The sequence below is a fragment of the Tachypleus tridentatus genome, chromosome 12 (assembly GCF_004210375.1).
Source record: "Tachypleus tridentatus isolate NWPU-2018 chromosome 12, ASM421037v1, whole genome shotgun sequence".
Taxonomy (NCBI): domain Eukaryota; kingdom Metazoa; phylum Arthropoda; class Merostomata; order Xiphosura; family Limulidae; genus Tachypleus; species Tachypleus tridentatus.
In genome coordinates, this window is record NC_134836.1 from 109,400,819 (window position 1) to 109,532,863 (window position 132,045).

The 132,045-nt window shown below is 33.8% G+C and overlaps 3 protein-coding genes and 3 long non-coding RNA genes across 8 annotated transcripts; 5 read left to right on the forward strand and 1 right to left on the reverse strand.

Annotated features, from left to right (window-relative positions):
* The first annotated feature begins 4,102 nt into the window (after positions 1-4,102).
* On the forward strand, positions 4,103-6,838 carry LOC143235277 (cytochrome c). Of its 2 annotated transcripts, none has more exons than XM_076473250.1 (3): positions 4,103-4,259; positions 5,533-5,731; positions 6,394-6,838. In XM_076473250.1, exons 2-3 carry the CDS (start codon positions 5,542-5,544, stop codon positions 6,537-6,539), a joined length of 336 nt encoding a protein of 111 aa, XP_076329365.1. In that variant the 5' UTR covers positions 4,103-4,259; positions 5,533-5,541; the 3' UTR covers positions 6,540-6,838. The 2 variants fall into 2 exon arrangements, with proteins under 2 accessions (XP_076329365.1, XP_076329367.1); XM_076473252.1 differs by having other exon boundaries at positions 4,115-4,264.
* Positions 6,839-17,214: 10,376 nt separating this feature from the next.
* Rpn6 (regulatory particle non-ATPase 6) lies at positions 17,215-53,212 on the forward strand. The gene is made up of 12 exons (XM_076473244.1): positions 17,215-17,347; positions 28,493-28,594; positions 29,677-29,801; positions 31,995-32,066; positions 34,116-34,173; positions 38,971-39,082; positions 43,011-43,238; positions 43,491-43,614; positions 46,811-46,936; positions 49,238-49,273; positions 49,686-49,737; positions 52,442-53,212. Exons 1-12 carry the CDS (start codon positions 17,260-17,262, stop codon positions 52,582-52,584), a joined length of 1,266 nt encoding a protein of 421 aa, XP_076329359.1. The 5' UTR covers positions 17,215-17,259; the 3' UTR covers positions 52,585-53,212.
* On the reverse strand, positions 37,389-63,082 carry LOC143235280 (uncharacterized). Its single transcript, XR_013018999.1, has 3 exons — positions 63,026-63,082; positions 50,047-50,137; positions 37,389-38,044 (listed from the first exon to the last, which is right to left on the reverse strand). It is a non-coding gene; the product is annotated as an uncharacterized LOC143235280 (long non-coding RNA).
* Positions 63,083-68,458: 5,376 nt separating this feature from the next.
* On the forward strand, positions 68,459-77,779 carry LOC143235279 (uncharacterized). Its single transcript, XR_013018998.1, has 3 exons — positions 68,459-68,526; positions 69,541-69,600; positions 76,797-77,779. It is a non-coding gene; the product is annotated as an uncharacterized LOC143235279 (long non-coding RNA).
* Positions 77,780-88,750: 10,971 nt separating this feature from the next.
* Positions 88,751-90,288, forward strand: LOC143235281 (uncharacterized). Its single transcript, XR_013019000.1, has 2 exons — positions 88,751-88,892; positions 90,109-90,288. It is a non-coding gene; the product is annotated as an uncharacterized LOC143235281 (long non-coding RNA).
* Positions 90,289-108,852: 18,564 nt separating this feature from the next.
* On the forward strand, positions 108,853-120,485 carry LOC143235273 (uncharacterized). 2 transcript variants are annotated; one of them, XM_076473245.1, is made up of 2 exons: positions 108,853-118,658; positions 119,409-120,485. In XM_076473245.1, exon 1 carries the CDS (start codon positions 108,853-108,855, stop codon positions 109,966-109,968), a length of 1,116 nt encoding a protein of 371 aa, XP_076329360.1. In that variant the 3' UTR covers positions 109,969-118,658; positions 119,409-120,485. The 2 variants fall into 2 exon arrangements, with proteins under 2 accessions (XP_076329360.1, XP_076329361.1); XM_076473246.1 differs by having other exon boundaries at positions 108,853-118,743; positions 119,409-119,583.
* The last annotated feature ends 11,560 nt before the right edge of the window (positions 120,486-132,045 follow it).

Here is a 132,045-nt window from a genome sequence, read left to right on the forward strand (position 1 = left end):
TTTCACTTCGACCTACGGCCTTTACTGGTACTTGTACTAATATTATTTATACAAACGTATGTTGACAGTTAGTTATTCGTTTATTCGCATTTCGAAAACCCCAAATAAAATTGGCGCTCCCAACCGCCCTCTGCTTTTCTATTTTCAGATATGATACATTTGCAAAAGGTGAAAACTAAAATTAAGTTCGAGTTATTAAAAAACGCCTTAAAAGCACTATATGGATAACCTTTTAGCTCAATTGGTATATCGTTCGTTTGGCGTGTAAGAGGTCTTAGCTAAAATCAGCAACTTAAGTATTAAAAAGTAACACACACTCAAAACACAAACTTACATGATTTCGTATTAGTCATAAACTAAGACTTGTTTGTTTTATATATTTTTGCGTAAAGCTACTCAAGCGCTATCATAGCATATCCTTCTATGGTGTCAAAGTGTTAGGCTAAAGGAAAGGTAAATATAAGATTGGTCTGTGTTGAATTTTTTACAAAGCAACATTAGGACTATCCGCGCTAACCGTCCCTAATTTACCAATGATAGGCTAGACGAAAGGCAACTAGTTATCACCGCTCACAACCAACTTTGGGGTTATTTTTTTAACAATAAATAGTGGTATTGGCTCACATTACAACACCCCCATGGCTAAAAGGGAGAGCAGGTTTAGTGGAACAGGGGTTGGAACCCGTGATCTTCAGATTGCAAATCAAGCATTCATGTCGGGCCTCTTTTTCTGCCCCAAAACAGGTATCGAAACACAATTTTAGCGTTGTAAGGTGCAAGACACACCACTGTGCCACCGAAGGATGGTAGGTATAGAAAACAGCATTCACCATTATTTTTTGGTTACTCTTGTTTGATCAATTAATGAGATTTGACCATTAGTATTCCAATTCATCCAATTCACCCACAGTTTCCAAATCTAGAGTAGATTTTCACGACAAGTAGAAAGGAAATAAAGAACTCTCGAATTCACAGCCAAGCACACTAACCAACAGGCCATGTTCATTTCATCAACTATAAAGGCGTATACATTTCCATGTCTAACCATGTAGAATAAATCTTGCGTTCAAATGAAAAGTAGGTCAGAAAGCTCATTGCTCTTGTTGTTGGTTCTTTAAAGCAAAGCTACAAAGTGGAATTTTGTACTCTTCATCAAGCTCCAAATTTTTGCGTTAAACTTTCCACTGATCCACTGGGTTAACAGACAATTTATATTCGACTGGACATGGTGTGGTCTGTTGATAAACGATCTACAAAAATGGAGGTTCATGGTTCACGTCCTGTTGTCATGAAAAGGCTCTTCACACTTTGAAATCGTGTGTATTTAACAAGAGTGATTTTCAAATCCCGTTTTTCAATCAGAAAAGTGTAGCTAGAATGTTCTTGGGTGTTTTAGCTAGCTTTCTTCCTTTTCGTGAATGAATTCAGAAATAGGGCAACTATAGTAATCAATCTTTACGTTGCTTTTAACAAATATCCAAAAACAAACAAATGTATCTTGAACATAAGTTGGACAATTAAAAATAATGTCTTCCTTCCTCCATTTTATATAGATTCAGGAATGTTATGTAATACTAATATTGTGTGAGATAAACTAGAAACATTTGTTATCCTGGTTTCTATATTTCACTAAACAAATGTTTGCACTTTTATAGCTTACTCTTTTATTTTTATTTCTCCTCCAGTATTAAATTTTATTATTTTACTTGTCACTAGGTTTATAACTCTAGACATTTGGATTCTTTAGTCGCGGTTTGAAGTGCACAGACAGCTCTTTGTTTAGAATTGTGTTTTACGACAGGCAAGTAAACGTTTTACTTACCTAAAATACCCTTTGAATACGTAATTTGTGTCCCAAGTTTGCTTTCATGTAGCACCATCTAATGCCAAAATAACTCGCCTTTTAACTTTTTTGGGTTAAAGGTTATCTCAGTATATCTTGTTTTGTTTTCCATACTGTCGTAACGTTTTTCTTTTGTTGGCGGGCTCTTTTCAGTTATCTAGTAAAAAACAGTTCAAAGACTAATCTGTGTAGCAATCACAAAATTGTTTATTTCTTCCCTTTAACTTTTATGTGAGCTTAAAGACTTATAATTGTGATAAATTGTTGTAGACCTACGTGTCTGTGTCAACTAGGTGATTCTTACAGGTATCCTAATTATGTAATTGCACCTTTGAAGTAATACTAGAATAATGCCTAATACTGCTTACTAATAAGTAAATAACATCTCCAATAATAAAAATCGTCCACATCTATGATGTGGTATGCAACTAATTTCAAACTGTAAATATAGCTTCAGCTTAGTAAATACCATAGAATACAAAAAACATTGCCAAGTAAGAACACTTAAAATACTAAAACCTGGAGCTGGATTTCTCAAGGTAGGTGTAACACAGGTAGAGGGTAGCGGTGCACACACACTCAAAAGTGATCATTGGGTAAGTGTTTAAATAAAAGAAGTTCTTACACTATTTTTCTCCCAGTGACAAGCAGTATTTTTGCGGACTTATACCACTAGAAATCGGGTTTCGATACTTGTGGTGGGCAAAATACGGATAACCCTATGTGTACGTTAGTATTTAAAAACAGACAAAAGCAAGAATTTTACTCGAGAATATTTTAATTTGTCTCCACATGTCCATCTCCTACAACATTCTAAAAACTCTCCTCTAAACTCTTTCCATTATTGTCTATACACATTCTTTCGCAGAGACCAACATTGTACACAACATTTTAAGTGAGATCTAACTCGTGATTTTTTATTTGTAATCATGACATACTAAAAAGGTTGTTAGTTTTACTCGTTACAACAGAGTACTTCCTGAATAACGTGAATGACTAACCACTGAGCAGCGCTCGACTATTTGGCAAGTAATATTCATTTATCATTTGTGTAAATTATCATAATTTGAATCTCACGTGTAACTCTTTAAATCCATGGTTTGCTCCCTGTAACTGCCAAAAACAAAGATCATTATGTGCATTTTGGAGTCGTGTATATGTTATAAGAGTGATGATAAAATCTCACTTATTCGATTAAAGTAGACAATGAATTAGTAGTGAATGATGTTGACTATCTGCTTCCTCATTAGTTTATCATTTCAAAATTAGGGATGGCTAGCACAGTTAGCTCTGATAAAGCTTTGTGTGAAATTAAGAAGCAACAACATGAACATGCCAGATATGTTCACAAGTTACCAGTAATCCAAGTCATTCAGTTGAACTTAACATTTTCAGAAGGTATAGAAACATCCAAAAGTGTGATGAAAATTATATCACAATTTTAGGGATTTTTTTCTTCTGGAGCTTTTGTTCAGAAATACTTTTATTTCATTTTATTATAAAAATTATTACATATCATATTTCAACTGATAAGTTGGTTCTTTGGTTTTATTCATAATTAAATCGATGTTTCTTCTCCTTTATTATTAGTTTATGTAAAAACTTTTACCAGCACAACTGTTAAATTCCACAATAATAACTGATGACAACGAAATGCCTCTGTTCTGCCTTCCACGAGTATCAAAATATGGTTTTAAGTCTTCAGACTTAGTGCAGAATCCCTGGGAGGCAAATAAACAGTGAAATGCAAATTTTTAAAGCTTTTGTTATTGGTCTACCACTAGTCATCACTTGAATATCCATGCTGCCAGTTCGGCTATAAAAAGTTACAAGATATCACTTTGTATGATTAGTTAAACAAAGGTTGTTGCAATAAGATATCTCATATTTTAATCTGAAGCTTCTACTACTGTTAATTAAGTCCCAGGTAGTAGTGTACTTTATCACTTCTTTTATCATAGAACATTATATTATAAATTATATTCTTACTTCCATATTTTTCGATAGATGGTAGCACAATATGCTTCTTCTGTTGTTTTTTTTTTAATTATTAGGGTCATTATTATATTTTTATTTTAAAAGCATAAGCTTTACACTTTCAAATATCATTTAAATAAAATATTGGCTATTTTTATTACACTTGCGATACATTATTGATCTTAAACCTTGTTTTATCATTTCATAAAATTTCGTCTTTTTGCTTATCATCCGTGCCCTTTTACAATAGTTTTAATGAAATATCTAAATAAAGCTGTTGCGTTAGTTATTTTGAAATTGAGCATGCGTTGTGCAAAAAGAGGTCGTCGTCTCTTTATTTCACTGGAGTTACGAAACCGGCTCTTGCGGAAACCACGAGTAAATTTTAAAGGAATAATCCTAAAGTATTGAAGGGAACTTACACTGTTTCTAATTTAAGGTAAGGTATGTTTAACTTTTTAAATTTATAATTCAAAAGCACTATTTAATTATAGATGATAAATGTGAATTACCTATTACTAACGCATAATAATTCTAGATACAGTACTAATTCCTGTTTATGAAGCTAAGCCTAACTTTAAAAAAGGAATTAAGTTACGTAAAGCTGAAGTTCTTACCTTTATACGTGTTTATTTAAATAATGATTTGACGGAAGGTACAAATATTATGACCTATACTACATAGAAACTAAAAATATACACTTACATATCAACAATTAGAGGATACAGTCTTGTGAAAGAAAAATCTGAATTTATTTAAAGGTTGAAGTACTCGAGTAGACAAACTAGCACTAACAGTGGCAGCAGTAACACCGAAAATATCGTTAACATAGTAATAGTACTGCTTCATTAATTAAAAGTTCGAGCTTATTTATTATATTATAGTACCATAGTATTATTTATGAATTAATATGTAAATACTTTTTGTTACTAGTTGGTCAATATTTTACTTTGTTACTCTTCTCTATGTTACTGCTACTAATATTAGTAGTATTACTATTGGAAGTCCTGTTTTCAGCTTTTGAACAAAATTTGTTTTTAAATATTCAATGTGAAAGAAAGATTTTCAGCCTAAATAAGTGGGTAAATATATCTCAAGGTGATTGGTATGGGTATTAAAATAGAGAACAGTTTTGACCTCAAGATGACCCAAGAAGGTTGAAACATTGTAACTGTAAGTGGTTTCGTCATCACAAAGTTGGTAAATGTTATGGTTCTACCAATATTCTGCTATCCACATAATTACTAATTTAATTAATTGTCATATAACACTATGACAGTAGAGGAAAGTAAAAAAATTGTTAAACATTTTGTATGTGATTCTATTTTAGCTTTAATTTTAATTTTGAAATGTTCTGAAACCTATCTTTTTGTTTTGAAGAACATATTAAAAGAATAAAAAGATGGGACTGCATTCATTCACATTTAATCTTAAAATAATTTAACATGAGTTTTTTTTTTTTTCTTGTGAGTTGTAGAACTTCAATTTCTTAACTAAAAGTTTAAAACATACTCTATGAACAGCAAGATAAATGTGTTATTTCATATAAGTATTTTAATAATGAACAAGATGTAGTGATAGCATGTTTTGGCTTAAATAATTTTGCTGTGTATTAACACTAATATACTGTGGAATTTTTTTGCTTGTTGTTTATGTTCAATTGTGTTTGAATTTTTCAAGTTCTCTGATGTGCAGTTATTTTAACTTTTCAGACTTACAAGATGGTAAGTGAAGAAATCCCATCTGGTGATGCTGAAAAGGGAAAGAAAGTATTTATACAAAAATGTGCCCAGTGTCATACAGTTGAAAGTGGGGGTAAGCACAAAACTGGGCCCAATCTTCATGGATTAATAGGCCGAAAAACAGGACAGGCTTCAGGCTTTTCATATACAGATTCTAACAAAAACAAAGGTAATTATAACAGAAGTGTTACATTATTAACATCTGATAATTTTATATGCAAAAACAGCTCGTTTGGGTTGAGAAAATATTTTACATAGAAGAGCGAACAATGTTTCGACCTTCCATGTAAAATATTTTCTCAACCTAAACGAGCCGTTTTTGCATATATATTTCTCTACAAGTGGGTTTTCTCGACATCACTGATCTGATAATTTTATTCTATCCTTAAAGGAGAAACAAATTCATTAAATATAACGGATGAACACAGGCACTTGAAATAAACATTAAGAAAATCTGATATAACTGGTCAGTGTTTTTCAAACATAACCAGTTACTGATTAAAGTTAGAACATTTTTAGTGCCTCCCTGCAATGATGTAGGTGTTTTAGTAACTGTTGAGTATACTTATATGAGGAAATTGTCATTTTACAGTGACTAATTAAATGAGGTTGCAGATTTCGTTTTTGTTATTTTGTTTGCATGCAAGCAGAATAAAATACTGTCAAAAACCTTTTTCATCCATTTTTATGATTACCTACATATGTTTCACAACAATCAGTTGCAATAGCCATAGATACTGTAAAATTTACAAGTTGTGAAGTTTTAAAACTATAGTAACCTCAATGTTTAGTGAAGATTTTATTTTACATGATTTTCTATTACTGCTACAGGGATAACTTGGAGTAAAGACACATTATGGGTTTACTTGGAAAACCCCAAGAAGTACATTCCTGGAACAAAGATGATATTTGCTGGTCTTAAGAAAAAGCAGGAAAGAGCTGATCTTATAGCCTACTTGGAACAAGCTACTAAATAATAATCACTTAATTTAGTTCAAAATTAGTGTCTTAAGACACGAATTTTATAGTTTATTTGCTGAGAATGTTTTATTCATGAATAAGAACTGTTGTATTTGTTTTCAGAGTCAAAGGAGTAAGTTTTAGAATAACAAGTAGCTCATTTCATCTTTTAATATAGTCATTCTTACCAGAACAGTTCATCTAATAATGATGGTTGTAATTGGATTATTGTTTGTCTGAATCTGTATTGAAACTTATTTAGAAAGTGGTATCACAAAGGTGCAAATAAATTATGTAATCGAGTTATACAACAAAATATTTGGGTTCGTGATTCCTTAGTTTGCACATAAAATGTATTTGTGTTATGGTGAAAGTTCCTACCAGTTGCCACATGAAATTCATCTGTATTGTGTAGTTGTATGTTAAGGAACCAGAAAAACGTATGCATAGTACTAAACTATTATTTACTATAAATCTTAGAACACCTTAAGCCTTGTTACATTTTCTTTATCTAATTACATGTAGTATGTTCTGTAATGTTAATTTGATATTTTCACTTTCTAGCCTTTAATATTATAGGTGAAATAACATTTCGATTGTTTTTGTAATATTCTTTCTAACCTCGTATCTGGCAAAAGTCGAATATCAGCATAATTCAGTAAGCTTCTTGAAATCAATGTTTTATTTAAGATGAACTAAGCATAAGAACTGTTACCATGATCTTAAATGAAGACATTTGTCTCCTGTTTATAAAGTAACCGTTAACATTTCATTGGATAGCAAGATAACATCAACCATTATACTTACAACAAAACTAGGTAGTGATGAAATTTCTTACAATTAACTGTGAGAAGCTATATAAATTACGTTTTAGTAAAGATAAATTCCTGTAATGTTGTATTACACACGAAGACCCAATAGAAGAACATAAATTTATGGTGTCTGCTGTTTCTTCTTTACACTGATTTCTTTTTTTATCAAAATCTTCCTGTGGAATGTTTTAAGTTATACTCTGCCATTAGCAATCTTAGGATTTTGCTAACCAATGTCTACACCTAAAGTGTTTCATGTACACTAATTCCTACGTAGAATATTCCCTTATGGAGTGTCACAATAAAATCTACACCGTCGTAGGTATTGCTGATTTGGCCACAGTTACTTTGCAATGAGTTAAATGCTAACACAACCGCCTCCCAATGGCAGGAACAACGTTTTGTGTGCAGAATTACAACGCTAGAAATGGATACTTTTGTGCTTAACTTGAAACAAACAGTACAATAAAATCATTTAAACTTGACTTATCTATACGTATAGTATTTTTATTTTGTCTTTTTACAAATTAAGTTTATGAAAAAGTAATACCAGCAAAAAGCCCAGTTTAACAACTAAAGCTAAATCTAGTTAGTTCTTCTATTGTTAGAACACATCGACGTTTAGAGCGGTTTGGCAAAATGCCAGTAGCTTTCGCTGTGCGTGATCTATAGTTAAAAACGACTGAAATAGAATTTGACCTTTGGAGAGCATAAAGGTGTCTTCGCTTATTGTATTGAATCTAGTATCGTGAACGGGTCAGTGTGATTAGCAAAGTAAATACAAATGTCCAAACGTATTCCCTAATGATCACAACGCTTGAAAAAATTAATTAATTTTCCTCAATAATCAGATAAAATAGTATCTGTTATAGAAGGAATGAAAAAATCGTTTTCATTAATGCTAGAAAAAATCACCAAGATATCTGGAACAGAAAAGTAAAAGTAATGACATTGAATAAAAATGTATAGAAAAATATAAACTTTAGCTACGCTTAAATACTTCATATTGTGAATTCGGAGCTTTTCATAACATTTTAACGAATTACGTCAATAATATGATCGGCATAGTTGTATTTACATAACGAATGATGTTTTGAAATGTAATAAACATAATACGACCTGTTTTAATATAAGTTTAGATGTAGATTTTTTTTAATATTCTCAAAATTTGTAAACCTTGAGCCCTATCTTTATACTAAAGCCAGAATTCTGTAGGTTTCCAACTTGTTAAAACTATGGAGATGCTTCTGTGAGGGTTTGATCACCCTTCTTTCTGCAGAGGATACTAGCAGTTTTAGTGATAGGTTTACTAGAAGCATCCTTAGCTCTAGTAACTTGAACAATCAATTCTTCATTGTACTATGACGAGATTTCTGAATCGTTAAGTAAATTACTATTTACATCTATATAACGTATGACCACTTTAACCGTAAGACCTTCCTAAGAATGATTTAATACTGCAATGACTTCTATATATATATTATTCTCTTTGTAGCAATAGATAACAATAATAACATGCACTGAACATTTCTTTGAAGTTTTTAGTATAATGTCTGGTGTTTCTACACTTCACAATAATATCAGCTTGGTAACTTTCATTGGGGCAATACTCACTGCCCTTGTTGAGAATATCTTTCAAACTATTTAATTCTTCTGAAGCAAAATCCGAGAAATTCCGCGTCACTTCATAATTCATCTTGTCGATACTTTCGTTATAAAGCAGACTTAACTAATATTCTTTGCTCAAATCAATTTAATCTAAGAATACCACACAGTGGGAAGGAAGGAAGCTTTTGATTTCATGACCACGGGAGTTTTTGTTTTTACTAATATATGTATTATTCTTACTTAAATCTTGATTTAGCGAATTTAAAGGAATATTTTTAATTGACCGAAGGGAATGTTTTATAGGGGGAAGTATTCGCAAATGAGAGGGGGGTTGTTGCTGGAGGATTGTGATTGGATGAGAGAGGTGTTTAATCCAGGAAAAACCTTTTCCTAGATCCGTAAACTTTGCCAATTCTGCAAGTATCCCACATGTTCATTTCCCTGAAACTGTGTGATCAGAAAGATCAGTTACCATCTGGTGTATCCAAAATGCTAGATTTGGTATTGCTCATGAAAACTGATCTTAGCACAAGTGAAGCATAGACAAATGTGGGTTTCTGTGGTGCAATGGCACTTGGTGAGACTAATATCATATGGGGTGTTTCTTCAGGACTTCCAGGCCATAGTCGGCTAAAGTAACACAATCAATCTCTAAGCAAGATGGACTGGATGTGACAGTGGTAGACAAAATCAGACCTGTTTCCTGGTAGGTGATATCAGTGGGAAAAGACCGTGGATCATGTGTCAGTAACGATCCTCTCCAAGATGAGAGGTACCTAAGCTCATAAAGATCTTCAGGATGAGTGACTGGGAGCAACTCATTACTATGCTTCGTGAAACGTAAACTGACTACTCATCTGAAGTACATTTTATATCCTGTACCAATAACATTAGTGGTATCTCAGCCAAGAACCTACAAGGAAGAGAATTTTGTTTCTATTGCAAGTCCTTGGGACTAAGGACAGTTATCCCATGTTCAAAGAACAACATAAACTATTTTACGAAACATGAAAGTTATTCAGTGTTGAACCAACTTGAGCTCCAAACAGTGGACTGCACAAGTGCATGTAGAAGATGGAGTAACAGTACCATTAGATACATAAGTGGTGTTCAGTGATTCACTACAGACGGTCTTGTGTGTGTGTGTCAGTATTGTGTAACAAGTCTATAGATGTCAAGCATGAAATTAACTGTTCCTTGTCTAGAAAGCAAGCGACATTATAGTAAGTAAAGTTGACATAAATTAAGCTAGAGGTAATGAGAGTGTTGCATCAGTCACATTGCAGCTGATCGCAAGTACGTAGTTTCCAACAAGTCTGAGAATGTTCATTGAGGATTGTGTGAATATTCTAAACCCAATATGGTTTAATTATCTCAGTGACTTGTTGGTTGAATGTTGTGGTGTGAAGTGATGGATTGGTCAAACAACAGTGGCTCACCACAATACGGATACAGATGGCATTATGTTTGATAAAGTGACAATCGTTCTAGTTTCTCTGGAGCAAGATGAATGTAACCAGCTCTGAAAGACAACGTTTTGAAGAATGGAGAGTAATTATTTCTCCAGTAATAATTGTAAGGAGAAGGTAGTTACACTAATATTCTATGTTGATTTTAAGTTTATGAACAAGGTAACCTGTTGTGATATATTTCATTTGATGGTGGAAAGTCAGGCTGAATGATAAGAGAAGACTTAGAATTGTTGGCCAGTTGGACTTAGGAGAGCTTCCAATTATTATTATTGGGCTGACCTTTAGGAATCCAGGGAACAAGCAGCTATCACTGGCAATGGCGAATCCCATGTAAATCAAACTTTAACAAGAAACAATCTCGTCAACTTTGCAGGAACTGAACCTTTAAGTGTACTAGCAGGTTCTCATTATCTCTATTTATCCCTCCTAAGGAGGTGCTAGTATTAGCCAAAAAAAGTTGGATCCTCTGGCGAAACATTCCATTGGAGGGTGCAGTGTTATCACCAGATGTATTTACACATTTCATTGGTACATTACATCCTGAAATTACAGACAACCCTTCCAGAGATTTGATCCTTAAAAGGGCTACATATCAAGGAAAGAGGATTTCAAGACAATGACAGCCACTATTGAGGCTTCAACTACCAAAGCTGATTCCACCACGACATCACTGCAAATAAGATACCCAGGTAATTTCTTCTGCCAGTATCACCATAATTGAGGGCATCCACGTCAGTACGAGGATACATTACCATCCAAACAAGGAAGTAGTAGCTGCTGATTTGCCAGTGGTTAACTGGCCCCAGATACAAGTTCAGAGAGAACCAAATTAGAGTTCTCAACTAAACCATCTATAGCAATTAATAACTTGCATCTTGTTAAGCCGACCCTTAACTACAAGTGAAACTACCAGGTTAATTGTTTCTGGGTGGACTGAAGCTTGGGACATGTATAATCGAAAGCGGGACCAACTACACTCCTTGTCAATGTTGCCTTTCTAGTAAAGAATAAGTTTAATAGTTACAGGCAAAGCTAGTGGATACAAAAGGGTCCCCATTAAAAGCTTAGGAGATAGCGTAAGCTACCAAGGTGACTAATTGCAAAATTACAACCACTCCTTAAGAATCTGTTTATTGTTAAGCACAAAGCTACATAATAGGATATCTGTACTATGCCCTTCACGGGTATTTAAACCCCGTTTCTAGTGTAATGAATCTACAAACTTACCACTGTGGGCTAGCAGAATGTAGGTGAGAGGATTGTTTGTTTGTTTTTTGTATTTCGTGCAAAGCTACACGAGGGCTATCTGCGCTAGCCGTCCCTAATTTAACAGTGTAAGACTAGAGGGAAGGCAACTAGTCATCACCACCCATTGCCAACTCTTGGACTGCTCTTTTACCAGCGAATAGTGGAATTCACTGTAACGTTATAACGCTTTTTCAGCCGTGTTGGTGAGAGAAATCAGAGCCATGTGTTGATGCTGAGCGAACTGAACATTTTATACATTTATCATTTTAATATTATGTCAATGTGTATCTGCATTATATGCATATTTTGTCTTTTCACTTTTCATTTATTTTTTAAAACTGCCTTATTAATATTAATGTGTGTATCCCAATCTGATGTGTTTCTAACTTAATGATGGTTAGTTATCTTGATGCTTTAATTTTATTATTGTACTTTATTTTGTATTCAAAGGGTTTATTGCTCAATGATATGTGTTTGTATTATAACCAAAAGATTATTTCACGTTGTGGATTAATAAAAAGAATAGTAAATTTTGTGTGCTTTAATTCGTTAAAATGTTATAACTACTTAAAAATTACTAATATTAAAAGGGTTTATCTTGCTATTGTATTGAATAGTTATTTTAAAAATTCGTCTTTGTTATATAGTATTTAGTACTCTATTTTTTTCACCTTTATTATCAGTATTTCTATATGTAAAAGGATTTTCTATTATATAACTCATCATGGTAAAAGAACACCCCAAGATGTGGCGGTGAGTAATGTTGTACGACTAATTGCCTTCATTCGAGCCAATCACTGCCAGTCGTTATTATTATGTGTTATTAAATTACGGAGTACTTTTCTCTTTATTCGTTGATTATTTCATTATCTATGTATTGTGTTATCATTGCAAAAGGGTTTAAGTTGTGAGTTGTATCTCATTTCTTAAGGGTTGTTTTATCTACGTTGTTCCTTATAAACAAAAGAAAGTTGATGTATTTCTTGACTACGTTTGAAGGGTGAAGTTAATTGGTTTCAAAGGTAAATTTAGTTGTTGGTCTGAAGACAAACTTGAAATAGAGAAGGGTGGAAAAGTAAAGTTTGGTATATCTAACATTTTATATCATGTTATTTTAATGTAGAATTTTTAAGTTCATTTACTTGCATAACAGATGACCAAAAACCGTCCTGCTAATTTTATTCTAGCTGCCTTAGTTCTTTCACTGTTCTCTAGAGATAATACTTACTCAATCCATAGTTGGTATTACTCCACAAGGCTGTAGATGATTGCAGTGTTCTACATTGGTAGAACAGGTGATATCTATGTTCAATGAAATGACCAATCATGTGGGTGGTGTTATGTACTAAAGATCAATCAAAACCTTCCCATTAAGTAAAACATTGTTTGTTATTTTGCACAAAAAGCTATCTGTGCTCTCTCTGCTCACCACGAATATGGAAATCCGGTTTCTAACGGTATAAGTCCACAGACGTGTCGTTGTGCCAACTGGAAGTTTCATTAGTTAAAAAAAAGATTTAATATAGACAATATAATGTGGGATCTCAAGTGAGTTGGTAAACAGGAAAACGTATTGAATAATGAAAATCTGTTAAACAGTCTACAACTACAACAAAAGGTGACTGTCTAGTGTTCAAACAAAAGTACACTAACCATATTTTGTGTCATTGATTCAATAAAGATTGTTTTGTGTTGTATCACACATTATGCCCAGTATCTTTATTGTTTAGCTTATAATTCAGTTAGTTTAGAAACTCAGCATTACTTCAATATTTGTCCTTACAATTATTAAATAGACCCATCTAATACTGTTTGAGTAAATCATTTTAGTCTGAGAACATCACAACATATGGTCTCATTTATTTAAAAAAAACGACTGCCAACTTCTAGGAATCTGTTGAGACTTTAGAAAAAATAAGTGCTGCAAACAACTGGTTTAGAGAGAAGTGGGGCTATTGATCCCCATAATTTTGTTATTCAATAAACAGAACTGTGCAATCTGGTACATTTCCTGGATCCAACAGACCAAACAGCCACAATATATTATAGAAAGTTACCAATCCGACCAAAACGTTAGACTTTCTTTTATTAATACGTGTGAGTAAGAGAGTAGGCCTACGTGAGGCTCACGTTGTATGGGAGAGTGTTGGTACTTCTATGGAGAATTAGAATTGAAGTAATAGAATAACTACTTCAGGTAAAATCGTATTATAGACTAAAACATAACACGCTATTTACATAACTCTTTAACATCAAACTTATTCATAGTGACTATTGCTGCCCGTGTGATGGTCATTCTCAATGAAACATAAAGTAGGTCATAACCTCAACATATCATTTGACTACGAGTGACAATTTTCTTGGTGTTTTTATCACAAGAAAATAAAAGGCAGTAGTGTAAATAAAGACACAAAACAACAGATAGCTAAAGGAAAAATTAATCCAGCGACTTCCTTGACCAATGTGTTATGTGTAAACTACACACGTCGTGCAAATAACTTTGTGTTTACACAATGGTGAAGACAAACACGCAAAGCACCCATAACGAAAGAATTAAGGAGGTGAAACAATTTATTTTTTTTAACAGTGACAAATCACCTTTGTTTGTTAACTTTCTGTAGTGACACTAATAGTTGATAAAATATACGAGAAGTTATATCAGAGTATCATCCCAAAAATATGAAAAAAACAGTATAGGCAAGTCATATTCAGCGATGTTGTACCATTAGTCTACGGGTGAACACAATCCACGCCTAAATGCCTTCCAGATACTATTTCAGTAATCCAAAATTTATATACAAACATTTGATTACCCGTGTTAAAATAATTAGTCTCTATTGAAAACCAGTAGGTTAATTAAATTATAAGCTGAAAATTACTAGTATGAAAAGTAAAAGACACCCACCCCACTTATTATTATTAACCAGCCATTAATAACAAAAATACTTTTTTCCAACTTTGCCTGGGCTCGTAATTTGAGGGTCACGGGTTCGAATCCCCGTCACACCAAGCATGCTCACACTTTCAGCCGTGGGGGCGTTATAATGTACGGTCAACCCTACTATTCGTTGGTAAAAGAGTAGCCCAAGAGTTGGCACTGGAGGGTTATGAATAGCTGCCTTCCCTCTAGTCTTACACTGCTAAATTAGGGACGGCTTGCACAGATAACCCTCGAGTAGCTTTGCGCGAAATTAAAAAAACAAACCAACTTTGCCCCTACCCCCAAAAATCAAACAAATCACATCATAATAAATAATATACTAAAGTAATGAAGCAAAGACAAGTTCTGCTATTTGCGTATCTAGGCTGTAATAATTGATATATAAAATAAAGTTTACATTTACTGTTGTCGGATCAAAAGTTTATACAGAAACAAATTTCGACACTTTCGCGTGAGAGAATCAATTAATATCTTGGAAATCGTTTTAATTAAGTCGAGGCCTGAAAGATAATCGTGGGTGCCCCGAAGTGCTTTTCTTACACATTTGCAGAATTATTCACACAGAAAGCGAATTTGTCGATAACACAGTGTGAAAACTAGATTATTGTCCTAATGTATTTTACGTTTTGCGAGTTTTATTGTTATTATTATTTGGTAATAGTAACACCAGGTCTAGTTCATTTAACGATAACAAACTGTTGTGTTTCTTAATGTTTGCAACAGGTCATTTTAATTTTTCCACAACTGTTTAAGTTTACCAATAACGTTTCCCACTTTCAACAGAATTTCTATGCTGACTGATTAAATCCATAGACAACAAACACTGAGTCTGCACGAGTACTCATTAATGTGTCTATATTATTATTCACCACTCAACTGACATATTTTACTATACGTAATTACTGGTTATTTATATTTGTACTGATGAATCCTGTTTTAGATTATGCTTGGCAAAGTACTGCAGTAGGTTTCAATTTCATGCTGCATGTTGCATTGTACAAATGACTTGAGCATTTTTCTATATCTATACCAAGCATCCATCAGAGGAAATAATCCACCGTACTACGCCCCACATGGCTTAAACTTGTAACCCTGGTAATGGAGCAAATGGTATGTCACGCCTTGTCCAAAAGCGACCCAAAGGCACAGCAGCTATAGCGTACTTGTCTTATTGTTACCATGACAGATGTCTGTCATACTGATGGATACAGTTCAACATCATAGCCAAAATCAATGTATCGACAATGGAAATTATTTGTTCCTCAACGAAAAGAGATCTGTCGAAGATCATGGTCACCAGCGTCTTGTTTCGATATGGTGCATAGAGAGCGATCCTTTTTGATGTTAGTCTAGCTAACTGGGTGCTTACGTCATAAGCTCTTTAAGTAACATGCAAATTTGTTTTTTTGGAATTTCGCACAAAGCTACTCGAGGGCTATCTGTGCTAGCCGTCCCTAATTTAGCAGTGTAAGACTAGAGGGAAGGCAGCTAGTCATCACCACCCACCGCCAACTCTTGGGCTACTCTTGTACCAACGAATAGTGGTATTGATCGTCACATTATACGCCCCCACGGCTGGGAGGGCGAGCATGTTTAGCGCGACGCGGGCGCGAACCCGCGACCCTCGGATTACGAGTCGCACGCCTTACGCGCTTGGCCATGCCAGGCCAGTAACATGTAAACGTTCACCGCTGGAACATCGGTAAGTCTACGGGTTTATAACGCTAAAATAAGAGGCTCGATTCCTCTCGGTGGACACAGATGATAGCCCGATGTGATTTTGCTTTAAGAAAAACACAAACAAATAAACATATAAGTTCAAACATTTGAAATATAGCTTGCACTTTAGTAGCTAAGTTAAAGAGTCTAACCAGAGTTTAGTCCTCCAAACAACATTTATACTTTTAAAGAATAACAGCATTGTTTTAATATTCACATTTATTTCACAAAATATAAATGTTTATATTATGTTACTTGATTTCAGTATGGCTATGTCTTACTTGATCTAATTTATTTGTAATTTCAAACGTTTGACATATTTCCGAAATAAATGGGCCTGGCATGGCCAAGCGCGTAAGGCGTGCGACTCGTAATCCGAGGGTCGCGGGTTCGCGCCCGCGTCGCGTTAAACATGCTCGCCCTCCCAGCCGTGGGGGTTTATAATGTTACGGTCAATCTTACTATTCGTTGGTAAAAGAGTAGCCCAAGAGTTGGCGGTGGGTGGTGATGACTAGCTGCCTTCCCTCTAGTCTTACACTGCTAAATTAGGGACGGCTAGCACAGATAGCCCTTGAGTAGCTTTGTGCGAAATACCAAAAAAAAACAAACAAAAAAAAACAACAACCGAAATAAATGACTTGGTTGTTGTTGTCATGGCTACTGTTCTGTTTTTTTATTATTTCTTTGAACATTTTTGAAAGGAAATAACTAACGTCGATGAATATAGTTGGCTTTCATTATCTGTCAATTTTTAGTTCTTATATTTAGCCATTACTATTTCAAAAATATCGATAATTAATACTTTAACTCAATCTGTTATTTTATATCTTCAAAGTGTCGTAATTTGTACACCAGTGATTTTGGAGTTAGAATAAGTTCTTTATTAATTAAGGCGATCTGGTTGGAGAGTTTTGCAGATGGTGACGTTCAGTAAAAGATGGCGGGTGCTATAGAAGTTCTTGAAAGAGCACAAGATGTTTCTCGAACAGATAAACAAGCTGGCATTGATATGTATAATAAGATAGGTGAGTATTAAACTGACGAAATAGATATTTGTAGATATTGTATATGTTGATGTCATCTTTAAACTTGTGATTTACTGTTGTTATCGGTTAAATCCAAACCACTTATTACGCTGAGTCACTGACTCAAACAGAACTCACTGCTCATTGTCAAACGAGTCGCGGTTCATTTGTAAGTTAACATAATTTTAAATACTAATCACACTACTAATGCTAGTATTAGCTCAAGTAAGTTATTATTACATTACTGATCCTTAGAATAATTGTGGTCTTAATTAACTTTAAGAAAAAGAGGGCTCACTCACTTTGTATTAAGTTTCAAATACAGTAAACTAAAAATGTAACATTTAGAAGTTGTGGGGGGTTTGATGGTAATAACTTATTCAGAAGTAAGAATATATGTAAGTGGTTTACATTTTGAGCATTCATTTGCATTGCTGTGAAAAGCGTTTTTTAATGCAACTGAAGAATAGACTTTGATGAAAGATGGTCACAATATTGAAACCTGTGTTTAATTACCAAGAGGATTTGAATACTGAGAATAGACAGAAAAATTCTTGCATTACACATACAGAAAAGGATAGAATATGTGTGTGTATTTATATATATATGATTGATAATGATTCATATATAGCATTAGGATTGGTGTGTGTGTGGGGCCTTCCAATTGGGGGAGATTCACAAATTATAGGAGCCATAGGATGTTGCAAAGTAACTCCCACCCCCACACACAAAAAGATACATCCCAGGAAATCTAACAGAAAGTTTATTACAAAAATGTGTTTAATAATACACCTGTATATCTCTCAAATTAATTGCAACTGACAATTATTATAATTAAATTTCAAGACGTATCCAGTCTTGTTTTTCTTTCTGAACCTGTAGCAAATTAGTCTTTATTTCTCTTATATTTTGCAACCAAATGACAACTGATCAACTTATTTTCATAGAATGATATGCTAATGTATTATAGCTGTTACGGCAAAAACCTTGGCTTCAGCTGGAATTTAACATTTCAGTTCTGTGAAAATAGTGTTAACACTATTGTTTATTATTATGCATGAGAAAACTCAAGAAAAAATTAAACAATAAGAGAAATTGTACATAAATATGAACATAATAATCATCAAGAATTGAGATAACACCATTAATGTAGAGAAAACTCACTTGTAGAGAAATATATATGTAAAAGCAGCTCGTTTGGGTTGAGAAAAATTTTTAGGTAGAGGAGTGAACAATGTTTCGACCTTCTTCGGTCATCATCAGGTTCACAAAGAAAGAAAGAGGTAACTGACCACATGTTTGAAAGGGTTGTGTAACTAAGTGTCGGAATGTAGAGGGCGGGATTAGATGTTTGAATATATAATTTTATATTTATTATTATTTATTATATTATTTTTTAATATAGGTATAAAGGTGTTCCTTTGTATTGGTTTATTTTGGGCTTAAGTTGTTGTACAAGTAAGGCTTCTTTAATTTTGCATTTGTTTATGTTTGTTTCTTTATTTAGTATTTGAGTGTTTTCTATGATTATGTTGTGTTTATTTGACTTGCAGTGTTTGAAAACATGTGAAGGTGACTTTTTATGTTTTTTAAATCTGGTTTCCATTTTACACCTCGTTTCTCCAATATAGAAGTTGTGGCAGTTATCACATTGTATTTAATAAATAATGTTGGTGTGATGTTTGTCAGTGTAGTTTTTACATAGTACAGACCTCAGTTTTGTGCCTGGTGTTTGAATAAATTTGGTATTAACTGGTATGTCATATTTTGTTACCAGTTTTTAATTACAATCTTGGTAAATACATAGCATGGGCATTCTCCAAATATGTAACATCAGCCAGCTTATTCATCAAAGACTTTTAATTTCAAGTCTAATCTTAATCAACTTAATCGTAAAGCCTTAATGGCCAGTTTCGATGTTATATCTCTCTTTACAGAAGTTTCAACCGCTGAAGCCTGCAAGATAGCCTTAGAACTCTATATCCGAGACCCTAACCCGTCTATAGACATTCCTTGTAACCAATTAGCAACCCTCATAGAATTCACCACGATGAAGACAAACTTCATGTTCAACAACCACAACTATATACAAACAAATGGCCAAAGCATGGGCAATCCAGTATCACCAGTTCTAGCCAATATTTTTATGACACAAGTTGAAAAACAAGCAATTAACACAGCATTACATCCACCACTATACTGGTACAGATATGTAGACGACCTGATTGCGGGATTCACATCTATCGAACACACACTTAATTTTTTCAATCACATTAATGCTATACATCCCAATATCAACTTCACATGTGAACAAGAAGGAAGCAATCAAATACCATTTCTTAACCTCAAAATTACAAGAACCGAAACACAATTTAAAACAGAAATCCACCGAAAAATCACCCATACTGTACTGTACGTTTCTTGGGACTCAACACATGAAACAAAACAAAAACTCAACATACTAAGAAACTAAATAAACACAGCCATAAAACTATGCTCACCTGATAAAATTAACAATGGATTAAACAAAATAAAACAATACTTCATCAACATCAATAAGTTTCCTCCACAAACCGTAGAAAACATTATATGCACATACCTAGACAAAAAGCAAAATCAACTAACAAAAGTAAATATACCCCACGATTTAAAAACTCACGAAACCATATACTGCTGCATACCATATATTCCCGACATCAGCAGAAAAATAACCAACATTTGGCAAAAACTAGTAACAAAATATGACATTCCAGTTAATACCAAATTTATTCAAAACCCAGGCACAAAACTGAGGTCTGTACTATGTAAAAACTACACTGACAAACATCACACCAACATTACTTATAAAATACAATGTGATAACTGCCACAACTTTTATATTGGAGAAACAAGTTGTAAAATGGAAACCAGATTTAAAGAACATAAGTCACCTTCACATGTTTTCGAACACTGCAAGTCAAATGAACACAACATAACCATAGAAAACACTCAAATACTAAATAAAGAAACAAACATAAACAAACACAAAATTAAAGAAGCCTTACATGTACAAAAACTTAAGCCCAAAATAAACCAATACAAAGGAACACCTTTATACCTATATCAAAAAATATAATAAATAATAAAAATAAATAATATAAAATTATATATTCAAACATCTAAGCCTGCCCTCTACATTCCGACACTCAGTTACACAACCCCTTTCAAACATGTGGTCAGCTTCTGGTCAGTTACCTCTTTCTTTCTTTGTGAACCTGACGATGACCGAAGAAGGTTGAAACGTTGTTCACTCCTCTACAAAGAAAAGTTTTTCAACCCAAATGAGCCGTTTTTACATATATATTTGAGGTAACACCATCTCTAATGTTAACCACTAATAAGCATATATTTGTAAGACTTTAAGTGTGAAAACATTTAGGGGAAAGAGTGATAATGATGTAACAAGGTTTCACATTTTGTTGCATGCTTAGATTCAAAGAAATGACTTTTTCTTTCTAAAAAGCTATATTTGAGGTCATAAGAAAATATGTATCACTAGTAACTTTGGATGACAATTAAAAAGTGTTGCAAGACAGACTTAGAAAAGTTTGTATAATATCTTTGATTCACATTAGATACATTCTAGAAGAAAAGAAAAGGATAACAAGGAAGAATGACTAAGAACACAAAGAAGATTGAGGATAAATGGCACTATTTAAGAAGTTTAAATTGACTATCCATTAGTATCTCAATGATAAGTCTTTCAACTTGTAAGACAAAAAATCAGGGTTTGGTTGCAGCACAGCAAGCCTAATATGTAGCTGTGTGTTTAACTACAAATAATAAATTGATGGATATGTTGGAAGATTTATAAAAATATAACTAGAAATGTAGTTAATAAAAGAAAAAAATACAAAAAACCAAAAGACCTTGTTTTGAAACAGATGATAATGTTAAACTAGTAACAAGAATTGTTTTAATAATATTAACTACAAGCAAAATATTAAAATAGCTATTAAGCTGGTAAGGAATACTAATAGCAAGGTTTACATTGAACATGTTTGGCTGAGCTTTTAAATTTTCTCTTTTGTTTTTACAAGAGAAGATAAAAGCAGTGTTCTATAGGAAATGTTGGAGTTGGTCTTAATCTTGTAGATGTTAACAGAAAGATACAAGGTTAAAAAATAAAACACTAGTGACATACATGGTGTTTTCCATGGTTTTAGGTTTTGTTAGTTTTAACAGTGGACAATTGCCCGAGGATTAGAGGGTTCTTGATGTCACTCATGTTTATAAAGGAATAATTTAATTTTTACTGCTTTTTTAACAGTGTTTAAATACTAAGTTAGAGTAATGAAGCAATAAATTACCGAGTGAATGCATAATGTTAATGATTGAAATCGCACAAGGCAAACTTGCATGCATTTCTTGCAGAGAAAATTATTTTTGCTTACATTTTCTAATATAACCTAATAAGTTTTGAATTTTTATTTATAGTTATTTTTATAAATATACAGAGGGTTCTTGATGTCACTCATGTTTAGAAAGGAATAATTTAATTTTTTACTGCTTTTTTAAATTACCTTGTTTTTATGTGGGCTTTTTCACTCAGCCCAAGTTATTATGGTGAACAAACAAAAAAGTATTGAATTAAATCGTGCAAGACTAGCTCTCATGCATTACTTGCAGAGGAAATTTGTATTTATCTTTTTTACTTACAATTTCTAATGTAACCTAATAAGTTTTGAATTTTTATATTTTGGTTACTTTTACAAACATAAGTAAAAAATATATGGAAAAACAAGGTAATTTTGTACTTTTGTGTGGGCTTTTTCCTTTTTGACATTAATAAATTAAACTTAATATTAAAATTTGAATTATAAACCACATTTTTATACAATTTATTGATATATATTTATAATAACTTTGTTTAATTAAATTTTGAATGTAATTGCAAAAGGTTATGACATGCTTACTTTGACCTCTGCCTATGCACATGGGTTAATTGGATAGTACTTGTAGGTTGGTTGAATGTTAGAAAGTAACAGGTTATTAATAATAGTATAGTCAAACTAAACCCTGCTTAATATTGGAGGTAGGTCTCTGGTCATCACTTGGGTCTTTGTTGTTTTTTGTTATTAATGATATTCATAGAGGAATAATTAGTGAATAATCGTTATTTAATGAAAACGTTAAACTCTTGTGTATTTTTAGCTGTATTGACAATGACTTGGATCAGTTGGACAAAATGTTTGGCAAATGACCTTTAATTATAGTGAGTGAAAGGTCATACACTTGAATTGTAAATTAGTTAGGATAAACATTTACTATAGATTTTATGTGACTGAAAAGGAATTTGGTTTAATGATGGATAAGCTGCTTAAACTATTGAAACAATGTTTAATATTTAGCAGTAAAGCTATTACAATTTTGAGGTATCCTTGAACATCCATTCTTGAGAAAAGTAAAAATCCAAAACAATCCTTTATCCTCCAGATAATTATCAATGCCACCTATTGAATTTCTACAAAGTGCTGGTCTGGTCTACTGCCATTGCCATTCCTTCAATGAGTCAGTCACTATATTAGAAGAATAAAACTGTTCTAACTTGACTTTTGTTTTTGTATTCCAAATCTCTTATTTCTAAAGGTTTTTGATATTTTTTAATAACTATATCCAGATTTTTAACAAAACATATAGACAAAGTTTTACTCGGTCTTTTAGACTCATTGCAAATTCCTGAAAATAAAGTAAATATTAATCTCACAGTATTTTCAAGGTGATCATTTCCACTGTTGTTTATATTAACTATTCCATACACTAATAACACAAAAATAAAATTGTATTTTCCAGATTTTATACTTATGTAATTTCATTCTGTTATCTTCAGAGCATGGCATAAAGAAATCAGAGGCCTTCATCTTATCAGTGTCCATCAAAAGTTTGTAAACTTCAGTGAAATTAGTTTTTACTTTTTATTCATAAAAAATATTAACCTCTTTGTGAGATGACCTTTCCATTCCTGGAATTATTCTGGTTGCTTTCCACTGAATTCATTCCAATTTTTCTTAGAAAATGGAGACCAGATGTGAAGATATAAATGTCTCTTACTTGTAATCAGTATGTTTATAAATGTATGTTGAAATTTTGTTAGCTTTTCTCCTTATAACAAAATTCTTTGTTAGTGGATTGAGTACTTTATTCACCAATCATATTGAAATTTTGTTTTCTGTCACACTGTTGATTGCAATCATATTTATATTGTTTTTTCTAACCCAAAATGCGTTACCTTTCATTTACTATAATTAAAGGCCATTTGCCAACTATTTGTTAGACTTATGAAATAATTCAGCCTTTATTTTGTGCTTCAACATTCTCAGTGCAGCTAGAAATATCTAGTACTTTAATGTAATCAGCAAACTTCCCATAATCTAGGTAAAAAGTTAAATGTTCAAATATATAGAACAGAGAGACCATGCTGGAACCAAAACCTCATGGAGAAATGGGAGTAATAATATACAAACAGTACAACAAAAAGCAATTATTTATGATTCTCTTTAAATGATTATTGAAGTAAATTAAAAATAAGTTTTGTTTCCCATTTGCTCTCAGAATATTTAGTTCAAATGGAGAAGATTGTGTATCCTTCAGTATTTAATCTTGATTTATGATCATCAGTGTTGGGATTGAAAGTCAAAGCTCAAAATTTAGTGTTTGAACAAAATAGCATATTTGACTAGAGAACAAAGAGCTTTACAGCAATAGTTATTGTAGCATGAGAATAAAACAAAAACGTTATTGATACTTTGTCATTGTTCTCATCTAGGTGCCATATTTGAGCAGATGTTTGGTTACATTTTAAATAAAAAGTTTGACCGAGATAGATGAGACTTGGTAAAATCATTGTTAGTATGGCGTTAACATTCCTACCAAACATCAAAATCAGTGGATATTAGTATGGCGTTAACATTCCTACCAAACATCAAAATCAGTGGATATTAGTATGGTGTTAACATTCCTACCAAACATCAAAATCAGTGGATATTAGTATGGTGTTAACATTCCTACCAAACATCAAAATCAGTGGATATTAGTATGGTGTTAACATTCCTACCAAACATCAAAATCAGTGGATATTAGTATGGTGTTAACATTCCTACCAAACATCAAAATCAGTGGATATTAGTATGGTGTTAACATTCCTACCAAACATCAAAATCAGTGGATATTAGTATGGTGTTAACATTCCTACCAAACATCAAAATCAGTGGATATTAGTATGGTGTTAACATTCCTACCAAACATCAAAATCAGTGGATATTAGTATGGCGTTAACATTCCTACCAAACATCAAAATCAGTGGATCTTCAGATTGAAGATGGTGTGGATGATCCAGATTTCCTGTAATTTGTAAAAATTTCAATATGTGTCAATTTAAATTATTAATCTTATGACATTTATCTGTGATTTTTTTTTCCATTCCTTGCTATATTTTTCCACTTTTTTGGAATATATGTATCTTTAACTAAATTTTTTTATTTTCTAAATCTGTTTCACTCCTAACTCAGTATCCACATTCACTAATGATGAATCTTTTGTGGCCTAAAAACTGGCTTTATAAAAACAAAAACTAAAATTTCATTTGTTGTTGCCTTAATATGTAACATAATATAAAATAATTATTTGATAATCATTCCCCAAAATGTTGGCCTACTTCAACTCTTGCAACCATATCCTAACCAGTGGTTAATAATACATCTAAAATGTTATTTCTTCTCAGTGTTGCTCTTTGATCACTTCTGTTCAGAACCAACCTAGATCACTTCTGTAAATCTGACTGTACAATCCCAGTTTGTTTGAAATTAATTCCCTTATTTGTTGCTTAACAATGCTGATTTCATTACATAGTTTCTCAGTGACCTTGCACCTGTCTCATCAGGTGACCTTTAACAGTTATCAATTTAGAACTTTTTTTACCTTTGAAACCTTTGAACTCTTCACCCTTTTTATGTTAACAGTACTGTCAGGATTAGTTTGTCCCTTGTATTAAAAAAACTTCCCCTCTTCTTAAATGTCTTCATTATTAAGTAATTTATAGCCTGAAATCTTTTGATAATTCTCTAAATTTATCCATATTTCAGTAATTCTCATAATATAATATTTCATTTGAGCTAGAGCTCTGAATTTAATCACTTCTGTCTTGTTGTATCTAACATGTTTAGATCTCACTCATTTTTTAACTTATGCTCATAAACTGCTATTTCCAGATTTTAGCTTCTCTAGTTATTGTATCAGTTTCCTTATTTCATGTTTCCCACACTTCTATGTTGAAGTTTTACTTGTGTTTGGAAGTGCATTATGCTAATATGATAGTAAATTGACCAACAAATTTATAAGCATGATGATGTGACAACACTCTTTAAGCCTTTGCATCTTTTGTCTTTGTATTGTACAATTTAGTTTATAAACCCTGTGTACTTAACTGTAGATCATACCTGAAGAAGATAGACCAAATGTCCTATTGAAATATGTACTATGTTACCCAAAATAAAAGCCACTTCATTATGCTTATAAGACATTGTCTGTCAGTTTACTATTACATTGAAATTTACTGTTTTTTAACTTTATTTCCTGTGTACCTACCATATAATTATATTTTAACTAAAATTAATCATTTTCACAGTTTATGTATTAATCTAACTTTAAAATCACCTATTAACAAATATTTATTATTAGTTACCGATATCATAATATGACATCCATTGCTGTATATCTTCAGTTACATGTAATTAACTGCTAACTTTGGTTATGTGTATAGAATTTTCATCAACTACCAAACAGCAGAAAAAAGAATCATAAGATAAATTATTCTTTGTACTTAACTAACATGTGGTAATTCTTTATTTTAGAACAATATTTAATATTTATAGTCATAACCTAGTATTACTTCTTCAAACCAACAATAAATTACAATGTCATAACTTTGAGCTTAGCTATACCCACAGCTATAATACTGTTATACTGACTGTTATTAGCTAATCTGACTGTATAATATACTAAAGTAACTAATATAAACTTTAATGACAATAGTTATTTTTCTAGAAAATTTTGTAATTTTAAAAACTAAAAGTATCTTTAATTGCTTTGTATCAGAGCTTAGAAATATATTCGTTACTCTGTTGTGACTGAATATTTAAATTCTTTATACTTGCTTTTCATAGATCATGGTTGCCAGAAATGTGTACTAATATAAATTTTCCAATAATAAGCACAGTTAAATGTGTGCAACCTTGAAGCTTATGTGTTATGTTGTATCTCATAATTGACCCTTGTTGCAGTAATGTAGTAATATAATTTGTTTTGTAATTTTACTTATCCATTTAATACAGTAAATTATGTGTGTGTACATTAGGTTAGAGAAAATTCCAGTTGACACTATTTCCTTATAACTTAAAAACATGACAGTGAAATGTTATAACTGTTAGAATGAGAGGATATTTCAAGGGTCATTTTTTATGTCTGGATTAATATTAAGGTGATCCCAATTGTATGAAAGAAATAGTTTAGGGAAGATAGAAAAATGATGGTTTGGTTTCTTTTATTTTGTGGAAAAGTGTAAAATATGTTGTGAACATTTTTTATAAAAACAAAACATTATTCTTAACAATATTTTATATTGTTTTTGTTACATTGTTAACTTACCAGATGCTCCCCACTAATACAGTGGTAAGTCTATGGATTTACAGCGTTAAAAATCAGGGGTTTGATTCCCCTCAGTGGGCTCAGCAGATAGCTCAATGTGGCTTTGGTGTAAGAAAAACACACAAAAACTTACCAGATGAAGTTTTTTGATAAATATAAAGCCTCTACCATATTGAATGAGAGCATCCATAATAATTCTATCTTTAATAAGGTGCAGTATTAGACATTAATTAGTAAGCTAAATTCTTATGGGGTTGAAAAAAGCGGATCGTGGTAGGAAGAAGAAAAATACAACTAATAATTTTTCTTGCTCTTAAAATGTAACCAATGGGGTTTATCAGTGAATGTTTTTTAAACAATTGTAGTTTTATTATTTATATTAATGATTTGTATAGTTTCATGCAGAATAATATTCCCATGTTTGCTTTTAATACTAATGGACCAGAATACCAAAGATGGTTTTGTAATATTCATACATGTAAAGATGTGCACTTGAGGTGGGAAAATTTGAGAAATATATTTTGTCGAAAGAAGCATTGGGTTTTGAAAAAAAAAAAAAAAAAAAAAAGTAGAACTTGGGCTTAATTCATTATGAAACCCTTAATCCTTGTGTTTATATGTTCAGTTGTAATGAGAGTAGCAGTTTTTGTTTCTAGTTAATTTAATTTTAAAGCTAATATTGTAATTTTAGACTTAGCAGTATCCACAGTGATAAAAGTTAAATATCTTAGTGAATGGACCAGAATGTGAGAGATGATTACTCGGAGGTATCAGATTATTCATTCATGGTGAGGAAGTTTATTCAGGTGCTGAAATTGTTTGGTTAATTTGCTTGTAGATAGTTATTTAAGCTCTGGGAATAAAAATGAAAAAGCTCTTAAATGTTAGTTCAAGAGTTTCAAAACATAGACAGTATTTTTCACACCACAAAACAATATTTATAGTGGTAATAGTTTTTTTTCATGAAATATTCAGTATCAAAATAAGCATTTTGCTAAGTATTTATAATAACAGTAACTTTGAAGGAACTTTGTTGTTCTAATTTCACCACTATCTATTCATGACATACATTATTACTTAAAAATATCATTGTTACAGTATGTAAATGTGCAGCTTAAAACCATGTGAAATTAATAAAGACTAGTGTCACATGACATTGAAGGAGGTTTACAAATTTTAGTGAAGGAGTTAAAAAACTGTCAAAATAAGCTTAATTTCACAGTTTGTTTCTATTGTACTGAGTTGATTGCATGGATTACATCAACCCAAAGGTAAGTTTCTGAAATTCCCCAATAAAAGGGATTTTTTTTTTAATCTGAACTTATTCTATAGTATCATTTGATGAAATTTATTGAACCATCTTAGCTGATGAAGCATGGGTTGGGAACTCAGCTAGTCAGAATATGGTAGTGTTATCTTATATGAGCTTAATATGTTTCACTCTAATTTTTTTTTTTTTTGTAGTATGTTCTCAGGATGGTGTTGGAAATGATGAAGCAATTAAAGTCAAGGAACAGAGTATTTTGGAATTGGGTCAACTGCTGAGTAAAAGTGGAAGGGCAGAAGGTAAGGTTTATTTGTTATTAAAGTTTTAAGTTCATCAGATAGTTGACCAAATTGTTAATCTGCTCACTAGTTATACCCGTAAGTCATTGGTGTAAAGGTTGTTTGCTTAAAGTTTATGGCAGTATTTTTTTAAAGCTTTGAAAAATATTTGATCATGAAAAAGGGCATTTAAAGTTATTTTGATGAAACAGAATCATTTTTGTGAGATAAAGCAGTAATGTGAAGCATATTTCTTTGTTATTGACTAGAGAATTTTTATTTTCTTTGATTGTTTTAAATGCTGAACTGGAAGTAGACCTTTAAAAATGTAAACAAGAAACTATAATAATATAGTCCAATATGAAATACAACTTGTTTTTACAACTGTTATTACTTTATTAACCTGAATAGTTTAATTCAAGATAAAAAGAAAATTAACAATTATAGTGCAATGTACAATTTAGTTTTATACAGAAACCCAAATCTACAGTGTACATGTGTAACGAATTATATTTAACTCTTCTGAATGTGCAGTTAATAAAATTTTGGAAAATAGTTTTGTTAAATGCTTTAATCTCTAATGGTTCAATGTAGTTTTAGTTTCATGGAATGTGCTATATCTCTATGACAATACATGTGTTAAAGTATATCTAATTAGAAGTAGTTACAGCTCTGCAAAAGAAAAAAAATTTCAGAAGGTAAAAACAATTGCAAATAGATGAAAAGGCAAAAACTTAGTTGTTATTGTGTTAATATTGTACATGGCTTTAAGTTTTAACTCATTAAAATAATAATCATATAGTAGTCAAGCTTGAAGTATATTTATTTATATTATAATAGTTATTCATTATTACCCAGTAATTTGGGTATTGTTTGGTTTGAGAAAATAGAATTAAACCAAACATAAAGTAACTATTATGTTCTCAAGTTAATTATTGCAGGTCAGGCTTTTCACGTGATACTAATTATGTTTTAAGGAGGCAATAAGCAATATGTGGCATATGAATAACTTAGGAGTTAAAATAGCCTTTGTGATTTTACTATACAAGTATGGTTAGTGGGGCCATTGGAAGTTAGATGAATATAATTAATTTCATTTGCAGAACTTGGAGAACTCATTAGATCAACACGTCCATTTCTGAACAACATCAGTAAAGCCAAAGCTGCTAAATTGGTTCGAGCTTTGGTTGACATGTTCCTTGACATGGAGGCTGCCACTGGATTTGAGGTAATTACTAAAGTACATTGCAGTTACCACAGTTGAAGTGAATTCCGATATGTTTTCATTGTTAAGTGTATATGCTTTTCTGAGAAGATACTTTAATTCAGTATTTCTTACCTACACATCAGCAAACTTGTGTTTCAGTTTATTTACTGTAATATTTGTTAATTATAGAAGTGTTATTCAAGATTAAACTGAAATAATGATTCATCAGAATGTAGAAAAAATTATTTGGCTGTTTGTTTTGTTGAACCATGTAATTTATTCTTCACAGTTTATAAACTTATCTTTTATGAAGAAGTTATCTAGTATTGATAAGGCAATTTTTCACTTGTCTAATTAATTTTATGGTTTGATATCTGGTTCAAACTAAAACATTTGTGAATATTTTAATAACAACTAGCAACCAAACCATAGAATCTAGCTTGTTACAAAAATTGTTGGATAACTACAGTGTGTAATTTTCATGCCAGTCACTCCTGTCAATATTAAAAGTGCTTGTGATTGGGTTTTATAGTTATTGTTTTATTGGTTTAGATAAATGTACTGACTAATGAACATGCTGCTAGATGTTATTGTATCTTAGAAAATAGTTTAAAGATATTGAAAATATTTTGTAGCCACATCATTTTACTGGTGCTATGTAAAGAAATCTAAACAAAGATTGACACATATCCTTGGAAGAATATTTACCACTCTGCAGTGTAACCAGAAAGTGTCTTCACTTTAGTACTTGTTCCACTCTTGTAATATAGAACTTGTTTCCATGTAGTATGAAGAGTTATTACTAAAACATTTAAGTTGTTGGATCTCACAATAACAACAAACAGAATTTGGTCTAAAATAAAGTATAACTTTTTTTTCTGCTACAAGTATATATTGCACCAATAAAGTGTACTAAAATAGTTTTTATTGTAGAATTTTTAATCACATTTAGGTTTGTTCATTCATTGTTAAGCACGAAAAGCTTTATATGCTCTACCTAATTTGAATATGAAAATCAGATTACAGCATTATAAGCCCCCAGACTTGTACTGATCCACAGGGAGAGAAGTGTACTTAGGTTGTTATATCTTTTATCTCCAAGACAAACGGTTATCAGGACCTCAGTTTTTGTTTTATTGGGCAATAAATTAAAATTATGCAACCAACAGTTTGAAATTATATTGTATAAAATTGGTGATTATGCAACAAAACTTAAACATATTCAAGTATTATCTAAAATAGAAACATCTTAATAACAGTTGAGAGGATGTTAGTTGTGGTTACCGCATTTGCACTATCAATACTAATTTACCACTTATTTTTTGTGCAAACATTATTCATACTCAGAAATCTTATGGCAGGCTGTTAGTCAAGAGTATCTTGTTGGCAGGCTTCACTTGCCAAGCTGCTGAGTTACAAGTTATAAATGTGGTACCATATACCTAAGTTTTACTTTAATAAGTTTATAAATTTATACTTGAAGTAATGCAGTCAACCGTTATGTAGTCATGTGTAAATTGTATAAAAACGTGTTCACCAGCCGTGTAATCACTTTAAAGCTGTTCATAAAACAAACCATTAAAGGCACTCTGACTCGAGTCTCTAAATTAGATTGGTTTTGCACCAGTATGTGTAATCAAATAGATCCATGTAACAGATGCATCCATTTCTAGATCACACCAGCTTCATCTTTCATGTAACAGACACATACACTTGTAGGTCAGACCATTTTTATCTCTCATGAAATAGGAAAGGTACATTCATGTAACATCCACTTCCAGTGAGATCTTGTAACAGATATATTCACTTCTAATCAGATCAGTTTCATCCCTCATGCAGAACGTTTCACTTGTGCCTATTTGGTTTTGCATGAAAATACATTTGACTTCAGTGTGTGTATACAAGTATATTTCACATCAATTCAAACATCAATCCATTCCCACCACATCCAAGTGTATACCTACCAGCACTAAACCACTTTAAATATTGCTCACTGTGTAAATTAGTTGTGTATAAATCAACCTTCATTTATAGACAATCTACTTTTTATTATATCCTGACTGTAAGACAGTTTTGATTGGACAATTGTATAACCTACATACAATCTGCCTTTATATAGTCACTGTTATTTTTATTGTTATCAATACTTATCATTATTTGAAGTTACTGAAACAACTAAAAATGAGATTGTTGTGACATATTGTGACATTTCAGGTTGAATTGTGTAAGGAGTGTATAGAATGGGCAAAGCAGGAAAAAAGAATATTTCTTAGACAGTCTTTGGAGGTAAGATAAGTGTTTTTCAAATTAAATGTGTGTGTGTGTGTATACTTTTTTTTTGTCTACAGTTATGATAAGAAGTAAGTGTAAAATGACATGCCTGTTTATACCATGTTGTTATATCAGGGTGTATATGCATCCTTGAAAGTCTTTCAACTTGAGAATGGAATTTCAAAAGCTTGAACATGTTTGAAAAGGGGTCTTTTTTTCAAAAGTACTTGAAAGTATTATAATAACCAAATATATTGTTATATCTGATTTTAATGTATGTTGCAGAGTCAAGTGCAATAAATAGTCTTTTTTTTCTTTTTAGTCTAATATGTTGAATGAATAAATATGAATTTTATATTATTTCAGTGGAAGTTAATTGATTTTGATATAGATGTTGGCTTCTAAAAAGTTCTTTATGAACCATGTTATATTAAAATTTGCTGCATTTAAGTGGTATGTTTTTTTTTAAATGTTGACATGGGTTTGATGATTCTTTTTGATTTATGAAAATTAGAAATTAGTGTTCAGTTTTTGATTGTTCTACAATTAAGTTTAGTCAGAAGTTATTTAAATGTAATTTTGGCCATGCTAATATATTACAGTATTTCTAAGAGTAAATTGTTAGATCACATAAACACTAACTAGGCTTATGTGTTAGAATTCAAAGAGATTCATATAAATCCATTTGTAGGTCAGACCAGCATTATCTCATGTGTAACAGAAATATCCACTTGTAGGTTAGACCAGCTTCCTTCCTTTCTTATGTAACAGAAGTGTCCACTTATAGGTTAGACCAACTTCATCTCTTTTGCAGCAGAAACATCCACTTGACCAGCTTTATCTTCTTGTAATTAGACCAAATTCATCTCTAATGTAGCAGATAGTTCTTAGTTTAATAAAGCCAGTATCTTTCCCACCCACATAATCTTCTATAACCTGAGATTGAGTATGCTTGCAGACAAGAGTGATTTTTTTAATCATATTTGGTTTGGAGTTATTTAAAGAAAGATATAATTTGTTAAGAATTAGAAGACAGGCACTAGTATTGGAAGTATTATTAAATAGTGTGACTAGATACTAGTGTATAATATTGAGGAAATACAAGTTTTTTTCTTATAAATATGCACAGGGAAATGTTATAGGTGATTGAACCCTCTTGCAAGTCTTCTTCACTTTGTTACTTCTGGAGCTTCATTTAATTATATCAGTTGTTTTCCCTCTATGTCAGTTATCCTCATTTTTGCTGAGCTTTTTTGATTTTGTCATGTCTTTTGTTTTTGTTCTTGCCAATGAAGATTTTTCCTTCTTGCAGTGTTTTAAACTATTTTTAGCTTTACTGAAAATTTTAATTTAGAATTTATTACATAAACAATGTTAGAAACATTCACTTAATGTTGCAGTGACTTGATATTGTAAATATACCATCTTTTAATATGTATGTTAACCAATATCTGAAATCCCTGATTTATTCTATAATGGTATTGAAAGGGTTGCTATAAATATAATCATTTATTTTGATACATTTAATGTAAAATCCCGAGTTGAGAGGGATTTGATCATGGCTTCCACATAAGAGTTGAGCACTGTAACTGCTGAGTCACTCTCGCTCCCAATGTTAACAAGTAACAACTTAAAATATCATGGCACTTTTGTTCTAAGAACCTGAGACTTAAAGATCTAACACTTTAACCACTGAGTGAGTCTGAGCAGTATCAGCAGACAGTGACTTCATTATATATATATATGTATGTATGATTCTGATAGTGAAAAACAATTATCTCATTGATGGTATATAACACCAAAGACGTGGTAATTATTTTTGTTATGACATATAAGATTACAGTTGTCAGAGAATAATCTCTCTGTATGATATGTAACAATGAAGTTGACAAAAATTGATTTCTTGTGTACTTTAGAATACTAAACTTGACAAAGAATCATAAGTTGTTGGTTACTAACAAATGGAGAATTTTAACATTGCTATACACTTGCTATAATTTTTTTCTTTTGTATTTATTTCATTATACGAGAGATGTGAAGTACATGAAATGTTTTTGTTTGTAGGCTCGACTAATAGCCTTATATTATGACACAGGAAAATACACAGAAGCTTTAGAACTTGGTAAGGGAAAAACTTTTAGTTTTAAGTTTATTTCATGTTTGTACATTTTTTTATCTACATAAGTAGAATATTCTGTTCTAATTACAAACTTGGTCAACTAAATTAATGATGTGTGTGTGTGTGTGTGGTGTTCACATTTATATGAAATTACTATCCACACGATAATTTCATGTTTACAACTGAATTAACTCTCAGCATGGGCTCAGTCACTTTGACCAACCACGTACTCATTTAAAGTCTGTTTTTTATAGATTTAATACTTCTAACTTCCAATATAGTGTGTATATCGTCACAAAATTTGACAGTTTTTCAGTTAATGTTAGTCTTTCACATGCAAAAATCATGTTTTTTAGTGAAGTATTTGTTATAAACTAAAATAAAGATTTGTGCATGAATATGTTGACTATTTGTTTTGAATGAGCAGTGTAAGAAATAATTTTCATGTTAAGATTAAAAATGTGTTTTTCACCTAAAAAAATCTCATATTTCCTTTGTGTTATCTTTAAAAACCTCCTAGATACGTTTCATACTTTTTCAATAAAACTTTATATTTTATCTGTTCTTTTCTGTACCCTGTCTCAAAAATGGATTGGTTAACTTGACTGATTTTATAACCACCAAGAAAAGCATGAAATCTAAATTACTTTTTTTTTTTTCCTAGAATGATTTCAGATTGTAACATGAAATTACATTTGTTTATCGTAAGTAGCTTTAAGCTCGGAACATTTTACATTTGTTTACATCTAAATTTTATTGTTGTCCTCTAGCAATCACAATTTTTCTGGCTTTCTACCTAACTAATAAGAACCATTGCAAATTCATCCAAGCTACTCATGGTGATTCCTGTGTGAACTACAGTTGTATTATAAATGAAATTGACAATTATGTATTCAGAACATAATGTAATACAATATGTCATTTGATAGATTAAAACCTTGGCTTTCTGTTAGTTACAGATAATGTAGAATTAAACATTAGAGAACTATTACCAAATCGTGAAAGAGAACATGTGACAGGTAATCAAATAAAATTGAAAGCTATAAAAAATATAGTTTGTCTGAGCAATGATGATTTTATAGCAAGTAGTTTACATTTAATTTCTTTCTCTTTGGATGGATGGTGGATAAAATAGAAAAACCAAGATGCCTAAAGAAAATGTCATATGTCACAATAGGGGAAGTTCAGGATTCTTTTTTATATTACTTTTTAGAATTAAAACTTGTATTAAAATGTTAATTATTAGTTAATATTTTATACTATACTTATTTGGTATAGCATAAACAAAACATTTAATAACATTTTGAATGTAAGGTACTAAAGCCTTGTGTCTTGCACAATAAAGGATATCCACAGCACTAGGGTTAAAAAAACCATTATAAATAGCTTAAGGCCCAACAGCCTATCAGAGAAAAAAATCAGTTTTATTTATTAAATATTCATTTGATTAATTTAAAACTGCATGAAGCTTGTTAATTCCTGTATTTCTTCTTTCAAACTTTGATTATATTTAAATAATAATAAATATCCAATTAAAATAAACTAAAAACAATACATGGTCATGGAACTGTACTTTTTATATGTGTGTGTGAGAAATATAGTTGATATGTGTTAAAAGTTTATACTTACAGAATTAAGGAAAAATAGTTGTATGTTATTTCTGTGATATTCTAGATGTTTTAATTCTATAGTTCAAATTTAACTGTTGCATTCTTATCTGTTCTTTTTCACTACATATCAAATTCTGATTAGTAAACATTATGATCTAAATATTTTGTAAGTGGTCCCATAGTGGGAATGCTGTAAGTCTACAGGTTAACAAAACTACAGCCAGGGGCTCAATTACCTATAGTGGACACAGTCTTGGAAATATGCACATTTCTCAAATGATCATATGTATGATTGATAGCTACAAGTTGCTGCTTTTAAAAGTGGATACTTTCTTATATATAACAATTATTTTAAAATGGACTCTTAGATCAATGGTCATATTTCCAAATGGCTGGATTTATCTAAAAAGGTAAATCTTTCTCAGTTTATGCATAATGGATTGTTCAGCTCTTTTTGATGTGTGTTTTCTGAAAATGATGTTCTATGGACTAATTAGATCTCTTCATGTTAAACTGAGTATGGCCTAGTTGATGATGTTCTGGACTGTAGGCCTGAGATTCCTTTGGTTTCATCTCTCTTATTACCAAAATAAAAAAATGATTGTGCTCTGAACTTTTGAGCCATGGATGGGACAGTCAAATACCACTATTTTGTCTGAAAATAGTAGTTCAGGAATTGCAATAGATGGTGTTGATGAATAGCTGCTGTTTCTCTAGTCTGTTTAAAATTTACGGTTGACTAGTGAAGGTAGCTTTCAACTAGGCTTTATGTTTCTTGCTTAAGTTTGTGTTTTATGGGCTAACTTTGTCCTTTCAATTTTTTTTATTGTTGTTCAAGTTTGTATGTCATTAACTGATCACTTTCCTTAATGCTTTGTTTGAGAGACTAATCATGTTCTTTCTAATTGTGTTTTTTTTTTTTTTTTCAAGTTTGTTTGTTATAGACTGGTCAAGATTTCCTATTGTATTCAAGTGTGTACATTACAGCCTTGTCAAATCCTTTGGCATTGCTCAAGTTTTTATATTATCCTACCTGCTTGTGAAACTCTTGTTTTTCAAAGTTTGTTAATTTTCATGCTTGGCTCTCACAGTTAGTAAATAACTTAGTAACATCTATGTGTTAATGGACTACCTTGACTTTTGTAATTATCAACTGTATTGTAAACTGGTTAGAGAAATTTTGAATCAAATATATGGTTGTCAATTCCATACACTACTCTAATTTCTCTTTTGTCATTTATTAACAAATTTTGGTTATGGACTGGGGATTATAATAATATAGGTGTTGTTTGCTATGGATTACATTGTCATTCCTATAATATTTCCGTTTATGTTGAGTTAGATTCCAGTTAAAAATGTCACAACTTTTTACTTCAGTCATCAGTGTTTTTATTTTTTCCTGTTCCTGTTAGTTTTACACCCTCTATTTCTCGTCAACACAAATTTGTGTCATTCTCTTTGGGGACTTATTTTCAGAAGTTGTGAGCAGATATTCTCATTCTGGAACTAAACGTTTCAAACATAGCCTGATAATTATTTATTCAGCTTTCACCTACCTTGTATCATGAAATTCTTACCATAGAGAGCATCTTTTGTCAATTAGTATTTTATAGGTAGACTTTTCTTAACTCCCTGAAAGAAATGGAAAGATGGTAAGCCTTTTGGAAAGGGTTTGATATATGTTTTTGTATGTTTGTTTGTTTTTATTTTCATTACTTAATTTTTAGTCATGTTCTGAATGTGTCTGATATTCATACATTAGGATATGTGTTTTGTTTGTTTTTTTTGCTTGGTCTTTATTAGACTTCTTCCATATTTTCTTTGGTATCTTGGCCTGGCATGGCCAGGTGCTCAACTTGTAACCTGAGAGACGTGTTCAAATCCCCATTGCACCGTACATGCTTGCCCTTTCAGCTGTGAAGGCAATATAATGTGAGGGTCAGTTCCACTATTTGTTGCTAAAAGAATTAGAGTTGGTGGTGGGTAGTAATGACTAGCTGCCTTCCCTCTAGTCTTACACTGTTAAATTAGGGATGGCTATTGCAGATAGCCCTTGTGTAGATTTGTGCAAAATTGAAAAAAAACAACAACAATTCTTTGGTCTTTCTTTTATTATACATTTGCTGTTGTTTTCTGTACTGACTGGAGCTTTCTTGCTGGTTAAAGACATGTTTTGATGTATCTTGAAGTGTTGGTTGTGGGTGTTAGTAGTTGTTAGATGATTGGTACTTCACCTTTTCTTCAGAACACTTACATTTCTTTACCTAGTTGTTCAAGAGAAGGAATAACTATATATTAAGTGATGAAGGTGATTTATTTTGATACCTCAATCATAATTTTAAAACTTGTTTATTCATTCTATTCCTAAAAATAATTTAGTAAAAACAGAATAGGTTGGCATTTGATATAAGTAGTAGTTTTTATGTCCAGTGAAGGCGTAGTGATATTTATCATCCATAACAGGCTAAATCCTCTGAAAAAAATGTTCTGCATCTTAACATTAAAAAACATCTCCTGGTGAAACTTGCTTAAAAGTCTTTATTTATCTAACATATCAAATATTATGTCACCAATGTAATTGCCTATTAAGATGAAGAATGTATTTTACACTTAACAGTTTAAAGAAAGCAGAGCATGACCTAATTATTATTAATTACACAATGTTTTAGAAACTTGCGTTCTATGATCTGTAATTATATTGAAATGCCAGACCATATAATATGTATCTACTTATTTTTGTTCAGAGCTACATAGTAAATAATATAAGTAATTCCTTGCCTTTGTAAAATATGAAATAATTGTTGTTTGTTTTATCTTAGAAACTTATATTTTAACTAAAAGGGTTTTTCAGTGCTTGGGAACTGGATTAGAACATTTTCTTGTCCAGATGATATTTGTTGTAATATGTTTGGGGGAATGTATAGCATACATTTGAGATTAAGTTGCACACCTTTGAACATGGGCAAATGTTCTTTGAGTGCTAGAAACTTGTTTAATTTTTATTGTTTATTCTGTGGGGGTAAATTAAAACCTTGGATAATTGGTGAAATGTTATGTTTGGAATATAAAAAGTTGAAACTTAAACTGATTAGTTTGTTTTATCTGCTGAAAGTGTGTTAAACTGCTTATTAATGAAGAAGACAAAAAGTTGACACATTAAATTAATTCTCCAAGTTATTTTTAATTCTAGGCAGTATTCTCCTGAAGGAGCTGAAAAAACTGGATGACAAAAATCTTTTAGTAGAAGTTCAACTTCTGGAAAGTAAAGTCTACCATGCTCTCAGTAACTTACCTAAAGCAAGGTAAAATATTTTTAGTAAGTTGCCAGTCTTTTGAGAGTGGGAAAAGTATTGTTCTTACAGTTAAAATTTTTAATTTCTGTAGTATACTGGAAAAGACTTACTGAAATGTATTTTTTGTCATTGATAGTGTATATATCACTTGTTTATTTGATGATGATTTGAACTTGTTGCCAGATGTTTGTTTCACTAAGTAATTATAAATTAGATTATCTGTTCTTAAATTAACCGATTTCTTGAACCTACTATAAAACTTAGCAGGTGAAGTATGTATAGATAAACTGAGGGTTAAAATTTTAAAATATGTCTGAATTGTCCCTGTTTTACACTAATAAAATGAGTGGTGTTATTCACTATAATAACAATAGTTTACAAAGTAAATCCATCTATTTAATTTGTCATATAAATAATCAAACTTGTATGCTTCTATTAATTCTTTCACTGCTGGTGGTCAGGTATAATATCTTCAGTTAAACTTCATGTCTGTTAGGTTTCCACACATTTCATGCTCAGGTACCTGATACATGTTACCAAATGAATGTTTTAGTGTCTTTTTTTTTTAGTTGCAGTACCTTCTGCAGAGGATTCAACACATTATGTTAAAACTATTTTGAGTATGAAAATTAGCAAATCAAATGACAACCACAACTAACATAAAATTATGTTAAAACAGATTGTCTAAGCACCACATTTTGTCATTGTTTTGCATTATGAGAGTAGTGTGATATAACTGAAAATTTAATGCTATTTTGATATGGCTGTATAACAACCTGTACTGATGCAGAATATCCATATGCTCGTATCATAAATGTGTTCAGATAATGGATTTATTATTTCCAATGTGGAAATATCCTTTGTATTTAGCTATCTGTTTGCTGTAGGTGTAGCTGTATATAATAATTTTGATATAACTTTGAATTTACTAATTGTGTTTTGACAAAGTTTATAGAATTTTTAGTAAAATTTTATATAATGCAATGCATTTACTAAAGATTTTTCTGTGAGTTTCCAAAGCCTTTACTGAATCAGTCTGAGAGAATGATTACTTATGTGCTTAGAACAAAAATAATCATTTTCATTGTGCAATTTTCATATTTCATTTGCACAACTCACAGAGCTTCTTATATGAATATCTTTTTTTCAGTAAAATTTAATATCCTCTTATTTTCATTGTACTAACACCACACTTGATTCTCGGGTCAGTAGAAAAATCATTGATGTGCAGTTGAAGAATAAAAAGAAAACCATTATTTTCTTTGAATTGACTGAAATACTAATCATAAAATTCCAAGTTACTTAAAAGTTTCAGCTGTTAACATTTTCTTGTCTTTTGTTTATGGGTTTATTATAGTACTTCTTACCCACTGTAGAAGTGAAACAATAAATCACAGCTAAAGGCATTATCTTTGCCATCAGGTGTAACAAAAATGGAACATGAATGTAAACTGATGCACACAAATTACTTTTGAAATTTTACTCATCTATTAGGTTAAGATAGGAAGTTTATAATTTGTACATTTTAGTTACTTTAGTTCAGAATGTATAATGATAAATAAATATACACAAGAAAACATGGATTTTTAGTATTTATTGGACTGTGAAACTGGTTTGAACTTGTGTGCAAATCTCAAACCTTTCTTTCCTAAATGTCATTCAGTCATACAAGTTTAAGTGTCCAAATAATACTTCATGTAGCTTTCAAATATGCATTTGAGAACATGAACAATATATCAACTAGTACAAGAAATTTTTCCCATAACTGTTTTAATTTATCTGGTTTCATAACTAATCTATAAATAATTTAAACATTCCATTAGCAGATACATGATCACACTAGAAGAAAATCTAATGACTGCTCTCCTCACCAAGAGGATGATTTTAACTTTCACATGAAGGAGAACCTCTCTTTTTATTGGTTTTTTACACATGTCCATCAATCTTGTAAAAATGATTAATAATTAATCTAAAAAAATCAGAGCAGGAGGAGAGGGGCTTTAATGGATTTGGTATATTTATTGATATCTCAGCAAATCAAGAATACAAAAGGTTTAGATTTTAAATTCTTGTTTATACTTAATATTTTAATTGATGGGAAATTACAGCAGCTTATTTTTAAAATCAGAAAATTCTGAGGTGGAGAAACCTGAGCTCGGACATGTCACAACACTGAAAAGTGAAGTTTGAGAAATTGTTAATATTTTTTAAAATTGGGAAATTAAAACTTAGATAATATTAAAATGTAAACTTAAATTATTTATATGCCAAATTTTCTAATTAAATTGTTAATATAATTGTATAAAAGGTTGTGATGTATACAAAGGGGACACTTATTTGCAAAGAGTTAATGGCATCAGAAAACAAAAGAGTATGACTCACTTTGGGACACAATGATCAATTCAGAAATAGATGTGCAACAAGTTGTACCCATATTTCATAACGGAAGTGCAGTTTCTTTTAACAGAAGAGTGTACACAAATGGTAAAACCATCCTTATGACCCAGGCAACAGTATGCAATATAGAAGAAAAATTACTCACGTTACATGTACACCAGTTACTTTGCAACATATTTATTCAATTGTTACATACCAAAAGTAGCTGGAGAATGAAATATTCATAGTATTCCACCTGAAGATGTACAAGTCCACTTGCAGTGCTTATGGATTTCTGTATGAGTGGACTGTTAAAATGGGTACTTGAAACTATCATCTTTCACTAAATAGATTATTGAAAGTATGTAGGGAAAACTGGTATACTATAAATATGACAGCCTTATGATGCAACCTTTGCAGTGGAATTTATGCTCTAAGGATATTTCCAAGAAGCACCATCATTAGATAAAGTGTACTTGTACCTTGGACTTTATAGTTGTACTTAGTCTCTTTAGTTTACCATTTTGTCATAGTGCATATAAATTTTTCATAATAGCCATAGCTTTACTTCGTAATTCCCAAAGGTTGTGAGTATATTAAAGTGGCCACTATATTAATTTAGTGCAGTTATGCTCCTTATATTTACACGTGTACCATTAACAATCTTGTTTTTGTTTCTGTTCTTACTGTTTGGTAGAATTAAAGTTGTAACTTGAGAAACTCTTCAAAATGTGGTAAACTTATGTTCTTGCACAACAATGGAATCTTTTTTTTTTAAGTATTTCATTCAATTAAGTATAAAACATGTCTTGAATTAATATTGCAATCATAACCAATTCAATAGACATACTTTTACTGTTTCTGTTGGATAAATTTAAAAAAAATGAAAACCTGATAAAAATAATATATTGATAAAGATTGACATAATGTATGCTACATTCAGTTTAACCCTAAACTTGTGTGGTTGTTGTTCAGTGCTACACAACATCTGTACTGATTGATGTATTAACTGTACTGAAATTTATAAAACAGTGTTCAACATCGTAAGTACTAACTTGCATAAAGAAGGTTTATCTTTGAAACATTCTACAAGATTTTGGTATTTGTAAAAGGTGTTTGTTGGGACTGAAGCTACCTCAAACTGTGCCTTAAGCTTCCCTGTGGTTTTGTTACTTAACTAGAAGTGCTTACTGTGAGAGTTGGTTTACCTCCAAAATTTTGAAAGTGCCCTCAGGATGTATGGTGGAGCCTCCTTTATATTTTTTCTATCTCATCTCAACCCCTTCAACTGAGAAAGGGGTTCACAGTAGCTCAAAGGTAAGTCTGAAAGCCTATAAAGCTAAAAACCAGATTTTGATATTTATGTTGTTCAAGTGCAAAAAGCATATTGTGATGTGTTCTGCTGAACAAGTGGATGAAAGCTAGTGTCATCTTTTGAATTCCATTAAAGCAATACCTTGACATTGAGCATCCTAATACTTTTAATGTTTCTTCAATAATTGCTTATTTAAATCATTCCAATGGAAATTTTTTTCATTTTGTCTCTCATTTCTGCATATAGGGCGGCTCTTACATCAGCACGAACCACAGCTAATGCCATCTATTGCCCTCCTAAGCTACAGGCTGCTCTAGACCTCCAAGCTGGAATTCTCCATGCTGCTGATGAGAGGGATTTCAAGACTGCTTTTTCTTATTTTTATGAGGCATTTGAGGGATATGATACATTGGACAACCCAAAGGCATTAATTGCTCTAAAGTACATGCTTCTCTCAAAAATAATGCTAAATGTGTAAGTTACTTTTGTCTGTATAGAGATTTTTTCCTTTTACACTGATAATGAATATGTAAAGTTTAATGTATTAAATACCACATGAGAAAATATTAGTAAATTATCGAAAAATCTAATTACTGATTAAGAGCTGATTTTTTTTTTTTCAGTAAGTTCATCTTGTATTATAATTTGTGGCCTAAATTTTAAGACATTGGTCTTTAACATGTTTAGATATTATGCAATAAACTTGTTTTTATTTATGTATTTTAGGCCTGATGATGTACAGTCAATAGTGATGGGGAAGCTGGCTCTTAGGTATGCTGGTTCTGAAACAGAAGCAATGAAAAAAGTAGCTCAAGCCAGTCATAAACGATCTCTAGCAGACTTTAAAAAGGTTAGGCATGTATTAATTGTAGTGCTTTCTTTTCATATATTAGCCAGTGTGTACATTGCTTCAATGCACATCTTGTGTAATATTTCACAGCCCATTATTTCTGTAGCTTTTTCATGTCGTAGCAAATGTACCACAATGTATGTGTGTCACAGTCCTTCAATTTCTATATCCTTTTCATATGTTAGTCAGTGTATGACATACCTTGAATTTCCATACCCTTATATGTTGGCTAATTCCTCAGTTTATTTTCTTGGCATCAAAGATTTTACCTTTTACCCTATTTCCTTATTAACTAGCTGTAAGTAATTTGTAAGAGTCTGATTGGTATATATCAATGTACATAATTGGCTCATCATGTATTTGTAATTGGAAAAATGTTCCCATTTTCTGCATTCTAGTTTATAACATTTATAGATGTTTCTTAAAACGAAATGCTAAAATCACTTAATAGGGTGTATTTTACAGCTTATACATTGTATTTTGCTTTCAAGCTTTATTTTTCTAACATCAACACATGAGATGTGTGTCTTGCAGCTAATAAAACAACCTGTATAACATTTGGTAATGCTACTTTCCAACACATGAGATGTGTGTCTTGCAGCTAATAAAACAACCTGTATAACATTTGGTAATGCTACTTTCCAACAATGTTGTTAGAATATGTATTGAAAGTATAAAATGAAATGTTGAGACAACAAAACTGGAAAAATATTTGCTGATTTCTTAATTTAGAGTCTACATTGTGATGAGCTCAGTATAATATACATCAGTGTGTCTACAAATTTGCACACATTAATTATTTGCACTGTAACTTTTGATTTAGCATGTGCATTTTTGCAAACATTTCACAAACTTGTAGTAAAGATTACAAGTATTTTGTACACACAAAATCAGATTTTTTACAAAAGATCTGTTTGTGAAAATATCAAGACTTTTTCCTTACTTGTCTGAGTGCAAAGTGATTTCATGTTATTATTAAAAACTATTCTTCATCTCAAAAATCTCGGATATTTGCGTAGTCTCTAAAACCTCCTAATTACATTTCAAATGTTTGCTTTCAGTGGGGTCTGTCAATTGAACAACCTTGTAACCATCATTAAAAAATTAGGAAATATAAATTATGCTTTTTTCATGCTAGAATGCTATATATTATAACATGAAAATATAGATGTTCAGATATAGCTTAAGTCTCATAATGATATATATGTTATTATTATTATTAATCTTCAAGTCATGCCTAGCTAACATTACATAACTTACATTGACACAGTGTGCATGCTCTCACGTTAGATATTCAGCAATATAAAACTGGCCTTTAGTTTTCCCTGTCTTTGCTGTGTTTTAGTAGACTAGTAGCTAGTAATATACAGTCACATTTCAATTATTATACATTATATATGTATATTGATTATTACTATTTAGAAATTAATTATTAAACTTGTTTTTCTTGAAATATAAAACAATAAATCAAGAAGTACTGCAAATAATTCTCTTTTAACAAAAAACAAAATTTTAGGTTATGTATACACACACACACACACACACACACACAGAGTTGAATGACTGAAACAATTCCATTATAACTTATTAAGCCTAGTAACTAATAAGTAGTTTAATAAGACTTTTAAAAAAAAAAAACGAATCTTCCAGTAGACTAAAGACACAACCTACCTTCTTGAAATCTTGGTTTGAAAGAATGTGGTTGCCTTTTCACAGATTTAAATGGCTGAGAAAACCACTAGGGGTACATTCTGAGTTGTCACATTGTTATTTATGTGTCATATATTGAAGTAAGTTTATATAAGGGACCATTTTCAAAAATGGAACAAGGTGAACAGGGCCACTGTGTATGATTCAGTACATAAACCATATCTAAGCAAAGTAAAAAGATATCAGGTTCTTATTTTATAATCTAGTTTGTTAATATTGGTAACTTGAGTTCCTAATTTGTACAAAATTATAGACTTAGTATTTTGACGTTATAAATATCTAATTTTAAACAGTGCTGCATTCAACATACCACATGACTTGCTAAAGTATATATTTAGGTGTGTTCTTTCAATATTCGGCATGGCATGACCAGGTGGTTAGGCACTCGACTTGTAATCTGTGGGTTGCAGGTTCAAATCCCCATCACACCAAACATGCTCATCCTTTCAGCCTGGGGGTTATTAAATTTGATGGCCAATCACACTATTCATTGGTAAAAGAGTAGCCCGAGAGTTGGTGGTGGATGGTGATGACTAGCTGCCTTCCCTGTAGTCTTACACTGCTAAATTAGGGGTGGCTAGGGCAGATTGCCCTTGAGTAGCTTTGTGCAAAATTCAAAACAAACTAAACTTTCAATATTGACTTTTAAATTAAGAAATTAATTCATATGTAATTCTATAGTTTAATTGTAATCTATAATTTTATTCCAAAGTTACTGACATAAATTCATAAAATCATAGTTGAATAAAATTTTAATTCAAGTCAACAAATGCAATGACATGGCCTTTGGCCCATGACCTGCAACAAAAGGGTTAAATGGGTTTGTTTTTGTTTAAAATGTTTGTGATATAAAAGAAAGTGTTTAGTTTAAAAACAAATTAAGTTTAAAATTTCACAGTAAATCAAACTATACTATCTGGATAAATCCATTTTAGCTTTCATTACTCTTCCTATTTCAAGAAACCAAGAGTGACGTGGTGTATAAAGTACTGTAGTTTATATACAATAGGTTAGTTCTTTATTTCCATCACTGAAATTATACACTTTATTCAAAAGAAATATTCACAACTAATTTACCCTAGGTTTTTTATGGATATGCAAACTCTTCTGGTGACAAACACGTAAACATCTGGGGTTATCAAAGAGTTTTAAAAACTCAGGTGACAAACAGATGGATACCATAGTATTTTCTTGGAACATGGAAGCTCCTCTGGCTACTAACGAATAAATACCTTGAGGCCTTCTTGAAACATTGAATCTCTTTTAATAACATACAGGGGTCTTTTTAGGGTATAAAAACACTCAGTAATAATCAAATATTGTGGGCTTTTCTCAGGATTTGAAAAATGTTTTGACTTGCAGATAACAGTTATAAATCCTTGAAGTATGGAACTGTTCTAAGAGATCAATATCAGACATAAGAGCCTTACAATTGTTGTTTCCTGCTTATTGTTTTAATTTTTTGGTTGTACTTTTTTTTTTGTAGGCTGTTAAAGACTACAGGAAACAGTTGGTAGAGGATCCAATTATTAGAGCTCACTTGGACACTTTGTATGATACAATGTTAGAACAGAACCTCTGTTGTCTTATTGAGCCTTACTCTCGTGTTCAGGTCAGTTCATGTGCTTCTATATAGTAATGTCACTTGCACGTTAGTTCTGAATTTTAATACTAGTACAGAGCTCATAGTTGGACTCTTAAAATTCCTAATAAAAATATTTTCTCCAACTCTTTTTTAATAAATAGTTTTATATTTTTAAAAGAAATGTTCTTAAATTTTCTTCATTTCTTAAGATCTAACTCTCTTAAATATTGGTGTATGTGGCCAATTTTCTGATGGCCACATACCATCCATAGTCAAAGCTGGAGAATGATTCCAGAAAAGTACTCATTGTATTGAAATCATGATACATTTTGCTTAGGGAAGTGGATTTTGTTTTAAGTAATAAAACATTAAAGTTGATTTTAATAAAATTCTTTTGGTCTTCACAAAGTTGCTTATTTAGTTCCGTTCCTAAGATTTATACGCTTTATTGCTATGAGCATTGTTAGTGTGATGTGCATGTTAGTCCATATGTTACTTATCTTAGCATAAACATTAATGTTGTGTATAAGTATTTTTGTTTCAGTTAAATTAATGTTGTCTGATAAACTTAATGAGTATTAATGTCTAGCACATAATGCTTTATACTTCATTAGACTTTGATATTGTTAGGATGCCGAGCCATATCATACTGAGCGGTAGTGTTTTGCTGACATCACATTGAACATACTCATAGTGTATAGGTTAGGTTTTTATTTAGTTACTTACATGCTCATGTCACATTGGCTCTTTTTCTTATTTACTTGCAAGTTTTATTCAGTTGATTATTGGTTCTTTAGGTGGGATTTAGACATTGTGTCAATAATGTTAGAGAAAATAAATTACCTTTACTTTTCTAATAATAATAATATATTTTATTTCAGCCAATATTTAACCAGAGTGGCTTCATATCAGAATTAATAACACAAGTCTTATTTTTTATGAAAATTACTTCACCCTTATACAGGCTTGTTGTTCTTATTTTATATTTTTATCTTCTAGAACTTAGTTGTTGAATTCAAAATTTATTGATGCTACATGATAGGCTATAACCTCATGCTTTAGACCTCACTACCTTGTAGTTTATTGAGCATTTGTGTTATTTGCAATGACTACCTGTAAATACCTATAGTGAAAGAATTAGTTCTTTAATGTGTTTGTTTTACTATATTTCATGAACCCATATTCTTCATTACTGCTTTCTTCATATCTCAGGATGGCTGTTATGGTGTTCATATCAAAATAAAGCATAAAAACGTATTAATCTGCTTTAGTGTCGTATATCGTTGTATTCATATTTTTGCTGAATTTCATGCATGTGCTCCTCATCTTCTTCCCAGTTAGTTTGTATTATTTTATTAAGGCTCACCTTCTTCCCAGTTAGTTTGTCTTATTTTATAAAGGCTCATCTTCTTCCCAGTTAGTTTGTATTATTTTATTAAGGCTCACTTTCTTCCCAGTTAGTTTGTCTTATTTTACTAAAGCTCACCTTCTTCCCAGTTAGTTTGTCTTATTTTACTAAGGCTCACCTTCTTCCCAGTTAGTTTGTCTTATTTTACTAAGGCTCACCTTCTTCCCAGTTAGTTTGTCTTATTTTACTAAAGCTCACCTTCTTCCCAGTTAGGTTGTCTTATTTTATATAAGGCTCACCTTCTTCCCAGTTAGTTTGTCTTATTTTACTAAGGCTCACCTTCTTCCCAGTTAGTTTGTCTTATTTTACTAAGGCGCACCTTCTTCCCAGTTAGTTTGTCTTATTTTATTAAGGCTCACCTTCTTCCCAGTTAGTTTGTCTTATTTTATAAAGGCTCACCTTCTTCCCAGTAAGTTTGTCTTATTTCATGCAGCTTTCCTTAGGTTCAGGATAGTTCTTGTTTCACTGGTTTTTATGTCTATTTCTAGTTAATGTACAGGTTAGACCATCTTTTATTTAGCAATGTGCTTGTGACTTTTTGTTTTATGAGTTGGTAGACTTAGTTATATCATGCATAACTTACGATTATGCTGAGGTCTGTTATACATGTTTCTCTTTTCTTTTTTTATCATTAATCTTCAAAAAGAATTTCTTCGTGGATTTCCCTCCATATCATAATTTTTGTTTAGTTTATAGTCTTTTGAACAAGTTTAGGACATCTCATTGAATATCATGTAGATATCCATCCCGTTGTCATTGAGACTTTAAACATGTACATCTTAATTAAACTGTCAGTGAAACTGTAAGCATATGGTTTATTCAAACTGTTAGAAAAACTGTAAACATGGGACTTATTCATACTGTCAGTCAAATATGAATCAGTGTATTAGTACAATTATAAACATGTTTTTTTCTTGCAGGTTGAACAGATAGCAAAGAGCATAAAGCTGCCATTGGCAAGTACTATTTACTGCTTTCAAACATATCAATTTTGAAAATCCGTTAATTCATAAAATAATACAATTTTTTAGTTCAATTTAAAAAACCCTTTTCAAATAATGATAATACTGAATGCTTCTGCCAGAAATGTCACATGTTGATATTGTTACCCAATAGTTTGTTACATAACATAAAAATTATAAAGTTTAATCCCCACCCCTGAAATTACATCAAATTAGAATAATTATAACAAATTATTCTTAAACATCCCAGCTTTTGTGAAATGTATCTATATCCATGAAAAAAAGTAGCTACTGTAAATATACATGTTTCAAATGTGTGTGGTTTGCAGAGAAGTGTAATAATATTCATTGTTGAAAAGCTGTCTCCGTTGTTGAATAATAGAAAATTGTTCTTCCAATATTATAGGACACTGTTGAAAAGAAACTTTCTCAAATGATCCTTGATAAGAAATTTAATGGTAAGATGTATATTTTTAGTGTTGGCTTGTTTTTGTCAGGTTCTGAGACATTGACACGAAATAAACATTAAATGCTCTAAGTTGTTTCATTCACAAGTATTTAAATATAAGAAAGCTTAATGGAATATTTTTTGAATTCTGAATATTTTTATATAATAATTCAAATCTTTATATATTTTTTTAATTTTTTGAAAAGACACTGTTCAGATTGAAAATGACAGCAGTGCCTATTTATAAGTCTCAAGAATTTGTACATTGTTTCTCAAAAATAATAAAGGACAGTCTCTGTTGAATAAAAGAATCACTTACTACTTGTAAATTCACCTTACAGCTCTTTTCATGTAGTGGTCACTCTACAAGTCCAGTATAGTTGTGGACTTCTGGTACATTTGTTGCTGGTCTAAAATAAAACAGTTTTTAAAGAGCAACTATTTCACATCATTGGATAAAATTCATTACTGACATGTATACTAGAATAAGTTCAAATAAGAAACTTAACAAATTGGTTCACTTAATAAAGCATGGAAGTATATTGTATGTATTCTTAATTTCTGTTAAAACATTATGTGCACTGAAGATCAGTTTTCTATGAAACAGTAACTTGTACAAGTTGAAAATATCTGATAAGAATTACAGGTGAACTCTTACAATTTTGGTGTAATTGTTCTCATTTTTAAGAGATGGATATGAGGCTTAATAAAACAAACTAATCTATCAGAAGATCATTATTCATTAACAATTAATTAAACCAGTCATTTCTCAAAATATAATAGTAGATGAGCTAATTGGTATACATTATGAAGCAGTACGTGGACTAAATGAGTAATAAGCAAATGTCTTAACAACATAGAAAAACATAAAATATGACTAAATTGTAATAGCACATGCAAACATTAACATAAGAACTAAAAATGGGTAATTTAGCTCAGTAAGATATAACATAATCTATCAAATAGAAGCATTTACATGGAATAAGTGTTCAGTAACACCATACATGCAACTACTTTGAATCCACCAATCAAAATACCTCCAAAATATATGAATGTAATTGGTTAGAAAATGGCTAATGTCTATATTATAGACTAAAATGTTTATAGTTTTAAAACTTATTCTATAATACAATGAAAAGTTGTCATTTTTGCTTTATTTTGAAATTTGTTATGAATTTACCCTAATTTATTAATTTTATTATATGAAATGCAGTTTATTGGTACATGATGTATGTAGAATACCAAGCCTCATAATATAAAGTAGTTCTTGAATAAGAGTTATGTTTTCATAAACCAATACTAAGGTATAGGATATCAAAGATCTTATTATAATAATCATGCTGAGAGCCTGTATGTTTTTATTTATTTATTTTTTAACAAGAAAACAGCAAAATATTTTCTCTCTCAAATAATTGTTTATTATTATGAAAGACGTGGAAAAAATTTAATGAAAATGGATAAAAACTGAGCTCTGATATTTATGGAGTTCAGTCAACATTGGTTTAATCACATAAGAAGTTATTACATAGATTAATATTACTTGTTATGTGCATTGCTGAATCTGTGTATCAAACAATGAGTTTTGTATATTGAAAGATTAAAACAAAGCTATAACTGTTCTTTGTATATTATAACAGTTACTAAGTAGCAGTAAGTATTGAGTTATCTAAATATGACTTTTACTAGTGTGTGTGTGTGTGTGTGTGTGTGTGTGTGTGTGTGTGTGTGTGTGTATTTATGCACAAATTTTAAAGGTTACTGAGTTACCCCCCTCCAGATTCTCTTATCTGTTGCCTACAAATAAAACACTTTCTCTTAACATTGGTGATTCAAGGTTTATAAATGTGTATTTTTCTTTCATTTCTTCAGTTTCTTCCCCCCAGAAAGTTGAATATTATTGTTATACAAAAGATACATCGTACTGAGGTATATTGGGGTTACCATTATTAGCAGATTTATTTTACTTTAATCTTTCATAGATTATTTTCATTATTTGTTGTATGGCCCATTCTTGGTTGTTGTTACTAATTTAATTCATCAAGGTTATTTAGTTGATTGTTGGTCAAAAATTGGGTATTGTTTCTAAGATAATTAACACTGAACATAATCTGATAGTAAATATTATTAAAAGATCCTAAGTGTAAACTGAACTGTTGGTCCTTGAATTGCATATTGTTCTGAAAACAGTTTATAGATATATTACTAAAATTCAGATAATATATTATTAGTACTCGTGCTTTCATAAAACAGTTCATATTGTAGTTCATCAGTGATTGTTTTGTAGATGATAAAATGTTATGAAAATTTCCATAAAGTTCCCAAGGTAATTCACATTTTCACTTGTTATGGTACATTGATAAGTAATTCAGCATTGTTGTTAGGTTTACTCTAGGTATTCTAACTTCACGTTTCACGAGGATGTCGTGTAAAAGTTTCCCAGGGTTTTGATCTTTATTATATTGGTGTATTAATAAAAATTATCTGGAAAAAGCTTTTGCTGATAGATATATTTGCATTTTTACTTACTTTTTCTCTAGAATGAGCATGACACACAATATCAAATTTTTTATCATAATTTTGAAATGAAGCTACACTTTTGTAATGTGAATTTAAGCATTACCAACTAATATAATAGTATGTCAATATTTTTTTTATCATTGAAAAATAGTCAAATTTTCATTTGAAAATGTGCAATTGTACTTTATTTCTTCCAGGAATATTAGACCAAGGGGAAGGTGTGCTGATAGTTTTCGAAGACATGACCAGAGATAAGACTTACGAAGCTGCTCTAGAAACATTTCAAAGCATGGGCAAGGTAGTGGATGCTCTGTACCAGAAGGCTAAAAAACTGTCCTAATTTAAAATGACCATTATTGATATTACTACTCCCAGACTTGCTCTAGATGGCTAACATGAAAGGCAAATGTGGATCAAAAGTAGAGTTGGACATGTGCTCCATCAAGTAATTTAGACTTAAAATTAAAATTATTTAAAAACGTTTTATACCAAAACCTTGTTGTTGTTTTTTGTCTCTATTCAACATCTGTAGCACATGTTCTGAAACAGTGCATTTGTTAATGGTTTGAAAATATGAAAAACACAAGTTTTTATCAGTTAATTTCTTTTTATATTTTAAATAGGAGATATCCTGTGCAGAATAACTTAATTTTATGTTATCTTTCACTTGGAATATCTTTCGTAAATAGACACAATGATATTTAACATTCTGTCAAGATGTAACATTTCTGCACCAATAAAGGAATGTCATTGCAGCACAAAAACATTGGTTTCAAGAAAACTGCAGTCAGATTGGCCTGTTATTTTAATTGTAACTTGATAATGTTCATTTCATCATCTATCATACAGAAGTGTGTGCAGAACAGCAACAAAGGTGATGTATGGAAAGTCACATTCTAATACCTGTGTTCTTCTATGAGAAAGGTTATGTACTAAAAGACTGATAAAAGTAATTTCAATACTTTCAACTTGTTTTGTGTGATTTTCTATTTTGAGTCATTTAAAGTTTCTACACATTCAACCTTGATTTGAGTCATCCACTGAAATCTGATGTTCACAAACGTTTATGTGCACAACTTTCAACCCTGATTTAGCTGTAGTTCATTAAATATATTCATGTGGAAATCTTCTGATTTATTTTTATATTAACCACATGGAAGAAGCAGTTAAGAGTTTGCCACAATAAACAGCACTAACCTACTAGAGACAGTGTCTGAAAAAAAATGGTTCACTTCAGCTGTCAGATTTTTCCTCGTCCTAGGTTTTGGTGAAAATTTTCAAAAGAGTGCAACTTTTTGAGACCTTCTGGGTGGTTTCAGACCCTCTAAGTTAACTTATTTACATTATAATAACTGCAATTTATTTTTACTAGGCTTAAGGGTCTTTGCATTGTGCCTGACTTATCTTACCTATCATAATGTCAATGAAAAGACTGTGAAACATGACAGGCCAAAGAGATGGAAAGAAAACTATTTAAACTAGAAAGTTATATGAGAAATTGGAAAAGAACTATGTGAGAAGTTATGTTGAATGGAAAAGGTTAGATAAATTACTTGTAGTTTATTAACAGCAATAAATATTCTTGTAATGGTTTTATATGAGAGAATCCCACTTATAAATATATATAGAAACAGATTATTTTCATAATGAGATTTAATTAAATGGAAGACAGTTGCTTATTTTACAAACACAAATTTAGAGAACATGTTTCAAAAGTCTTCTGCCCTTTGTCCATAAAATATGTTCTGCTAATTAACAACAAGAAATATTTTCCTTATGGTTTTAAAATCTCTATGAGAGAAGTCCACTCTAAATATACGTATACAATTATTTTTAGTTTATTAACAACCATAAATTATTTTCAGTTTACTTACAACTAAATAGTGCCCCTTCTGGAACAGCAGTATGTCTAGATTTGCAATGCTAAAATCGAGGAATTGATTCTCCTCGATGGACACAGCAAATAGCCCAATGTGGCTTTGTTATAAAAACACACTATGTATAACTAAATATATCTTAAAGTTATAAAGATCTGTATCAAGAAGGTCCAAACTGAGCAGCGATTACTAACCAACAAACAAACATATTTGATACAACTCATTTAATGACTACATTAGTAAGAAAAACAAATACTTAATGGAGCATTTAGTAAATTAGGTTTAATTACATTATGGTGTTTTTCTTTAGGGAACTGACTTCTAGGGAAGTTTATACTAAGAACATTAATGTTTAACTTTTATTTTTCAAACTCCTTCAAACTTGAACATCTTGAATTATCAAACCATTTAGTAGTTAGGAGCTCAAACTTTAATCTTAGAGTTATTGGGGTTCCATCAGCTTTTAAAATTGTTTTGAAAGTGTCTATACATCGAATTTGTTGTGGCTTCGTTATTTAATTGATTATATAGTCTTAATAACGTGTGCCACACAAAAAATACCGACAGTATGGCACTTAATCCCTCTAATAACTGATGGAGTCTATCTGTATAGAAAATTTGCAACTTAATTCGTTTTAGAAAGAGTTGTTTAAGACACTAGAAACCAATTTGAGGATGTTAAACAACTTTCAACTACTGAGTAAAATTAAAACAACTTCTAAAGGAACATCCTGTTACTGGTGGAATAGTGATACTGATATAGTTTTAAGGCACTTAGTCAAATCCAGACTATATATATATGTAAAAACGGCTGGGATGGGTAGAGAAGGCTTTATGTACAGGAGCAAACAACGTTTCGACCTTCGGTCATCGTCAGGTTCCCAAAGAAAGAAAGGTAGCTGACCACATGTTTGAAGGCGGTTGTGTAATTGAGTGTAGGAATGTAGAGGGCCTGCTTAGATGTTGGATCATATTTATTAATATAAGTAGTATAAAGGTGTTTCTTTGTGTTGGTTTATTTTGGGCTTGAGTTGTTGTACAAGTAAGGCTTCTTCAATTTTGTGTTTCTTTCTTCATTTAGTATTCGAGCGTTTTTTATGCTTATGTTGTGTTTATTTGACTTGCAGTGTTCGAAAACGTGTTAAGGACACTTTTTGTGTTCTGTGAATCTGGTTTCTATTTTTCTACTTTGACTCGGCATGGCCAAGCGTGTTAAGGCGTTCGACTCGTAATCCGAGGGTCGCGGGTTCGAATCCCAGTCGCACCAAACATGCTTGCCCTTTCAGCCGTGGGGGCGTTATAATGTTACGGTCAATCCCACTATTCGTTGGTAAAAGAGTAGCCCAAGAGTATCCCTTCCCTCTAGTCTTACACTGCTAAATTATGGGACGGCTAGCGCAGATAGCCCACGAGTAGCTTTGCGCGAAATTAAAAAACAAACAAACAATTTTTCTACTTGTTTCTCCAAAATAAAAGTCGTGGCAGTTATCACATTGTTGGTGTTGTGTTTGTCAGTGTAGGTTTTACATAGTACAAACCTAAATTTTGTGCCTGATTTTTTAATAAATTTGTTATTAACTGGAATGTCATATTTTGTTACTAGTTTTTGCCAAATGTAGGTTATTTTTCTGCTGATGTCGGGAATATATGGTATGCAGCAGTATATGGTTTCGTGATTTTTTGATTCGTGAGATATATTTACTTTAGTTGGTTGATTTTGATTTCTGTCTAGGTGTGTGCGTATAATGTTTTCTACGGTTTGTGGAGGAAACTTATTGATGTTGATGAAGTATTGTTTTATTTTGTCTAATTCATCGTTAATTGTATCTGGTGAGCATAGTTTTATGGCTGTGTTTATTTGGTTTCTTAGTATGTTGAGTTTTTGTTTTGTTTCATGTGCTGAGTCCCAAGGAATGTATAGTCCAGTATGGGTGATTTTTCGGTGGATTTCTGTTTTAAATTGTGTGTCGGTTCTTGTAATTTTGAGGTTAAGAAATGATATTTGATTGCTTCCTTACTGTTCACATGTGAAGTTAATGTGATTGAAAAATTAAGTGTGTGTTCTGTAGATGTGAATCCCGCAATCGTGTCGTCTACATATCTGTACCAGTATAGTGGTGGATGTAATGCTGTGTTAATTGCTTGTTTTTCGACTTGTGTTATAAAAATATTGGCTGGAACTGGTGATACTGGATTGCCCATGCTTTGGCCATTTGTTTGTACATAGTTGTAGTTGTTGAACATGAAGTTTGTCTTCATCGTGGTGAATTCTATGAGGGTTGCTAATTGGTTGCTGGGAATGTTTATTGATGGGTGAAGGACGATGACCGAAGAAGGTCGAAACGTTGTCCGCTCCTCTACATAAAGTTGTCTCTACCCATACCAGCCGTTTTTGCAAATATATTTCTGTACAAGCGGGTTTTCTCGTCATCACGGATTATTAAGTCCAGACTCAGTTCATGTTGTTGAGACATGACACAACCTCATTGAAGGAAGCAAGAATTGTATGAATGTATTCTATGGGTGAACACCTTCCAAAGTACATACCGTGAAGTGTTATGAAATGTACAGAAAAGCTGATCTCCCAAGTACGTCATTCTGGCCTTTCTACAAGGTTACGGCTGCCACAGAAACCCAAAACTTGAACATGTGACGTGTTGGTCATTTGCTGTGATAACAGTACATGTGAAGAACAAGACTTTCCAGCACAGATACGTTCACTATTGTGACATGCAGAAACTACAGTAGTCACTGCATATGCAACAATTACATGTGGATAAAGAGCCATATTTAACTTGGATGAAATACATCTAAAAATTGAAGCTACAAGTGAGGATGATGTAAGAATCTTCACTGTTAAGACGTTTATAAAAGCCAATGTGTTGGACTATCTGTGTAACTGGGCAACAGAGAGCATCGCTAAAATATGGTCTTATGCTTTTATTAGATCCTTATCTGAACCAATGAAGGATCATTCTCATTTTAAAAGCCATTGAATCGTCATCCTACAAAGCATCATTAGCAAGTCCCAAATGAGGTTTATCTGGTAGATTTAATTATTACTGTTATCGTTAGATGGTTATTGCAGTGGAAAAGAAATCTTGGTCATTGCTGCTAAATTTGGTGAAAGAGTTGGACAGCTAATGCAGGTAGTCCTCGTATAGCTTTACGAGAAATTATCAAGAAACCAAACCAACCACTTTATTATCAGACTATTGCCATTTCTTTTCATTTGGGACAATCCAGCTTCACAAACATCACTCAAGCAGGAGATTGCTCAAAAGACATCTCAAGAAATTCATGGGTAGCAGGTGCTATACAGCTAACAGTGATATAATTCTTTGTAATCAGATCTCGTATGCCCTCTTGTGGAACAAATATTGGCGCCATTAGGATCTGTGAAAAACAGCCTAAACAGGCAATGTAGAGATTAGACAAAAGATGAAGCGTAGAAAGGACTGTCAGCACATTTTTAAGACCATGGTGGTCAGTCACCTCATATCATAACCACATACGATTTTTGCTGGTATATCATTCAAACTTTCTTCAAGCAGCACGAGGATTAAGCTGGAAACCGTAAAGAAGGCCCTCAGCTGGATTGCTGAAAGCAATGAACTGTAAAAAGACAGTGTCACCAATATAACATTTGTGATTGATTCAGGGTGGTTGGACCCCAGACGAATGGTAGAAAGCAACTGTTTGGTAACACTGTTATCTAGATGTATGTTCAAGGCCATGCAAATGTAAAGCTAAACAAGGAAACCCCCTGTATCAAATCCAGCATAACACTGCCGATAGAATACTGACCTCTACAATGAAGATGAAAGTGGAAATCATTGGAAAATTTCATAAAAATCCAGAGGGAAGGGGAATGCTGGAAAACGAAGTGCTGTATGGTGCAATTAGAAAAAAATTAAAGATGGAGAATCAATAGGACAGTGTACAGTGATAACACCTGGTAACATCAGTAAAAGAACTCTTTTCTACTTCCTCCGAGGCAAGCAGTTTCTACACGAAGGGTCAGCACCTATAGGCACTACTCCTGCAATTGTCACTTAATAATTAACTCAACATTAGCTTGTTCTTTACACTAATTTTTGTAACAGGCTAAATCATAAAATCACTTAATATCATCCAGGTAGTTGACAGTATGAAATGAAATATATGTCTGAAGGGTTAAAAGTAGTGATACTTTAATTTTATATAGAGATAACATTTCATTTGGTGAAGAATAGAAAGCTAAAAGAATTTGTCACCACATCTAAATTCTGGTTGTACCTGATATTTGCATTTAAGTAAAGTGAGTATATTTGCCCAAAAATCGAAGACCATGGAACCAGCATTTTTAATTTACTAACATAGCACAAACGTATTATTCAGCTACACGAGGGCTATCTGCGCTAGTCGTCCCTAATTTAGCAGTGTAATACTAGAGGGAAGGCAGCTAATTGTCACCACTCACCGCCAAGTATTTTGGCTGTTGGGCGCTTTTCCAAACAAAATAGTTTGTTGCAACTATCTACGAATACTTCAAGCGTATAATAACTTTTAATACCTACTTAGACCCAGCATGGTCAGGTAGGTAAGGCACTCGACACGCAATCTGAGGGTCACAGGTTCGAATCCCCGTCACGTCAAATATGCTCGCTCTTTCAGCCGTGGAGGCGTTATAACTTTTCGGTTGGTATTCGTTGGTACGTTGGTAAAAGAGTAGTCCAAGTGTTGGCGGTGGCTGATGATGACAATCTGACTTCCCTCTGGTCTTAAACTGCTAAATTAGGGACTGCTAGCGCAGATAGTACTCGTGTTGCTTTGCGCGAAATTAAAAAAAACGAAACAAATACCTACTTCCGTTGACATCCAGTATATGAATTTAAAAGTTTCTTATTCAGTTCAAAATTTCACAGTATTTATCACGCTTAATTTTAAATTTTAATAAAAATCACCAGGTATGTCAGCAGCTTTACTTAGAATCTCTATATGATTACCCTGTAACTAAATATTAAAAACGTCGTTGCAATGGTGGCTTCTTGAATATTGGACATGGCAACTGTCACTCAAGACATCAAAGAAACCGACACCACCTGAATTTTGACACTGATGAGGGTCAACCTACTGCTATCTGCCAGTAATACCGGCAGCAGATTATCAAAGAACCTGACGTAGTACTATTGTTCATACTTTACACACACCGTAAATACCATTAAAATATTTTGCTTTATGCAACCTCAAATTACTGTAATCATATAAGTCGTTGTTTTATATAAGGTTGAATTACTTCTTGGGTTAAGAATCTGAAAGTACAAATCCAAATTCACTATTATGGAGTATATGTAGCTGCATTTCTGCAGCATAGCTTAAACTTACCTTACAAATATTAAACTCATCCAATCTGGCTGTGAGAGCTTACCTATTACCTTTACTCTCCCGGCATGGCCGGGTGGGTTAAGGCGTGAGACTCGTAATCTGAGGGTCCCGGGTTCGCATCCTCGTCGCACCAAACATGCTCGCCTTTTAAGCCGTGGGGGCGTTATAATGTACGGTCAATCCCACTATTCGTTGGTAAAAAGTAGTCCAAGAATTTGCGGTGGGTGGTGATGACTAGCTGCCTTCCCTCTAGTCTTACACTGCTAAATTAAGTGTACAGATAGCCCTCGTGTAGCTTTGCGCGAAACTAAAAAAAACAACAACAAATTCTCCCCACTCCTCCGAAGAAAAATTTCAGGCACCTGTGCCTTGTTCAACAATTCTATACTGAGTGATTATTATGTATGTAACTACTTTTCATTTAAACAGTGCCTTGTGGTAAAACGGTCACCCCACTTATTCAACACTCTACATTTTGTTGACTGTACAGTTGTGAAATTAAAGGTTTCGTGAAATAGATTTACAATGATAAAAATTGGGTTTCAATATCTGTGGTGGGCAGAGTGAAGATAGACCGCTGAGTTACTACGTGCTTTATGACAAACTGCAACATAACATAACGATTCTACTACCATCTACTCCAAAAAATAAAAAGTGATTTACCACTGCGTACCTATTTCATCAACCTGTAGTGACTTTAGGAGCAATTTATGACTTTGAAGCTAGATACGTAAAAGTTACACGAAGATTGTAAAACCATCTAATTAAACAAATAATAGTGATTGGCTTTTCACTGTGTATTTATATCGAGACTGAACACTTACTTGAAAGTTAACTAATCTTCAAGACTAAAATGATTTTGTAATACTCTCACGACAACACGAAGCTTGTGGGTACTGTAAACTAATCTTATTAATAATAAAAAAATATTTACTATCAATACACTTACAAAAACATAGAAGTTTTGGGTACCTGTATACCCAGTTATTTCACGACTTAGATAGAGTGGGAACTGTAAAATTATCCACTTCAAAACTAGGAAATGATGGTGTGTCTGTATAGTTAGCAACTACAAAACTAGGAACTTTAGTGTGTCTCTATAGTTACCAACTACAAAACTAGGGACATTAATGTGTCTCTATAGTTGCTAACTTCAAAGCTAGGAACATTAGTGTGTCTCTATAGTTGCTAACTTCAAAACTAGGAACATTGGTGTGTCTGTATATTTTCCAACTTCAATATCCATTACTTTAAAATCAAACAGTATATGCTTGACACCATATCAATTACTTCAAGATCAAACAGTATATGCTTGACACCATATCTAGTACTTCAAGATCAAACAGTATATGCTTGACACCATATCTAGTACTTCAAGATCAAACAGTACGTGGTTGATATCATACATCCTACCTCAAAATAAGACAACTACTTATGTTTGTGAAGTTGTAACCTTTTTAAGACTAAGCTTGTAGCAACTCTACAGTCAACTTCTTCAATAATTTTTAGCAGCATATGTCGATTGCAATCTACTTTAAAAATAATCCGTATAATGACTATAATCATTCATTTCAACTCTGAAGAGCGCGTGTTGTTTAAATAACTGCCAACTTCTTGTGTAACCTACGTAGTCATCAAAACCTAGTAAAAACGTCGTGTGCTATCTATATAGTTTGTTATAACGTTTAGTGTGTAGAACGTACGTTGAATGGTATAAACCTATTGACTGTATATTCTCTATGGTTTAGAGAAAATGTGTTAACTGTACAGCCACCAACTTTAACATAAACAACTCTTACAACAAGAAAAAGCTTGTGGTTACTGTACCTAATCTGAACTGTATAGACATAAACAATTACTGTAAACAACTATATAAACATTAACTTCTAGTTTAAAGAGCGTATGTTGACTGTATAGATTTAAACTTCTAGTATAAAACAGCGTCTCATAGCTGTACAGACAACAACTTCTAAACAGCATATCGCGGTTATATAAACACAGACTTCTAATCTAAACACCGTGTGTCAACTTAATCACCACCAAATGGTTTAAACGTCGTATGGCGATTGTGCCACTCCTCGAGTCAAAATAAAAAAACCTAATGCTTTTATGTGGTTCAGCTGCACGTGTTAACGTTGTTTTCAATTCTATTTGCAGTTTTGCTATATGTTCTCGAAATCTCATCCAGTTCAGGTTAAATACGAATTCAATATATTAACTCCAGGTATCTCAGTAATTTAACTGTAAGCATGCTAGTTTTGACAGCAGAGAGATGCAGTTCTCACACTGGTTTAACTTACATTATTAAGATTGCGGGTTCGAATTCCCGTCACACCAAACATGCTCGCCCTTTCAGTCGTGGAGGCGTTATAACGTTCGGTCTATCCCATTATTCACTGAATCAAAAGTTGCCAAAGAGTTGGCGGTGGGTGGTGATGACTAGCTGCTTTCCCTCTAGTCTTGCATCGTAAAATTAGGGACGTAGATAGCTTTCGTGTAGCTTTGCGCGAAATTCAAAACAAAATTAAAACTATTAAGGTTGTGGAATGAAAAAAAGGTTCGTGAGTTTGCCTTGCTTCGATTTTGAACTTTCAGCGATTGTGCAATGGAGTTTACTTTTGAACTTTGAAATGTTGCATTTCTCTCCGTAGCAACTTTCCTCGCAATTATGAATGAAGTACGTACGTTAAAGTATGCAGAGGAGAGAACAAAAATTATCGAAGATATATATTTATATACTGGAAGCACTGAAAGTTAACACCTGGCGTGAATCCGTTATTAACATTTCTTGTATGCAACGATAATGGTCAATTTCACATTTCGTGTTTTTTTGTCATAACATTATTACGTTTTATGAAAATGTTTGTAAGAAAAGCATATGTGTTTGGTTGTAATTAAGAACAAACGTACACAATATCCGCGCTCTGCCTACCACGGGTATCGAAAGCCGGTTTTTCGAGCTGTAAGTCCTGAGACATACCACTGTGGGTAGGGGGAGGCCGTGCCTGTGCTCTTGAGTTCTTTGAATAAAACTGAGAAATATAGGAATTGTTAGATTTTGTTAATTACAAATGTGTTTTGATAGTAAGTAAAGCTGAGTTTGAGCGGCCAGCCCAGTGAGACTGTTTGCTTAACAGTACTAATCAAAAATTGAACGTTACATTCACGTGATCCAGTCAGTTTCCACAGGTGTAAGACGAATGGGAAAACGGTTCAAATATGTGAACTGTGAGGTACCAATACGTTTCCCTTTGTTACTAAAAGACCACCTGTTAGAAAAACGAGAACTACGCATCTGACGTCAAATAACTGTCGCATGCTACAAGTCTTAAGCCTAAGTAATATTACAGCGTATGAGCAATACAGGTTTAAAACATTTTATAAGGGCAGATAACTGTGATCGTCTCGATGATTTATACACTAACATCTATACGACTGGTGATAACAAATGTTAAATAATATCTATCACTGACTGTGTGATACTACAGGTGTTATACGGGAACTATTATCAGTTTGGTGCGAGCGACTTCTACTTACCAATGGTTGGGGATTTTTTCTTAGTTCTATGACCGGATAGGAACCGTCCTAATGTCCGGTATCTTACTATATATATCTGAAAATAACAGGATGTTTAAGTTACTGTTTGTCGGAAACTGGCTACATTGGGTTCCACAGTCTTTAACAAGTATGTTGGTGAGTTTAATTTGTTTTTAACTTTCCAAATTGAGATTTGTTTGCTTTGAAATGAATGCGTAAACCTTAATGAAGTATAAGCAATGTTCTTCGTACGACATTAATTTATTTTTTCTCATTAAAATCAATAACCATATAATAAATACATGTAAGAGAAGACTAGGATATAGAGAACTGTCGTTAACTGACCTATTCCATCCATTATAACAAACAACATAGTTTGATATGTTTTATATCCACGGTGATTCACTGAACGAGACCTGCATGATCGGGTGGTTAAAGCACTCGACTCATAATCGTGAGGAGTGAGGGTTCAAATCCTCGTCGCACTAAACACGCTCGTTGTTAAAAGAGTAGCCCAAGAGTTGGCGGTGGATGGGAATAACTAGCTGCCTTCCTTCTAGTCTTATACTGTTAAATTAGGGACGGCTGACGCAGATAACACTCGTGTAGATTCGCGTGAAATTCAAACCAATTCACTGATTTAAAACGTTTTACATGGCATACCTTACGTAATAGATTTGAATCTTATTCGTGTTCCAAGTAATGTTAAGGTGTGACACTACACGACTGAGCGTGGCCAAGTGATTAACGTGCCTGGATTGTTATTCCAAGGATTCATGTTCGCGTTCTTTTGTCGTAGATGCACTTGTTTTGTATTTTTTAATTTCGCGCAAAGCTACACGAGGGCTATCTGCACTAGCCGTCCCTAATTTAGCAGTGTAAGACTAGAGAGAAGGCAGCTGGTCATCACTACCCGCCGCCAACTCTTGGGCTACTCTTTTACCAACGAATAGTGGGATTGACCACACATCATAACGCCCCCACAGCTGAAAGGGCGAGCATGTTTGGTGTGACGGGGATTCGTACCCGCGACCCTCGGATTACGAGTCGAGTGCTTTAACTACCTGGCCATGCCGGGCTCGTGGGTGTACTATGAGAGTAGTCATCAAATCTTACTATTCGTCGAAGAAGAGTAGTTGGGTGTTATTTACTAGTTGCTGATAGACCTTTTAAAACTTTGAGCAATATTCTGAAACAAACAAGTGCACCAAGTGGTTGTTAAGGGCAGGGGCGTAGGTCCTGGGGGGATGGAGGGTATACATTTCCCCTTCATTTTAGGTGGGGGGGTATGGTACATATAATCATCCCCCCCTACAGTTTGGTCTGTTGAATTGTTTTATTGCATCACAGACCTACAAATTGTGTGTTTGTTCTTGTAATTCTCTGTTCTTACCAATCGAATTACATAATTAGGCCTAGATGTAGGCTTTTCCAGTGGCCGAAATGTACATCTTTAATATAGGCGTGCTTCTGAGCTTTTCGATCTAAGCGATAGTTCGTAAGTATCAGTCAGTAGGCCTAAGTATACATGCAAGTATCGTGACAATAAGATTACTCTGTGACTGCATGTTTACGGCTTTCAGGTTCACGTAATCATAGATTACCAATTTGCAAATTGAACAGTCCACATAGGTGGTTGCAAAAATCATCCCCCTCCCATCGCGTGTAAAAAATCTACGCCCCTGGTTAAGGGGGCTTGCCAAAATAAAAGTTATGCAAATGAAGGTAGAATACAAATATCTCATAAATAAAATAAAAAAAGAGTGTAAATTAATAAATAAACTGTGTATACACAAAAAGCGCTATTATTATTCGAGAAAAAAATACATAGAACATATTTTCTACAGAAGCACTTGTAACCTAGCAGAAGCACGACAATAATGATATCAGCACCAATGGTTTTATGACATTTAATTATTCACATGTAAAAATAAAGAAAAACTCTTGAGCTAAAACAAGCTGTCATCTGGTATTCAGTTAATGTACAAGTATTTATAGAATCACTTAAAGGGAAGGAGAAGAGGGCCTTTTGGCGCGGGCGTCAAGCTGAAAGGAAGCTTCAAATTTAGACGCTTGTTATTCTTGTATAATTTTTAAGTTTCGCTATTTGTTTTTATGTGCTTCTTAATTAGACAAAAATGCGATACACACATTCTTAGCTTAGAGTTGCAAATTGTTTTTTTTTTTTATATAACCAAAGGCCTCAAACTACTGAAATTAAGTATCACGCAAATATTATGAAGTATGTTAATAAAAACTAATAAAAACATTTTGGATGCTTTGCAACAAATTTTTGCTTTGTGTTTTCTTTAATAAGTAATACACGTTGTAAACATGTTAAGTGGAAATAACATTAATGTTCCACGATAATGATTTATATTTATTTTTCTTGATTAGAAGGTTCTCTGTTATTCTGCCGATAAGTTAATATCAATTTGCTAATGTTTAAAATAACAACTAAACAAGAACCATTGATTTATTTGTGATTTTTTATCACCAAAATATGAATGTTATTGATAGTCTGAGGCCTAGTAGATTATTTGATTCACCACTTTAGACGAATTCACAGCTCATCAGCGTGAAAGAGCAAAGCTAATGAATACGCTTTATGTCGTGGCGAAATATTGAGACTTCTAGTCTGTGGATGTTAAGTCGTGTATTGGAAACTTACACTTTAATAAAAACAAATAAATGCTTTGTATCTATCTATTTAAATAACAAGTTAAAGTTTATACAAAAAAAATAATCTGTATTAATACTTTACAGCAGTACACAAACCAAAAGGAGTCCTATGAATTTCTTTGCTAACAAAAAGCAAAACGAATAGGCCTAAGATTCATGTTAAAAATCACGTTAATACCTATTCTTTTCACATTCCTCTTAATCATACCACCAGAAATTTATAATCAGAGATGTGTAACAATGGCATTTCAGAGTTACCTTCTGTCTCCTAACTTATAGAGAAACAAAAAATTTAGTCTTTAAGTTTACAAACTGATTCTCGCAGGTCACACACAATGACCAAACGACGATAAAAAGAACGATCTTCAAGTTCATAGTGAAAACATTAGGACAAACTATTTGTTCTTCACAATTTTTAGCTCCCCTGAAGTAATTTATTGTAACAATTCCATTTCAAATTATATCAAAATTAAATAAATATTTTGTCTATTGTAGCGTAAACTCAAATAATATATAAAATAACTTTTTTTTTTTTTTGAATTTCGCACAAAGCTCCTCGAGGACTATCTGTGCTAGCCGTCCCTAATTTAGTAGTGTAAGACTAGAGGGAAGGCAGCTCGTCATCACCACCCACCGCCAACTCTTGGGCTACTCTTTTACCAACGAATAGTGGGACTGAGAGTCATATTATAACGCCCCCACGGTTGAAAGGGCGAGCATGTTTGGCGCGACGGGGATGCGAACCCGCGACCTTCAGATTACGAGTCGCACGCCTTAACGCGCTTGGCCATGCCGGGCCTAAACAAATAACCAAAAATTATTCAAACATAGAAGGTAAAAAGAATCAACCTTATAAACGTGTGGTCTTCTATTTAAAAAGGCTGATAAAATGTTTGCTCAGGGATTGTGTAATAAAAAAAGCAGACATTAAAACTAATCAAGTCTCTGTTGCAATATTTCTTCGTATTTCGGTAAGATATTATTATTGTTGTGGTAGTTCTATAATATTTGTAAGATATTGTAACTACTGTTTTATAAATAAGATTCTCTATTATGATATTATTTATATATTTTAGTATAAGGTACTATAGCTGCTGTGATATTTCTTGTAATATCCCTAAAGTACTATAATTTTTTGTGATAACTTTAATAGTACTTGTACATGCTCCAAAACAACACAAATTTAGACCAGTCACCACGCAACTCTTCTCTTTCAGTTTTTAATATTATGATTAAAAAAAAAGACTCGGTTATTTGTAAAGGACCTACAAAACAACAACACTCAATCAGTTAGACCCAGCACGGCCAGATGCTTAGAGCGCTCGACTCGTAATCTGAGGATCGCGCGATCGAATACCTGTCGCATCAAACATGCTCGCCCTTTCAGCCGTGGGGGCATTATAATATGTCGATTAATCCCACTGTTCCTTGGTAAAAGATTAGCCCAAGAGTTGACGGTGAGTGAGTATGACTAGCTGCCTTCCCTCTAGTTTTACACTACTGAATTAGGGGCGGTTAGTGCAGACAGCCCACGTGTAGCTTTGCGCGAAATTAAAAACACGAAAAATAATAATTATACCAGGAACAAAGAATCTTCTAAGTGTCAGTATGGCGTGTGAAGATTTCCGAAGTAAAAGTAATAGAGATTGTTCTGAGTTATCACTTCTTGTAATATACATATGAATATAATGTGTTATACATTAAGTTGGTTTATTTAATGTAAGCATTCACCACTAAAAACATGAAGAATGTGAGATTAATTTTTAAAGCTACAGTATGAAAGTGTTATATCGAAAAATGAAATACGAATGAAACAAACAGAAATGAAAATATACAATATGATGTACACTTTTTCATAATTTTTCTGTCCAATTTTTGTTTCACTTTTTGATAAACACTTTCTGTCTCAGTACAATCTGAAAGAGCTGTTTGTTAATAAAAGTTAATATAATGCTTTGAGTTTCTTACTGAAAAATTAATCACATCTGAACGAAGAAACCCTGAATTTCCAGATGGAAGCATAATCCGATCGATTGTTGTACGTAATGTGGAAATTATTGATAAAGATCAACGATAGCTTTAAAATTGAAAATCTTAATGAATGTTCATTACAGAGTACTGACTTATCAAGGGACTATGTTTTAGTTTTGTTGTTGCCTATTTGTTTTAACATAAGTTATTCTTCCCTCGCCAATACCTGGTACTCATTAATATTAACCCGACAACTACTGTTCATTGTATATAAGCCTTTTCTTAATTACTATTAAGATATTTTGAGTTATAACAAAACAGTGTATGGTACTCTCATTTCGACTGTGATAAAACATAGAAAAAACGTAGAAGCGTTTATGCATTAAGTATTACTTCAATAATAAAATTATTTATACTTTGTTTTTGCTTCATTTCTCAACAAATAAAAGGTATGTGCACTTTTAAGGAAATTATTAATAGTAATTATAACAATACTTTCGATAACAAAAGTTATAGCTGCCATACTACAGCCGCATTCATAATACTGAAATGTGGGATTGGATTAGCCGTTGGTGCGCTTTTTTGAAGATATTATTCGTGTAGTTTCTAACACACGATGATAGACGTTCAATCTTTGCTACAGCTCATACCATCGCGTCTAACTAGGGTGTGGCTTTTTCATATAACGCAAATACAGGCGATTGGTGTTGCGTGTGAGGTTTAGTTTAACCACGCCCTCCCTCATGGGAAACCACGACACAAAGTAGCACGAGTTTTGCTATAGGTCTCAGTTCGAAGAGTTGCCGGTTTGGAGGGTGTTGGATTCTCGTGATTTTCACAGTATCTTGGTGAGAGAGAGAACTATTAGTTATTTTCTATATTCGCATAATAATACTCCAACTACGCTCAATATTTTATCTGTGTTTTCAGGTTTAGGTGTTTAATTTTTATTAACGTAGCTATTAAGTGGTTATTTACTTTTCTTTCGAGCATGTTAATTATATTGGCAACGGAAAATGCATGTAAACCGATAAAGTCTTATCAAAATCATTTTTGTTTGAGAACTTAGTCACGTAGTAAATCAAAAGAGGATTTTTCTTATTCTGAGTGAGGTCAAGTTTAACAACTGCTTAAGCAGATGATTTAATGGATTTATAACTATGTACGTTGTACAACAAACAAAACTTTTATGAAGAAGCTTTTTAATTATCACGTTAATATCATTAGCCGTACCTAACAAATATTTATTAGGCCTATACTACCTAAACGAATATAATCTTAATAATAAAAATGTATCCTCAAGACGATTGATATGGGTATTAAAATAAAGTAGAGAACACCGACGTTCTTAGGTCATCTTCAGATTAATACTTTATTTTAGTATCCATACCAACCGTTATGATACATTTTTACTTTGAATGAGTTTCTCGTCATTACGAATCTCAATAGTACGACCGAAGTTAAAGTATTTGTGTTAGTGCGAGTTTTCCAAGAACGACGTAATTTAAATATTAGTAGTTCTAAGCTATGATTTCTTATAATAGTACTTTCTATCTGTCTTTCCTCCGGTGGCTCAGCGGTAACTTTGTATTTAATACTAAACATAGGGTTAAGATATCTGAAGTGAGAAAGCACTTGCAACATTGTGTACCTGTTTGCTTAACAAGAAGTAATCCTTTGACACTAGAGCGAGATTATTTTAAGTTTTCCCAGACTTCTGCCTTACTTTTCCCGTACAAAAAGTCGATTATTTGTGTATTATAGTGATATGATTTGTTTTTCATCTCATAAATAAATAAAAAAAAACACTGAGTAAGGCAAGAAGTGTTAACATAATTAACTATGCTGCATTTTCTATTTAGAAAATGAATCATCCTGGGATGCGGGTTAGCACTGTGGTGGAACTCTGGATTTTGGATATGGTAAGCCGTATTTAAGTCTGTTCGTTGCTATACAATGTTCCCTTCACTTTTAGCTGTTGGCGCGCTACAAAAGTGAAATTCAATCCTTTAGCATAGATGGTGGGTTTTAGGATACCGCTGACTGATAGCCTTGTTAGCTTTATCGTAAATACAAAAATATACGAAACTGTTTTTTTTATATATCACTAATATAATAGTATTCCTTGTGCACGACATTAAACAAAAACACATCCATTAGAAATGTATGAAAATGCATAAACGTAAATAAATACGTGCAAAAATAATATCGTTCTGCTAGTTCTAAAGGTTTAAACGAAATTATTTCTTAGTTCGATTTGTAGTGTGTAGGTTTGTTGATAAAACTACTGTGTGCGCGCGTAAGGCTTCAGTATATAATAAAGCCTGTTTTGGGAATTTTGTTTTCTGATAATGACAGTTGTATGTATGACCGTATATAAGTCTATTCTTTTAATATTAAAACAAACATAAGTTATAACATAGGCCTACAAGAGATCGAATTTGGCTTTCTGCGACGGTAGATGATACTACTTGTTTCTTTGTTTTATCGTTTTTTGTGTGTAGCTACTTAATGGTTATTTGCCAAACGGAATCGTAGCCCGGCCCCCTGAAAAAACTAGATATGTATCACATATTATTTTTCAGCTTTTATATATTATAAACTAGTTTTGTATCATTTAATAATAATAATTAAAAAAATTCTGTAAACACTTCAACATTTTGATTGTTTTAATGACAGTTTTATCATATATTTTTTGATAAATTTCAGTATAACACCCCCAAGGCTGAGAGGGCGAGCATGTTTAGTGTGACGGGGATTTGAACCTGCGACCTTCAGGTTACGAATCTAGTGCTTTAACCATTTATCTTGTATTTCATTTTTTAAGTTTCTGGTAAAGCCTAAGAAACTAACTTAAAAATTGAGATGACGATGATAAACTAGCAAGACCTTCTTTGTTCTGTTGAATATGCTGTCTGATTCATGTACACGTATACTGATTTAGGTGTGAATTGTACTCAATATTTTGAAGGCTTATTTGCCTCCACCACCAAACAACGATTTTACATCTATAACAGCTGTCTCTGCTTGTTTTGCTCAAGTGTTACCACTTGCTATGTGCGGGTGTATAACAACTACAATGTTTAGCATCCTGGAAATCGTGGCAGCAGATATGCAGGCGCCACTGTAACGCTTATCATTAACTTCCTCTACCATTATTGTGTCTACACCTGTTACACAGGTGGTTTATTGTCTTCACTTTAGGCCACTTTGTTATCCAGTAAAGTTACTACTTAGGAGATATATGAAACTAACTTGATTCAGTTAAATCCATAATTTTTTTTTTAAAACACGGCCCAAGTTCTTGACATGGGCAGATGGTTAAGACGCTCAACTTATAATACGAGGGTCGCGGGTTCGAATAATCGTCACACCAGCCCTTTCAGCCGTGGGGGCGTTATGTGACGATCAATCCCATAATTCGTAGGTAAAAGAGCAGCCGAAGAGATAGTGGTAGGTGGTGATGACTATCTGCCTTCCCTCTAGTCTTACACTGCAAAATTAAGGACGGCTAGCGCAGATAGTCCTCATGTAGCCTTAGGCGAAATGAAAAACCAAACCGAGTACTTGATTGAGCGTCATACATTCAGATAAAAACACGAGTTTCACATGGAAAATTAATTATGATCGGAGACAGAAATACACACATATTATACTCATCCCATATTCACACATCAGGAGTTAATCCGGAGTTTTGAAAAGGGAGGGCTGTAACTGAATGGTGTCCCTTATTAGAATTAATCCCGGACGAGCCCCCAGTTTATTACGTTTCGTACTGTAATTTATCTCACACTAGTCTCCGATTTAGTATCTTACCTTATGTTAAGGTATTACGATTTGAAATTGCCGACAAATTTAATTTTATTTTAAAACTTAATGGAATATCGATATGTATCAAGTTTACGATGTTTGCCGACAAGATTGATCCACATAATTTTCTTTCTTGACACAAATACATCTTAATATAAAAAAATATGCAATTTGTAATAACAGTTATTACAAATAATTATTTGTATACAATTTTTTACAAACTCACAAACGGTATTCATTCTTCTGTCTGGTCTAAAACTGGCTATTTTACCAACGATCCAGGTCCAAGACGAGCGAATTAATTTCATGTTGATGCACAGATACACTTTACTTGACGAGAATGCTAGCTAGCTCTATTCTTAATTTGGCCTAACGTGGTTTACAAGCTTACTTTTCACAGGGGAAGATATATATCTAATGCCCTTATAGAAATACTAACAGCTAAAGTTAATTCTTTGAAGTTGAACGGTTCGTAATGTTTGAAATCTATAAACGTTCCTGGTCAAATATTTGTAGTTTTCGGATTAATAAGCGTTTATCACAGTTATAGCGTCCGAGGCTTAGAGTAAGTATACTGACTGTAGCGATCTAACAAAAGTCTGGAACTATGCTACCGTGTTTTAATGGCTAGCTTTAATACTTGTTAGGCGTGATTCTCGAAAATTAACTTTGCAGTCACGTTCGAAGATACAGTGGTACTTTCGTAAAACGTATATTGTTGCTTCTTACACTCGAGAACATTTTACAAATTTAGAGAACATGCGGAACTTGCGAAATACACCTTTAACAATATACGTTACACGCATTAAATTGAAAGAACAAAAAAAAACATATATATTAAAATAATATTAAATCCGTTACAATGGATGTCGGATAGTCTGAGATCGTGCTTCCCGTCTGTGAGGCTCGAGACCTTTAAAAATTTGAAATCTCTCTATTTCCATTTTCTGAAGCTTTCAATTGATTGATTGTTTTGAATTTCGCGCAAAGCTACATGAGGGCTATCTGTGCTAGCCGTTCCTAATTTTGCAGTGTAAGACTAGAGGGAAGACAGCTAGTCATCACCATCCACCGCCAACTCTTGAACTACTCTTTTACCAACAAATAGTGGGATTGACTGTAATATTATAACAGCCTCACGACTGAAAGGGGGAGCATGTTTGGTGCGACGGAGATTTGAACCCGAGAGCCTTGGATTACGAGTCGAGTGCCTTAAACACCTGGCCATGCTGGGCCTTTGAGGAACTACATTTCTACTTAAGAAGTTTTGTTTGTTTGTTTGTTTGTTTGTTTGTTTTAGGTATTTAAATTCAGTTCAGATGTATCACAAGTTCATGAATACTTTTTCTGGTTAATATTGGAGATGATCAAAATCAGAATTATATATTGTGCGCTAAAACTGCACTAACAATCTAGTAATTTCTGTTGTTGCTTCTGACTTCGAGAGAAGGGCGGATGCTTCTTTCGCTTCATAACTAAAGCAGGTGGTTTTTGTTTGTTGAATTTCGTTCAAAACTACTCGAGAGCAATTTACGCGATCCATTCCTGATTTAGAATCGAAAGACTAGATAGAGGGCGGCTAGTAAACACCACCCAACGCCATATCTTAGGCTACTTTTTGCTTTTGAAACATGATATTGCCCGTCACATTATAACTCCTCTAGGTCTGAAAAGACAAGCATGTTCGGTTATTGGATTCAAACTTGTGACCCGCAGATTGCGAACCGAGAGTCCTGTCATGGTAAGTCTCCATATTAAACTGTTTGAGGTTATTAAAGGACAACACCAACTTTCACACTCTTAGAAACTGTATTGATATCACCTACGAACGATGCATATTTGGATAAGAAAAAATTGAACCAAAATTCTCCAAAAAAAATTCCATAGAAACTTTACATTCAGACAAAAATTCAGGCAAATATCAACGCAAAGTTTGACTTTCAAAAATCCAGTGCTTCCAAACTTATTCTAAGCATTTTAAATTCCAGTTTACAGTTTCTTAAGTTTAATGTTTTAAAATTATTTTCACTACGCGTTTTTACTGTTTATATTTTAACCCTGAAATTACCAACACCATATCGAGTATGTTTTTGTTCAGTTGTTCATGTGACTCAGTTGTTATTATAGGCAGAAGGGCATATCTAAATTGTGGGTGGGATACTGTATTCGCTATATTAGTTGTGACCATTGAATCAAAAACTAAAACAATGATTTTTTTTTCCATGATATTTATACTCAAGTTTCTATTACCAATTAGACAGAGCACGTCAATATCGGGTCAGAAATTGAGGGGTTACGTGTCCCTAGTTCCGCTGACTATGAGGGCGACGAACAAAACTACGAACCCACAAGCAACATAGCGGCATAAATATCTTGAACAAATATGTATTAAAAGTCGATAGGGGTCTATGCGAGTGTGCCGACGATGAACGTTTTAGCTGACAAAGGTTCTGCCAACGTGTGTAATATAATTTCTTGCGTTATTTAAAAAAAAAAAGTTATCGCCAGCAAAATGGAAAGAAATAACAAGTTTTGGAAAGGTAAACGTTTGAAAACTTATTTACGTTAAGTAAAATAAATCCAAGACTGAAAGAAATTACGATTTTTAAATGGTAAATCGACAGTAAATAAGGGTACTTCATTTAGGCTAGCATCTTTAGGAGAAATATTAATGTAACAGTCTTGTTTGTAAAAATATATATATTCATCGAAGGAAAATAATATTTTGTTACGAAGCTACTCAGTGGTAAGCTTGAGGACTTTTAACGCAAAGATTAAAGACTCAATCATTGGCGTGGGCAGAGCACAGGTAATTAAATGTGAAGCCTTGTACTCAGTAACAAAAATAACTGCCGAAACTATCGGCAGTAGATGGCGTACCGTGAAGAAAAAATTCAACGTAAGGTTTAGTTCGAGATGACAGACCAATTCAAAGTAAGGTTTAGTCCGAGATGACAGAGATCAGACCAGGATGCAGATTTTTCAACAAGTCACTTCTCTGAAACTTCTAAGGGTCGCAAGTTCGAATCCCCGTTACACTAAACGTGCTCTTCCTTTCAGACGTGGGGGCGTTATAATGTGACGATCAATCCCACTATTCTTTGGTAAAATAGTAGTCCAAGAGTTGGCGGTGGGTGACTAGCTGCTTTTCCTTTCGTCTTACACTGCTAAATTAGGGACGGGTAGCGCAGATAGCCCTTGTGTAGCTTTGCGCGAAATTCAAAAATAAAGAAACAATCATTGAAACTTAAAAGTAGCTGGCAAGCAAGTTTTATCAAATGTTTAAATTATTTTTTTCGATGAGCCAATAGGAGAAATCTCGATAAGAAGATTTTTCAGTACAAAGAATTTCGCCTATAATCGTGGTCACTTGGATATCCATATTTCCTGTTCTCCGCTGATACAACGCTAATTTCCCCTCGGTGGATTCAGCAGACAGCATAACAAAACACACACACATATTTCCTGTTCTCCGCTGATACAACGCTAATTTCCCTCGGTGGATTCAGCAGACAGCATAACAAAACACACACACATATTTCCTGTTCTCCTCTGATACAACGCTAATTTCCCCTCGGTGGATTCAGCAGACAGTAACGTTTGACACAAACATGTGTTTCCAATGTATAAACATTCGAACCTTTTTAGATCATTTTATATTCTCGATTTTCATTTTGAAAAGTTTCTTTAAACATGGTTTTGTTCCTGATTCGTTAAAAGCGAAACACTTGAAAACCATCTGCTGACTTGAGCAGTTCGTGCAAAACTATTTGTTCAGTGTTTTGTTCGCTCGGCTCGAGTTAGGGAGTGGCCGAATACAACATTGAAGACTAGTTATCCTAAAGGATTGGTACGATAGTGACATCAATTGAAGAATTTTTTCCGTAAACGGTTCAAATCTGGGTTCTCAAGTGGATTAGACTTCATGTGTTTATATCGTGACACTTCACAATTGTAAATTATGTGGAAAAGAAAATGACTAATTTCATAGAAGAACAAACTTATAATAACTGAATATCAGTTCACCTTGAAACATAAAGCATTTAATTTGTACTAAATTAGAACAAAATATGTAAATTAAAGACATATTCGTTGATATCAGAATGATATAAATAAATAAATTCTGAAAAAAAGTAATGTTTATGTGTTTTATCTGATTATTTTATTTGTTAAATGTACTATACAGGGTAAAATATGTTATATTAAACCAACTTTGAACTTACAAATCAGTAATATTCATGATAGCCACAACCATATAAAGTCTCGATGGAACGAAATATATTTGGAACTACATTTTTAATTGTTCGGTGTTTCATGAGCAGCGTGATTGCACCGAAAATTGATCGATTTTGGAAAAGCTTACAGAGTTTCTGACACATGGTGTTCCTTTACTCGTATATTAAAGAGGTTTCCGGATCGGGGTTTAGTATTTACAAGACAGGGATATCCCTTATTTTTAAAAGCATTGGTAAACAAAGAAATATGGATCATTTGATGTCTAAGGACCATACAGAAAGAGACCTACAATAAGTCGCACCACATCCGAGCTAACCAAAGCAAGACTTTTGTAAGAGATGATAATCCATGAACGCAAAAGGTGAAGGTTGCAAACGGTCAGGTAACAGTACATGACATAATCAAGAAGGAACTCATCTGGAAAAATTGTCACATTTCACATGTGTTAAAAGAAAACATAAACTTACCCTAATTCTGATATATTGTGACAAATAAAATTGATAAAAGATTAAACGTCGTCAACTTAATTCAATCGTTGTTGTCAAGTGATTTGCTAATATGAATAACGTATTAGTCACTACTGTTTCCATCGTATCTCAGCTAAGTTGGTGAGCTCCGGTAATGGACGAAATACAATGTAGAAATCACTCTAGTGAATAGAACTAAAGAGATGAAAATAAAAATTACTATAGTGCACATGTTAACGAAGAAGGATCTAAACAGCTGAATACGGAGGATAAACTGAATCATAATGTAATAAAAAGAAATCCTACAATCATGAAATGAACGAAAACTAACTGAAGTGTGTAAGGTGATGAATAATTAGTAATCTACATGTAAATTAAAAAGTTACCGAATTTCGTAAATTTGATAGTATGTTAGTATTATTCAGAATGTTAAGTTTATTGATTGATTCTGCATTATAATTGTCGACATAATATTAATATAAAGTATTAAAGACAACAAAAAATGTTCTATTAATCGTAAAAGTATATGTATCTCAAATAGCACATTCCATCTTCCAAATGTGAATTTCGTCTTAATTTTTGTATCTCCTGCTATTTGTCATTAGGCTTTAAAAATATCATACCATGAAGCTGAGACAGTGAAAGTAGGAGCGCCTGCCTGTATTATGTAAAGAAGAGAGATTGCAGAGACATGCCATCAAATAACGAATTTTATGGGCCCCCACCCTTCCGATCGGAGTTCCTGAGAACACGGACTCGTTCCGGAATCAGAAGACCACACCCCACACACAAAGAGTTCCAGAATGCAAGTGATGTTAAACTAAAAGTAGAGTTTTAAAACTTGGTAATAAAAAGTTTTGAAAATTAGGTGTAGTTCTACAAACAAAATCTCGTTTGTATCTGTAAACCGGCAGAAACAAAAACTTGTATTTTAGATGCAAGAATGCGTCCCATTAAATTAATTTTTGAAATAGGGAGTAGTAACATGCGAGATATGATTTAGATATATTATCCTATACATGATGTGTCACAAGAAGGTAAAATCATAATCGTTAGTAAAGATTTACAGTAGATCATGGAGGAGTACTTTTAGTTCTATTGCATTGATGGGTAACAATTGTTTTCATCAAATTATTTATAGATTAAATTATAACTATATGGGTAAAATAAAGATTCGGTTATATTGTTATTTGTTTTACAAAACACTAGTTCCATAATTTTGATTTTTGTCATACAGGATAATCATTTAATGTCTGTTATATTCCTCCATACGTTAGAATGTAGCCGTAAGATCTATTATGATCTATGTGTTATTAAGGTATACATATATGTACGTTATATACATCGAAAAGGTTACTGATGTATACCTTAACAATGTATGAAGTTACTTTGAGTTGTTAGTCAAAATGGTATTGGAAGATTAAATTTTGTCACTTGACAAAATACCATAAAAGTGAGATTTAATGTGAACCAAGCAAGTTAAAACTTGGGATATAACTGGAACTAGAGGAAACGCATGTAAGCCAAATTTTATTGATTTAAATACGGTTGCTAATTACACTATACAAGAGTAGCACGAATTTTTTAACTGCAGCTTATCTTAACTTGTATTAACTCTATTCTAAAATAAAAAAAGAATTGGTTTGAAAGAGATATTACAGTTTCATAGTCAGTTATGGTTTGTATTTCTTGTCTTTCCTTGTTTGCTTATTTGATTTATTAATTTCGGAGAATATTGAGAGTCAAAAATAAAAGTTACATGACATTCAGTTCAGGTCAGCAGAAATGTGCAAGGATAAAATGGTGGTGGTAAGAGTAAATTTAATAAATAACTGCAAATCGAAAAATTATATGAAAAATGTGAAAAATGAAAAAAAATTTTTTCTAAAAATAATTCTGCGCCTATAAGAAGAGAAGCGTGAAGTTCAGCAAGATAAGTACAGATGAGAATAAAACTAAGAAAGAGCCCTTGGAGAGTTCACAGAGAATAATTTTGAGCTGCGCCATCTTGTTATAGCACAAGATAAAGTTTAAAGAAAAAAGTTGGTTTTTAAGAATAACATGAAACTGTTTTAAAAATTCGATGAAAAATAGGTTTATATTAGGTTTTGAATGTTGGATTGATAATCTTGAATAATAATATTCACACTTGTATCAGCTAAGTCTGCGGATAATCAAAATTTTGAAGAAATTGGTTAGTAAAAGCGAACAGATGAGTGTAAAAATAAACGCCTAGGAGCAACAACAGCTCAGCTACGAAGCAGTAGGTCACACAAGCTTACAGAACGGGACCGTCGAGTGGTGAAGCGCGTAAAAATCATCTGTCCACAGTTGTAACACTCATATTGAGTTCCAAACTGCCTTTGAAAGCAACGTCAGCACAAGAACTGTTCGTCGTGAGCTTCGTGAAATGTGTTTCTATGGCCGAGCAGTCGCACACAAGCCTAAGATCACCATGCACAACGCCAAGCGTCTGCTGGAGTGGTGTAAAGCACACCGCCATTGGACTCTGGAGTTGGAGCAGTGGAAACGCGTTCTCTGGAGTGATGAATCGCGCTTTACTATCTGGCAGTCTGACGGATGAATCTGGACTTGGCGGATGCCAGGATAACGCTACCTGCCTGAATGCATAGTGCCAACTATAAAATTTTTTGAAGGAGGAATAATGGTCTGGGGCTGTTTTTCATGGTTTGGGCTAGGCTCTTTAGTTCCAGTGAAGGGAAATCTTAGTTCTACAGAATACAATGACATTCTAGAGAATCGTGTGCTTCCAACTTTGTGGCAACAGTTTGTGGAAGGCAGTTTTTTGTTTCAGTATGACAATGCCCCCGTGCATAAAGCGAGGTCCATAAAGACCTAATTTGCCAAGGTTAGTGTGGAAGAACTTGACTGGCCTGCATAGAGCACTGATCTCAACCCCATGGAACACCTTTGGGATAAATTGGAACGCCGACTGCGAGCCAGGCCTTCTCGCTCGACATCAGTGCCCGACCTCACTAATGCTCTTGTGGCTCAATAGGAGTGAATTCTCCCAGCCGTGTTCCAAAATTTAGTGAAAAGCCTTCCCAGAAGGCTGTTATAGCAGCAATGGGAGGACTAACTCCATATTAATGATCATGGTTTTAGAATGAGATGTTAAACCGTAACTAAAACAGAGTTAAAATGAATGAATTGAAAATCGCTTAACAGTTCAGTTATCACCGGACATCACAACACACAGAACCTCAACTAAATGTGGAATAATATATGATGTTTTGTTTTTTCATATACTTCACTTGTGTAAATTTAAAATTTTAACTACGGAATAAAATAATAAGAACTTCGATGTACAGAAAATTAGCCTTAAGTTCAGTATGGAAATTAAATAGGTATTTATGTTTGTTTGCTTTTTTTCTATATTTGAGCATAATACTACACAATAGGTTATCTATGTTTTTCTAATAGTGGGTATAGAAACCCAAATTTTAAAATCATAAGTCCTCAGATTTACCATTGAACCAATGAGAAGCAGGAACTTTCGAATTTAAATTTACAATTTTTAGAACTGCGAAATAAAAACGCAAGTAAATAAACCATGTAAATCGAAATTGATAGACACTGATCACAAAGCCTTAAAATCACGGAAAAAACTCTCTTAGGGTTTTTATATTATTAATCAACAGAAAATTGTTTCCATGACAACTAATATGCTTCGTTTTGTTTGTTGTTAAGCCCAAAGTAACACAATGGGGTATGTGTGCCATATCTACCACGAGTATCGAAACCCAGTTTTTAACGCCGTGAAACTTACAGTTGAACCGCTAGAGAGCTGACTACATTGAAAGCTTTAAATATTATTGTTCTATTTAATTAATGAGGTGTTTAAATTTAAACCATGTGAAGTATTATAAGTTTCCTATAATTCTGTTCTTACGAAAAAATCACTGCTAGATATCTGTAATAACAAATATGTAAACAACTATTGTTATTTTTCAGGAACAGAAAAAGGTTTTGATAAATTAATTTAAAAAAGATCTTAAACAAAAAGTAGAAAAATACACTTCTGAGCATGCTTCAGTTCATTGTAAATGAAAATATTTGCAAACAAACGTAATGTACATGTGCGAATAACAATAATGGCAAAAACAATGTTTACCCTCACACAAACAGTGGGTTTGCGCAATACGTCTGAGTGGTTTTTTTTTTAGACTTAACAACAAACAAAAGCAATCTGATATACAAAATCGCATTTCACATGAATGAGAACTCATGTTTTGAAGTAGTAGCAGAGAACGAAAACACCCTAAGCCTTGTTTTTCATGTTATACCAAGTGTTCCTTAGCTCATTCATATGCGTGAATAGTGTTGTGCTATATAATAAATCTTTTGATCACATAAACTGAAATCGTTTATCCAACGATATCAAAATAGTCTTTTTTGTTAAAATATCACAATTTCATTTTTTATTATAGACAAAATTAAATTCTCAAATTGCTTTTTACTATAAAACATATTTAATTGTGATTGCCCTCCGTGGCAATTCTGAAGGCTAAAAACGTTTGTTTTTTGGAATTTCGCACAAAGCTGCTCGAGGGCTATCTGTGCTAGCCGTCCCTAATTTAGAAGTGTAAGACTAGAGGGAAGGCAGCTAGTCATCACCATCCACCGTCAACTCTTGGGCTACTCTTTTACCAACGAATAGTGGGATTGACCGTTACATTATAACGCCCTCGCGGCTGAAAGAGCGAGCATGTTTGGTTTGGCCTCGACCGGGATACGAACCCGCGACCCTCAGATTACGAGTCGCACGCCTTAACACGCTTGGCCATGCCGGGCCCCCTAAAAATGTTAAAAGTCCGGTTTAGTAGTGTGGTAGGTGCAGTACAGACAATCATTAAATAGCTTTGTGCTAAATAACATACAAATAATCACGGTTCTGAGTATAAAATTCCATCCTGTTCTTTATAAACAATATGAATATGCCATTAGATTTAGACTTTACGTTTTGTAGTTGTCTTTAGTACCACTTAGTTAACAAAAATTACGTTAGTAGAGTTAGATTTAAATATCAATTTTCACTTTATTTAAGTAATAAAGCCAGTAGAAGACGTTGTTATTGATTTTATGAACACTCATAAGAAGTATTCACTCTGTATTATAATACAATGAAGTAAATTACTTCCACTGGTATCGAACAACTGTTCCGAATTGTCACGGATTAACCGTCTAACAGTTAGTTGCTCTAAAACACGAGAATGACGCAGGCCAGCTTCGAGCTCACACCCGTTCTGATTAAAGGTTTAAATGCGCGAAACAACTAAGAAGTTTGTTTGTTTGTTTTCGGAATTTCGCACAAAGCTACTCGAGGGCTATCTGTGCTAGCCGTCCCTAATTTAGCAGTGTAAGGCTAGAGGGAAGGCAGCTAGTCATCACCACCCACCGCCAACTCTTGGGCTACTCTTTTACCAAGGAGTAGTGGGATTGACCGTCACATTATAACGCCCCCACGGCTGGGAGGGCGAGCATGTTTGGCGCGACCTTCAGATTACGAGTCGCACGCCTTACGCGCTTGGCCATGCCAGGCCTCAACTAAGAAGAGTCATCCGTTGAATAGAGCGCTTAGAATAACTTATGCCAACTTACCAGTTGAGATTTTTCTATAAAGACAATGCAAACAATAAGCGTATCATTTGTCACGCTACAGTAATCACTGTTTCACGATTTGGCTTTGCTATAAGAAAACACACACATACTGTAGTGTAATAAATTCCCAACAAAAATGGTGATTACTTTAGTGTGACAAATTTCTAACAAAAATAATTACTGTAGTGTAACAAATTCCCAATAGAATAGTGTTGTTGTTTTTTGTTGTTTTGAACTAGGTACAAAGCTACACAATGGGTTATCTGTGCTCTGCCCACCATAAGTATCGAAACTCAAATTTTAGCGTTGTAAATCCGTGAACTTACCGCCATACCAGCAGGGGACTACACTACAGTAATGACTATTTTTGTTGGAAATTTATTACTCTAAAGTAATCACTGTTTTTGTTGGTATTTTATTACACTACAGTAATCACAATTGTTGCCATGGATCCGTTACAATGGTAATCACTATCTGTGGCGGGCAGAGCACAAAAAGCCCATTGTGTAGCTTTGTGCTTAACTACAAACAAGCTAATAATCAATATTTATGACACGAATCTTTCAAACTACAGTATTTTTTTTTCATGACTGAGATAATGTGCAGCTGATCTTTTACGAAAATTAACTATTCACATTATTAATAAATCAGGAAGTGTGATGACATATTGAATAAACAACTGAAAATAATTTTGCTCATCTTACTAGTTGAAGTTTGTGCAAAGATTATACAAACAATAAGCGTATGAATCTTTTGAATGAAATGTTTTTACCTAAATACAACTGAAACAACTCAAACTCCCCCAAACAGAAAAAAACTATTAATACTATATGAAGAACGTCCTAGAAGCTGCTAAGTGTAATCTGGATGAAAATGGTTGTTTCACGAGGGAGGAGACATATATGTTAAGTGTATATATATATATATATACACTTAAGAATGTTTATGCAATATTGTTTGTTTGTTTGTTTTTCACACTGCACCTGTTTTTCCCTAACAACCGCTTCCGGAATTGAATGTTTGGAACAGGTCGTGTATACATGTTGTGACAATAGTATTACGAGATATATGCAAACACAAATCAGATGGAGTTGTGCAGCAACGACTATTAGAAGTGCAACGTGCAGGAAAACATTGAAGAAATCCATTAGATTTGAATAAAGATGGACTTGTAATAATTTTTCGATCCAAATGGTTGGATTAAAGTTTGTCCCTGGATATTAACTAAATGATTCTCAAACTTTTTATGATTGTTAGAATATGTTGAAAACACACTACATTCAACCACCTGGTGACGGAATCTTCATGCTTTTTTGAATATGAAGCAAATGTAAAATTGGGAATATTATTTTTGTTTGGTGTTAACACTAAAGATACACAACTAGACATTTATACTGTATCCATTACGGGTATCAAAATCCTATTTTTAAAGTTATAAGTCTAAAGACTTACGGCTTTAGTCACCGGGGTGAAGTTTTAAATAATAAACAAACAATTTTCTGTCGGATCTACAGCTTAAGAAGAGATTATACAGAACATTTCCAAAATAAATGTATATTCCAGCTATACAAGATCAAGTAATAAAGATGTTACGCTACTATTAACGTATAGTCCAATTAGGAAGCTGTGACCGTTGTGGCTTACTCTTTATTGTTTGTTTGTTTAAATTTCGCGCAAAGCTACACGAGGGCTATCTGCGCTAGCCGTCCCTAATTCAGCAGTGTAAGACTAGAGAGAAAGCTGCTGGTCATCACCACTCACCGCCAACTCTTGGGCTACTTTTTTTTTTACCAACAAATAGTGGGATTGACTGAAACATTATAACGCCTCACGGCTGAAAGGGCGAGCATGTTTGATGCGACGTGGATTCGAACCCGCGACCCTCAGATTACGAGTCGAAAGCCTTAACCTACCTGGCCATGCCGGGGCGCTTATTTTTTAGCATCTGTAAAAGGGATGGCAGGTTTTCTCTTTCCAACTCACTTTCTTTGTTATAAATAAAACTGTCACTCAATGTAATGCGTTTCCACACACTTTGTTATTTCTTCTTACAACAAAGTGCAATTACTAAGAATTCTGTAAGTTCAATTAATCAAACACTTTCATAAATTAAAATGTAAGGCAACATAACTAAAATTTGTGGATTTAAAAGCTAAGATCAAGGATTCGATTACCTATGTATAGTTTTCGAAAAAAACAACAAATAGTTAGATAGGAAAAAATAAATAAAATCATATAATATTTTAAATGCATACCTATGATTTTTCAGTATAAATTTATCAGCTTACTTACCACATAAATAGCCATATAGTTATTCACTGCATGGGCATATTTATTTACTGGAGTGGCAAATGACCCCCATTTTGTATATTAAAAAGTTGCTGCTATACAAAAAGTATCAATATTAAAATAATTAAAAACTTAGAAGATCTTCTAGTAATTACTAATAGGTGGCAGCACATAAAACATGGGCGTCATAAAAACATGAAAAAAACAAAACAAACGAAAATTCATTGCATCCAGATCTAGATAAACTTTATTTTGATAGGCCTTCGTAGTCATGACTTTGAAGTCAATGTATAGTATTTTTATCGATAATTTTCTGAAAAACATGAGAATTAAACTTGCTGGTTGAAATTATACTTTGAATAAAGCAACCTCTGATCATCACATTTGAAGCATTGTCGCCAACTGGTTGGTCTGATGAAGGAAAAGAAAAAAAAAGACCTATTGAGATCGTACTCTGCCGTGTTTTGTTATAATCCTACAATCTACTGCGAAACACATTTATATAAAACGATTAAAGCCTTAGGTAAATACTAGTAATGAAAACAAGTTAACAATATTTCAAATTCCCAGAATGAAAACACGCTGTATATGAAACAGTGATTATAAATTAACAAAAGAAGAATATTAAATTATTTGATGTACATTTTAAGTCTTATTTAATACAATAAGCAGCTTAAATATTTATTCTCATATATTAGTATATTATTGGTCCTTGGGTCCTTTCGCTCTAAGATAAAAGGTAACAAAGGCTTGATAACCTTACGATTGAAAAAAGTAGCAACCTTTCTTTGGAGCGAGAACAAAGTTTAGCTAAAATGATTTTGTATTTTATTTACCACATATAAAGAAACAATTTTTGTGTATGGAGAAGCTTAATCAAACATTCAAAACATTAAAATGTTGTTATTAACAAACACGTACCTAGGAGTACAGCATGAACAAGTCAAGACTTGTACTCGTCTGTATTATTAGTGCATAAACTACTCAAGACTTGTAATCGTGTACATTATTATGCAGGAACAAATCATGTATTGACTTTATGAATAATTTTTTGTTATAAGTTTCATATTCGATTTTTTTTTCTCTAATACAACGTATTTTCCACCAATATAAAATACTGATGTTCCACTGCGAAATTTAAAGGTGAACGTAGGATTCACAGAGGTTTCAACACACCTATCAAGTTCCTCGGTTACTCTTAAGAAAATAAAAAAGTTAAGGTACTCATCCATGGTATTTGAGCTATAAGCCAAGTTTTGTCCTGCTGACATGTGTATGAAATATGACGCTGCTCTAAAGAGAAGAGAAATACAAAATACAATGCCAGACTTGAAACCTAAAAACCTACTTGTAAATTTCTATTATGCCTAGATGACCTTACAATTCGTTTTAACCTACTTTGGGGGAATTATGTCATATAGCTAAGGACACCTTCAGGCCATGCCGAATATACATACCAAGTTTGGTCCTTATAGTCCTAAAGCTGTACGAAAAGTTTGCAAACAAACATTGATAGACTTTTGGTAAGGACTACACCACACCATAACGACATCCCCGAGCCCCAGTGACAAATTAGATCCAGCTAGCTCCAATACTGTGTGACGAATTTGTGGACAAACAAACGTATAACTTGAATTAATATAGAATTATGATTTCTTATTGTGTTTCAAACATTTCACCAAGAGGTGGAAAGTTGACAAAGCAAGATTCATTTTATCACCTACAAAGTTAACACAAAGACCGAATCTCAATCCTAGAAAATGTGAAATCTTATAAGCCTTTAAATCACTAAATAAAGGTTAAAATTTAGAAACGTATCTGTTGAATTGTGTAGCACTGTAACAGCAAAGTATCTGCCATTTAAGTGTTTCTACGTATTTAATAAATCATGAAGATTTTACTGATCAAGAAATCTGCAAGTGTTTGTCCATCCGAACACTGAGTCCGTGTCAAAAGTAAACAAGTAATAGCCATCCATAATTTTGCAGTGTAAGACTAGGGGGAAGGCAGCTAGTCACCACCACCCACCGCCAACTATTGGGTTACTTTTTAACAACGAATAGTGGAATTGACCGTAACATTATAACACCCCCACGGCTGAAAGAACGAGCACGTTTGGTGCGATGGGGATTTCGAACCCGCCACTCGGTGATTACGAGTCGAGTGCCTTAACCACCTGGCCATGGCGGGGCGATAGTTAAATATCAAATAACTAAATAAAAATGTGACATGTTTTAAAACAATTGTTAGCGCAGCTAGCCTAGTTGCTTTGCGCCATAAAACACCAAACCAACCAACCAAAACAACTGTTAGTCACAATGAAATACAATGTGAAATTTATTCAATATTATATCTTTAACACATACTAAATTATTTTACGATACTTCAATCAATAGTGATTTTAGGTAATTAGGTAATAATCTAATATAGATTGCGTGTACTAATATTTTTTTATCCAGTGTCCTGCATGACTGTTTTATTCTATTACGAAATTTATTTGAAGAAATAAAAATATCTACTCAGTTAGTTGACAGCTTGCATTCCAAGAAGTAATTGCTTGTTTGTTCGTTAGAAGTTAAGCACAGTGCTACACAATGGGCTGTCTGTGATCTCTAATCACATATATCGAAACCCGGCTTTTGCGTTTTTAGACAGCAGACATACTACTGTACCAATGGGGGGGGGTGTTCAAGAGTTAATAATTTTCGTTACTCAATTTAAATGTACACTAGATGGAAGCCTACATTTTTATCAATTGATTTGCGGAATAACTTCTGCTTGTGCACCATATCAAGTGAATGTGCAAATGTATGCAACCAGTTTTGTTTTGTTTTTGTGGGGGTATTTTCAGACCATCCACCATATTGAATCATTAGACCGCTTTGCAATGCTAACAGTTATTCATTTGGGCTTTAGCCTTATTGACTGGGTTATAGAGGTCGTTAACGTGTTGAGACTCTTCGCCATTTCTGAGGATGATTGCGGCTAGATTAATTAAGTGCGCGGCATTTTATTGGCCGCGCAGATAAAAGAAAATACATTCAAATAGTGGATTTGGTTGGCGCATCGATTTCACACAAACAGAAAACTTAATTTTGTAGCGAAGCGTACAACGAAGCCAAAAAAAACTTTCACTGGATAAAATATAGCCGCGCAGCCTAGAGAGAACACTGCTACAAATTGTGTTTATGTGTTGTTTTTAGTTGGAAATCTTTCAGAGTGTTTTAGACTTGGCAAAAAATAAATATAATTCTGCCAGTAGAATTATTAATGTTTTTTGTTTTTGTTTATTTTAACACAATGCTACACAATAGGTTGTCCGTGTTCTGTTTACAGCCGAGAATTGAGTTACGTATGTTAGTAAGGTAGGGCTTTAAACTTATCACAGACTCAGAGGTTAAGAATATTTGTAAATGTAATTTTTTTATAAATATATGTATTTAATATGGTTAAATCCTGGAAGTAGTGAACTGAAATTTTAAAAATGTGAGTGGACTGAAAAATAATTATAAAGTGTTCTTTATTTTGATAAACAAATATAACTTGTTGAGTGTAGTTCATTGTTTATCAAACGAACATTAACTACTGCTAGGATATTGGCGAAATCACACGTTCCTGTATTTTGATACTGTAACGACTAGGAAATTTTATATATTTTTGCCTGGCATGTAATACATCATGAACTGTTTGTGATGAATAGTGGCTAGTTTTGGTTCTTTCTCCAACTGGCAGTTAAAATTATCATTTACAAGACAACTTATACTTCTGTTGCTACTTTATACTCTTACTGAAGTCCAATGTTAAAACAGTAAAATATTATTGATGTAAATTATTGAATTGTAACTAATGTGTGTTATAATCGAGCTGTCTTCTGATATTACTGAGCGAAAGTCCTTATTAGCCATTATATATGTATAACGAAGAGGATATTTTACAATGTTATCATATTTTCTTACTAAAAACCTGTATTGGATCTATGAACATCTTTTTCCCTTCTCCTCCTTCGTCCTATGGAATTTTTACTCCTTCGTGATTAATCTAATTAGCAACCATGTAGGATGAACATGTTGGTGGCAGGGATTCGAACTTATGACTCTCATATTACAAGTCGAATGCCATAATCACCAGACCACCTATGAAAAATGATGATATTTAAATTATTAGCTTTTTTCTATTTGTTTGGAATTAAGCACAAAAGGTTATCTGTGCTCTGCTTACCACGGGTATCAAAACCCGGTTTTTAGTGGTGTAAGTCCCCAAACATTACGCTGTGCCAGTGGAGGATCTAAATTATTAGCACTATCATTTTTATGTTGTAACCACAGACGTACTTGTGGAAAAGTCAGTGAATCACATTGGAAGTATTATAATTTTTGTTTGTCTTATGTTGTGATAGATGCAAGCATAACTGCAATAAAATTTTTGATAATCCCATATAAATTCAAATGAGTTATGTTATAAATTATTTTAAGACTGGAAAGTTTATTTTCTAAAGTTGTGTTTCATTTAGAAACAGAGCAGTCAAACAGAGAGCAATTAATATTATTAATGCTTTTCTTTCAGTAATTTGTGAAACATAAATTAAAGTTATAACTATTGCTATAAACAATATTTTAATGTTGTAATTTAGAGTTTGTTGGAGGGAGCTGTAGGTCATAATGGAGATGATAAATTGTGCTTTTAAAGTTCAAAAGATTTAACAGCGAATTTTCTAGTACCTTTGAGAGTATATTATAAATATAGGGTTAGCAAAGCATCGAGGAGGCAGTTGAGAGATGGTTAAGAGGCAGGTAAGAAGAAAAATAAATTAAATAAATCAGAATGCGCTTAAACCAAAGTTTGTTTTCAGCCCGAAGTATAAGATACTTTTAGTAGTGCAGCTAGCACCATCTGCAAATTTAAGCCTACAACAAGTTACAACAGGAAACAGGCAAATACAAGCTCGTCGAAAAAGAGTAAATTTATCTATTATCGTTTACAATGACTGGACTTTGAATTATTTTCAACATACAATTTAAAATAGCATGCCAACGAAAAACAATGCTGCAATATTAATGTTGGAAGCGGGATTATTTTAGTGAAAATAAAATAGAGCTTTGTCTGAACTCCAACTTTTATTCAAGATGATCACAAAGGCGCAAGCTAGGATAGGAAACTTGTTAGATATGATAAAATAATCAAAAGAAGAACAATCAGGAAAACAGTGCATGTAAAGAAGAACAAAAAGAAAAAGATAGAAAAACAACAAGAAAAATATAGAAACATTAAAATAACACAAGGGAGAGTGCACTACATGGCAATTACTACATCGAAGGTGATATTACAATTGAAACAAAAATAGTAGTTATTGCACCACTAAAGAATGAAATAATTTTAATAGGAGATATCTGCAGATAGTTCTTCAATTAGTGACTAGATCATAGCGGAACCAAATACTCCAACATTTCTTGAAAAATTGGTGGTTGGAAGAGTTCTCGTGGGTGTTATAACTTACGTTACCTAAGGATTGTTTGTTTGTTTGTTTTGGAATTTCGCACAAAGCTACTCGAGGGCTATCTGTGCTAGCCGTCCCTAATTTAGCAGTGTAAGACTAGAGTGAAGGCAGCTAGTCATCACCACCCACCGCCAACTCTTGGGCTACTCTTTTACCAACGAATAGTGGGATTGACCGTCACATTATACACCCCCACGGCTGGGAGGGCGAGCATGTTTAGCGCGACGGGGGCGCGAACCCGCGACCCTCGGATTACGAGTCGCACGCCTTACGCGCTAGGCCATGCCGGGCCCGTTACCTAAGGAAGATTTAAATCAGTTTGTAATGAAACCAAAGGTAATTTATGTTATAGATCCTGGTAAAATTGGATTTTATCGAGATGATATGGTATAACTGAGCACTTCTCATTGCAAGAGAAGACAAAATTCAAGGTTAAGTAGTTTTTCACAGAATAGGTAATTCAAACCAATGGTCATCTACAGTGATTGTCTTTGAAAGTATGTTTATTGCAGGATGGCAAACTGGGTAACTTCAAAGGAAAACTTGTTAGTGTGACCTTAACTTGTGGAAGAACCCAGGATTTATGGTGAGACTTTTTCCAGAGGTTCATCTTAGATGAAGACATCAGTAGATTCATCCATCCACCTATCCAGGAAGAACTACAGTAACAGGACAGCCAGTGATAAAAAAGGGACAAAAAGCAACTTATCTGCATGCCACCGACCATAGAAGAAAAGACCATCTAAAAAGACTTGGTTAAATGTAAATTTAGTGCAGTATTTTATTTTTTGTGTTAGGACTGTTCAAAGTACTTCACAACGCAGGAATGAGATACTGTTGAAAGCTATATTTTAAATGTTGTAATTTAGATTTTAGCTGGAGAGAGCATTACAGGTCATAATGATGTCATTAAATTAGGCTTAGAAAGTTAGGTTTTCTAATATATTTGAAAGTAGGCTATGAATACAGTATGAGCGAAACATGGAGAGGGTAGTGAAGATAGGACGATAGTAGAGTGAATCAGTCTGAGTGTGTTTTCGTTTTGTTTTCTGTTGGGAGACGCAAGTAAATTAATTTTCATGTTAATATTACAGTTGGTGTCATTTGTAAATTTAAGTTTGCAACAAATTATACCAATGTAGAAGTAAAGAAAAACTTATAGAAACGTCAATGAATAAGTGAACTAATTTACCATCGTTTAGGTGGACTGGATTTTGAATTATTTTCACCATATAAGTTTAAAAAATTCGCCAACGAAAGCACAAACATTATAACATTGTAAATTATGTGTTAATTTACTTTTTATTGATTAATGTTATTCGTTATTTCTGTTTTATGAAATATAACGGTGCGAAGAAAAGTGGATATTACTAACACAGTGTTAAAATACATGAGCTAAGTATACATCATATTTAATTAAACTGGTGTTGCATCTTGAGGTTTAAATCAACTGTTGATCAGACAATAATGGAAGCCAAAATGTTAATAATTAAAATAGATCGGTATGGCCAGGTGGTTAAGGCAGTGTACCCGTAATCCGAGGGTCGTGGGTTTGAACTCTCGTCACACCAAAGATGCTCGCTCTTTCAGCTGTGTGGGTGTTATAATGTGATGGTCAGTCCCACTATTTGTCGGTAAAAGAGTAGTCCAGGAGTTGGCGGTGGGTGGTAATGACTAGCTGCCTTCCCTCTAGTCTTACACTGCTAAATTAGGGACGACTATTGCAGATAGCTCTTGTGTAGCTTTGTATGAAATTAAAAAAAAATTAAAATTTCAACACATAGAAGTCTTCATATGGAGGGGGCCCGGCATGGCCAAGCGTGTTGAGGCGTGCGACTCGTAATCTGAGGGTCGCGTATTCGAATCCCCTTCACCCCAAACATGCTTGCCCTTTCAGTCGTGGGGGCAGTATTATGTGACGATCAAACCTACTATTCGTCAGTATAGTGGCCAAGTAGCCCAAGAGTTGGCGATGGGTGATGATGACTAGCTGCCTTCCCTCTAGTCTTACACTGCAAAATTAGGAACAGCTAGCGCAGATAGCCTTCATGTAGCTTTGCTTTTGAAATTCAAAACAAAACAAACTTTGTATAATTGTATATGTATTTTTATAAAATATGTGATATTTTATAATTACACATTTAGTAGAGACAGTTATGACAATCCAATAATTTCAATTTCCAAAGAAAGCCTTTTGTATGTATTTAATACATTATGGATAAACTACATTATATCGAGCAAAACGTGGGAACAATATATCGCTAATTATTAAGAAGTACTTATTAAATCTTAAAATTTCTACTTTCAGTTAACAAATTTTGTTGTCAGATTATAAAAACATTTACGTAGGAGTATTACCTTTTAATGTAAGCATATTATTATATTTCATAAATTTTAGTTAATCAGTGTCCCCCCCCCCTATTCTGTATGTTTGAAACCATAGTTCACTGTTCTACATTCCTCTCTGCCTGCACACCAGCTTTCATAACTCATTATTTTTCATCTCTGATTAATTTTCTTATGTTAACCAGCCAAGTGACAAGTATAAAAGGCGTTTATTTCAGTGGTTATAATTTGTTTGCTTTAAAAATATTAAGTATATTTACTCCAACTTTTAATTTTTTTTAAAAAAGGCTATTGTTAAATATGTTAATCTGTAACAAAGTAACGCGCCAGTGTCAATCTGAAGGTTTATAATGCTAAAATCTGTTTCCATACCAGTAGTGGGCACAGATTAGATAGCCCATTTTGTAGCTCTACTCTTAATTACAAAACAAAGGAATGCCAAAATAACTTCAAACCAGTTACTATAATTTGATGTATTAACTCTAGATAGCGCTACAAGCGATGTTACCACCCACATTTTGTTTCGATAACTACGTAGAAAATCGGAAAAGGTATTGAAATGAAAGTGTGGAACTAAGCCTGTTCCATGATCATGAAAGCTTTGTAGTTTTTATTTATATTACTTATACATCTTACGATTATGGCTGATTGTAACGGTTATAGGTCTACCTCGAATTCTGAAACTGAAAATGATGTGTATTATTTAGCTGTTGATTATCTAAAATTTCATTTGAGTCGCAAAGGACTGGAATGTTCGTTATGTCCTGATAGGCTTACCGCAAGAATAGACGACAAGGTTCGTATGAAAATTCGTTCGCTCGGCGAGGATATGGATAAACAATTTTCTGAGCAATTTGCTGAAATACGTAGCAAGTTGGATATTACACAATCTTCGTTACAAACGGCTTTTTTCGGAGTGATTAACGAGCTTTTTAGTGAGGGAATTAAATGGTCAAATATTATTACCCTCTTTGTATTTTCTGGTGAGATGGCAGTAAATTGTATTGAAAAAGGATGGCATCGTCATGTGAATAACATAGCTTGCTGGATCACCACATACATATGTGACCATCTCCTACCATGGGTTGAGGACCATGGTGGGTGGGTAAGTATATAAATATTTATATGTCTATAAGATGTTCTGAGTTAAAGTTGTATAGTAATATATCATTATCAACAACAACAAATCTGTCACATCCAGAGCAGCAAGGCATTTTGCCTATTAGTATTACCATTGGCTCTTCTAGTTCAGACCAGTTGAGATACAACAGGCACAGCAATGGTAGAGAACTTGAGCATGAGATACTATTTTATAATAGTGTTACTTATTTATATAACCTACTCATTATTTTAGAAGAACTAGTTTCTGTGATCTTTTATTGTTGATTATGTGTTACTACAAATACATGAAAACATAAGTATGTTCAGTTTTAATCTGCTGAGAAGCTTTGCATTGCAGTGTGTGGAAGAAGCTGAGAAGATATGTATGTATGTAGATATCACAATCAGTTGTTATCCAAACTGAAGTAGGTGATATATAACATACCATTGATTCTGTTGCTGGTTTGAAACACATTCTGTTAGTGTCCCAAACTATGTTCACACTTAGTTTTGCACAGTATTACAAGATACTCTTTAGAAAAGGTTTCTATTCATTTAGCTGTTTTATGACATAATATTCACTTGTTCTTTAACAAAAAGAATATTTGCTAAAATTACAAGCATGAAATATAGTCACTGTCAGTATAGATGTTGTGTAATCAGAAAATACATGTTTATAGTTTTCAAAACCTTTTGAAACTGATACTGATGAAGAAACTAATTCTGTAATTATACAAAACAAACAAAATCTAAGTATCAAATGAGTAACAGTGTAAGTGTTGAAGTCCAAATTCAGTGACCAGTATCAGAAATGAGACCTAATTACAAGGAATATACAATAATGAATGTGTAAACTGGTTAGATCTGTGAAACAATCACTAAAAAAACCCAACAAAACACAATTATATATTTATTTAACATAATTAAAAATTATTTCAAGGATCCCATGAGTAATATAAATCACAATCAAGCCTACAACAGTAATATAATTTGTGGAAATACAGAATCAACCAAGTCTTAACATTGAAACCCTATTCATTAATTTAAAAACAACAGTTGAGATAAGTGACCAAAAATTGTTTGAGCTACAGTCATAAAGTTAAGTATTTGGCAACAGTACAAAACCTCATAAACATGTCATGTATCTCTATTTAGTTGTATCTTACATTATTGTGGTAACTTTGTTAAAGTGAAATATATTAAGAATGGGTATATAGAAAGCATTTGCTATTTTTTTAATTATCACTTTTATGTATAACTTTAATTTATATAGAACTGGTATAGCTGAAAGCTTGCTTGCAGTAAAAGGTAGCTTAAGTTAAGTACATGTACATATTTCACAGTAGTTCTTTGTTTTTACTGTTTTTTTGTTTGCATAGAAAAGTTGTTTAATGTAGTTTTGCAGCTTTCCTTAAGTTACCCAAGGTCAGTACACAACGACTCATATAATATATATGGTACAACCTCAGTGATTAATAAAAGTTTCTTATTAGTTTGTTGGCAGTATACTTCTGAATTTTAAAAAATATACCAGTGTTACAAGAAAATTGACTTCCCATATAAGAATTTCAAATTAACATATCCTAAATTTTGAAACAGTCTTTAAAATCTGTACTGTATTGAGGTTATTCATCATTGGTCAGTCAAGACTGTTCTTGGATAACCACCCTTTAGAAAGGTAAAACATAAAAGGTGAGTTTAAATTTTTATTTCTTAAAGGAGGGCTTGAAGAACCAAATGATCCTTTGTTGTTTGTATATTATGTTAAAGAAGTAGTCCAGTAAAATGGCAACACTAATATATTGTTGGCAAGTCAGTATACAAATAGGCACCTTGTTCTTATTCATCAGTAATTACATTCTGTTAGCTGCCCTCAACATGTAACAGGCAGATCTAGTTGATCAAATATTCCAATAATGTATATTTTACATACACACTTTAGTTTTGGATCACAGCCTTTATTGATATTTTATGAATGTTTGACTTGTCAAAAATAGTAAGAATAATCTTTCTTTATACCCAAGTCTTCATAGTATCTACTCATTTAGAAGTTGGACACCTCATGCTCAAAGTAACATAGATTCCAAGAACAAGCTTGTTCACAGTTGATGATAAACTATCCATGTGTTAATGCTACTGTTTTTATAGCTAGGCTGCCAACTTATTAATCATTCCAGTTTGTGAATTTTAAAACAACATTTGATATATTTTAATATTTTAGACATTTTATATCCTATGAGGAAGGCTAATAGAAATCTTAAAGAGCTGTAAGAAATTCTTAACATTGTGGTAATTTCACTGCAACGTTTTATGAGTCTACTATTTTGACCTGAACACTGATTTTCTTGAAACAGGATTTTTGCAATCGTACAATTAAAATAACTTTTTTATGAGTTAAATTTACCTTTTTTTTTAAAATTCAGTAAGTGTGTTAGTTTTAGTAATTAAAGTGTAGTTAATGTTTTTAAGTCAAACATTTTTGATCTGAGAAAATACTACCCGTATTGTGCCATTCAAATAAATGGACTAAAAGTGCCAAGTTTATTAAACTTTTCTGAGTTACATGAATCTTCACAAAAGTTTAACTTGCAGTACAATGGTTTTACAATGGAAGATACATTAGTCATGTAAAGTTTGTAGTTTTCACACACACACACACAGCATATTTCATCTGAAGTTCATTTTAAACTAAGTTCTTTTCTTTAGTTTTTTAACTTTCATACCATCCTAGAAAATGGAACATCCTGGTACTGAGATGTTAGATCTCCTTGGCTACACATTACATACAGAAAACATAAAATTACATATGTGTACAGTTTGATTGGTTTTTCTTGATTTGTAGCATAATCTGTGGTATAGTACCAATAAAACTTGATTATGTCAGAGAAAAGGTGTGAAGTTGGTATATTTTACTGACATTAGTATGTTAGTAATGAATGAACATCACCAAATTTACTACATAAAAAATGAATATATTACAGAGGGCTGTTAGACTCATTGATGGAATCCAGAAAAAGACTTGTGGTAATAGCACCAGTAAAATAAAACAAAATGGAAACAAATAACATGTTCAAAAACACCATTTTTTTCCTCTGTGGAAAAACTAACAAAAATTGTACATTTATACTTTTATCATAAGATTTCTTTCTCACTTTCATTATTACATGTGCTAATATTTAGGTTACTAGATTGATGTTGTTTTTTCTATTGTTTTTTATTTTTACCAAATTTGAGATACTTCAGCACTTTTTATACTTTATGTGATATAATTTTAAGACAGAACTTAATTATTTGTTAATAATTTAATTTCATAACTCATCCATATAGGATTAATACTTTTCCTTGACTTAATGGACATAAGCTTAACTAACTTTTCTCTTTTAGACCAGGTACCTTGTCTTTCTTTCATAAAATGTCCTACAATTTGAGAGAACTATCTTGCCTAAAATCAGGAATGCAATTATTTACCCTACATTTCAATTCAATAAAAGCATCAAAAGTAGTAATGTTAAAATTGTAAGAATTCAACTGCTTTTGTAATACTACACTAATAGTTTATTAATTAGTGATAAAAACAAGATATAAAGTTAAACTTTGTTATGTAGTTTCTTTTAAGTATTAACTGAGAAACTCTCTGTACTGTTTTATATCAGAAACATTCTTTATCAGTGGACCAGTATAAAATGTTTTTGAGAACTACCAAAGTACCCATCTCACATACTTGCCAATGTCTGTTTTGAATTTTCATGGACCATATTGGAAATACCACTAAAACAAACAGTGACCTAAGCCTCCTTTTCTAACAGAATTTAACAGAACTATAAATAAATTTGTTACACTGTCTGAGGTGGAAATCAATCATTCTTCTTACTCGGTGTTTTTCTCTTTGTATCAGTCTGACAGTGGACTTTGAAAAGCAGTTCTCCTACATACTAACCTTTAAATCTTTCTGTCACCAGCCAAGAGTTGAAATTTATTTAGTACTTTCATCTGTTATTGGAGAAGGAATTTTAGTTAGTTCAACTGTTGCATACTTTCTTTTCTACTTCTGCATATTGTCTGTATTAAAATGTGAAAGTTTTCTATTGGCTCTTCATTTATTGATGCTTTCACCCTACTAACTTTACCTGTAACTTTCTACATGTAATTAATATATTCTACAGATGAATTGTTTGGTGTTCTTCTGTACCCAGTTAAAATGTATTATTATATTAGAAATTGGTTTCAAAAATTGTCTTGTTATTTATTACATTTAACAAACTTCTTTCCTTTCAAATTTTTTTGTATCTACTGATTATTTTGTTTAAATCAAAACCAAAACCATAAATTACATAGTTAAACATAAATAATTTCAAATCTTTTTAAATCTAACCAATAAGATCTACATATTTATGACATAAAATGTTATGTAAACAAAAAATAATGTGGTTAAAATGTAGTAAATAAACTTCAGAGTATAGGATTTTGACAGTAGCAACCAGGGTCCCTTGATTTTGGATGCCATACACATACTTTCCAGTCAAAGTTCCAGAATATAGATCTGTAATGGCTAGTACTGATGGGCTGGTGTATTAAGGGTCAAAATATTGTGATGTATTGGCACATCAGCAAATTATTATAGTACTACCAGAACACCTAAAGTATTAGATCTTTTGTAATTTGCAATCTGAGAAGATGCCTGTGGTATGTTTTTCAGAGCATATATATAATATTGCTGATTTGTTTATTACCACTCCAACATTTGTGGATAACAAAGTTATGAATGTTTGTCAAATAATAATAAAACTGGGTTATTTATATTACTCTTCAATAATATTTTGTCTACCAGGCTAGTACAATCATAGTTCCTGAGATGTTGAGCAGACAAAGAATGACTTGAATCATGACTAAGTAATAAAAACATAATGATTACATTAGCCCAGAATCTGCTTAAAAACATCTACAGTTCTTTTAAGATGATAGCATGACTGAATATGTAAATATCCACAATAAACTATAATTTAGCCCAATAAAGACCAAGGAAAAGTAGCAGTTTCACCTGTTCATCTAAAAGTACTTGGTAAAGCAAGAAAAAATACCCATGTATTCATAAAGTTAGATATCCAACTGAACTAGGCCAGCTATGTAGAATTGTCTGTGTTTTGACCTACTTTCATGTGTTATTTCTTATGTAGGGCATAAGTAAAAATTGACTCACCCTTTTAAAACTACATATGGTGTAGTTGCAGAGAACTGACACTCTTCTATTACTGGTAATGCATGCTGTGTCTCATGGAAACAGCATATTATGATTTAATGGCAAACTAGAGGACATTTAATAATAGAACTAGGTACATTACAGGCAACATTGCAGCAGATTCAAAATATTTAACACTCAAATTCTGGACTTTTAGAAATTCAGTAAAGGTACAGAGAAACAGTTTTAATCCTTCCACAGCTGAGGTTATTTACACCTACTAGTGCCTAAGCTCAGTAATGTAGGTATATCCCATTGTTTTTAGTAATGACAATATCAGTTTACAATAGTTCTACTCGTGAAGATTACCTGCTAACTTAGTGGCATGTTGTAAAATTTGTAGTTTGGATACCCTCAGTCACAGAAGGGGTAAAAACAAAGAAGCCTTTGCATTGTTAAAACTGACAAAGTTAATCCTCTGGAAATGAAGCTGATAGCTATAATAAACAAGATTAATATAAATATACATAGGTGTTAGAACCCATGTTCTTGGCTAATGTGTTGAACATGCATGAATATTGCACGTTTCACTGTTCATATCATTTTGTGCATGAAAATTAGTATAATTATTTAATTTATGCCAGTTACTCTTAACCCATAAATGGCAGCCATCTTCAATTGATTCTGCTATTTACAACATTCTCACTGTTTAATAGTTAAATACTAAGAATCCATGCCATATCATTTGTTAGGGATGTGTGATGAGCAACTTTTAAATAATTACAAAATAATAAAGCTGTACACAGTCCTATGTATTTATACTGATGGGAAAACAACTGCTCAACCTCAAGGAAACCAAACAAAATTTCAAGGAAAGTAACATAATGTATAATCCACTCTCATACTGTTATATTTACAGATGGACATTTCATTCTATATCATTTCAGGAATAATAACATTTATTCAATCTGAGTAGACTACAAGCCAAGAACCCCTTGAGGAATTGGTTCATAAACTAATGATGATTGTGGCCTTGTGGCTTACTCTGAAGAGGACATACAGTTGATTATGAACTGTTTTGCTGTAGGATGCACTCATTATGGTCTAACCATCAGCTTGAAAAAGTCAGGAACTCTGTACTAATCAACACAAGGCAGATCCTATGTCCAGCCAGTAATAGTTATAGGAGACCATCTTCTCAAAGTGGTTGACAAGTTTACTTACCTGGGGAGTATGTTATCAAAAGCAATTACCATTGATTAAGAAATTGTCAACAGGATTTGCTAATGTAAGCATGGAATTTGGAAGACTCCAAGAATGCATCTGGGACTCGAAAGACATCATCTTGCAGATAAAGTTGAAAGTATAAATTTGTAGTTATCCTATCTCTGTTTATGTATGTGAGCCTTTAACAGCATACAGTTGCCATTTGAAGAAATTTAACCATTTTTCATCTCGACTGTTGCAGATGACTGATAAGAGTAAGGTGGCAAGACAAAATAACTGATACAGAGGTCCTACAACAGGTAAGAATGTGAAATGTTAGTGCTATGATCATGAAAGCACAACTGAGATAGTCAGGCCATGTAGATAGAATGTCAGAAGCACACCTTCCAAAGAAGACATTCTATGGAGAGCTTGTTAAAAAAGGGTAGATGATCACTTGGTGGACAACATAAAAGGTGTAAAGACTACTTGAAATTGACAATGAAGCTTTGTAACATTGATGTTGACAAATAGGAACTGGTAGCTTAAGCTTTCAGGTCATGGGGAAGCTGCTTCATAAGGGAGTAACTTGTTTTGAATCTTGCCACATCAAGGATGTAGAAATGAAGCAATGCCTTCAGAAGTGCTGTCAACAAGATCAGTAGTCAATTGCCCTTTATTCAGAATTCTCCTGTGCACAGTGCAGAAGGTTTTGTGCAAGAAATAAGCTTATTCACCATTCAAATATACATCACAAACCCTGAGGTGTAAAGCAGCTATTATCTTGACATGGGAGGGAAACTTTGGAACCAACAATACAGGAATTTAATTCAAATGTTACATGAAGTTATGAAGATAATTATCCAGCAGTGTGGATATGGATACTGGACTTTAAAGCATTATTTGAAAAAAAAAACAGCATTGTAGTTATTAATGCTAGCGGGTAGTGTTTGATTAGGGAAGATGTTTATGAAAGTAAGGTTCTACAGTTTAGAAACAAAAACAAAAGATTGGCACCTGAATGGTATTTAAACTGTCATGGCCACTTGTGTGTCAACTAAATTTTATTGTCTTGCTTCTTTCTCTATTTCTTTCCTACTGGAACCAGACTCTAATTTTTACTACTGAATTGTAGTAAAGGAAATATGGTGGGTCCCCAAAATAGCCATGGACCATCATGACAGTACTGATAAACTCAGAGCTCAAGACCCAAGGATTCCTTTGTCAGGTGAGCTGCCCATGGTGAGTTGGGATCACTTTTTATAGGATGACCAAGCATGAGCACATGTAAACCTGTGGGCTGGAACTTGTTCTTAAGATTTTTTTTTAATTCTTGTACTCTGCTCTAAAATAAATTTTAGGACATAGGGCTGTTGTAACTTGGCCTGTTATAGCCATAACTCACACTTGTGACAATGTTTTTCTGATCTGTTGAGTTTGTTTGGCCTAGCATTTTGAATTGTAACTTTTCAGATTTAAGATAAAATTCATAGTTTTTTTGATATGCTTTAATCAGTTAGCCAGTTGTTGATTGTTGGAATAGAACTGTGTATTGCTTCCTAAGATCTGCAAAACCTACAGTATGCCATGAAAGGTAAATGGTGACTATAGTTTCAACCACTCCTGGCTAGTGACCTGACGTGCTACAGGATAGGACCACGATAGAAACCCGAGTTATTGGTGATAACTTCTTTGGTGTGTTTTACCATAAAGTTATTGAATTATCAAAATAAATCAAACTGAAGTACTTTTGCTGCTGAGGTAGTGAAAAGACAAATTGTGATGGAATTCATTCTTGAAATGGTGTGTATAGTTAAGCAAAACATCATGAGATGTTATGACAGATATTACTGATATTGTTTATTAAGTCATATTTGTAGATCTTCTGGAGTTTATCCTACAGTTATTTCCTGTAGGTCTGTCTTGTGCCACAGAACATACTTCATTATCTGCAGAGATAATAGTCGTGGAATTACCATGAGTTTTCTATACTGTGGCCACAGTTGGGCACAAATATTTGTTAAATGGTTTTCTTTTATATCTATTCAGTTGTCTTGTTCAGTGTATACATATTTTAAAGTTCTGTCGTGTATGCTGTATATGTGTCTGGTTACTTTTTATGATTTTGTTTTACTTTGCTTATGGTAATGGTTTTGAAAATAGATAATCTGTTTTATGTCAAGGGTTATTTTAAGATGTGATTCTAAAGAATTGCATACATTTTGATTTATTTAATTGAAAGGATCACTGTGTCTGTAATATTTGGTATGCATTACTGGTATAACGGGCCTGCTTGTTTTTCTGCACTATTTAGTAGATATTTATGATACATTTATATTAGTTTCTTTGGTGTATTTTAATCATGACAAAATATTCATTTTGCTTTAATTTAAACTGTGTTGTTAAAGGGTTTATTTTTGTAATGTGCTTTTTCTGGAATGATGTGATTTGATATTAAATATATTTTGGTTTATATGTTTTCATTGTAAAAGGTTATTTATTCTGAGTTTAAATCCTGTGTGTGAAGGGGTTTTGCTTGTAGTTAATGTACACTTAAAGCTGTTTTTATGTGTATTGTCATTGTTCAAGGATTATGTATTTTGTATTGTGTAATTTTCTTTTTAAAGTTATGTTCTTTCTTCTGATTTTGTCATGCATAGTCTCTTAGATAACCTCATAAGAAAGGATAAATGAATTGTGTAACCATTTTTCTTTGTAGTACTGTTTAGTATTGTTGGACAAGTGGTTTTGTTTAAAAGAGAACAAGTTATGGCTTTTGTTGACCAACACCCCATTAAACTGTGTTTCGGTCTTTATGAACATAGAAAATCATTCAGATAAACATTTTATTTTTCCTTTCATCATGTTCAATGTAAAGATACATACTGTACTGTATTATCCATCCTTATACCAAATATAGTAGTGTTCCATGTTTCATCATCCATCATTATGCTGTTATGAGAAACATTATCCACCTTCATAACCAACTGAACAATAGCAGTAGAGAGACATTACATGCTGTATTGTCTATGGTCATTTTCCAATACAGTACAGCAGAAATGTTATATTATATTACTCTCCCATGTTAAAGCACAATTGCATTAGCCCTGAGAATGTTGCCATGTTATATTCTATTCTCAGCATTAATGTAGCTGTCCTGATAACATTAGCAAGTTATTATTTGTCCAAATTGTGGAACACCTGTCTTGCCAATGTTTTTTCTTTCAGAACTATTGTACCTGCTGCCTTACATTTTACTTAAAATTTACTGCAGTAATTTTTTAACCTTTTTAGTTAGATTTTGTTAAGACAGTTTTCATTATAACCTTATCTAGTTATCCTTTGCTTATATTATTCTTATCAAGATTAAACAAACAGGATTCTTATTTTAATCTAGCTTTAAGGTGAGGCTGCAACGTTGAAATAATCTGTTCGAGATCAGTTGAATGTATTTATTACAACTTTTATTTATGAAGGCATTTTTAGTTAGTGACTAGTTAAGTTTTGGTTTCAACAATTTCATATATATTTTGTATGATGTATATTGGAGTGGAAAAACAATTGCTTTTTGGGAAATTCAGTTTAAATGTTTATGAAACGTTCTAATTTATGAAATATGAAGTATATTTCAAAAAAAAGTCTTTTATATTGTTAAAACTGTTTGTTTTTTTTGACAAAAAATATTTTCATGAATGATAGTAGATATAGTAGCACCTAACTATGAAAACTACAAATGTTTAGTTATTTAAAATGCAAGGTTAGCTTAAGCACAATACAAGTAATGAATGTAAGATGTTTACCTTTTGACCTCTTGGATAAATAACAAGCATGTAACCTTCATTGTTATGTATCAAGGTCGTAGATAAGTGGGTAAAAAACCAAGATAAGTTTGCCAGCATTGAAAATAAGAATTGTTTTTTTGTTTAGCATTTACTTTATGTGCTACATTTCAGGAAAGAAAGCACCCATAAAGTTAAAAAAACAACAAATATTCTCAAAATAATTTGTTGATATTATTACAACTGTTCCTAGTGTAACACAGGCACAATTGTAGAATGGTTGTACATCTAAAAACAAAAAGATGGCAAATGGAAAGAACAACTTAAAGTTTTGATAACTGAATACACAATAAATGTGTGCTTTCAAAATTTACTCAAGTTAACGACAATTTTGATGATAATTTATTTGTTTAATTTAATACCATGAAATGGGAGTCTACTAAATTGTTTGTCTTGAAGCTTTTGTCGGTGTTTGTTTAGAATATTCTTTAAAATTAATGAACTTTTTTCCTTTCTAGGAATTTGAGTCATATATCTGTCACTCATGGCTAGAGATGTATGTGATAATAAGAGAAACAAAGCATTTTTGTTGTTCTTTGTTGGGTACCATTAAATATAATTATATCCTAGTGAATTCTTTAAGTAGATCTTTACTTAATGTTTTACAAATTATTTTAATTGTATCATTCTTTATAATAGTGTTGAACTCTATTTCACACCAATTAACAAATTTAACTATTTAAGAAAAATTAGGATTTTTTGAGAACAGAAAACAATACACAAGTTGAAAAAACTTTCCCATTCACCCCACCTTTAAAAGGCAACCTTGTTTCTTATACTGTCATGTATAAATTATATCATATTTAATGCTTATATCCAGTACTGTGAAACTATACTGGTCAATATATTTGTAACTTGTATCATGGCATTCTTTTGTTTAGATTCAGAATTCCAGTACATCCCTTGTCTTACAAGATTAGCGTTTCCTATTTCTTTTCTGCACTCTGTATGTGAACTTTTTTATTATGCATGCCATAAACTTTCTGCACTCCTCTACTGGAATCAAAGATTACAACATGTCTCATGCAAATGGTCATTTCTTATCCCTCCACCAATAAAAGAGTACTGTAATAACATAATGCATTTGACTTCCTCTATTAAACGGTTATTTCTCATGTGGCGTTGCTTGAATTCAGACATTTTTCTATTTGTTCTTTACTTCTTGAAGGGGTTTAACTTAATCTAATTTAACTTTATTTTGAGAATTTTTTTCTTTATTTTCAAAAGCATTTGATTTACCCATGATTTGCTGTGAAACTTGTTTATCTGGTACCAAGCTTGGATTCCAGAGTAAACATTACTACTTCAGGAACATTTCATTCATCTGATACTATATTTCAGACCATAGGTGTAGGCAAACTATCTTGGGATTTATTGGCCTTTATTCACAGGGAGATTGAGCATTATGTGGAACAACCTTTGTCTCCTGCTGTTGCTCTCCTTCCTCCTGAGCCTTTCAAGTCTGGCCATGCTTATAAAGATTCTGATCATTTATTCCTCTCTCCTCACCCAGAGTTTGCCAGGCCTTCCCAAACACTGTTTTAAAGATACTGTTAGATAGTCATTGACTTTCTCAGGTTTCATTTCTCAAGTATACATTTTGTCTATTCCTCCTCCCCTCGGTGTGGATTCCTGTACGTGGTGAGGGGACCTCCCAGGGAAGGTTCTGTTCTATCTGGTTCCCTTCTCTGGGATCTAAACATCCACCCACGTGTTTGCCGTGCGTGGCGACCCGTGAAGGGGAGGAGAGGATCCTGGTGGTTGAGGGGTCCAACCCTAACACACCACTTTGGCCTCAAATTCCTGTACATGGGCAGCCTTGGTGTCTCCTCCCCCCATCCCCAGGGTCAATTGGCTGGTCCACTTGGGGTAGAGTCAACCAAGTACCAGTGTTGGAAGTTCTCAACGGGTGTTGTGGACATTGTGCCTGATGCTGGTGTTTGGGTATAGTGCTCACGAAACCCTGGCGTTGCTGCATTGTCCTTGCGTGACTTTGTAGTGCGTCCTCTTGTAGGGCTCCATGGTGGGTGGGGTCAGTGGGTACCGAAATTTTTTCCTTTTCCTATGGATTCTCTAAAAAATTTAAATAAAATTGTAAAAAAACAGTCAATGGGTAAGCGACCACGTCTTGAATACGCAGAACAGCAATCTTCAACATCAGTAATACACGTACCTCATTTTCTTATATTACATTCTCTTTTGGAAAAACCTTTAGGGCAAATGTCCCCTTTTTTTATTCAAAAGGGACTAGAGGGACTTGCTGGCTCTCCATAGTCAGTAAAGGAACTTTGATCTGGTGACATATTGGTTGAAACATCCACATCCCAACACAGTGAACTCCTCTTGAATTCAAAGGCAATTGGGGATATACCTATTGAGGTTACACCCCATGCTACCTTGAATTCTTCACGAGGAGTTATTGTTGAAAGGGATTTGAAGAACGTTCCTGAGTCAGAGATTCTCGCTGGTCTCTCCACTCGCAAAGATGGAGTTACACTGCCAACAAATACCCTCGTTTTAACATTTACATCATCACGTGCACCTGCCATCATCAAGGCAGGTTATCTCATTTGCAGGGTTCGGCCATACATACCAAACCCTCTTCGATGTTTCCAATGTCAGAGATTCGACCACTCAAAGACATCTTGTCGTGGTTCCCTGACATGTGCTCGTTGTGGAGGCAAGGACCACGATGCCTATGACTGTGACATGAACCCACATTGCGTAAACTGCAATGGTTCTCACCCCTCTTACTTTCATTCTTGCCCAAAATGGTTGGAGGAAAAAGAGGTGCAGCATTTGAAAACGACACATAACATTAGTTATCCTGAGGCTCGGAAATTGCTGTCCACAACTCCATCTCGGACATATGCTGCTGCACTTCATTCCACAACTACAGTGGGAGTGCAGACAGATCTCTCTGTGCCTCCAAGAGAATCGTTTTCAAAACAAATGAAAAGCCTTTTGACCTCCGTGGTTAAAAAGGTTGATGAATCGACTTCCACACCCATCTCTGTTCCTCCCATACCTTCCAACAAACCTCAAGATCCACGTCCTTCAGTTTCAAATACAGGCATTTCTTCTGATACATCTTTTTCTCCCACCACAAGAGACAAAACAATTATTCGTTCGCATCCTCAGTCACTGGATTCCCCTTCCAATAACAAAAACCTGTCCACCCGACCCAGAGCAGGATCCATGGAGGTTGATAGACCTCCTCCGACTAAAGACAGTAAAGAAAAAAGACGTGGTCGTAAACCGAAGGGTTCTCCAGCCACTTCACCTACCCGTTTTTAAAAATGGCCACCTTGATACAATGGAACTGTCGAGGTTTACGTTCTAATTTGAATGATATCAAAACGCTGATTGCTTCCTACCATCCTGTTTGTCTTTCTTTACAAGAAACATTTCTCAAAACTGCTGATACTGTCTCCATTCGGCAGTTTTCTCTGTACAGAAATGACAGGTTGTGTGATGGTCGAGTACATGGAGGGGTGGCACTGTTGGTTGATCAACACGTGCTCACCCTGTCTTTGTCACTCAACACACCCTTGGAGGCTGTAGCCATCCGTGTTTCCTTGGGTCATACCATCACTGTTTGTTCTCTGTACCTGTCCCTGGAGAGACATATGATCAATCAGATCTTGATGCTCTCGTTGAACAATTGCCATCTCCATTTCTAATCCTAGGGATTTTAATGGACATCATCCCCTCTGGGGAAGTGCTATTATTGATGGGAGGGGCCGATCTGTAGAGCGGATGCTCTCTGATCAAAATCTTTCTCTTTTCAATACTGGTTCTTCCACTTACTTTCATGCACCTAGTCAGTCCTTTACCGCTATTGATCTCTCAGTTTGCTCCCCTTCATTATTCTCCCATTTTTCATGGAGGGTTGACAGTAATCCACTAGGCAGTGATCATTTTCCGATCCTTTTGAGAGAGACTGGCCGTGGTCGATGCCACCCTACCCGCGTGCCCCGGTGGAAGCTGGATCAGGCAGACTGGTCCGCTTTCACTGCTCTCGCAGAACTTGATCCTGCCATCGTAAATCAGCCATCAATAGACGACTGTGTAGCAGCGGTAACTGACTGTATTACACATGCAGCTGCTCAGTGTATTCCTAAAACCTCGACACGTTTTCCACGATATCCTCGTCCGTGGTGGAATCCTGCTTGCCACTTAGCACGGAAGGCTCAAAAGCGGGCCTGGGATACTTTTTGTAGATATCCCACACTTTCAAACCGGGTTGCTTTCCAACGGGCCCGTGCACATGCTAGATGGGTAAGACGTCAAAGCCAGAAGGAATCTTGGATTAAGTTCACAACCAGCATATCTTCTACCACCAGTTCCAAGATCATATGGGACATGATTCGAAAGGTTAATGGACACTACAATTCTATCCCCCTCTCGATCTTACTCTCTGATGGTCAGGAGGTGACTGATGTTCGGAACATCGCTAACACTCTAGGTGAAAGCTTTTGCCGGGTATCTAGCACTTCTGCTTGTTCCTCCACCTTCCTGGCCATCAAGACTCGGGCAGAGCGATCACCTCTTTCCTTTCGAACTGACTGTTTCTTTGACTATAATTGTCCCTTTACCCTGGTGGAACTAAAAATGGCCCTTCATCGGTCTGCCAGTATGTCTGTTTGACCTGATGATATTCATTATGACATGCTGCACCATCTATCTCCTGCTTCTCTTGATGTCCTTCTGATTGTTTTCAACCGGATCTGGCAGGAGAATGTTTTTCCTGATGCCTGACACCAGGCTATTATTTTACCTTTCTCTAAGCCAGGGAAAGATCCCAAGATTCCTTCAAAATACCGTCCAATTGCTTTGACGAGCTGTCTCTGTAAGACATTAGAAAGGATGGTTAATGCTCGTCTTGTTTGGTTCCTTGAATCAAACAACCTCCTCTCGCCCACCCAGTGTGGGTTCCGTCGACAGCACTCCACCACAGACCACCTAATTCGTCTTGAAACATCTATCAGAGAAGCCTTTCTCAACCGCCAACATCTTGTATCAATATTCTTTGACATAGAGAAGGCTTATGACACAACATGGAGGTATAGCGTTTTGCGAGACCTCCATACATATGGGTTACGTGGCCATCTACCCATGTTTATTAAAAAAAATTTAATGGACAGGAGATTCCAAGTTCGTGTGGGTTCGACACTTTCCCGTTCTTTTGTACAGGAACTTGGAGTCCCTCAAGGCTGTGTATTGAGTGTTACACTCTTCAGTATAAAGATAAATGCCATCACTGAACAACTCCCTCTCACTGTTGCAAATGGGCTGTATGTCGACGACTTTCACATCTCATGTCAGTCGTCAAACATGAGATATATTGAGCGGCAACTAGAAACTGCCCTCAATTGTGTACGGAAGTGGACTCTGGCGAACGGCTTTAATTTCTCTCTCTCCAAAACTGTATGCATGCACTTTTGCCGTCGACGGGGTATTCACCCTGATCCTGAACTTCATATCGGTGACGTTTTGCTGCCAGTGGTCTCGGAGACCAAGTTGTTGGGGCTTATCTTTGATCGTAAACTGACCTTTATACCACACTTAAAGCAGCTTCGGGTCAAATGCACAAGAGCACTGAACATCCTCCGTGTTCTCTCTTCTACCAGTTGGGGGCAGATCGCTGTTCAATGTTAAAGGTATATCGTGCTCTTATTAGATCGAAACTCGATTATGGATCAATGGTCTATGGCTCTGCCAGACCCTCGGCCTTAAAGATGCTGGACCCCATTCATCACCAAGGACTTCGACTCTGCACTGGGGCTTTCCGTACCTCTCCAGTTCAAAGTATATACATTGAATCTCATGAACCTTCTCTACACCTTCGCCGTTTGCAACTATCTTTACAATATACTTCGAAACTTCATTCCTTACCAAAGCATCCCACCTGGAAATGTGTTTTCCTTCCTCGGTGGGCAGTACTTTTTCAGAACAGACGATCTGTCATTGCTCCGTTTGGCCTTTGCATCCGGGCGCAATTGGATGAATTGGGTCTGTCCTTGGATAACATTGCAGATTCCACAGGTTGGCCCATCCCACCATGGCTTATTACAGCCCCCAAATGTGACCTTTCTTTCAGTCACCTGAAAAAGGCAGATACTCCAGATTGGAAGTACCGTCTTTTATTCAATGAATATCTTTCAAACAATCATTCAGTTCCCATTTATACAGATGGTTCCAAATCAGGTAATTCAGTGGGCTCTGCTATGGTTTGCTATGGGTCAGTAGTTGTGTGCAGAATCCCTTCTACAGCTTCTGTGTTCACTGCTGAACTGTATGCCATATCTCTTGCCCTGGATCATATTGCAGCTGAGCAGTACCCCAACTGCACTATTTATACTGATTTGCTTAGTTCTATACTTGCCTTGGAATCGCTACACGTTAGCTCACATCCTATTCTCGCTGATATTCGAAACCGACTGGCCCATTTCTCATTAGCAGCTACTTCAATCCAGTTTTTCTGGATACCAGGCCATGTTGGTATTCGCGGGAACGAGCTTGCAGACATGGCAGCTAAATATGTCTGCTTCAGCACCATCACTCCTATGCCTATTCCGTACATGGACTATGGTGTTGTCTTCAAGGCTCGGCTCCGTGCCAGCTGGCAGTCCACTTGGAGTGAGCAACGTGACAACAAACTTTTTTCAAATCAAACCCAAATTTGGACTTTGGCCATCTAGCTTCCGTAAAGTTCGGAAGTTGTTCTCACTAGGCTACGCATTGGTCACAGTTTTTTAACTCATTTTCTTTTATCTGGAACTGATGCACCGATGTGTAGCTTGTGTAACACTCAAATCACTATCAGCCACGTTTTACTTTCTTGCCATCGTTACAATTCTCAACGACAGCAATATTTTAAACATATTTTTTCCCAGGGTCAGTCTGTAACATCGGACAGAGTTATTGGTGATGGTGACTCTGTCCACCTTGATAATGTTTTTAATTTTTTAATGGCCATTAATCTTTTTAATCTCATTTAAGTGTTGCATATTTATTCATTACACCTTTTTTAATTGTGGTTCCTTTTTTACAGTTTTAATCTCTCTCCTTCAATTTGACATTGGACAATGGCCAGAACATTAAATAACTCGACACCAGGACTGGAAAGGCCAACTTCAGGTGACTAACGCTACTGTTTGAACTATCCGTTTGAACTACTCGTTAGTCGTCCTGGTGAGTTGTTGTTATACTTTTGCTGCATATCATTTTACATTTTTTACTACTTAACTTTTTAGTACTGGCCATATTGACTCATAACCCGGAACCAGGACTGGAAAGACCATCTTCAGGTGACTGACGGTGGTTTTTATACTTACCTGTTAGTCTTCCTGGCGGGTTATGATCATTACCATTTTGCTACAGGTAGTTCTTTACAACTTTCTTGACTGGATGTCAACATTGGTTTTTACGCCATTTTCTGTTTTAATTGCCGTTTTGCTTTTATCTTCAATTACTTTTACAAATTTTACTCCATTTACTTGACTTTTATCTTTTTACTGGACATTTGGCTACTCATTATTACGATTTTGCGGAGTGTCTTTTAAAACTTTTATTCTTTTACATTTTGATAATAGCTGCTATGACACATAACCCGGAACCAGGACTGGAAAGGCCAACTTCAGGTGATTGACGGTGGTTCTTGAACTTACCTGTTAGTCTTCCTGGCGGGTTATGATCATTACTTTTTTGCTAGAGTAAATACCTTACAACTTCTTATACTCCGCCTTCTATCTTAACATTGTAGTCTAGGTGTCAACATTGGTTTTATACTTTTTTGTTTTACCTTCATTTCCATTTATGTCTATTACTACATTTATTTATTTTTTTTTTTACATTTTTACCGAATGTCTGGCGCAGATAGCCTCGCTGTTTTGTGCCATAAAACACTAAATCAATCAATCAATCAACTATTCCTCCTATTTCTTATGACTCGCATCCTTTCTTATTACATGATTCTGCTTACCAATCTTAGTTTTCCACCATACCTTAATATTTTGATTCACACTGAGTGTTTTGCTTCCCTGTTAAATGACAGTATCAGTTTCTCTTGTCCCTCATGAGTTTTGGATCATTCTGCCCTCACTTATCATAGGGTGGACTGTTCACTTTTGGGTCAACACTTTTATGATTCAGTTTTGCCTATTTTGGGAATGGGATTCAGTTCTCTTGTTAGTCTCACCAAAACCCTGTATTCTTATCTTCATCTTATCCTGACGACTCTTTTGTGGTGCCTTTCCTCAATTCTTCTTCCGTCTGAGAGGTTTTCTGGGGATGTTCTCTCCCTCTTAACGTCCATGTTTGCCTGTCTCTCATCTTTGGCTTTTATCCTGCAAATATGGTTTATTTGTTGTTGGGACCTAGTGGGTCATGATGCTATATTTTCACGGACCTGTTTCCCAGGTCTTTATCTGTGGGACCTTCAGATGGCCTCATTTTTTAAATGTTTCATGTTTAACACAATTTAGCAAACTTTAGACACAAGGGTAGCTTCAGTACAGAAACAACCTACTCTTTCTCATGTGATTGTTTATTTGCCCAATTTGGAGCCAAGCATGACACCGACTTCTGTCTTCCAACCTTTCCATTCTCAGTTCTTGTCTGTTCCTCATTCCAGTAGTGGCATTGCTTGTCATTTTTCACAATGATATATGAGACACCAACAGTGGTTCTGGTGATTATCTGATGAAAGCTTATCTTGTGACCTTCATTCATCGATGGACCTCTTTCACCTCCGATATTTGGGTTTACCAATTTTTGTCAGAGAGATTCATCATACCTTTTTTTTACCCTTTCTCCCATGTTCATGTTTCCTTTCCTTCTCCTTAGGATCCTTTCTCATGCCAACATCTATCCAAGGTGTGATGCAAGACCCTGATAAAACAGACTATCGAACCTCTCCCATGTGGTTTGAGGAGGGGGATTGCTACCACCTCTTTGAAGTTCCCAAAATGACAAGGTGTTGGAAACTGGTCATTAGCCTGTCCCATCTCAGTCTCTATGTTTACATCCCATGCTTCACTATTGAATCCTAACTTACTCTATGGTGGACTTTTTTCCACATCTCCAATGCTTATCTGCACATTTCTTTATCAGAACATTCTTGACTTTATCTTTAGTTTCTCAGTTGTGGGATGGTAAACCAATTTTGTGTCCTACTCTTTGGGTTGGCTTTAGGACTTTTTTGTTGTTGTTAAGTGGTGTGAACCTTCATGCTACATTTTCATGCCCTGTGGTTGCACTTTCACTTTTACCTGTATTGTTGGCCTATTCTCACTCATTCTGATCAGGAGTCAACCTGTCATATATGTCAGCTCCTTCTCGAAGCAACTCAGGTAGGCTGGTCAGTCAAATTGGAACAGTCCTCACTTCATCGTACCCAGCACCTTGTTCATCTAGGTTTTTTCAAGATCCATCTGTCAGACCCAACCTTCTTCCCTCTGGCTCTGTCCTATGGAACTGGCTGTGTAGAGTGCCCTGTTCACTCCTTCACTTTTTGCTCATGAAGTTCTACAAGTTTTGAGGATGTGGTCTTCATGATTCCTCTCATACCCCCTCTGCCAACTCATATGCAATCTCTTTGATGGGTCATCCAAGACCAGTTGAATCTTGCTTAAGATCTCTTAGATTTTCTTAGAACCCTTCCTTTCTACATTTTGAATGATCTCTGACGTTGGTTGAACATGGATATCCCACTTTTTCTTCACTGCCAGACTTGCATCTGCTCATTGATGCATTTCTTCAACAGTGGTATCTCAAATCAGTCACCAAGGTAGCACCTAGACAATATCCCCGTGTTTTCTAACATTATATCTTCTCTTTTGAGCCCACAATAATCGCATGTTTATGTTTATCTTCCTTTTCTGATTACTTCATCAGGTAGTTTCCCTCATCCACACAATTTGTACAATGTCTTTCTGATTACTACTTATTGATCAACTTAACTGTGGTATTCTTCATTACTCCAGTTACATTTGTTTCCTCCTGTACCTATTTCTGTATTTCCAACTTTAATCATTAACTCTAGTCATTGGTTCTGCATCCTGCACTTTATGTTCTCCATCTTCACACCTGGCGAGAATATCTGGTTTCATTCCACTCATTCTTCATCCATGTATGTGTTTGAGCAAAAATTGAATGTTTCTCACTCCTGGATCCTAGCTCGGGGTTTCTCAACTTCTTGTCCTGCAGTTGCCAGTATCTACAAGTTTCTCATGAGGTTTGTTGATAAAGGGTTTGTGATCTTTTGGATCAATCTATTGGGTTGTTCTATCCCATGCTCACTTGTTTTTTCAGTACTGCAGATCTTTCTTTCCCTTGCCCTTGTAATTTTGATCCATTTTTCTGCATGTGTTTGCTGCCTAGTGTCTGGTACTTTAAAATTGTAACATCAACGTGGTGTTCCATTCCCTTACTTTACCTCCATTTGAGCACATTGCCTCGTGCTCTTTGTTTCACTATCCACTAAGGTATGTTTCCTTTTGTCCTGCAGGCATTGTTGGTCGGAACTGTTCACTCTCCATGCTACTTGCATACTGTACCACTAAATCTATCTTCTCTCTTATCTAGATCGTTCTTTCCTTCTCAAGACCTCAGCGGCTTGTGAAGTTAACTCCTTCTTTTCGCCAACTTTCCTTCCCTACATTTCTCATCTGTACCTTCGTCCTGATCCACATTAATCTCTATGCTTGGTTTGTGCCCTTTGTTATATTGCCTGCACAGTGTCTTTCAAGAGTTCCCATTCCTGCCTATTTATCTTGTGGCAGCCCTCTTCCTCTCGGAACCTTTCTTCCTCTATCCTTAGAAGTTGGGTACATTGTTCAGTCAAGTTGGATTATTCCTGTTTGTCCCCTTTCAAATATGCTTTGTTTCATGTTAACTCCCATCAAACCCATTACTTTTTTTCTTGCTTCCCGTCTCTGTCAGCCTCTATAGGAAATTCTGCAGTCAGGCATGTGGACAACTTTTCAAACATTTATCTCCCATTATGTCACGTCGCGGTTTCTGCTTTCTCCACATATTGCCTACCACCTAGGCAATTAGCATAGGTATGATACTAAGCGAATCTGCACTTATGTTTGCTTTTCTCTCAGGAGTCCTTCCTTTGTACTCATCTGTTGGATCACACACTGTACACCATTTTGATTCACTTGCTCTTTTCATGGTTTTACATACATATCTTTGAGATGGAGTGTTTCACAAAATCTAGATGATCAATAACTTCGTGATATTTGTTTTATAAATAGGTCTACCAATTGAATAAATTATCATGGTCTGTTTTTCAAAATGGGGTTTCATGAACATCCATTGCATTTTCTAGGGTGCAGCTGTTTTTTTTTACTCTTCAGTGCTCTTCGTCCCTTTATTCCAGTGAATTATGGGAGTCGTTACCACTTATCAGTTCCAAGCTACTGGGTGATTAACTATGGAGTCATCCTGCTGGATGGGTTCTACACATATGACTGTAACCATTCAGTTCAGAGTAAGGAAGTGGTGTTCTGCCACTGTAGAAGACATACCATCCTCCTGATTGAATGACATATACCACAGAGGAAGATGTCTCAATACAGTTCACCCCTTCAATTGGGTTTCTTCATCCCACCGTTGCATGTGTTGGTTTTAGATATTGAGTGAATCAATCAACCTAAGTTTTCACACGGGTTTAGAGTTGCCCGTCTTCTTTCTGTGTAGTGAGTCACGGAATGTATACATGGGATGTTTTTGTTCTGGCCCCTCTTGTTCTTTGTATGATGGGAATGTTATTGAGCTCTGGACACTTTGGACAGTCTCATAGTCGCGGGAGTTGATTGCATGCAGTGGACTTCCCTCTGATACCAGATGACACATTCCTGGCTCAATGCTAATCATGTGTCGTGCTCTTGAGTTGGTATTTTCCTCACATCCACGATTTTAAGGCTTGAGGTAAAGCCATGTGATCCTCATCCTACCCTTACGGGATGTCAGAACCCAAAGAGGAGGTTTTTAAATACAGTTCACTTACCCAGTATGGTCTGCCACGCCCAAGCCATTCTACACCATGGGACACATCATCAGTTGTATCTTTCACTTCTTTATCCTTTCCTACTTAGACGTGCTCCCTTCTTTTTCTGCCATGTTTGTTCCTAGCTGGTCATGGCGAGGATACACCTGTTTCCAAAGAGGTGTGGCATCCCTCCTCTGATCATTTAATTTTTTTCTCCCATATACAGAGGTATATTTTGAACGCTTTAGGGAGGTATGCCTGTCTTCCCCTCGTACTAGTCCCTCTTCCTTTTCAGTGTGAGATTCTACCTAATTTCATGAGAAGAGGGAAGTGCCATGAGAGAAGTTAGTGTTTTCCTACACTGAAAATGCATTTCCGATATGCACTTCCCATTCTCTTCCCAACAATCTTTCAATGCTTACGTCTCCTAGCAAACTTTGGAGTGATGGTTCGGTAGTGGTGCATAGAGGGTCATGTGATATTAGTGGTTTTCTATTGGTGAAGAGATAACGAATGGTGATTTGCATGAGAGACATGTTTAAATTTGTTTCTTCCAATAGGGGATGCGAAAGACTTGTGGCTTGCGTTATATAAAAAAAAATCGCACACAGAGAGCAGAAAAGCTGATCTTGTGATAGAAAGGAAGTACCTATCGAAAATACATTTTCAGTATAGGAAAATTATAACTTCCTTTTCATGAACAAATTTGTAAATTGAGACAAGGTTTCCTGTCGCAGTTTTATACGTAATTTCATTTTATTGGGACCAAAATATTTGCGTCCACCATTATAAATGGTACTTGAACGAGTATGCGAAAGATATAGCAACTGCCCCGCAGACTCCGTTATACGGAAGAGGGTACCCTAAATAGAAGTTTGTAACGCTATATTGTTGAATATGAAGGGGCACACATTTTGCCCTATGTCCCCGAAATAAGCTCTGTATGATTAAACACCTTTAACTTTCTCGAAGGTGTGTTGATTGTTGACTTCTGATGCATTAGGCCTAGCGTATGTAAATAAATTTAAAAGTGAAGCTCAATGGGCCCTGAATAATCGTGGAAATGGTAATCAAGTCAGTTCGTTTCGAATACTCAAGTATTTGGGTATCTCTTGTTGGTCCTGTATTGACTGTTACAACATATTTTACCAGGCATGCGGATAATGTCTCGCCAAGTTTTGGAGAAAAAAAACAGGATAATGTCTCACCCAAATACTTTCAAGATGTCTTAAAAAAGTAATGAAAGTTTGTTTGTTTGCAGTTTTAGGTTTGTTTGTTCCAAAGGGAGAATCTAATTAGGTAGGTAATTTGGCAGTTATAGCTTGTATTTTTCAAGATGAGAAATTACACATTGTTGCATGTAATTAACGTCTCATTAGAATTTTTTTCAAAATTATTGGAAAATATAAAAAGACATAAGAAAAACATTTTTTTCTGAATACAACATAAAAAAGATATGACGATTCAATTCATTGTAAAGAAAAATTTGGGACAATTTTCCATAATTGAAGCATCTTTGAAAACACTTCTTGAATATTTATAAAAATTAGATAAATTTTGGTGGTCGATTTCATTTGATTATTGCATTCACGTTTTATCATTTTCCTTAAATATGCGTATTATGCTTTATTAAAGTAACGCTAAATGTTTGCAATAAAGTACCAAATTTTTGTAAAACTTGTTAATAGAAGTGCAACATCAAAAGTTTGTTTTAAAGCGACCGGGCCCGGCATGGCTTAGCGCGTAAGGCGTGCGACTCGTAATCCGAGGGTCGCGGGTTCGCGCCCGCGTCGCGCTAAACATGCTCGCCCTCCCAGCTGTGGGGGTGTATAATGTTACGGTCAATCCCACTATTCGTTGGTAAAGAGTAGCCCAAGAGTTGGCGGTGGGTGGTGATGACTAACTGCCTTCCCTCTAGTCTTACACTGCTAAATTAGGGACGGCTAGCACAAATAGCCCTCGAGTAGCTTTGTTTGTTTTCCCAAACAAACAAACAAACAATAAAGCGACCGTCAGCGAACATGGAGGTGAGGCATTGTCCTGGACGAATTTTACTAACGTGTGATCTCGTGGTGATTGTACTTCCCACAAGAGAATCAAACCAATCGATATTTTTGTAGTTTACCTAAACACAGATACTTGTGTTAATACCTATGTATTCAGAGGATATTGTCATTTTCTGACCATCAAATAAATTTAAATATTCCTAAGTTAGCATATGTGTCAGACACAAAAAACAAAACCGACAGTCTAAGATTTATTGAAAGGTAGAGAGGGTCTTCGATCTCCCATAACTGTTCATGTTGTCTTGTTTCTAATAATTATCATACTCTTGTCAATGGTGGAAGTTACTAAGTTTTCATTTTCAATTTGATGAAGTGGTGTACATATCTGTGCGTAATTTCGTTAAAAGTTAAGAGGTAGTTTGTGTTGGCGCGTTGTTGTTTTTGTATTGACGTCTGTCTGTTTGTTGGTTGTTTTACGTGCAAGATGTTTATCGTTAAAAGAATTAGAGAGAGGTCTTAATTCAAATAAACTTTTATACAGTGGGTTTAATATACGTTTAATTTAACATTATATATATAGGTTCGTTGGGCGAACAAATAACTTACTTTACAAAATTGCGTTTATTATCTTGCAAAATCAGAACCGATTGTCACCAAACATAGCAAGTACCAAAGGGGTCTCGTTTGGCTTCACATGCATTGAGCGGGTACGTCAGTTGGTAAATAAATAAATAGAGAATCGCGTATTTAAACACATTCAGCTATGTTATAAACAGCTATTAGAAATTTTTACAACCTAAAATATTTTCAAGAGTATGAACTTTAATTGCAGTCAAAAGATTTCGTGGGTCATAAAAGTTAAAACACGTATAGGGTTATTTTCATTTCTAATTACTAAAGTTATTACATCTCCAACAACATGTAACTTTTCATCTATATGTTTTAAAACTTAAATTTTTAAAATGTTAATAGCAACCAGTGTGAAATATTACAAGAAAACTACTGTACATAGTTAACTCTAATTGTAATCTTTTTATTACTTTGATAAGACGTTATTGATAATTGTGTGACTGCTGATATGTACGTTACCTCTAGTTTGTATTATCTTAGTGCAGTCATGTGTAGAAAAGTTTATATTGTATCAAAACGAACAAGTACCCAGATGGAATACGGGAGTACTGCGCAATTCGTTTGTGAAGATAGCTGTATCTGGTGTGGAGGCTATGTGTACGTGTGGGAAAAACCTTGCTTTGAGGTTATGCGTGAGAAACGGTCACGCGTGTTGGAAAGACAGGAAACTATTAAACATTCAAGTATGGGCCAACTGCTTCAAGCGGTCGACGTGAAGCTGCCCGGTCAATGTACATGTACCAATGAATAGAAGGTATTTCAAGAATTTAGCCTCTGGTATCGTGAGCCTACACGCGGATGTCTCATTTAAGGGAGGAGTGCTATAGATATTTTGTTAAGTAAATAACACAATGCTCTGTCTTTATGGCTATAACAAAATATGCTTTACTTCCCGGTTATTAATAATAGTAGTGGTGCCTTTTGTATATGACATTAAAGTGTGTATTAGTGTCACATGTTTCATAACATTATTATATGCAAATCTCTCAGTAAACTGATATACAATTGAAAAATAAAGACCTTGAACCTACCGAACTGTTTTCAATACACTTAAAACATACCACAGCCAACATGTTAAATTTATACTTGGTACCTGGTGTATATGATATTAAAGTGTGTATTGTAGGAATTAGAGTCACATTTTTCATAACATTTTATTATAAGTCTCTCAGTGAACTGATATACAATTGAAAAATAAAGACCTTGAACCTACCGAACTGTTTTCAATACACTTAAAACATACTCCAGCCAACATGTTAAATTTATACTTGTGTTGTTAAAAACACAGGCCAATCGTTTATGAGGTTTGAACCAACATTTAAACATGAAAGTCAAACTTGTAATTTTATTTTATGGAAATAATTATTATTGTATTATTTGTGATAGCTTCAGAAGTCATGTTTCAGCAAATGAAATGATCAAAATTTTGCAGAGTTTTTCAAACTCTTTATTACAACTATGTTGCTTGCTCGCTACTTATATTTTTTACAAACCCCTTTCACAGAATGGACTGGTTGAATATGCCGAGAACCGAGAAGAGCAAAAAAGTGAGTCCTCCTGGCCAGTTTTTAAGAAGATTTGTGGGGTAGCTGCTGGTATTGGAGCTTTGACCCTCGGAGCAATCCTTGCATCCAAATCATAAATGCAATGTACAAACAGAACAGAAACTTTATGTATCAGTGTGCTTTCCTTATTCACATAGAAGCACTCTCTGTTTGTGGTGTAACAACTTCAAGTATTGATCAATATCTATTTTGTTATCTGGAAAGCTTCATCCTCCACATGGACTTGTGGTCCGCTTGAAACTGCATCGGTGGCCTAAAGTAATAGACTTGTCAGTGTGGTTCGTGTGAAAGGAATCCTGTATCTGAGACAGTTGGCTGACCCGTAATCAACTTCTAAGGATTAAAGGAAGAGACAGTAGGACGTTCTTTCCTCTGACATGAAAATTGAAGAATCTCTAAAACTGCTTATTCAAGGTTTTTCTTTAGTTCTTGAGCTTAATAAGTTTTGTGGAATACCTAGTAGTGTATCTAATTTCTGTAAAAATTGTTGTTTCAGTGGAACTTTAAGCAGAGTAGGTTTAGTAGGTTTGAGGACTTTAGCAGAATGCAACTGCTCATTAAATGAGAAGTGGACAACATTTTAGCTTCTGTACCGAGGTCTTTTCTGAAGAATGCCTCAGTACATTAACCAAAACGCTGTTCCCTTTTCATTCAACGTAGTAGTTACAATCTATTAAGGTTATCAAACCTGTAAAAAAAGAATAATTTTTAAGTATTAGGTAAATTTACCTTCTTTGAAAGATAATTACATGTGCTTATAGTAAAAGCTCTGATTGTTGTTTAAGATACATGCTTTTCATTAGGAGATTCTTTTTAGTGATACATATAATTGGAGTAAATAGACTTGTTTCAGTGTAATCTTTCACAGTGTTTGAAAATTCCTAGTCACAAACAACTGATTTTGAGTTGATGTTCCTTTCAAATCTGGAAATTTACTTTTCTTGTACCTGTCATAAATATGTACCTAAAGCTAGGATAACAATTTGAATATTACATAAATATATTTCAAAGATGAATTATGTTGTTGTTTTTCTCTTGTGTCTTAGTGCATCATTTGTTATTTTTATTAAAATACTTTATTTGGAATTTTTATGTGGGCTCTTGAAAAAAATAAGATATTTAGATTTGAAATAATCACATGATATTGTTTTATTTTTATTGTAATTATAAGAAATGTGTCACTGATAACTTGCATTCCAGACTATGATAATAAAGAAATGGTGAAACGTGGACTGATAAAAATCGGTAGTTACTACTGGGATATCAAGTAACGAAGCATGGGCTGCTGTTACAATGTAATTGATGATTAATAATCAGGTAGAAGTAACTTGTCAAATTCAAATACAGTTTGAAGTTTCAGTGTAGTTACTGATTGATAATCAAAAAAGAAATAGACTTGGTCAGAGTTAAACAGACTAAGAGAAGTGTGTGTGACTATGGTAACAAAATTAAAATAGTTCTTGTCAAAGTCACATACAGGCTGGTGATATATTTGTAGGTAGATACATCTGTATTGAGTCATTTTTTTTTTATAGGTATTGTACTGAAAAATATATAAATTAGATTTTTGGTCAAATGATATTTTCTTGGTGGGTGTAGTAGAAAGAGATGTGTCACTCTGCATAACAGCTATGAACCAGTTCTACAGTGTGTAGAATGTTTGTTCTCTTAATTTCTTCTTATCCTAATATTGATCCAAAGGTGTTATTATTTATGATCTGTAACTGACACCAGTTGTTCTTTGTTTGATGGTTTACTAATTTGTTAGTTACAGACAGCGAGAGCCTGAACTATTATTCAGTAGTCTTTGTGGCAAGAGTTTCATCTCATATGGGTTGTAAAGGAAATCTTTAAGCAGTAACACGTTTCTGACTGTCATTCACTGGTATTAGGTAATGGTACATGCGTTTACCATGTAACATTTTTGTGTCGATGCCAAGCTTCGTTTTTTTTTTACAGTCCTGTTAGTCCCAAACAAACAAACTATGATGTTTATTCCATGCTTTGTGAATGACACCTGAATGCCAATTTTTGTTTGATAATATAGAAAAAAAAACAACAAAAGGTTTGCACATAAGATCTGTTGCTAAAAGCAGAAATTTCTTCCAAGGGCCCTCATTGGTCAATACTAGCTCACATGCCACTTTTGAGGTTTTTGAATGCTTGTTGCCATGAAACAAAATCATAGAACCTATGACTTTAAACCTGCTTTGGAAACCATAGAGGAAGAAGATATGGAACCCAACTAGCCTCGTAGTGTTCCAACCATAAGAACTGGTTATTTGAAAAGTAGGTAATTTTGTCACTTTACATTTTACATGGTGCATGATCTGTACATTGAAAGGAAAAAAAAATTATAAAAATAAACTACAGAGATCGTGGAATATTTTGAATTTAGAAAATTGATATTCACAGATACTTTTAACCTAAATGTATAATAATGTATTTGTTAGTTTTTATTTTTTTAATCCTAACACTTATCTGAATTGCTTAATATGAAAAAATGGCCACCATTCCAAATTTTGAGTAACTTGCAGAGAAAATTGGTTCAAGAGATTATACTGGATATTGGACTTCTACTCCTTAAAATGGTTCTTTTCTGTGTGGTAATGGGTGTGAAACATTTATATCCAGGAGTTCATTTCACTGAAAGGTATAAACATTTTGTAAACTTTGGTTAAGACTGAAGAACTTTAAGTTTCTGGAACAAATGCATCTATAAGACTTTATATGTTTCAGGTGGATAGTATAAACTGATATGTAGTGAACCTTCCTGAGGCATATACAATGTTTTAAATTATGGGTTTAAGTTGCTGAAGTTTTATAGTTTTATACAGATAAAAAGCTCCTACCTCTAAACAACAGTAGTACGTCTGAAGGCTTAGAATGCTTAAAATTTGGTTTTTGATAACTGTAATGGTACAGTATAAATAGCCCTTTGTGTTTAACAATGAATAAAAAAACAAATGACGTAAAAAATTATGTAAATTGACAGCAAAGTCTGAGGGGATGGGTGTCGCCCATTAGTTGGAACAACATGCAGTGAATGACTATTCAAAATGAAACATTTACTGATGATAGAATGCAGCTGGTAACTTTCAGTATTATGCTGAATATAACTCTCCTTTGGGGCTCTTTGGAATACTTAAGGTCAGTTTATTAGAGCAACGTACCACCCAAACTTGTTTTGTAATGTATTGTGATAAAAGAGGATTGTATCATCATATACTGTAGGAAAGGTTTGGTTTTTTAATTTCGCACAAAGCTACACGAGGGCTATCTGCGCTAGCCGTCCCTAATTTTGCAGTGTAAGACTAAAGGGAAGGCAGCCAGTCATCACCACTCACTGCTAACTGTTGGGCTACTCTTTCACGAATGAATAGTGGGATTGGCCATCACATTATAACGTCCCCATGGCTGAAAGGGTGAGCACGTTTTGGTGCGACGGGGATTGTCTTACACTGCTAAATTAGGGATGGCTAGCGCAGATAGCCCTCGTGTAGCTTTGCGTGAAATTCCAAACAAACCAAACCAAAACATCTTACTTTTTCGCCCTTAATCGTCGTTGCCCATGTTCCTATGGTTAAAGTACTCTTGGTAATAAACTTTGCAAACCGCGTGCATGCAGAGGAATAACATAATTCATCAATAATCGAACGAACCAACCTGATGAATTATCTTTTGCATAAGAATTATACGTAGTCTTCAATTTGATATTAACAGACATATGGCAGTTAGGTATAGTGATTCACCCAAATTAATACTGCAATACATGCAGGTTTTAAATCAACATGGGGATGTATTGATAATACCACCAGTATATATGGTATTAATCGTAATATATTGGGGTTAAATGAGAAAAAACAATTAATGTAAATAGTTTTATTTCAATGGTCTCTTAAACAACGACATCCGGCCAGTTTTAAAGTTTGGTAATATGATAACCTTGAATGTAATATTGGCACGAACCTCTTTGAGTGTACAAGTGTCCTGGTTACAACACATGTTTTTGTACATTTGGTTCTTGCAACACTATCTTTGGTATAGGTAGGTGGTTATTTAGAAGACTTATTTTTGAATAACTAGACGGTAATTGCAACACTTGTTTTTGTATATCTAGATGGCTACCAACAGAAACGTGGTAAACAATAGCAATTCGTAGCACTACCGGAAAAAGTGGTGTTGCGTTAGAAAGTCGAAAATCCACGTACTTTCGTAGACTTTCGTTTTTGGCTTATTTGAAATGAACTTTAACAAAAGCAAAACTTTTTTTTTTTACTGAAGTTAAGGCTAATATTTATCCACAAGCATCGAATTTTAGTAAGTTTAATGTGATAGTATTTGATATAAAAGCCAATTTTAAAAAGAAAAGTTAAGAGTAGGTTCGTTGTGTTTTATCGAGTAATAGTTCCTGCTGGAAAATTGGATGCCAGATGGCGGTCGGTAAGAGCACGTGCTTATGACATCAGGGCAGCTGTACTTCAGTTGGGGCTTTTGTTTGTGTCGCGTGGCAAGGTGGTTTGAGTAAATAAGCCAGAGATCGTACACCGCTTATACTTGTCTAGATAGATCGGAAACGTTTTAACCGAGAAATGGTGAAAGGCTGAAATGTTTAGAATAGATTTCGTTTGCCCTTCATTGCAACTTGTGAAAAAGCCTCAAGTTGTCCCATGTGAGCTTCATGAATAAACTCGCAACCCCCGCAAGAGGGAAGGGCAGCTGCTCTAGCCCTCAATGCACGCGCTTTCCTAACGTATTTTTTTTTTTATGCTTCATTATCAAAAACATGTATAAATCTTGTTGATTCATATGTATTAGAAAATTAATGTTAATGAGGTATTTAATTAATTTATAATATTAAGATGTTCAAAAGATTGAAATGCCATTGCAGCATGATAGGCCAATTAACGATGTACAGGGAGAAACTATTCTAACCCGTTATCATTGGAGTATTGTAACTATCCTTCAAAACAAATTCAGCAATTAAAAGTCGTATACCACTGTCCTATTTTATATGTATAGAAATAAAACTGTTTACTTATTTTTGCGCCCAGCATGGCCAGGTGGTTGAGGCACTCGACTCGTAATCCGAGGGTCGCGAGTTCGAATCCCCGTCACACCAAACATGCTCGCGCTTTCAGCCATGGGGGCGTTATAATGTACGGTCAATCTTATTTTTGCTCGAATTTCTTTCATAAAATAAACAATTGTTTCACACTGATTCCAAGTTATCTGTAGTTAAATAAAAGTGGCGGTAAAAAGTACAAAGGTAAAAAGAAAATTGCATAAAGAGGAAAAAAAAATATATATATATAGATAGATATACAAAAAAAAATATAACACAATGATCAACTGAATGGTAGGGTTCAATAGCGAGTGTTGAACAATAATGGGAAGCCATTGATTAAAAACTGCATTGACAGCTTAATTATTAATTCGATCTATATGGTTTCAATAATTGGCTTAGGCTTAACTGTTATCGATACTGATTCGCAAGATACATTTTTCTTTTTTAATCTGTTTGTGTAATTTTTGAATTTATTTTCGATTGACATTTTTTTTTTATATTGTCTTTTTTTTATTATTCCTTTCTTTTATCGCCTACATTCGTCACGTGAGTGTCAATGTATTTTTCCACTAATGTACCGGAAGCAACGAAATAATTGAACAAGTAATTTAGGTTCTCTTATATTTAACAATTTTCTGACATTTAGAACGAAGAGTCGGAGATTATAAGTGCACTTTTGAACTTAATTGTTAGCCCAATACATTCGTTGAGGAAGGCTATGGTCACATTGCCTGAGGTACACCCATATATGTTTATGTGTGTAAAAACAGCTTGAAAAAAACAAAAATATACACATTTTCAGTGAAGCTCAACAAAAAAAAAAAAAGTGGGATAATCTTTCCTCCAGTAGCTCAGCGGCAACCCTAAGATCTTAAAACACTAAAAAGTTGGATTCGATACTCGCGATCCATTGTGTTGTTTTGTGATAAACCGTAAACTAGGCTCGGAATGGCTTAGTGGTTAAGGTGCTCGTCACACCAAACATGCTCGCCCTTTCAGCCATGGGGGCGTTATAAATGTTACGATCAATCCCACTATTCGTTGGTAGAAGAGTAGTCCAAGAGTTGGCGGTGGGTGGTGATGATTAGCTGCTTTCCCTCTAGTCTTACGCTGCTAAATTAGGTACAGCTAGCGCAGACAGTCCTCATGTAGCTTTGCGCAAGTCCAAAACAACAGTAAGCTCATGGAGCGTGTCCATGTTCCCTAAAATTAGTGCACCCCAGTGGCACAGTGGTATGTCTCTGCGGATTTTCAGTGCTAGAAACTGGGTTTCAGTATCCATAAAGGTCAGAAAATAGATAAACTAAATTTGGCATTCCTACTCACTTCTCATTTTATATTACAAAATAACATTAATTTTGCAGATTTCTACCTGACCCTTACCATCGTTAGGTTTCGCATAGCGTCTGCAGGTTTCTATTTCCAATAATTGTATTGTTGCTGTCCAAACAGCCACGGGCCTAGCATGGCTAAGTGGTTAGGGCTCTCGACTCGCAATTTGAGAGTCGCTGATTTGAATCCGCGTCACATCAAACATGCTCGCCCTTTCAGCCGTGGGGGCGCTATAAACTTACGGTCAATCCTACTATTCGTTGGTAAAATAGTAGTCCAAGAGTTGACGGTGGGTGGTGATGACTATCTTCATTTCCTCTAGTCTTACTCTACTAAAATAGGGATGTCTAGCGCAGATAGCCCTGATGTAGCTTTGCGCGAAAGTAAAAAATAAACAAACAGACACAAAAAACAACAACAAACGATTATCGCTGATGTCAGTCATTCTTCAAACAGATGTGAAAATACAAAATATGTTTTCGGTCATACAGATTACTCGTGATCAAATAACAATGGACAATAGTAATAATAACCATATGATGCTTATGATAACAGTAAGTACGATCAAATAATACGAGTACAAGATAATGGTGCATTGGAACCAGTGTATTCAATGACAAGAGTAAACGGATTAGGCGTAACTGTTACTATACAAGTAAAAGCAATAATAAATACGTTAAGAGTAAATTAAACCTTCAAGCGTGTTCATGGGATCACGTTCATATAGGAACAAGAGCTGACATTAGATTTTGAGGTTAACTGACATGTTCCATTGAAACCTGTAAAGTTGACAATGGGGCTCTTGATGTTTGAAACAATATGACAAACCAGGCTTATTCTGAAATTTGCAGTTTTACAATAATTACTTCCAGGTGTGGATCTAAAAACTCCCAACATTCCTGGAATGATGTGTAACTTTCATTTATCATTACCGATTCATGAAACCAGAAAATTGAAGATTGTGACTTCAAACAAGACAGTATGGGTTAAAAAATTCCGTATTCCTTTTTTTGTGTGTCTGGTGATAAGTGCCGTGAACGAAAGGACCATAGTCACTCTACGATAATTAGGATTTGAAATATTATCATCGGGAAGAAATGAGTTTTCTTAAAGCTAAGTTTGAAATCGTTGTAAGAATTCAACTCTATTTATTTATTGATTTTGGAAGAAAAATGAGACGCAAGCACTGTTCTTTACATGTACTTCAGAACTAGCAGTCCATACATCTACTTTACTACAGTGTTATTTATTTCATGAGGATGTAACGTGTGTCTACGGTTTGTATATTGGTTACTCTCACAAACATAAATATTTTTGGTACAGCACTTTATAATAAAATATTAGAATTAATCATTACGTCTACCCCCCTCAGCGAAGAACACATCTGTCTTAAGAACTAAAAGGAGAGGGTATATAAACCATATGTTTTGTTGACGTCTTTTAATTAAGTTTGTAATCCGCTTCGTATTTCACTGTATTGGTTTAAAACCGTGTAAGTTTCAAACTTTTTTTTTTATAATTTTGTTTCTATTAACAAGGCCCGGCAGGGCCAGGTGGGCTTAGGCATTCGACTCGTAACCCGGGGGTCGCGAATTCGAATCCCTGTCGCACCGAACAGGCTCGCTCTTTCAGCTATGCCTAGCACAGATAGCCCTCGAGTAGCTTTGCGTGAAAGTAAAAACAAATGGGATAGAATATATTTAAAAAAATCCCATCCTAAAGTTTTAGATACATTGTCTGTTTCCCTGCGTGTTGAACATCGTGTAAAAACAGACATTTCGTGACTACGTGTTCATTCACAAAACAGCATCTGAGATAATTGTGATGTCCAGAAATGAATCACCGAGTGCAACGTAGTTTCTGGTGTCACTTTGGGTGTCAGAGTTGCAGTTTTTATTGGTATCCCTTAGTACAATACGAATTTAGTTGTGGAAACTTATGAATTCAGTTATGGCTGGCGTCACTTTATGAAATAGAACTTCACTTCCGGAAATATATGAGAACTCACAATGCAAAGGCATTGAAACCGCTAGTAGTACGAAGACTCTTCACAATAAATAAATGAACAACATCATGTATTTCATTCAACTTTCAGGTAGACTGACTAGAAAACGGAAATCAGGCACAAGTAGCTTATAAATCAACAGTACAGATCACGTGCTGTGTACAAAGAATGAAACGGGCATGTGAAAACACTTTTTAAAAACCACTAAAGCAACTAGGAAGTCGTGAACGCATTCAAGTAGTTTCAAATAACAAACAAACTTAACATCCATTTAATACAACGAAAATCATTATTTCCGTATATGTTATCTGTTCAGCGTATATGTCAAGCAAATACAGTAGTTGGGAAAACTTCCTCTCAACACTTTACATAGCCCGTATCTCCACCTGGTGTGGTTGTATATAAAAAAAATGAAGTGTTATAAAAGTGTGTAAAATATAGGCATTATTTTCTTCATTAAACCAAAAATTACCGATCGTGTTTTTTTTAACAATTTTTTTCAAAACTATTTAACTATGAAACTTCCTTTTGGTCTGCATCATCTCTATTGCAAATAATTCCACTGATTTAACCCTAAAGTTACCCATTAGGAGTTTAAACTATTTTTTCAAAACTATTTAACTATCAAATTTCCTTTTGGTTCGCGTGATCTCTATTGCAAATCATTCCACTGCCCTTCGTTAGTGTAGCGGTAAGGCTATGGATTTACAACGCTAAAATAAGGGGTTCGTTTGATCCCCCTCGGTGGACTCGGCAGATAGCCCGCTGTAGCTTTACTATAAGAAAACTATATCATTCCACTGATTTAACCCTAAAATTGTCCATCTGTTTTTGGTTTTTTTTGTTCAAAACTGTTTGACTTTCAAATTCTGTTTAGGTCCGCATCATCTCTGTTGCAAATCGTTTCACTGATTTAACCCTAAAATTGCCCATCGGGTTTTTAAACAATCTTTTTTTCAAAACTATATAGCTATCAAATTTCCTTTTTATCAGCATCGTCACTGTTGCAAATCGTTCCATCGGCTTTTTAAAAAACATTTAACTGTCCAATTTAATTTCGATATACATAATCAATATTGATTAATGCTGAAGTCCTCTGTGTATTTTACAAATATAATGAGTGGTTTTTTCAACTAAGATCGTTTTTACTGAGCTCTAAATGTTGTAAAGTAAAAACAAGTAAACAAACATAATATAAGTTTACTTTATATGATGTAATACTTGAAATTCACTAGAAGTAAACGTTATAAAAACAAACTGATATCTGTTGGTATGGGATTTAGTGTATAACACTATGTAACACAAGTTTTGTTCCTGGATAGTATGTGTTATTTCTTAATTGTTTATGTTGTAAAAGTACAGAAAATGGCCATTATTCTCTTCTAACTTTGCTTTTGTGATCTGGATAATGAAATTTCTAAATTAACCTTATTTTCTACGAAAAAACGGGTAAATTTGCACATTTTCATTCACATAATGTCTGAATAAAACAACATATGAATCAAGATTTACATGTATATATTTCAAAATTATACAAAAATGGACAAAAATGTTTAGAAGTGAGTAGTTTTTCGAGATGTGCGACTGTAATGTAAATCACTTTCACGTATCAGCCCCCAAATACAGTTTCTCATCATATTTTCGTTATACGCTCCCAGATCACAAAAGCAAAGTTTGAAGGGAAAAATAGGTCTTTTCCATTTACTTTAGGCATAAGCAATTGGGAAATAACACTTTCTATCGAAGAACAAAACAAAGTAAAAATTTTGTTACATAGTGTAATTTAAAGTGAACTTGTAATTTCAGTTAATATATACTTGGAATGACTACTAAGCTTTGCAGATGCTGGGTTCATGATCGATATTTCACTACATTAACTTCTGCGTGGATCCCGAAATAAATCTTCAAATATGCTTTGTATTGAATTATGTATGTTTTCTACGTTCATTATAGTGTGGGCTTGATGTGACCTAACGGTTAGTGGCTCCTGGCTGTGGATCCGATGTTTGAGATATGATACCGCTAAATACGCTTTCTATTTCATTTGTAGACGCTGTATAAGCGTATTAAATCCCGTTATTCTCTTAAAAGAATGTCCGGTATGGTCAAGTGGGTAGGGCGTTTGATTCGCACTTTGAAGGTCGCGGGGTCGAATTCTAGTCGCACTAAACACTCACTCTTTCAGCCGTGGAAGCGTAATATGTTACGGCTAATCCTACTATTCGTTGGTAAAATAATAGCCCAAGAGATGGTGGTGAGTGGTGATGACTATCTGCCTTCCATCTAGTCTTTCACTGCGAAATTAGGGTCTGTTAGCGAAGGTTGTCTTCGTGTAGCTTTGCGCGAAATTCAAAACTAACCAACCTCTTCAAAACAATCGTTCATATCACAGCAAAAAAACCGCCGGCTCTCTTCTGATCCCCGAAGTTAAGCAACGTCGAACGCGGTTGGTACCTGGAGAGATAAAAATGATGGTTCAGATGGATGCTGGGATTGTTTTTTGAAATAAGAGGTTGCTATACTTGAATCCTGGGCGGTTTTTACCTCGCTGTTTAACCCAGTTGCGCGTAAAATGTCATTAAGATTGAAAATTCAATTACCATGCATTATAATGCTGTTAATGGGGCATGATTCCAGCTTCAAGTACGTATAACAACTTTATATCAAAATGTTTGTGGCAACAACTTCTTTAAACGTACTTAGTTAAAGATGATTTTTAAAGAACATTCCGATAGGGTTCAAGCTTGCTAGTTAAACCACACACACAGATAGCTCGATATGACTTTGCTATAAAACAAAATAGTTTTAGACTCTTCATAATTTGGTTGCATATGGATAGTGTCCGTTGTGGCCCTCCTGTTAAAAGTATAATGGTTTGATTCGAAAGAAAACTGAATGTATAAGATTGAAAAAATAAAATTTCTAATCTTGTTGTCATAGGAAATTTTAAATTAAAATATAGATGTTAAAATGATATAATACATACGTGTTTGTTTCGGGCAAAGCCACTCGAGGGCTATCGCAGATAACCCTTCCTAATTTTGAAGTGACAAACTAGAGAGAGAGAAGGCAGCTAGTCAACGCCACCAACTGTTAACTGTTTGGCTGCTCTTTAATAAAGAATAGTGGGATTGACCATCACATTATATCGCCCCCAAGGCTGTAAAGGCGAGCATCTCGGCAATAGATTTCGATCCTGTGACCCGCAAATTGTGAATCGAGCGCCCTAACCACCGGTTTATTTATAAGTATATTTTCCACCGTATTATCATGTAATGTGTTAGGGTCTGTTAGTTACCTGTGTGTGACATATGACAGACACAACAACATATAAAATTCCAGACATATAAATTATCCATGAAAAACTAAGAAATTTGCGAGTGTTTATGTCGAGCCACAATCCCCAGAATTGTAATTTTGCAGATTTATGTCCGTCTCCAAACGTTATGACTTAGAGGTGTTTTGTTGGACTACACGATTAAGAAATGTTATCATATTTTTATTCATCTATTGTTCTGGGCTCCAAGCCCGTGAATCTGGAAAAAGAGAAGACAAACGTTCCAGAGGAAGACTTTCCCCATAATCTTTATGTTGATCTTATAAGGATTATACACTTCTGCTATTCCTTTTTAAATAGGATTGGCGTTGTTCAATGATTAACATGTTCGGACTATGAATCTAGGGGTTCGTTGTTTGCGTCTTGTTATAAGTGACTGATGAATTTCACTATTCGGTCAGGCAGGAACCGCCTTCATTTTAGTCTGTTAGTTCATAATGAGAGAGGGCAGAGCATAAATAGCCCATTGTGTTTAACAACAAACAACCACCCTTTGCTGAACTATACCCAAAAATCTTCAGCTTTTGTACCATACGGTTCAGGTACTACAGGATAAAACGCTGTGAGCGCCATCTACTTGTTTATTGCTTATGAATAACAAATGTATTTTCTCTATATTGAGCTTTTCCTTTTAAGGGTAAACATTTCGAAACTAATCAAAGATATTTTAGCTAAACTCTTCTATTTCATGTGAACAGTTTAATCTATTAACGGTTTTCCGCGAACGACCTTAAAATGATAAGAATGTCCTATTTCCCAAATTAGTAGGTGGCGCCACATTGTTTTCCTAATCGGAGTTGAAAATCAGATTTCTTGGCTTGGAATTTAACTTCA

What these genes read in the sequence shown, in the direction of transcription:
- LOC143235277 (XM_076473250.1), top strand. Translation starts at nt 5,542, where the DNA reads ATGGTAAGTGAAGAAATCCCATCTGGTGATGCTGAAAAGGGAAAGAAA. An exon ending in AGATTCTAACAAAAACAAAG is followed by an intron (nt 5,732 to 6,393) that starts GTAATTATAACA and finishes TTACTGCTACAG; the next exon opens with GGATAACTTGGAGTAAAGAC.
- Rpn6 (XM_076473244.1), top strand. Translation starts at nt 17,260, where the DNA reads ATGGCGGGTGCTATAGAAGTTCTTGAAAGAGCACAAGATGTTTCTCGA. An exon ending in AGAGCATAAAGCTGCCATTG is followed by an intron (nt 49,274 to 49,685) that starts GCAAGTACTATT and finishes CCAATATTATAG; the next exon opens with GACACTGTTGAAAAGAAACT. An exon ending in CCTTGATAAGAAATTTAATG is followed by an intron (nt 49,738 to 52,441) that starts GTAAGATGTATA and finishes TATTTCTTCCAG; the next exon opens with GAATATTAGACCAAGGGGAA.
- LOC143235273 (XM_076473245.1), top strand. Translation starts at nt 108,853, where the DNA reads ATGCACAAGAGCACTGAACATCCTCCGTGTTCTCTCTTCTACCAGTTG.